The 101923-nt window shown below is 38.7% G+C and overlaps 2 protein-coding genes and 1 pseudogene across 3 annotated transcripts; 2 read left to right on the plus strand and 1 right to left on the minus strand.

Moving 5' to 3' along the window:
• Positions 1 to 8850: 8850 nt before the first annotated feature.
• DEPDC1B (DEP domain containing 1B) lies at positions 8851 to 89672 on the minus strand. Of its 2 annotated transcripts, XR_004317031.1 has the most exons (12): positions 89157 to 89672; positions 80440 to 80705; positions 51698 to 51833; positions 47633 to 47760; positions 46550 to 46680; positions 45663 to 45710; positions 41160 to 41300; positions 31549 to 31715; positions 29215 to 29391; positions 25090 to 25275; positions 20882 to 23835; positions 8851 to 9418 (listed from the first exon to the last, which is right to left on the minus strand). XR_004317031.1 is itself a non-coding variant. In XM_014562761.2 (11 exons), the coding sequence occupies exons 1-11, from the start codon at positions 89202 to 89204 to the stop codon at positions 23674 to 23676; spliced, it is 1590 nt and encodes a 529-aa protein (XP_014418247.2). In that variant the 5' UTR covers positions 89205 to 89672; the 3' UTR covers positions 20765 to 23673. The 2 variants fall into 2 exon arrangements, 1 of the variants encoding a protein (XP_014418247.2); XM_014562761.2 differs by lacking the exon at positions 8851 to 9418 and having other exon boundaries at positions 20765 to 23835.
• On the plus strand, positions 15171 to 16219 carry LOC102519965 (annotated as a pseudogene).
• Positions 89673 to 94047: 4375 nt separating the features above from the next.
• LOC102520702 (eukaryotic translation initiation factor 3 subunit M-like) lies at positions 94048 to 94688 on the plus strand. The gene has a single exon (XM_032468327.1). The coding sequence runs from the start codon at positions 94048 to 94050 to the stop codon at positions 94615 to 94617; it is 570 nt and encodes a 189-aa protein (XP_032324218.1). The 3' UTR covers positions 94618 to 94688.
• Positions 94689 to 101923: the final 7235 nt, after the last annotated feature.

Raw genomic sequence — 101923 nt, forward strand, 5'->3', positions numbered from 1 at the left:
TGTCAAATTCTAGTGAAGAACACAATTTTTCAGTCATACATGAACATACATATATTTATTGTCACTTTTTTTTTCACTGTGCGCTACCACAAGATCTTGTACACACTTCCCTGTGCTATACAGTGTAATCTTGTTTTTGTTTTTGTTTTCTTGGCAGTAAATGAGAGAGATTGCATTAGTGGTCAATGGCATCTCTATGCAGATTTTCCAGTACTATCTTGTTTATCTTGGTTTGTTTGCTTCATTCTTTTAAATTGAGATAAAATTCATTTAACCTAAAATTAACCATTTTAACATGTACAATTCAGTCCCCTTGAGTACATCTACAGTGTTACACAAACATCACCTCTATCTAGATCCAAAAACATTTTCATCACCCCAAAACAGAATTCTGTACTCTTTAAGAAGTCATTCACCATTTCCCCCTGGAAACCATTCATCTGTTTTCATCTCTATGGATTTATCTATTCTGGATATTTTACAAAATGGAATCATATGCTGTGTGACCTTTGGTGTTTGGCTTCTTTCACTTAGCATCATGTTTTCAGGGTTCATCCATGTTATAGCATGCATCACTCCATTCCTTTTTGTGGCTGAATCCTATTCCATTGTATGGCTATACTACATGTGTTTATCCGTTCATCAGACATTGGAATTGTTTCCACCTGTTGGCTACTGTGAGTAAAGCTGTTAGAACGTAAGGGTTCTGTACCCAATTCCGCTGTGTGTGTGTTTTTCCCCTATACCACCAAGCGATTCTCCACCAGTTGGTTGTCCTATAATTCAACCTCAATTCTGACACTACCTACCTGGAGATGTCATCAGATTCCACAGGTTAAGGGTTCAGTCCTACAAGATCACTCTCCACCACTTTAGATACCAACCTCAAGTCCAGGTTGTCACCTGTGCTTCTGACTACAGATGAACAGTTCCAATGACCCCCTCCTTGAGTTCAATTAATTTGCTAGAGTGGTTCACAGAACTCAAAGAGGCATTTTACTCACTAGATGATCTGCTTATTATATTAGAACATAACTCAGGAACAGCCAGATGGAAAAGACACGTAGGACAAGGGATGGGGGAGGGGCAGGAGCTCCCATGCCCTCTCCTAGCACACCGCTCTCCCCAAACCTCCGTGTGCTCACCAACCTGGAAGCTCTCCAAACCCTCCCATTGTGGGCTTTTATGGAGGCTCCATTATGCAGACATGATTGTGTAAATTACTGCCCACTGGCTACTGTTCCACCTCCAGCCCCACTCCTCAGCCTCCTCAGATGCTTTACGAAATTCACCGTAGTAACATAGCAAAAGCCACATTTACCTCGTTCATCATTTAAGAAATTTCAAAAGTTTTAGGAGCTCCTTGACACAAATGGGATGAAAACCAAATACATATTTCTTATAACAAATGACAACATCACATTGTGTACACGTTTTTGTTTGAACACTTTTCAGTTCGTTTGGTATATAACTAGGAGTAGAACTGCTTGTTCAATGGTAAGTTTACGTTTAACTTTTTGAGGACCTCTCAGGGGGTTGCAATTTAAACCTTGTCTCCAAGTGCAGAATAAGAAGCAATTTTTCTTCATTTGATCATACGGGGTAGAGTTATTTGAGGGAAGAGGCTGGCTAAGAAAGTCCTGGAAGGGAAAATGGAACTTCCCAGAGGCTTTCAAACCTGGCTGCACATTAGAATTACCTGGGTAAATTTTTTTCCAAGTGGCAATTAAACATTCTGGGAAAACTTGATTGAAAGTTTAAAAAAAAAAAAAACCCTTGAGAAACAGGTTACTCTACCAAATATCTCCACCAAAATGTTCAGGTGAAGTTGGACCAACCAGACTAAAGCCCTGGTAGTTGGTAGCACCCTACCCTGCATGGAATAGCTCCTCCAGCTTTGGGGAGATGGTACATGAGACAGTCCTGAAGAAAAGTATTTGAAACAACTCAGAACCATTTGAATTGCTCATCCCTGTGAGCATGCCATAAACCTCTGAATACTTCTAAGTATAAAAGAAGCTCGACAGACAAATTTCAGGCTCATGTGATCTAAGGAATATTCAATGTTGAATTGATATGTGATATTAAAGCTAGTTTAAGCTTGTTGGTATAATCAATACAGCCACGTCTTTTATTATACCTAGGTTTACTGAAGGTCAGTAAGTTCATATTGTTTCTGTTGCAGTTTGTCAGCAGAAAGAAAAAAATTAACTTGGTCTGATGAAATTATAAGCTAATTAAATGAAAATAAGCATTTCTTAAGCTTTTGGGTGAACCCTTTAGAAATAATTATGTTTTAGGACTTTCTACCTAAAAATGATCTCTCCAGGTATATGGTAACTTGAAATTTTAGAGTTGTGCTAAATTAAGTTAAAGGATGGAAATTTATTGAATAGTTAAACATGTAGGTTATTCCCTAACAAAATAAGATCCTAAAACATTCACTAGAGATTAAGGTTTTTAAGAGATGAGGATTCTAATTGGTATGTGTAATTAAAGCTACTAAAAATAATAAACAGCACACAATAGGAAAAAAAAGTAAATAATATAGGTAGGTTTTATAAGTAAAACTATAATTGCTGAATAACATCCATAATGGGGCTCTTATAAGAGCAGGGGGCATGAGATGGAAGAAGGTGGTAGGAGGGAGTAACCAAGAGAAAAGCAGAGAGAGGCCAAGGACAAGCCACCTTAAAGCACCAAGACTGGTCGTGGGGTATCACTGAATATATGCCTGATAACCATCCGTCCACATTCCTAGCTCAGGAACTCTATATAGCAATCTGCCAGTCCCAGGAAATGAATTATGACATATGTAAGTCAGCATTTTCCAAGATACGGATTATGACAAACTTAACGGTCACAAAATCAATTTGGCGGGTCAAAATCAACAAAACCAAAAAAAATTATATTTTCTTAATCACAAGACACCAACAAATGTTCAGTTACAACATTAATTTATCAAAGTTTTGTGAGTTAAAATAATATTACATTAAATATACCTAAGAACGTAGATGCATCTTACTTTTTAAACAGCAAAATTGTATATTTTAGACTCTAGGATATAAAGTCACATAAATAAAGACTAGAAATCAGACTTCCTCATGGCCTTTACTATACAATAAAATCAGCAGAAGAGTGAGCCCTGAAAAAGAATAGCTAAAAGCGTTCGTCAGAAAATTTCCATAGAGTGAATCTGTAAAATATAAATACTGTGGGTGTTTCATATATGCTGTGAATGGAAATTGGGTTTTTTCCCAGCTCAGACTATTTATAAGTAGGTAAGCTAAGTTTTCTACCTTGGATTCTTGGAGCATATAAGTGTGTGTGTGTGTGTGTGTGTGTGTGTGTGTGTGTGTGTGTGTGTGTGTGTGTGTGTGTGTGTGTAAGCATATTGGTTACTTTAGCTCTTTAGTCCTCCCCACAACTTGATTATATTTTAAAGATAAAGAACCTTAGGCTTAAAGACATTAAATAATCCCTCTATTTTTACAAATTTTAAAATACACTTCCATACCTCGTAGACACAAGAAACTACAAAAGAAATTAGAATACACTTTTAAATGCCTTATAATGAAAATAATACACATCAAAACTCATGTGGCACCACGTCTGCCCAGAAAGCTCAGAAGACCAAATGAACATTATTCCTAATATCTACCAACCCAGTCTTAATCAGTGGTGGAAGAACCGTCTCTGAACTGTTTGTCTTCATTGGCCATTTAAGTTTAACAGTAAAAGACTGGTTAATGATAACAATGCATCATAAAACCTTCAGCAGGAAAGGAAACTGTTTTGTGGACCATTTGTTTTGTGTGTGTGGCAGTTTTAAGTTATTAGTTTTTAAAGTCAGTACTTTTTAATGGAAACAACTTGACCAAAAATCTGCCACAGAATTTTGAGACCCATTGAAACAAAGTTTAATGATAACAATGTATCATAAAACCTTCGGAAGGAAAGGTGCCACTAAATTTGTGCTTAAAGGAAAATTTATAGCCTTTTATGTATACAGTAGAAAAGACAAAAATCTGCTAATGAATGATCTAAGCATTTATATCACAAAGTTAAAAGAACAGCAACTTCAAGTCCTAGAAACAGAGTAAAAGAAATAAAGACAGGAACATAAGGTAAAGAAACAGAAAACAAATACACAATAGTTTGGCAAAGCCTGCGATCGCCTCTTCACAGGGAGACATAACTTGCCTAAATAACAGAACCAGATTCCAGCCCTAAGCCAAGCTCTTAGGCTGTGGTCTAGAGAGCAACTCATAACCACCATCTGGTCCAGAGGTCTCTGAAGCACATAATCTTAAAAACAACTCTGATCATTTACTGAAGGTAGGACCAAAAATGTAAGTGAAGTCCGCTTTTACAAATGCATTCAACAATGAAACCATTCCTGTTGTTGCAACATGTTTGCAACATGATTTTGAAGTTCACATCTTTCCAATGTTTAAGTAATTGTCTCAAGTCATTATTATATAGGAAAAAACCCTAAACGAATTCAATTACTGCTTATGCAAAATATTATTTCATTTTATATTGAACAAGAAGCTATCAGATTACTATCTTATATTAAAAGGAGAAGACTTTCGTTAAATAACATTCTCTATGAGATTAATAACGTTACTTGGAAAACAAAAACACTTTTTTATAGTTACTGTTAAAATCCTAGGCAGCATGAATTGTATGCACATACCTGAAATGTTCCCCCAAACTCCTCACTTAATGCTCGGAACTCTGCAATGCTTAACAAACAGTAATTCAAAGATTCACTGCACTGGTTTCTCCATTTTACTTAGGGTGTTTACATAACCATTTGAGCCATAAATCTCCGCGGATCTCGGAATGTGGTCTCAGGACCAGCAGCGTAAGTATCACCTGGGAATTTGTTAGATATGCAAATTCTCAGGCTGCATCCCAGACCTACTGAATCAACCTCTCCAGGTGGAGCCCTGCACCCTGTTTGAACAAGCCCTCCAGGTGATTCTAATGCGTGCTGATGTTTGAACACCACTGTGCCAAGGTAAGTTGAGAAAGACTTCCAGAAGCATCTCAAAATGTCACCAGCAGCAGTAGCTACAGGAAGCTCACAGAGCTCTGCACATCCACAAGTGTTAGTAGCGTATACAGAGTTCTTCACGGCACTGACTAAAGCACAATACTAATTATCAACAGAGACAGGTTTTATACCACCAGAAGGGGCAGTAAACAGCACTTCCCAGCGTGCTGCAAGAAATTAATGAGCTTACAACACTTCGATATACTTGCCTGAACATTTGATCATTCACCAGAGTAGAGTTGCCCCGCCCCCCGAAAAGGACAATAACGGGAAAATAAAAGTAAAGAAGCAAGCCGGGAAAAAAAAACACTCCTTCAGGACAGCCAATTTAAAAATGACGCCATAGAATGAATATAAGTTGCACCAGCACTTTATCACCAATTATCCTAAGGAGACAGTGACTATATTTACTCAGCTATACTCTCCCCTGCCTTACTCCTGCCTCTATTCTGAGAATAAAATGAAGAAAAATGTTTCCTCTGAGTTTCCCTAAGCTCACACTTTTTCAACTAAAAAGAAAAAAAAAAAGGTCACAACAGCCAGGAGTCTCCTTGGGAGTTTAGGAACCTCAGACTCTAAACAGAGAACTGAACCCTTGCCTTTCCAGCTGTTTTCTTGTAATTTTTTTTTTTAACAGACTTCCTCCTTTCCAAATCAGACAAGAGATTAAACTGAAGTTCTGAGTGAAACGCCACTGATAACTGGAGCAGGGGCGATAAAGGAACGCATGCACGTTTTCCACTACACTCTCCTCTTTACCTGATTTCTCCCTGTGTCCAGGTTATTGCACCACTAAGTAGAACTTTTCTAAAGGTCAAGGCTCAGTCCTCGCTCCAGGGGAACGGAAGAGCAGTGAGCTGAGGGTGTCGCAGCCCTCTGTCGAGTCTCCCTCACAGCACAGGTGCTGACTCTGCCTGGAACTAGAAAAACATCTCTCTCTTTTTTGTTAATTATTTCATATTCTCCTTTTTAAATTACAAACATAATACATGCTCCTTTTAACTCATAAAAGAATCCAAAGATGCATCTGTAATATCAGTAATGTGTGATGTAAACAACTTTGCACTGAACATTTGTGGGGAAATCTTCCATTGTGTGAATTTAGGTGAGAACAGAGTCAAAGAGCAAGATAAAGGACTCATCCACCCCCACTCACTGGTATCTGGTGCAGGGCACATAAACACAGCTTGCACCAACACTCCTACCTGGGACTATTATACCTAAAAGAAGTGATACAAGACTCCACGGCCAGCTATACACCAGAAATTGACACAACATTGTAAACTGACTATACTTCAATAAATAAATACACACACACACACACACACACACACACACACACACACACACACAGAAAAAGACTCCATGGCCAATTGGCACCAGTGGAGGTAAAGTCTACCAGTGGACATGCGAGTAGGGACCTGCTAAACCACATAGCTTTGTGGTGTGACCTCCACTGTTCCTCCACTGCTAAGATCCCTGCCAAATTTCTGAGTGAAGTTCTTCAGTCTTAATCTCCCAGCCAGTCCTGTGAGCCCCATTCAGCCCATACTTTGGAATATTCTCAATAGCAGCAAATTTTTTTCCTTTAAGGGTAGATTTGAGTTTTAAAATAGCCAAAAGGCATTTGGAAACAAGTGATGATACTAATTCATACTATATATGGACACACTCACACACACACAATGAGGTATGATTCTAAAGCTTTGACATCTTCCTGCCTGAAAAAGACAAAGAAGATGGTGCCAAAAATGTTTTGAACAATGGAAACATTGTTAAAATGAATGCATTTTAACATTTCTTAATCTCATTCTTTAAAATGATAGAACTAATCTGAATGTTTATTCCTGTACTTATAAATTAAGACCAGTCTCATTACTGCCTACTTAGTGTGCAGCTTACAGGAGCCCAGGCGTAACAGGACCTCACGAAGACCCTAGAAATACTTCATAATTGATAGGGCAAAATCAGGCTCCCAGATCCATAATTTAATGACTTTAAACTCAGAAAATACAACTCTTTTCTGTTCTGCCTAGTATTACATTCTCTACACTATCATAATAACAAATTAGCCTTGTCCTGACAGTATACCTACATAAATAAAAACACTGTGTAGTATATTATGTTCAAAAGAAGCAAATGTTTGAGTTACCTTGCTTTAAGTTGCTGTGCACTTTAGATACTCTTATCTATCCATTTGAACGTTTCTAGCATGTAGTGGGAGGGGCTGAATATGTTTTTCTTTTTGTATCTATTCCATGAACTGCACACTAAGTTTTCTTATTTTCTCCTGTGAATTTTTTTTGGGGGGGGTACTGATTTTATTGAGATATGTTTCACATAGCATACAGTTCACCCACTTAAGGGTAAAATTCAATGGTTTTGGTACAGTCACATTTGTTCACCCATCACAGCTGAGATCTGTTTTAAGAGGCATCATTAGACAAAGGAAGAAGGGACAGAAGAGGAAGTCCTTCTTAAGTTATATACAAGTTCATTTTGTGGTTATTTTGCTTAATACATTGTATATAGCTTTAAGGTGGCAAATTCATCAACCCTACGTGGAGATGGCAGGACGTGGGAGGGAAGGGAAGGCAAAACAAAGTGATTTATTGATGGTAGTTGGTCCAATCTATTTCCTAACAAGGCTCTACCTGCTGGGCTCAGAAAGTCAGGATTTGCCAATTAACAAAATTTAAGTATATCAGATGCCTTCTTATCTGATGCAATCGAGAATGATGTTTGATCTAAAAGTCAAAGTGAGGAATCATAAAATACATAACAAATAAGGGGGGAGGGTATAGCTTGGTGGTAGAGTGCCTGCTTAGCAGCATGCACAAGGTCCTGGGTTCAATTCCTAGCATCCCCACTAAGAAATAAATAAATAAACCTAAGTACCACCCCCCCAAAAAAACCTCACAAAATTAAAAAAATATATATATATTAAAAAAAACAAATACCTACCACATTTTCATTTAAACCATATATACATACATTTAATAAAATGAATCCTTTTAACTGTCACAATGATATATGCTTTTTCACAATATAGCCCTTCCATTTTTTTCATTGCAATAATACTGATTCAGTCTGGAACTCAATAAATGATAAAATGTAGGGCTTTTCTGGTCACTGTTAGCTCTGGATTTGATTCTGTCTCTTTGCTTCTCCTCTTTTCCAAATTGAGATTAATCAGTTTAATTCAGAGTATATGTGATTTCTACATTATTCATGTTGCAGACTGAATTTTTGTGTCCCCCAACAAAATCCATATGTTGAAACCCTAATTCCAATGTGACTGTATTAGGAGGTAGGCCTCTGGAAGGTAAGTTAACTGGGGGAGGCTCCACCCTCGTGAATGCAATTAGTGCCCTTATAAGAAAAGGCCAGAGAGCGGGCTAACTTTCTTTTTCCCATGTGAGGATACGGGAAGTTGGCAGTCTGCAAGCCTGGAAGCTCTCACCAGACACCAGATCTGCCAGAACCTTGATCTTGTACCTTCCCAGCCTCCTGAACTATGAGAGATAAATTTTTTCTCTTTAAGTCACCTGACTCTATGGTAATTTGTTACAGCAGACAAAATAAGAATATTCAATTTTTTTTCTAATAAATCATCAAATTAAATGATGCATTCTTCTATGTCTTCCTATAAGTCATTAGTACCTTGAACTGTCTGAGATCAAGCACTAAAGCATATTTATGACTATAATTTTAAAATTCAGAATTTCCTACAGCAGGAATTGGAATTTTTCTGTGAAGGACCAGACTATTAATATTTTAGGTCTCGTAGGCCATTTGATTTTGTTTTTGTTTTTGTTTTGTTTTGTTTTGTTTTTGAGGTCATTTTGGAAAAAAAAATTATTGAAGTGTAATTGATTTACAATGTTTAGTTGCAGGTGTACAGCAAAGTGATTCAGTTATACATATACACACACATATGATCATTGTTGCAACTATTCAATTCTCTCTGTAAGCAGGTAGTTTCTATGCCAGAAACTGTAATCCTGGTCTCTGCTCTTAAAGGCTCCTCCCACTGTAGTCTCTTCACTTGGAGCAGACCTGTTCTGGTCCACTGGCCCCTACAGCATCTCTGAGGCTGGAAGGCTCCCAGCATGATCCCCTGCACACCAAGCACAGGCCCTGGAGCCAGGAGCACAGCCTCTCACCCCCAGCTTTCGCCGAGGTGACTCCCACACCGCACTGGTCATACCCAGAGTGACAGGCTTATGTTGACCGAGAACTAGAGTCCTTGGCCTCCTTCATGCTTTGACGGGAGCACAGCACTGGCTCAAATGTTCTCAGATTCCTCCATGCCTTTCCTGATGTTTCCATACGCTCTCCATTTGACTCACAGTCCTGAGAAGGGAGAAAGAAAGGACCTTAAGGAAAAAAACAGGAACAATTATCCCATGGGACCAAAAGGGGAAAGCCTCTACTTGCTTCTTTCTAGAGGAACCAAATCCTCTGGACTCTGAAAGAAGGTCTCTGACCTAGCCCTACCAAATCTGTCTTTTAGTATGTTTCAGGGCCTTAAAGAAATTCAAAAAATTCTTCTCTTAACAGTCAAGATTTTCACGCTGCCAGCACTACTTAAAAACATCCCATTGTAATTAAAAGCCAAATGCTGACCCTTTTCTTTGCATTCTTGTTATCAAAACCCTAATCCCACTCTTTGTGCTGTAATTTCTCATTTCCCCACACCCCACTACAAAAAGATGTCTCAACCTGACCAGGAATAAAGTCACATACATAGAAATTCAGGAGAGAGGAGTACATAGCATACTTCAAAATATTTTACCTTTTTAAATGCTTAACTTTCATTAACTGAAGAGAATGAATGAATAAATGAACAAGTTGGAAGATAAACTTGTATAAGAAAGATTGGAACAAAAAAGAAGCAATCTCTCAGAGAATACTGAGGAATGCTTACTCAATAAACAGACAAAGTCATTGAGACCATAAATATCTTTCCTTAGAAAATACAAATATATCCAAAGGAATTGAATTCAGGATCTCAAATAGATAGCTGCACTCCCTTGTTCACTGAAGCATTATTCACAATGGCCAAGATATGGGAACAATCTAAGTGTCCACTGATGGAAGAATGGATGAAGATGCAGTATAAACATACAATGGAATAGTGTTCAGCCTTAAAAGAAGGAAATCTTGCCATTTGTGACAACATGGATAAACCTGGAGGACATGGTGTGAGATAAGCCAGACACAGAAGGACAAATCCCATATGATACCACTCAGATGTGAAATCTACAAGTCAAACTCAGAAGAAGCAGGGAGTAGAATGGTGGTTATCAGGGGCTCAGGTCAGGGGAGGAGAAAATGGGGAGGCATTAGTCAAAGGGTACGAAGTTTCAGTTATGCAAGCTGAGTAAGTCTTAGCTACTGGACAGCACAGGGCCGATAGGTAATACTGTATTCTACACTTAAATACTTGCTAAGAGGGCAGAGCTGATGTTAAGTGTTCTTATCATACACACAGAACATTAAATAAAGAGGGCAGGAGGAAAGCTTCACAGGTGATGGATGTTTACGGCATAGATGTGGCGCTGGTTTCATGAATGTACCCTTATCTCCAAACCCATAAAATTATATGCATTAAAACTGTACAGCTTTTTATATGTCAATCATAACTCAACAAACCACTTAAAGGAGAAATAAAATGCCACGTTTTGTCGAGTGTAGGATACCATTAATTTTGTGCCACTAAAAATTTTTTAAATGCTACCAACTAAACTGTGACACATAATCATTTGCAAGATGTACCCTAGTTTCAGAGAAACTGAATCATGGAAATTCTATTGATACCAGAAGAGGTGGCTCAACAATCAAAACGTTTGGTAAAAGGAAGGCACAAGACTCTGTCTTACAGCAGAATGGCTGGTTCAGGGGGTTCTTAGGATGTTTTTTGAGAAAACTGCACAAGCTACAGAAAGTTTGATGATCTCTAGAACGCAGTTTGGTATTGCCTAAGGAACAGCAATGTAAGCTCTGCCAATTATAACCGTTCCTACCATCTGCAAACCCGTGACGTGCATAGTGATAGAAAAAAATTACCTTATATTAGAAGAATAGTGAGTTATAGAACTACATCATTCTAGACTCTGTCAAAATAAATTGAGCTATCAGAATGCCATAGCACCTAAGTATGACCATTGTAAGCTGCTTATAACTCACACCCCTATTTCTATCTACTAGTGGCTATAAAAGCTAATAAAATTGGGCTTTTATGTGTTTGTAGAGGAGGTACTGGGGAGTGAACCTTGTGCAAGCTAGGCATGTGCTCTACCACTTGAACTATACCCTCCCAAAATTGGGCTTTTGATTTTAAAAATATTCCACATTGGTAAAGGGAACATTGTGCATCTTTTGGTACACACAAGGCTATCAAGCCGAGAACATTTTAATGAAATGAGGAATAATTCAGAGATGCTTATTTAATACTCTCATTTTATACTGTCAATTAAGAAAAAAAAAACACATAACCTTGGTTTTGACTTAATGATAAAATTTGAAACCAGGCGTCATGAAATGAGTCACTTGATCTAACAAGACAACTTGAAGCTCTGTGCCAGCTTTAATATCCAGCTTCTCAAGCTACTGAAAATTACCGTGAACATTAATAATGATATAAAAAGGGAGTCTGGTTCATATAAATGCAAGTCAATACAAATAGGGAAAGGACCATTTATTGTGATGGATGTGTTCAATGAATGTAAAAAGCAAATTACTGAAGATAGAGTGAAAGGAAGAAATCTATAAATACTCAGGCTCCCTGCAGTAGTAGGGGATTAACCGCATGGAAATTAAACAAAAGCTAAAGGAAAACCCTGAGTTCACATGTGGAGAAAATATTAAAAGCATCTCACTGCAGGCAACAAGAATAAGGCAATGCATTTGCAGAGCCAGTTCTAACATTCATCAAATGTTATGAAATGGAACAGAATAGACCCAGAGGCATGGACTAACAGGCTGTTGATGGAAAAATAGAAATGGGCAAATAAAAAGGATCACCCTTTTAAATAAAGCACAAGGAAGGTTCATCAACACCAACGATTTTTTGCAGCCTTTGGATATGCATCGGTACAAACGAACACTGGCTTGCCCTGTGACATTGGGGAAAAAGACACCATCATGTAGCAGTAACTGAAAAAGGAGAAAAGTTGATTCCAAAGAGCACTGGAATCCGGACCCACAGGGCTAGAATAAGAAGAGGAGCTACCTTGGAGATGTTATTTGAGAGATGCCATAATACTCCTCACTTGAAATAATTTCCCTAGCCATCTGCACATTCATAAATCTCCTTATTATTCATTCCTTTAGATAAAGCCATTTAAGACTCTCTGTTCAAATATCAGTGCTATCTGGACAGTATGGAATTATTTATAGTTGCCACTACAGCCTAATTTCATGCTGCTCACTGAGGAAATGTCTTCTGCCCTGACTTCCTCGCTGGTGGACAGGTTCTTCAAGACTCAGCTTAAATATTAGCTGCCGAGGGACACTGTCCATATCCTTCCAAGTGCCCTGGAGAAATTGCCCTTTCTCTCCTCTGGGCCCCTTACATTCTGCCGGGCTCTGTGGTTCTGAGGTCATCATCGAGAGTTACATGTAGGCATCTTCCTCACTGGGCTAAGGTCTTTTCAGAGTTGAAGCCATCTTTCTTCCTCCATCATTGCTCAACCTAGGGCCTGCCATATTACTGCTCTAAAAGAAAAAAAAAATTAGTAAGTGAAAGAGCTCTAACTATTTGGGTGGCTACCCACTCTTCACGAAGAAATGTAGTGCAGAACCAGATAAGTTATGCTGAAGGCAAAAGTCACCGTCATAGTGGTGACCCCGACGTGAGGGGCAGTCCTACGCAAGCACTGAACTGTTTCACCAGCTCCTAAAAGGTGTCTCATACAAAACTGATGCTCAGTAAACACATATGCACAGCCCAGGAGGTGAGGGATGAAGAGAAAGGACCCCAATAAGAAAGAAGAGGCACAGATGAAGGATATGGGGAACCATATCTCTTTCACAGATTTGCTTGGACGAAGCCCACATACCTCACCTGACAGTGACAGGATTTAGTGTGGTGAAGTGGAATGGCACCAGATCATCAGAGAAAAGAACAGAGTTAAAGTTTTGCATTTGTAACTGGGTACCTCTCTGGACCTCAGCTTCCTCATCTCTGTCTGTCTGCCCACCGGGATTTGAAAGTCAGAGGATACAATGAAATCACTTTACAAAGTATTTTTGGAATGAAAAGTATTATTCGTTTTCGTCTAACCAACAGGAGGATGTAGGTAAAATGCTACCTGCTAGTGAAAATAAACTTACGTAAGGGGACTAAAAGTTGACTGCAGCAATTTAGGTGGCACAATGACTACCAAAAATTCTTGGGTATTTTATCAACTTTTGATGAAATGGGTACAGGCACATAGCATACAAATATTGACACTAATGAAGGAAAACTTCTATTAGCTATTGTGGATTAAACCAACTGATATAATAATCCAAACAGAGGCAAATGGCAGCTCAAGTTAAGTTAGGCACATTATGACAAGCTATTTCACGATGCATTAGCATTGACGTTACACCTACCCTGATCAGCTTTCTCCTATTTGATTCAGAACTGAGCTTGCAGATACTAGAAGCTATTCCACTCACAAAAAGAAGAGATGTCGATAGGAAATTAAGCACAAGGCAATAAGAGGAGAAGTGTGGGAAATGGTTTTAAAAAACCACAAAACACTAGAGCTGTAAGCTATCTTACAAATCACTTAATCCAGAGATGGGTGTCTCTACACGTAGTTTGACCAACATGGGGCATTGGACTTTTTTAGTTTTTGGTTACCCAATACTCTGTTATCGGACCTGCATACTCCACTGGCCTCTCCACTCACAGTAATTTTTATCCTCCCTGGAAGACGCCAGAGACTGTGACCACTGAAATGCAATCCCTTCCCTTTACTGAGGATCAAACCAAAGCTCAGAAAGGTTGTGATTTGCTCAGGGCCACCTGCCCAATTGTTTACTGGAAATGTTGCGGGAAAATGTGTTACATCTCAGTGTTATAGCTCAGTGTTACAACTCAGTTGTGACCGCAACCTGGATCCGGGCAAGAGACCAAGCAGCACTCAGAGAATTGAACTCAGGTTTATTACACCAGCAGTCCCAAAAGAGTTAACACTCTAAGCTCTGGACCCCGTCTGTAGCTTTACACCGGCTTTTATAAGCTGCCAGTTTACAATTTGCAACATCATATGCAAATGAGGTATAATGAAAGTTGACTAATTAGGAACAAGCTTTGTAGAAATGGACCAATCAGGAGGGAGAGAAATAACCAATCAGGAGTGAAGGAAATAACCAATCAGAAGTGAGCCCAGGGAACCAACAGGAATTTTAGGGGTAAGCAAGCCGGTTCAGAAACAAAAAGTGAGATAGAGCCTCTGGGCCAGGGAACCAGATAGTGCTGGCAGGAGAGTAGTGGCGCTGCCTGGGGGTCCTGCCTGTCTTTTTATGGGGCTTACCACCTCAGTAGTGCTAGAACTTAAAATGCAAATATTCTCATTTCTAACAAATACTGATGCTAGGAAGGACCCTCAGGTAATAATCTGGTTGGAAAGACGGGACTAAGTCTTGCCTTGAGGTTGTATTTGCATAGCAAACACAGTATTTGCTTAATCATGTTTGATGAAAGCCCCTCCAAGTGGTCGTGGCATCACTGCTGTTGCCAAGACACTGGTCATCTCAGTATCCTCAAAGATGTTTCTGGGTTGTGCTTGTTTGGCTGTGTATAGTATGCTGACATCAACAACCCCAAAGGCATTATTTGAAAACACATGTTTTATCCCAGACTTTCATCTCTGCATTTATTAGAAAGTGCTTGTCTAGAGATCAAAAGGTTAGCTTAGTCTGAGTAATAATAGTAAAATACGATTTATTTTAAGGAAAAGGGAATAAGCATAATTATCCCCACACTGCAGAAGGTAGCTAAGGCAAGTGGCCGACTTGCACAAAGTTATCCTACCTCTGTGGGGTTTTTGTCTCCTTGACCTCGATTTTGCAGGCAATTTTTTTCACTTTAAAGTCTAATAGCTTTCTCGACAAGATGGCCACACCGGCAGTACCGGCGAGCGCTCCTCCCGCCAGTCCAGCCCTAGCCCCCGCTGCGTCCCCAAGTCTGGTCCCGACTCCGGCCCAGGCCCCAGCCCCAGCCCCAGCCTCCATTCACGCTCCAGCGCCGGCTCCAGCCTTAGCCTCTGACCCCGCGGCAGCACCGTCTGGGACCGCGGCTCCGGGCTAGACCCCCGGCCTCAGTGCCAGCGCAGACCCCAGCACAGTCGCTGCCTAGTCCTGCTCTCCCAGGCCCCTTCCCCGGCGGCCGCGTGGTCCGAGTTATGGGGACCCTGCTGGGAACCGTCGACAAGCACTCAGTGGAAGTCACCAATTGCTTTTCAGTGCCGCACCATGAGTCAGAAGATGAGGTGGCTGTTGACATGAAATTTACTAAGAACTTGTATGAATTGCACAAGAAAGTCTCTCCAAATGAGCTCATCCTGGGCTGGTATGCCACAGGTCATGATATCACAGAGCACTCTGTGCTGATCCACGAGTACTACAGCCGGGAAGCCCCCAACCCCATCCACCTCACCGTGGACACGAGCCTCCAGAACGGCCGCATGAGCATCAAGGCCTACGTCAGCACTTTAATGGGTGTTCCTGGGAGGACCATGGGGGTGATGTTCACACCGCTGATAGTGAAATATGCGTATTATGACACTGAATGCATCGGAGTTGACCTGATCATTAAGACCTGCTTTAGCCCCAACCGGGTGATGGGCCTCTCCAGTGACTTGCAGCAGGTGGGTGGGGCGTCGGCCCGCATCCAGGACGCCCACAGCACGGTGCTGCAGTATGCAAGGACGTGCAGTCTGGAAAAGTGTCTGCTTACAATACCGTGGGCCGCTTCTTGATGAGTCTGGTTAACCAGGTCCCCAAAATAGCTCCCAAGGACTTTGAGACCATGCTCAATAGCAACATCAACGACTTGCTGATGGTGACCTACCTGGCCAATCTCACGCAGTCACAAATTGCCCTCAATGACAAACTTGTAAACCTGTGAATGGGCCCCAGGCAGCACTCCTGCCAGACTGGGCCACAGCCCACTCTGAATGGAGTGAAGGAGAAATGGTTTCTTTGTAGTTTGAGTCACACTGAGTCAGTCAACTGATTGTGACTCCAAATAAACATAACCTACCTTTTGTAAAAAATAAAATAAAGTCTAATAATCTGTCATTTATCCCTAAATATCTGCTGCTGCATTTAGATAACTGCTCATTTGTACCATTTATAGCCAATTTTTGGAGAGTACTTAGCAAGCAATAGAGCCTTCTGAAGCTTCTGGGGGAAAACATGGTAACAGAGGAGTCATAATATTACTCACAGTTACCTTTGTTGCAACAGAGATGATTGATTTTTTAAGTTTCTTCTTTCCACAGTTAATGGCTTACTTTATACAGAATATAGTTGACTTTTAAATAAAATTCTTAGTTTTTCCTTTTGGAACAATAATTACCAACACAAGACTGACCCCTACTGGGAACATCCATCCTTGTTAAACAGACCATGACTTGGGAAAAGCCAAATTGTTTAAACCAGACACCTCTTAGGGCCTTCACAAATCACTGAATTCCATTTTCTGTGAAAGAGTAAGAGAAGAGCTCTTCGAAATTAAAACTTCATCATCTTTAAGCAGTTATTGTGTCTAATTATACTTGTATTTTAATAAGTAGAAAGTTTTAAGAAATTTATAGATGATAATCAGTATATGTTTTAAATGTTAACTATTGCTTCAAATGAATATATGTATGTTTATGTATAACTGAAAAATTGTGCTCTACACTGGAATTTGACACAACATTGTAAAATGAGTATAACTCAATAAAAAAAAGTTTAAAAAAATGATAAGAGTTAGAACACTGAAGCAGTATTATCCAATCAGATTTGACCACTCTGTATTGTCTATTTTTAAGTTTTACATTTTTTTCTAAGTATCAGAAAGCTTTTAAAAGATTGGAGTCTTCTAAGCCAAAAGTACATATGGACAAAAACCCAGATTCAATAAATTATGCAGAATCAGTAAGCAAGAAGGCTGATTTTATTGTCATTTTCCTCTGTGCCTCCTATTATAGTCTGTTTTAAGGTCTCATGTGAAGTAGCTTTCAGTCACATGGTTCTAATCTTCAAAACAGCTCTCCCGTGGTTTGATTTTTTTTTTTTAATAACTAAGTCTAAAACATACCTGATTCTAAAACATAGCAACATAAATATAGATATCAGTAACTGGAGATAATCTGGGCTCTCAGAATGTCAGAGATTACACTTTATCCCGGCAAAGTATTTTTAGCAGTAAATTGTTCTCTAATCCTGGTAAGTTATCACTGAAATGTTTGTTGCCAATATCCTTCAAAAGGTCACAAGTTCTTAGTGGAAATAGTGAGCAAAAGGCCTCTTTATTCCCATGTTGGGTTAGCCTTACAACTGATCAAAATAAAAGTACTTCAATTTTTAAAAATCAATTACAGTTTAGTTTAGTTATTTCTTCTGAAAACAAAATAATCTTTAGTCCTCTGCTTTAAAAAAAAAAAAAGTCTCTGTTTTACTAGACTACTCAAGAAGACGACCAGGTCATTACTATCAGAGAGACGCTGGCAGCAGTATGTAAAATGTTGCGGGATGGCAGGGCTGGAGGAGGGGAGAGTAACTTGTGTTACATTCTCTAGAAAAGGCTCTGAGTACTATGAATCTTCTCGGTTTTGACAGACGAGCCCCAAGAGGTTTTATAAAGTGGGTAAACCTAGCCAAATACACATATTATTTTTTGTTCTGAAACAGGCACAGTTTATGAAAAACAAAATATATTCTAGATCCTCAAAGCAAACAATTCATTTAGCAAGCCTCCAAGATGGAATCCGCAAAAATTGTAAATAGATTTTTAACTAAATCTTAGATTCACTAGGAAATGATGAAATTTACATAGCAACATCTTGATCAGGAGCTGGGACTGTGCAGTCAGACAGAGCTGGTTGTGATGGCCACTATATGTTACTTACAAAATTGGAAGTTACCCAGTCTTACTGAGTCTCTGTTTCCTGAGCTGTAAAACGGATGAAAATTGCATAATAGTGGATATAGGCATTTAACAGGAGACTAGACATACCTAGAGGGAGAAGTGCTGAAATGAATGAAAGAATGAAGAAATTATCCAGAATGTATCACAGAAAGACAAAAATATGGAAGCTAGAAATTAAGAGACAGAGGATAGAAAAGATCTAAAATATGTTTAATTAGAGATTCAAAAGCAGAGTTGAACAGACAAAAAATCTTGAGGAAAAAAACCCCACAGAATGGGAGGAATCATGCTCCCTGACTTCAAACTATGCTACAAAGCCATAGTAATCAAAACAATGTGGTTACTGTCACAAAAACAGATACATAGATCAATGGAACAGAATGGAAAGCCAAGAAATAAACCCACACACTTATAATCAATTAATCTACAACAAAGGAGGCAAGAATATACAATGAAGAAAAGACAGTCTCTTCAATAAGCGGTGCTGGGAAAACTGGACAGCTACATATAAAAGAATGAAATTGGAACATTGTCTAATACCATAGATAAAAATAAACTCAAAATGAATTAAAGATCTAAATGTAAGACACAAGCCTATAAAACCCCAAGAGAAAAACATAGACAGAACACTCTTTGACATAAATCACAGCAATATTTTTTTGGACTTGTCTCCTAAAGCAAAGGAAATAAAAGCAAAAATAAACAAATGGGACCTAATTAAACTTAAAAGCTTTTGCACAGCAAAAGAAACCATTGGCAAAAAGGAAAAAACTGCTGAATGAGAGAAAATATTTGCAAATGATATGACTGATAAGGGATTAATATCCAACATATATAAACAGCTCATACAACTCAACATCAAAAAAGCAAACAATCCAATTTAAAACTGACTAGAGAAATGAATACACATTTTTCCAAAGAGGAAATGTAGATGTCCAATCGGCACCTGAAAAGACGCTCAACATTACTAATCACCAGGGAAATGCAAATCAAAACTCCAATGAGATATCACATCACCCCATCAGAATGGCTATCATCAAAAAGAACACAAATAACAAACGTCAGTGAGAATGTGGAGAAAAGGGAATCCTAGTACACCACTGGTGGGAATGTAAATTGGTGCAGCCACTGTGGAAAACATTATGGAGGTTTCTCAAAAAACTAAAAATAGAACTACCAAATGATCCAGCAACTCCACTCCTGAGTATGTGTCCAGAAAAATAATAATAAGAGTGCTAATTCAAAAAGATACATGCACCTCAATGTTCATAACCACATTGTTTATAATTGCCAAGATACAGAAGCAACCTAGTGTCCATCAATAGATGAATGGATAAAGAAGATGTGGTACATATATCATAGAGTACTACTCAGCCACAAAAAAAGAATGAAATTTTGCCATTTGCAGCAGCATGGGTGGAGCTGGAAGGCATGATGCTAAGCAAAGTAAGTCAGACAGAGAATGACAAATACTGTATATCACTTATGTATAGAATCTAAAAAATACAACAAACTAGTGAATATAACAAAAAAGCAGACTCACAGATACAGAGAACAAAGTAATGGTTACCAAATAGGAGAGGGAAGGGAGGAGGGGCAATATAGGGGGAGGGGGAGAAGAGGGTTATGGGATTATATGAAATCATGTCTGTGAAACTTTTTGAAAACTGTAAAGCACTATAGAATCTAAAGATCTTTCATTCAATAAAAATAAAAAATTAAATAAAAATTAAAGCCAAAAGTTTTTAAAATAAAAAGTAAAAAGTAAAATAAAGGATCTCTTGGTACAGATAAAGGAAGCATTAGGAAATGTCTAGAGTGGTAGTCCCCAAAATGGATGCATTCCCCCAGGGGGTGATGCGTGAGAAAACCTGAGAACGTGTATGTTTATCTTATTCTTTAAAAAATTTTTTTAGATTTTACTTATGTTTTAAAACACATGAAATATGCCATCCAGTGGAATATGTATATAATGTTTAAATAAACATCCCACATGTCAGTTTGGAGACCACTGCACACAAAGATCCACAATGGGGTGGCTTCCATGGCAACTCGGGATCTGGGGGGAATTCAGAGAAGCCAGAACAGATCAGGTGAAAACCCAGGCAGGAATGAGTCAAAACACTGATGTGCTGGTCACTTCCTTTCTAATGTTTCTTTTGTACCACATGTTCATCCTCCGTATGACATTTTGTTAAGGGCACACACTTTGCAACCAGACAGACCCTCTCTACTTTCTGTGTGAACTTGGGCAAGTTCCTCAACTGTTTACACTTAATTTTGTTTCTGTAAAATGAGATTTGTGATGCCGACATCATAAGGGTTATCATAAAGACTAAATGAGATCACATGTATAAAATGCTCAACATATTGCCTAATACGTAATGAGCTCTCAATGAGCAGAACTGCGTTTTTTCAAAAAAAATTCAAAATAAATAAATAATCCAACTATATGTTGTTTATAACGAACAAAACTAAAATATAAGAACACAGAAAGATTGGAAGCAAATGCATCAGTAGAGATAAACAGTGACATTTCACAATGGTTAAAAAAAGGGGGGGAAGGTGGGGAGGGAGGCAGGGAGGGAGAGAGGAAATGGGAAGAACAAAGTGTATTGAATCTATTGCTTTATAAAAAATTACCCCAGAATTATATGGCTTAAAACAACAAATATTATTACCTCATACTTTCCGTGAGTCCAGAATCCAGGCACAGCTTTAATGAGGTCTGGCAGGCTGCAGTCAAGGTGTCAGCTGAGGCTGCCTCAATCTCCAGGCTAGACTAAGGGAGAATCCGCTTGGAACATCCCTCACGTGGCTGTTGGCGTCAGAAGCTCCACTCCCGAGATCCCTCATGCAGCTGTTGGCAGACCTCACGGCCTCACTGGCTATTCGGCAGAGGTGTCAGTTCCTTGTCTGATGGGTCTCTCCATGGAGCAGTTCACAAGAGGGCAGCTGGCCTCCTTCAGAGCAAGCCAAGGAGAGAGGGAGAGAGAGAGAGGGCAAGCAAGATGGAAGCCGGAGTCTTTGGAATCTAACCTCAAAGGCGATAGCCCCTCCCGTCCCTTTTGCCATATTCTTTTTGTTAGAAGTGTGTCACGAGATCCAAGCCACACTCAAGGAGAGGAGATTACACAAGGCATAAATACCAAGAGGCAGGGATCACTGGGGACATTATAGATGCTGTCACCCCTAGAAATGAAAAACAAAAAGTGTCATCATTTTCTTATTACATGGTGAATGGAGAAAACCCAGAAGAATAACACAAGATTTTTAGAATGAATGGGAAAGTCTAGCAAGGTTGTCTAAAAATCAGTGCACAAAAAAACCAGCTTATACTATGGATAAGCAACAAATAGAAAATGGAAATTTAAAAATAACCCCATTTACAATAGGATCAAACATCAAGGTATTTATCAGTTGAATAACTATTGAACAGCAGTGGGTACTATTATCTTTACTTTTTCATGTATTTGAAATTTTTGATAGTAACATTTTTTTAAGTATCAAATACCTGGAAACAAACTTAAGATTTAATAAAGGATTTACAAAACTTTACAGAGAAATTTACATTTTTTCTCATTTTCTAAATAAATGGAAGCATAAACCATGTTCAAGGACTAGAAGACTTAATATTGTAAAAACAGCAATTCTCTCCAAATAGATTTATAGGTTCAATACAAGCAAAATAAAAATCTGAACTGTGTGTGTGCCTTGACAAGTGGGTATTAAGATTTGAACAAAAGTTAAAAAAAAAAAAGTGGGAAAAGTCTTCAGCCATATTAATAATGCACAGTAAAACCGTAATGAGATACATGCACCACACGGACAGTTCACACCCTGACAATAACGAGTTTCGGTGAAGGGTGCTAAACAAAAGGAACTCTTTACCCTGCTGGTGGGCTGTTAACTGGCACAACCACTTTGCAAAGTTGGTATTAACCACTCCTCAGCTTCACATGTAGGTGGTGGTTATGTTTTATATCTCCATAAATACGCTATACTTAAAAAAGGAAACTTAGAGGGAAAAAAATAAAGAAAAAAATTAACATCTATTTCCAAAAATAAGCAATAGAAAATGAGACTCTGGGAAGTAAATTCTACCTTGGGCAACAAACAGAGCAGAAAGCAGACTTATTCTTTGCTCTAAATAGAATTCCAAGGCTGAGAATAAGTCCTGAAATAAAAATCTCCAATTACTTTCTATTTTTGCAAGACAAGGTGGTACCCAAACCGATAGGAATACTTCATTTCATCTTTGAGGAAGCAAAAATCAGACTCAATTGCAGGAGGCATTCTGCTACAAAAGAGCAGGGGCAGATCTCAAGTGCAAGGAAAAATCAGTCCCAAGGGCAGAGCAAGCCAATGAGTGAGTGTTGCTCTTAGCTTTTTGGGTAATCACTCTCAGAAGCCTTCCAGCTGCTCCATAATTTAAGTGGACCATTATTTGCAAGAGGGCAAAGCAAAGCAAAAGACATGGGCAAAGTACCTCCTAAAGTCCAGTACAAAAACCCAAATCTCACTTCTTATTTTATCATAAAAATAAATGATTGATATGAGAACACTGGGAACACAGGCCAAGGCACTGATGTTTAGCACTTGAGGATGCTCTCTAAGTGACCTAAATAAATGTCAAAAAAGAAACACCATGTACAGTCTTAAAAAATGGTATTTATTTACATTCCATTTACTTTCAAAAGAGTGAGGAAGCTGGGGAAAATATATTTATAAAGGAAGCACTCTCCCTTAACCCATTTGTGTTTTTCATGAAACAACAAAAGATCTGACTTAGAATCACAGGGCTAAAGGTACCAAAAGAATTTATCTAGTTCAATTTTCCATCTTTAGCCAAGACTGAAATTATACCACAGGCAGGTGAAAATCAAGTTCACTTATAAGTAAGCACCAACTAACAACATATATGTCATAAAAGAACCAGCTTTAGTAAAATCGGTCACAGCATCCAACAAATCCACAATAAAAGAAATAGCCATGGTAATATATAACATTAAGAATCTGTGCAGTGATGAAAAGTGATTTACACAGGAGAAATCACAATGGGCTATTAAGCCAATAACATCACAATAACAGTACCTAGTGTCTTTCTTACTCAAGTATATACACTATTTTTAAGTCTCGGTAATTGCAAAGACATCAGTAACTAGAATGCACACACACAAATATTTTATAAACAGCATGAGAAACAACAAATAAAAAAATGGAAATACCCTTAAATTCTGTAATAATTATAAACATGTTAACATCACCACTGTATATCTGTCTCATTATTTTTAATTGATTTGCAAGTATTATGAAAATATTTATAATGGCTCGATATTTTTTGAAGTCAGGTAATCTCTGTAATTCGGTAGTCTGTATTTTATGCTCCACTTTCTTCCACAACCATAGTCCTCTCATCACTGTTTACTCACAACAACAGGAATGACCAAGGTCTCTAACAGCCACAGAAGTATTACATCCGGAAACTTCTAGTTCTTTGAAATGGCTGAAAGGGGTTTTTTAGTGCCCACATTAGCAGCTGTGGTTTCGGTTTAGGTTTTTCAGGAAACAGAAGCGCTTCACTCTCTGGTGTAGGAAATCGTTCTTGGTAGACTTCAGGATAGGATTTTTGAAACTAAAAAATAAAATTAAAAAATCCAAGAAGGGTCAAAAAAACAGATAAGAGCCAACAAAATTGGGCATTCTAATTTTCAAATAAGAGTTTCTGTTCCAGAGCTTTCCTATTTCTGTTTTGTTTTAATGTTTACTGCTTTCCATCAGAAAAGAGAATAAGAAGAAAACATCATAAATTCACTGCAACACGAATCCATTTCTTTTTCTTAAATCATTTGATTCCACTTTCTACAGCTCTAATTCAGCTTTAATTTGATCTAATCTTCAAATAAACCTCTCATTTGAGTCACATTGCTTAAAATTTCTCCCCTGCCAACTATAAATAGAACTCACTTCTTAAATATGCACAAGGGAGTCTGACTTATACTTTACACAGTTAAAGAAAATTTGGGCCTAACTGCATTTCTCCATCTCCCTGCTTCTCCAACTCAGCCCTACCTGCTTCTGTCCACGTGGAAGAGAAAACATTCTCACACGCACTACCTTATGCAAAGCTTACAAAGAAGCAGTATGTTTTTCCTGTGATCCTCACCACTGAACTTTTCTCCAGAATTACTCTGAGAAAAATATGATTGGGAGTCTAGACCTCTCGGGCTCCGTGTATAATCTTGCATATATGGAGGGATCACAAATCAAGGTAGGCAGGATTCAGTCTTTAAAAATAGAAACCATTCACTTGCTCTTGAATCAATACTTCAAAAATGGTCAAGATAAACAAACCTATTCTGAGTTGAAAACTATTATCTGAAATCCTAAGCCCAGTTGCCTAACAGGAACTAAAAACTTTTAGTGGTGCCTGAGGCAAGATACCAATTTGAAATTGGCTATCTAAATCCAAAGGCTTTTAAATTCTGCACATTTTACACTTGGATTCAGTCTGATTTGCCTTTCAAAAAAAAAAAATCAAAAGAAACTGTCCTCATTTGATAGCTTCTCTGAATTTAAAGTAATTGCTCCACTAACTCACATCATACCACTTGTCAAAACCAAGGACAAATATGAGAGAACAGCTCCACGAAGGAAGAGTTCAATAATGGTGAAAGATCCACCCTGGAGAATAAAGATCTCGAAAACCGACCACAACGGTCAGTTGTTAATGCACGAATTGAATAATGTACTTTCAAAACTGCTGTGTCTCAGATGAGTTTCGAATGAAATCTATTGAAATAGAGAGTAAAAAATAAAAAAATTAAAAAAAAAAGCAACGTAAGAACGGTAGGGAACAGAAATGACTTATAAAGAATATCCTTTTTACCTGCTTCAATTTTTTCTTCTTTTCTTTGCTGGAGAGTTTGGCATCTGTTACGACTTCCTCCAACAAGGCTGCTAGAGGTTCCTGAGAGCCGTAGGCTCTCTGGTATTCAAATTCCTCTGGGCTAATTTGACGGCAAAATGATGGAGCAGACGGAGTGATATCCATGTCAGCTCCCGGGTATTTTATCTGAGGCAAAGGGATTATTAGTGAAAGCGCATTTTCAAATAAATCCCTAAAATCAGTTCAGGTCAAGTAGAGCGTATCTCCTCGTAGGGATGCTATGACGTTCCTCAATTTGGGAAAAACTCTACATTGAAAAGTAAAAGTGCTTCAATAACTTCAGGTTAAAAAAAAATCACATAAAGCTGCAATTTTAAATATGAGTTTTTACCCTTTTAACCCAAGAGCCATTTCAATTAGCAAAAAACTTTGTACCCTCTTCTAATCAGAGCTAAAATTTACACATAAACTAAACATGTGGGCTAAAACAATTCAAAACACACAATATGAACTCTCTGGGTTCTTCTCACATCTGGAGGATCTGACCTTCCCTCCCTGGGGGATGGACCGAGGCACAAATTTAACTCATCTTGTTATGTGGAGAGAAGTACTTACTGAACCCATCTCTAAACTGGGTAATAATGTGAAACATGAGAAAACAAATGTGCAGATACTGCACAGGGCAAAAGGCAGACTGGAGAAATGGGAAGGAAAAAATACCGAGATCTGTAAATAAAAGCATCCATTAAAAATACTTAATTTCAGAGTCCAAGAGGTTCATCTTCTCAAAAACAGAGCACCTACTGTTCTTTTGCAGTGGATAAAATTCCTACTATTACATTCATGTCTTTGGTTTCAATGTTTTTTTTCCTGAATCCACAGTTAAAAATAAATATATTGCCAAGAAGGGTTATTAACATGAAGGAAATTCCATGCCTCAAGTTTACCAGATCAAGTAGAGACAACCTAAGAGAGACAGACCAGAACCATTAGGAAAAGGGGCATACACAGGACACTTCCTTTCTTATTTGAAGCAAGAAGTCTGAAAAAAGCAGAAAAGGGCCAGAATAAAGGGTGAGGCCCAGGTAAAATGTGACAGCTCGAAGCCTGGGACACAAGAAAAACACTAGATACCTATGATTAAAGGGCATAAGAGGAAGAGGGCTGCAGACAAGGTCAATAAAAGGTTGGTGTCGAAAACCAGGCTGACCTCACTGTTCATCTACGCCAGGGTCAGCCCTGAACCTGCCCCCAGACAATTCACTAGGACAGTCCAAGTAACACTTGGTTTTCAGAGAGGAGACACCCCAAATGTCATATACAGGAGGGAAGGGGTGCTGAGTGGCCTGTGTGACAGAATAGAGATCTAAAAGCTCTGAGCGCTAAAACAAAGAACTGTTTGGCAATTCTACCGAGTATGTACTTCTAAAAGAAAACGTAACCAGACAATGGGGTAGTTACTGATTTTACCAGGGCCCTTGCAGTTCCCCAGCACAGGATCAGTGACCCTGTAGTTGAATTAATCATCATCGCTCAGCCTTCTGCTCTTCAGCCGCCAGCGAAGGGCTCGTGGGGCTACGCTCCTGCTACATGCACACATAAACCCAGCAAGGATGTAGGGTGATGGAGTCATGGCCAGCACTTCCTTGCCAAGATTCAGTGAAGTATTTCTTTTCTTTTTTATGTTTTTATTTTTTAAGTTTGGCTTATAAAAATATCAGAGGAAGGTGGGAGAGTAAACCAAAACAGCAGTAAGATTATACTTCTCACTCATTAGTATGGCGAAGGTATGTATGTCAGTAGTAATACCAAAGGAGGCAAAAGTGTAAAGAAATGAACACTTTCTGATACGACTGATGGGAATGTAAATTAGGACAATCACTCTAAAGGGAAATCTGACAATATGCAATCAATGCTTGGCACACATTTGTGGTCTTTGATCATGCAATGCCACTCCTAAGAATTTATTCTTAGAAAATAATCACAGATCAACCAAAAAAAAACTGTAAAAAATATTTACTGTTATAATGCCTGCAAAATAATTTTAAAAAACAGATACAATCTAAACATCAACCAAAAAACCTATTTATATAAATTATGGTATATCCATATTATGAAATATTATGTTACCAATAATACTGATATTGTGGAATAATATAACAATGATGATGAGAATAACAACAGTGGCTACCAGATGAAGACTGACTACATGATAAACACTATTCTAAGCACTTAACATTCAATCCCCAAAATAGCCCTAGGAGGTAAGTATTAACTATTTTTAGCCCATTGTACAGATGAGAAAGGAAATGCTGGGGCAGGTGCTAAAGCAGAGAGACGTTACGTAACAGGCCAAGGTCACACAGCAATAAAGGGCATGTCAGAAATTCAAACACCATTTAGCTCCAGAATGCTCGTGGCCATTCTGTGTCAATCAAGAATATTTAATGATGTGGGAAAGTTTTCTTGTTGTGTTGTTAAGAAAAAGAAAGTTATAAAAGAGAAACAAAAGAAGAAGGGAAGGAAGGAAGGGAGGCAGGGAGGGAACGAGGGTGGGAGAGAGGAGGAGGCAGAGGGAAACAGAAAAACAGCTAAAAGACGATGACACCAACTGAACATTTGGTGTTACTCTGATATTTTCTGGTGTGTTATTTTCTATATTTTCCAAATTCCTTTAATGTATTAGGTTAATAATTATCAAAAATTAGGAAGAAAAAATTTATTTTCATTTGGAAATTGTACACTGAAAGCAGTTGTACAGTTATTTACTTTAATACTTTAGGAGGTAGTAGTTCATTGGTCCTTAATTGTGGAGCCTCAGAAAATGTGTGAGCCACTCAAAAAAAAAAAAAAAAGGGAAAAGAGGTCCAATCATTCAAAGGAGCCAAACAGAGCTTCTGCCTGCCTTTACCAAAAGTTTCTGCTCCCACTGCTCCCACTGCTCCCACAGGCTGACATACAAACACCACTTTGGGGCTCACATGATAGTAATGCATCACATTTCTTTTGCATCACTTTAATATAACAATAACAACAACATTCTAAGTGAAGTAAGCCAGAAAGAGAAAGAAAGTTACCATATGAGATCGCTCATATGTGAAATCTAAAAAAACAAACAAAGCATAAATAAAGAACAGAAATAGACTCATAGACACAGAATACAGACGTGTGGTTGCCAAGGGGGTGGGGGTGGGAAGAGATAGACTGGGATTTCAAAATTGTAGAATAGATAAAAAAGATTATACTGTATAGCACAGGGAAATATATACAAGATCTTATAGTAGCTCACAGAGAAAGGAATGTGACAATGAATATATATATGTTCATGTATAACTGAAAAATTGTGCTCTACACTGGAATTTGACACAACATTGTAAAATGATTATAAATCAATAAAAAAAAGTTAAGAAAAAACAATAACAACAACAATAAAAATAGCTACCTTTCAAAAAGCATCTGCCACATGCCAGATATTTATGCTAGCGGTTTTACAATGTAGTATTCTGCTCTTCACAACTCTTCACAGAATAGGTATGGCCCATTTTAACACTTAGAGAAACTAAAATCCAGAGGGGTTAAAGGACTTGCCCAGAGCCATACAACCAGGAAAGAGGGGAGCCAGGAGTTTGGCCCAGATCCTTACGGCTCTAAAGCCGTGCCCTACTACATCATGTTTTACAGTAATGCAGTCTGGCAAGGTAGTTAAGAGCACTAATTCTGGAGAATGACCACATCAGTCTGTATGCTGGCTCTGTGACCTTGACCAAATTACTCAAGTTCTCTGTGCCTCAGCCTTCTTACCCAAAAAATGTATCTAAGTCGCAGGGCTATTATGAATCAAAACATTACTGCATTTAAATCCTTTCCATCAGGAAGTATATGTAGATTCTGAACAATCAAAAGTCCGTAGTGTTAGCTGACACAACAAAACCTAGTGGCCATTCCATAAATTTTCAAAGATAATAATAAACTCATGTGGTTCTTACTATGTGCCAAGCCCTGTTGTAAGCACTTTGTACATATTAATTCACTTAATACTTGTAACAAAAAGTCCCAAGAAGGCTAGCAAACTGACAGGACTTTCTGCCAGCAATTGTATAGGACTGATAATATCTCTTCCTTTACCTGGACTCTTCGTAGATGGGCTACACGCTCCTCTATGGAGGTCTGCAAGGCCAAAGGGACTTTCAGAATCTCCTCGAAATTGTCCATCAGAAATGTCACCAGCCTAGCAGCTAATAAATCATCCAAGTCCACCTCACCCTTGGAACACAAGATGCAACGGGAAAATGTCTGAACCATCTTAAAAAAAAAAAAAAAAAAAAAGAGGGGGGGTGAATTTTTAAATAAACACACGTAAAGTTTTTTCCCTATTCTGAACTGACTGAAATCTAATTTGCAAAAAGCAAATGTGACTAGTCAGTGAGAAATGACCCACAGCACAGGGCGCACATCTTACCTGGCTCCTGACCACACCTGGTCATCTCAGATAGGCTGATTTTCTCATCAACCAGCATGAACAAAATGTGCGTGTCATCTCTCAGAGACTTAGCAGAGATGCTGTCTGAGAGGTTTTTAAAGGCACTCCCTGTTGTAGACGGTTTTAAATACATATTTAAACAAATTCTGAAAATTATTATCACCACCACAACTTCAATCATGCAGAACTTTTAAGTTCAAAGTACTTTATAGCCATTTAGTCTAACAATATCCTAAGTTCATTATTCTTTTTTTTTTGAAAAAAAAAAAATCTGCTAGTACAGTCTGCATGCTTCAACCATTATAGTTTTTCCTAGTTAACTACTGCTTTCTCTAGGATTTTTTATGTACATTTGACAATCATCTTTGAACCAAAAACCATGAGACACTACAAGAAGTGTACTAAGTGATGAAATATAAAAAATATTATAACAGTCGCCTCCATAGAGTTCATTTTAGCTACTCCATTCTTTTTTTTTCCACTCCATTCTTAATACTATCCTTTGAATGGACTTTTTTTTCCTTTTCCAATTGATTTTATTGATGATATCTTATTTCAAAACTTAAAAGCACTTAAATAAAATAAGTCAGGCAGAGAAAGACAAATACTATATGATATCACTTATATGTGGAATCTAAAAAATACAAGAAACTAGTGAATATAACAAAAAAGAAACAGTCTCACAAATATAGAGAACAAACTAGTAGCTATGAGCGGGGAAAGGAAAGGGGATGGGAAGTACCCCCATGATTAAGAGGTACAAACTATCACGTATCAAATAAGCTACAAGGATATATTGCACAGCACAGGGAATATAGCCCATGTTTATAGTAACTATAAATTAAGTATAACCTTTAAAAATTATGGATTACTATATTGTACACCTACAACTTACGTAGTATTGTATATCAACTATACTTCAATTTAAAAAAAAAACCCTGCAAGTATGATATCATGTAATTCTGTTTAATAAGACTTCATTTCATCAGCATACTGTAGATGATACTTTATCTTCACTCACATATACGTAGAGAGAAAGACACATAAACACATAAAGACTCTTTTCTGGAGACTTATGGATCCCAAGAGATCTGTGATTGCCTTGAAATTGTATGCACAACTTTATAAATGCATTCTTCTGGGGAACAGGTGCCAAGTTTTCTTCAGCTTTTCAAAAAGGTCCATTAGCCCCGCTACCTATCCACCCACCCAAAAAAAAGGTCAAGATCACTCTACCGGGCGCTGATTGGTCCTCTGATCTTACGCCACACCTCTAAAAGCGGCCAGTGGACTCTTAGGCATACACCGTGGTTCACCAGCATATGGAAAGGATGTACATCCCAATGAAATATCAGCTTTGCTCTAAGATTTTTTTTAGGAAAATTAAGAAATTTTGCAAGTAAGTAACATTAAACATAAACCCTATTTTAAAACACTTGCTGACATGACAAAGTAGAATTCAAAATCAGCCTAGATTTTTAAGCAAAATTGAGAATATATTCAGAAATATCCTCACTCATGGACCCTTAGATCGCACTCCGAGAAACAAAAGTTCTTTCTCTCCTTCCAAGTTGTCTGGTCCAACTCTATATTTCACTTTTTCCCTCTCTAATCCATGATATATACAGCATCTCTCCTACTGGTTATAGTCACCAAGTCTGGGCCATCCTTTTTGTCCTGGAGGAGAGAATGCTGTTTCTTGGGAGCCCAGTTTCCCTTTCTGCCCACACTTCCTTCTCTTTGCATGTACAGTGAGCAGGAAGCAGCAGATACCTCTACTCTCAGAGTCCACCCTGACTCACTCTTCACTTTTCACTATGTTCTTTAAGTCACTAAGTCCAAAAGCACAATACCAGTCTGGGTGGCTCTTTAAGTAAGCCTACCTTGTACCTTCCTCTGGTTGCCATGCTAGTAAACTTTACTCAAGTGAATTTTATCCCCAAAACTCAAGTCCTGTTAGGTGTTAGAAATCAACCTACCAGTGTTCGGGTGCCAACGCCATCACAGAGTGGTGGCATCTCCTTATTTAAGCAGATCCTTGCCATCATCCTCATCAACAGCTGTAACTTTCTCCTATTTTCAGGGGGCAGGAGGAGGCAGCAAATCTGAAATGCTTCAATGGCCATGTTCTCTTTCTGTAACAAACCTGATTTAGGAAAAAAAAAAAGGTTTTAATCTTTTAAAACCTATAGCCTACTTGACTGTATTATGTTCATATTTTTACAAAATATATACTTCTAAAATTATATAAAGCATGTTCATATGTTCAACCATACTGGGCCAACTGCTTATAGATCCACTGTCACTCACAAAGTGACAGGAAATACAAACCATCAACTAGGGATGGCAATTATATAAAAGAACTACAGCCATTTCCCCCTCCCTTACCCTTGACAGATATAAATAAATTTTCATAGCATTCTTTCCCAGTGAACCAAGAGCTGTCAGGTTAAGTCTAACTTAACCCTCAACACTCACAGTGTTAACAGGTCCAAGAGAGCAAGAGAACAAGAGCGTGAACACGAATGTGCCATCGCTGCCCTGAAGTCTCCCCTTTGTACTATTTCCTCAGGATGAGTAGGGGCACTGCCTTGCATGACCTCATAGTCACAACTCTCATGACTCTCTAAATAACAGGACTAATGCTCTGAAGAGTCATTTCACTTGCCAAATGGTGCTTCTTTCTAAATAACACCTGTCAAATAACTGTTCCTCTCACTTAAGCTATTTTTTTTTTTGGCTAAGTGTGCTGATTCAGTCATGTTACATGACCTGCCTCCCCACCCAGTATGACTTGGCTATTCTAATACTGTGCTCTCTTCGACTGTATTTGTCTCTGGGTACAACCATCTTCAAGCTTCCTAAATGGATGAAACTGCTTTCACCCATTTATTGGTCCATATCCAACCCTTTCAAGTTCCAACTAGTCTCTGACTTGGGGACAAAAATCATCTTTAACATTCAGTAAATATTTAGTGGCATGTATGATATGCCAGGAGCAATGCTAGATCTTGGAAATATAAAAATACATAATTCACACAGGAAGATTTTATATACTGCAAATCTTGATTTTGGCAAGCATATACTTTTTATTTCTTGCTCTGGTGCCTGGAACACTACAGACGCTAAATAAATGTCACGAGTGACTGAAAAGACTTAGATCCGTAATATCACTATTTTGTTTGCTTATGAATCAAATGAGATTTTGAAAATCCTGTCCCCCACCCCAACTTGGAAGTCTGAACAACATTACCAAGTGCCTTCTTGGCCCATTACTATATATTAAACAATTCTATCTGTTCACATTTAATCACTTTGACTATCCTATAGAGTAGGAAATACTGCTCCATTTTATAGACAAAGAAACCAAAGCCCAAAGTAGTTAAAAGACTTTGACTTTTCTTTTAGCTGAGATTCAAACCTATGAATCCATTACATACATAATTAACAACACATAATTAGCAATCCTCTCTCAATAAAACCTACTTGGTTTTAATTTGGTATTAAAAGTAAGTGGTCAGTAATTATTAATTATCAATTAAAAGATTACACTCTCTACTTAATACCATACTCTGTATACGTATTAACACTCATAGGCATACTTTTCTTGGCTACAATATGTGTTCTAGATGAAAACCATTTTAATTTTGGATTTTGTTTAGGAAGTTCATCCATCAGCCACCTATCATCATTGTATTATATCTTAAGTAACCCTTTGGCAAAATGTCCAGGAATCCAAAAAAACTCTTAAAAATCTAGTGACCATTAAATAAATATATATTTTTAAAGAGATTGAACGTAGGATATAAACTAATAGCATTTTTCAACTACATCAAGGCTGCAATTTGAAGTCATAAAACTATTAATTGGTAGAAAACTTAGAAAATTTGCAAGTGAATATAAATCATTCTGTTTTCATGTTTTTGAACGTTTAAAGAGGCAATAGTATAAAAAGTCACAATGCTAGAATTCCGTTGGTATTAGAACCACAGATGCTGCAGACAAGTGGGGAAATCAGGCCATAAGGATACTTAACTGTGCTCCAGCTTATCACATCATTAAACATCCCAAATAAAACTAGAAGAGATTGCAAGTAAAATAGAAGCTATGTTTGCAGGAAATAGAGATTTGCAGCACTTCCGTGCTATTAATCTTGATGGGAGCAGACTGATTTCTACCACTTGTAAAAGCACGTGGATTTCACAAAATATTTTAGAATCTGAGTAGAAGATCTTCCACTATAGCAGCAGAAGAGAATTTTAAGCTTGATAGTGGTTTTGGAGCTTATTTTTCCTTCTTTAGAATTTAAAACTAATAATAGCAGCTAACACTTATAACAATAAACCTAATGTATAATGATTATGAAAGTAGCTAACATTAGCGGGGAGGGTATAGCTCAGTGGTAGAATGCATGCTTAGCCTGCACGAGGCCCTGGGCTTAGCATACACAAGGTCCTGGGTTCAATCTCCAGTTCCTCCATGAAGGAAAGGTAGGAAGGAAGGAAGGAAGGAAGGAAGGAAGGAAGGAAGGAAGGAAGGAAGGAAGGAAGGAAGGAAGAAAAAGGTATTTTTATCTAAATAAATAAATAAACCTAATAATGCCCCCCCTAAAAAAGGGAAAAAACAGCTAACACTTATTAAGCATTTTGTTATGTATCTAATAGTGGGTTAAGCAGTAATGGTATCTCATTTAACCTTTACAAGAATCTCTACGAAATAGACAAAACTATCATTCCCATTTACAAATAAAGAAAAGTGAAGCTTAAAGAGATTGTATCCTTTGCCGAAATCACACAGCTAGTCAGTGGCAGAGTGGCATTTGAGCCCACCCAGTCTAGGGCGTGTACTCCCTAAATACCATGCTATATTATCAAGTGGACAATTATTTCCTAAGGATGAATTCATAGAAGTAGAAATGTTGGCTCCAAGAGTATGCCCAAACACTCAACAAGCAGACAGTCAAATAAAATATCATTCTGCATTCTTCAACTTGAGGCAAGGATTAGAGAGTAAAAAGAACAGAGAATTTCTCAATGTAGCTAAATTTGAAACTAGGTCTTTTACATCGACAAGGGCACACAAAACCATTTTTCTGAGAGTTCGAAATGAAAGCCAGGTTTCAAAATGAAAACTATTGCCAGTTTCCTTGTTATAAAAACAGAATAGATAAATAATATTATACTGTATAGCACAGGGAAATATATACAAGATCTTGTGGTAACTCACAGCGAAAAAAAAAGTGTGACAATGAATATATGTATGTTCATGTATAACTGAAAAATTGTGCTCTACACTGGAATTCGACACAACATTGTAAAATGACTATAACTCAATAAAAAAAAGTTAAAAAAAGAACAAAACAGAACATAGATTATCCCTGAAGAAACTCTCAAAACACTTTAAAATGCTAATTCCAAGACAATTAGGAATGAAAAACTAAATATAACTCTATAAAATATGAACCAAAGGTAAAAGGTATTTTTACCTAAATGCAAAGGACAAATCATGTGATTTTAAATTATATGTAAAGGATAAACCATGTGTAATATAAGCATCTTTCCCAATTACCTATTATCACTAGTAATATTTGAGCAATATTATACTTTCTGAGAAGACTTCACATTCATTAAATCCTCACAATCATCTCACTATGTAGGTAGGTAGAGATGAAATTTAGAGCAGGTTTTTTTTTTTAATTTTTACTACAACTAAAATTCAGAAATATATTTTTATCACAATAATACATATGAATTTACATAGGCATTGAAAACAAATAGTTCATAAAAATATCTACTGATTATTTATAATGCACTCTGATATTTTGTACAGTATTCTGTGGGTTTGTTTGTTTGTTTAACGCTGTTTAACTACACAGAATTCACATCCAACACATACTTTCTGAAACAATGGCTTGGGGACCAATAAATTGGAACCGAGGCTCTCATATATTGAACATCCAAGAATATACAGCCAGAAATCAGGCAGATGTGCTAGTCTTGAGTTTAGGAGACAGAGTTGAGGTGAAGATAAGAACTGAAAATCGTCAACAAGTGGGTGACCCATGGAATGGTATGGATGTGATCAAAGAGAAGATCTGCTACATCTATAACGCTAAGTCCTTGGCATCCAGTCCCAAGGATGTTATTTTTCAATCTGTTCAAATGTCATAGCAGGACTCATTTTTAGTTCTGCCTTTGAATCTTGAAGTGCTAATAGATAGCTTTCCTCAGTTCAAATACATGTAAGAATACTTGAACTTCTCAAAACAGTTTAATTTGAGCTGTTTCTATTTCCTAGCTTTTTCATTGCTGACCATTGCCTGATCTTTTTTCCCCCCTTTATTAAAAGCTTAGTGACAATAGCACACTACAGGATTCAGGAAAAAATGATTCCGAGAGAATTTAGCTTTCAAAGACACATGACAGTCTACAGTTGAACTCCAGAAACATCTTCAACAAGTACTTGTAGATTCTTCAAGACCAAAAAGTATTACTGATTTTAAAGAGCTTCTTGGTTATCTTTAAGATTCTATGTTAAGAACTTCTGAAGGACATCAGCAGCATTCTAGCCTTATTTTATAACCATAGAGATTCAATGTTTTAACTATTTTATATTTTGGATTCATTTCATTTTGCTAAACAAAAGCTAAAAGGGTAACTTTTTCATCTTTCATCATTTCTACAATCTCTACATCATAAAAGTACTGAATTGTCCTCATCTCGAGAAAATGACAAGGACCTTCTGTGGCTTCAGAGATAACCTGCTTCTTGCATTTCAGATAATATAATAGTGCTTATCCTAATTAGAGAGTATAAAGCTCTATCGCAAACAGTGTTACATAAAAAAACTTCCTACCATTTGAGAGAAAAACTGGCTAGATAGCAACAAATGACTATCCTATTTCAACTTACACACTGTTTCCATTTTTTGTACTTTTCAAAACAAAACAAAAAAGCTAGGAAAGAAGTGTTACCCATTGCTTTCAGTTTCATGTTTTCATATCCATAATTATGACAGGCTTTACTGCCATTTATCAATGAGAAAACAGGCCCAGAAGGGCAAAGCAATTTATCAGAGTGGGTACAACTAAGTCAACAAACCAAGTTACCTGAGCTTGGTGATGTTTCCATCGGTGAAATAATAAGATAATGAAAAGATAATAAACTATCTACCAAATTATTTAAGCAATTCATCTATGAGACTTTTTTTTTTTCACTCAGGGAAACATTTCGTCATTTAGCTGGATCAAGGAAGAATAAGTGAATAAATAACCTAATACTCAAACCCAACTGTTTCTTAAGAAAATAATAAATAAAATAAAAATCAATGGAAATGTGTAATGTTGTATACTTTAGACGTTAGGTGACACTATGGCCATAATGACCACAGGTTCTTCAGTGTTTTGTGTGACATCTACTTTTGTCACCCCCTTCCCATTCTCCAAAGGTGACATCAGATTTCTATTTTCAGATCGTTAGGAACACAAATATTCATTTCTGCGAAGTAGATCTGATCCTTCTACTAATGTATACAATGTGAACAATAAGCTGTTCCTTGTGGGAGCTTCAAAATGGAAGTGAAATATGAAGACATTTGAGAGGGCCTGGAGTTCCCAGAAAGGCCAATGGGACCATGTCTGTTCAATCAGAGAATAAGAGACTCAAGAAGGGTTCACTGTAGTTTTCAAACAACCAAGGAATAAAAAATATATATCACAGTTTCATTTTCACTGAGAAGAGGTATAAAAAGGAAAAGGTTTATACTAAGCCAAAAGAAATCAATTGGTAAGAACTCCTTGCCTAAAGAGAGACACCGTAAGTGGGACCACTTCTCCGGAGGCTTTTAAGGAAAGGTAAACAAGCTGCCTTTGTGAATCGCTTAAAGGCAGATATAGATTCACCCATGCACAAGAAGATGGCCTTTCCTACATGAAGAGTCCCAAACTGCTATAGCATTTTTATGAGTTCTTTTGCTTTTATGCTTAGAAAGTCCTTCAACCACCCTGACATCAGATAAATATCAACTATTTTTTATTTGCACTTTTTAAATGTAATTCTCTAATCCACCTGGAATTTATCCTGCTTAACAGTATGAGAAAGGGCTTACATTTTTTCCCAAGTTTTGTCAGTTATCCTAGTGATTACTAGCACACTTATAAATACCTTATGCATTTAGTTATAGCCGGGAATACCTAGACATTTCCCCAAGCTTCCATCTTTAAGAAGTATATAGCTCTACTTTATTCCAACAATTTTGACATGACAGTAGTCAGTACATTTAGAGGTGATTCCCTATCCTTACCTTGGCCCATCTGTATCTTTAAAAGCTCAGGCCATAAGCCCTGGGCCCTGAGAGCAGAGAGCACCACAAGCAAGAACTGTGGACTAATGGGGGCAAGAGCCCTCTGTCTGGTCAAGTGCACCAACTAGGCAGCCTCTGAAATAAAGAACTGTTTTCCCCCAAGAGCTGCCATGGGATAAAGGACCCTGAGAAAGCCTGCAGCACAGGAGGGCAGAGAGGTAACAAGGCAAAGATGCACACAGCCCCGGAGGATCTCTTCTCATTGTACAAAAGATCCCAAGAATGGAAAACCTAACCTTACGGATATTTCTAGGTTAAAAAACCCAGGAGGAGCTCTCAACCTATTGACTTAGATGATCCAGTGTATAACGAGTCTAGTGACTTGCAAGGGTGTTTTCTAAACATCTAGGAGAAAGGGAACAGCAAAGAGCAGCTGTGTCAGTCTCCCAGCCCATTAGCACATAAACCAGGAGCCGCAAGCCCACTTCCTATAGGAGCAGGTAAGTGGAGTAAGTGAGCAAAGGGGGCCGAGTGAAGCTGGCATCAGTGTCTGGGAACAACGGGGCGAACTGGAGACCAGGCAGCTTGGAGTTCACGTCCCTGAAGCACTGGCTCCTTCAAGTGGAGGCACTTATTACACAGCCACAGCACTGGAAACTCAAGCCCAGAACTGCCACATTTTCTAATTTTTAAAGAAGCCAAAACTATAAATTCTTATGTGAACTTCCTGCTTCTTAAAGTCTGACAATTAAATTTTCTTTTTAAAGCACACAAGTTAAACCAGGTGTATCTATGAGCCACATTTGGCCCACAGATCACCAGTCCAGGATCTCAGATTCCAACATTATAAATCAACACACAAGCCACCCAAATTTCCAGAACACTCTTCCCTGCTGCCACGCCCTTTTGTGCTTATCTGCCTCCTCGTTTCCTCACTATGCCCACCTACCACAAGCTACGCGGCTCAATGGATTCCAGGGTGCGTGTGTGAAGTGTGAGGAAGAGATGCTACACTATCTCCTTCTCTGCATTCCAGAATCAGCCAGACTCTGATCCAAACACAAGGAACTGCCGTTTTGGAAATAAAGATTCATTACTATGGGCAGTTACGCTGCTAGGTCAGACTGCTGAGCCGAAGTAAACCATTTCTTAAACTGTAAATAGAGAATACGTCTTAAACCTCCAAAAATGTCTTTCTTTCATTTTTTTTCTTCAAGAACTCTTTGATACCCTGTTTCCTGTATCAGTGACTAACTGCTCTCAGGGTCACAGCTTTGGCATCGAGCCAGCAATATTTCATGCTAGAAGCAAAGGAATAACCCTCAAAAGAAATTCATTAACTAAATTGAAAATCATTTCCATTCAAATTGTTACAGAGTTACCTTCCACACAAAGCAGACCGATGACCTTCTGTGAAGTGCTTTATCTAAGGTTATCCTATTCCAATCAAAGTTGTCAAAAGGTTTAAGGAATGAGTCAATCTCCTCCTGGGATTCAACCCACACATCTAGTTTCCACATACCTAGGTATGATACCCTTTCCCACAGATTCTAACAGGGCTTCAATATTAGATAATCTTTTTCATTCATATAAATAAATTATAGCCTTCCATAATCTAGAATAATTTCTTCTTTCTTCTTTCTTTACATAAAGATCTAAAAACTATGGTTTTTCCATACAGGGTGTGTCAAATACATTCACTTGAGAAGGACTGGATCAGGGAAGGTTAATATATGCCATCATCTACGCACATTTGTCTATTATTGCTGATACCTATGTGCAATAAATTCTCCATTCTATCCATCATTTTCCACCTTAAACCTTTTACAGATAATAATCTAGAGGGTGGCTGACTCTAACATCAACTTGGAAATAGCCAGCTTTAATTCCTAGCTGAGATCAAAATGAACAATTAGGCCAGAACAGACAAGTGACATTACAAATATAATTGATTCAAGTTGGAATTTGGATTTTGGGGTTTTTTTTTAAGTTCTAAGTTCTTTTGTTTCCAAATCAGATCATTTTACCATAAAACATGAAAATGAAAAATGAGAAGAATGTCTAAGAAATGGTTTTTAATTCTGTCTTTAGAATTCTTCTTTTACCAGTGGCATAATGGCATTAAGCAGCTATAATGAGAACCTACTCAACTAGTCCTCATGCACATTACACAACAGCAAGTCCTCATCATTAGGCAGGATGCTCCCAAGTACATAAGCCCCCAGTCCTCCCTGGCGGAAAACAAAATACCAAGCAGACCCAGTGGTCTCAAAACACAGTAACAGGCTTTCATCTGCTCCCGACACCGGTCTCTCTGAAAACAAACGCACTCTTATGCACAGGATTTATAATTGTTCTATTTTGCTTCTTATTATCAGAAACCCTATGAAATCTTAAAAACGTAAGGATGTGCTAAGAGAGCAGGTACCTTCCTCACATATTGCTGATACTTGATTTTGTTAGAAGAAAATAAGAAAGGAGATGGGGAAGAGGAGGGAAAGAAATGAAGAGATGGGAAGGCAAGGACTGCTGGACCCCACAATACTCAAAACCAAGAGTATACTAATTCCTAGAAACTTACATAACAGAGCCTGAAACCCACACAGTGATCTGGTCACTAAAGCAAACCTTTTGACAAGAAAACAATAACACTTAACGGATCAGTCACGACAGCAACAGTAGAATCTGATTTCCAGGAAGAAAGGGACAATATCAGAAAGACCTATAGCAATAATCTTGATTTTTTTTCCCCCTTTTTACCATGTTTCTTTGACAGTGTAAATTATGCAGTAGAAGTCTGTGAGAAACAGCAAAAAGTTTTAGACAACAATAGTTACAATATTTATTTTACATGTCACAAATAACAGACAGTCCTACAAAAACGTGTTCCTTTTATAAAAAGAAATTAGACTTCTAAATGAAAATACATCTCTCACACTTGACTCTTCATGAAGTCATAGCCACAGTAGTAGATTTACTCATAAACAGTAATTGTCAAATTTACATTCTTCTCTACCGATGAAGTTATACTTTTTGGAACAAAAATGACATAGAACATACTTCTTTCTTAAGAAATAAAAATTATTGGTCTGTATTGGAGTTTCATAACAGGAGTTTAGCCATTTTCTTTCCCTCCTTCACACACCAGGACTCCAACGAGGCAAGCAACCCATCAGTTTTTATTTCAAAAACACTATGGAAGTTAGGCTAATGGAAGTCTCAAGATGGTGAAAAATGAAAAGATTCAATATCAATACTGAAGGTACGCACTCGTTATATTCCAACCTACCTAATACACTGACAAAGGCATCGAAAAGGTGAAACGTAAGCAGAGGCTCTTTCAAGTGACCGTAGTAATCTGCTATTGTTTTAAAGACATCTTTTTCAAATCCTAAGTACATAGGCTGCCTCAAATCCGAACAATTAGGCCCTGTTAAAAAAGAGAGAGAAACATTAATAAGACAATTACCTCTAGGTATTAGTCTCTGTGCACATGTGTGGTATACACAGAGTCAAGATCAGAAAAGTTTTCATGGGGAAAATGGACATACATTTTGCTTACACAGATATGCTTTATGTCTAAACTGAAATCTATTACAAAACAATGAGGAAAATCACTGGCTTACTTCCATTTCCCTCTTTCTTTTATGTCCTTCTGAAAGGCATTATTATTAAGTGTAAACCATGATGATTTTCTTTAAAATACTCAGTATTTTCCTAGTCTTGACACAGTCAACCAATATAATTAAATTACATAAGTAATAGATAAGCTATAAAACAAATTTTAAAGATTGTCATTATTTCATCATTACTATATTATAAAATCCTAGAATCAGAGTTGAGCACAATAATCACCTTCGGCCTCTAAACTATTTCAGACTCATAAGAATGTATACTTTTTCCTAAAGATATTCTGAAAATTTTACATTGTTGTCTTATAATTCATTCTGTTTAAAAACTCTCCATTTGATCCCCAACCATCAAAAGATAGTTTATCTCCAAAAAAAAAGAAAAGAAAAAAGGGGGGAAAAAAGCTACTTAAACAGAGACTATGGGAAACTGGATAAGATGATCTCTAAGTTCCTATTCAATTCTTTGATCTATGATTCTAGGTTTCATTGAGTCAACAGTGCTTTTGAGTGAAGAGTGGCATTTAATAAATTTTTATTAAACAGAATGATAATCTAAAATAACACTAAAGCAAAAATAAACTGATGCTTCTGCTAAAAAAAAAAAAGTTAAAAAAAAAAAAAGGATAGTGTATCAAGCAGAGTTATATTGCAAAGTAACTCTAAGAAGCCTGGAAAAACCAAGGAACCAAAAAAGCCCAGAAAAAGTAAGGAAAAGGTCCATTTGTATCTGGGACCAAAGAGAAACAAGATACACTTAGCCCTCTGCAGAGCTGGCAGCCAACATCCCCAACAATCCAGACACAGACCACAGGATCCACAATACCAATGGGGAGACGACCTGGAGCTGCCAGTGCCAGAGGGAACTGGCGAGTGGCCCCCTGAGGAACTCAGAGCCAGCCCCGCCTCCTTCCATCACAGCATGGAAGGAAAACGGTACAACCATATTGGCCAGTTCTGGGCCCGCAGCGCACAGGACCAGCAACTGTACCCGAACAGATCTCCACCCTCGGGAGAGCAAATGAAGCAGGAGGGAAAACCTAAAGGAAATTTTCCCTGCATAATCACTGTAACTAAAGAGAAAGGATCCAACAAAGAACAGTTAAGCATTCTGGGCCTGCAAATTTCCAAGCCACTGGGATGCTGTGAAATGGCTTTTTGTTGATCTCCTTAAAAATTCTCTGACCTTTTAATGTTCTATATACTTCTTATAAAATAACTTAACTTGATTGACTAAAATAATGAAATTTATGAAACATCTTGTGTGGTACCTTGTTAACCTAACTGCAAACATTTTTACTCACTTCCTCCTCTGAAATACCCCAAACTTAGTCAGTGGAAATAATTAGTTTACTATGTCTCAGTAAGCAATACACATAGCCTTGGATTACTCCATCCAAGGATAAGTATGCAGTTCATTCTAAGCAGTCAGACCCCTTTGTGAACATTTCATCACTCTTCTTAAAAATATGCAAAAACAAAAAAAGGTTTCACTAAAAATGCCAGTGGATAGAGAGCCCTATGAGAGGAGGCCATATTTCTAAGATCTTTTGTTTCTCAATCATCTTGAATTTCAGGAATTTTTCTATTGAAATGTAGTTGATTTACAATGTTATTTTCAGGTGTACAGCAAAGTGATTCAGTTATACATATACATACACGTATTTTTGTCTTTTCAGATTCTTTTCCATTATATGTTATTATAAGAAATTGAATATAGCTCCCTGTGCTATACAGTAGATCCTTGTTTATCTATTTTATATGTAGTACTGTGTGTCTATTCATCCCAGCCCCTAATTTATCCCTCCCTGCCCTTTCACCTTTGGTAATCATAGTTTGTTCTCTATGTCTGTGAGTCTGGGGTTTGTAAACAGAATTCATATTTTTTATATTAGATTCCATATATAAGTGATATCATATGATATTTGTCTTTCTCTGTCTGACTTAGTTTTTTAATATGATAATCTCTAGGTCCATCCCAGAATATTTTTTAAATCTAGTTTTTATAAATGGTATTCCTGAAAAATTCTAGAAAAGAACTATTTGCATCCATTCTTTATTGGATTTTTTCACAAAGAAGAAAAAAACACCGGTTTGGTATTTATTTAGCATCAGTCCCTCATTCTGTGGCCAACTCTGAGGCTGGCCATCAATGAAAGTACCCAGGCCTGTGGTCTGCAATAAATGCAGATGGGCCCAAAGGAAAGAGACGAGCAGTAAACGAATACAAATAGCAGCAAGAGGCCTTCAAAATCTCATATAATCAGCCTATCCTTTCTGTTTCATACTGGACAACTGTAATGAAACCTAGACGCATTAAGGATAAGGAAGATAAGGAACAGGCCATGACTTTGACAGATCCAAAGTAAATCTGGGGGGTCCAATGACAATCTGGAAAAATTAATTTTATAAAACTATTCAAAAGGCTGACCTTGCCCTGTGGCCACCTTTTTTTCTTTGACATATAAACAAGCATCTCTGTGGGTGTGTCAATCATCTGGACAGCACTGCACTTGATACATGGGAGATGGGTACCTGTTCCCAAGGACTTTCACCTAACGTACACCACCTCATACATGGACAACATTACTAAGTCAGTCCTCACATCTTCCCTCTCTATTGCTTAGCAATTCCAGTTATTCTAACCTTTCTGCAGAAGTTTTGTGGCATTATGTATACATCTTGTGTGAGGGAAAATTATATTCTTCATTACATTTTGATCACCATTAAAATTCATCATCATAACCACACCTTAATATATATTTAACAACATATTATAGCCTAGATTTGTTATACTGGCTTCCTCCACTCATTCCCAGCTAATCAACTTCCAAATCCTTGGTTTTCCAAAAATTCATAACTGGGTCATTTATACTTTCTATTTTGTCATTGACAACTCTGGCCAAAGATATAATTTAAATTAATTTACTTCAAATGATTGATCAAGAATAAAAAGCACTCCCCTGACCTAAAACCATAGGACTCTACATCTCAGTGGTTCCAAAATATTAACCCAAAACCAATGAAAATCTTAATAATTAAACACAGAGAACTTTGGGCTTCACACATCCTAATACTGCTATTGTATTCAGGATGACAGTATGTAATCATTTTCTATATATTACCACTGAGACCACCCACAGTGAGCTGAACAGTTATTTTAGCTTCATTCTATAGTCAGACAAAACTATCAGTTAAATTAATAATTCATAGCCTACTAATTCAAGGGTTTATACACCTATATCTGCACATGCTAGTCTTACCCAAAAAGGAAGAAAGAAACTACCTCTCTGTGGTGACCTTTGAGATTCAAAAGACCCCACAGACCAAATATCACCATTATCAGAATAACTAGAATTCTTCTCCTTAAACCCACTTGTTTGGGTTAAGCCATTAACCATTAGAATCCCTTCTTTAGGTTAAACCTTCTGAAAACCTCAGAAAAATGGTAATGCTAATAAGGTACCATAATAACTCATTTTTTCACTGTGTCTATGATACCCAATGAAGTAGATTTCATCTGCCTGTGAAAGACCTCAGGGGGACCACCCTGGTCCAGGCCCCCTCATCTTACAGCCGAATTGCTGAAACAGCCTTTCTGGTTTCTCTGCACGCAGGCTCTCCTCCTTCCAAACCATACTGCAAACCAATTAGATTAGTCTTCTAAAAACATCTCTCTCCAACTTAAACTAATGTCCTATAAAAAGCCAGTAGGAGACAGGACCTGCTGAGTAAACGGATGATGTAAATATAAGGCATACTTAGGAATACATGTTTAGGAATAAAAATATACGTTTTAGGAATAAAAGCCTACAAACTGTTAACAAGCAGTTATCTATTACAACATTATGTCCAATATTACTAATTATTCTTTCCTATGATGAAGCAGTCAGAAGTAGTGTGGACTTTATCTGCAGTGTGATTACATCCACTAGAAAACAGAAGCACGAAATTTCTTTTAAAATGTTCTATAACTCAGCCTTTTCACTAAGTCAGTCAAATTTAAGTCAAATTTATCACTAAAGGCACAGCAGTCCCCAGACAATTAACTGCCAGTCTCACAGGGGTCAAATCAATGTTCAGGCCATTGAGCAAAAATATTTCATAATTCAGGGCACTGATTTCTGTTAATTTCATAAAACTGACCGATAATTAGTACTTACAATTTGCCAAACACTTCATAGCTGACAGTACCCAATGAGGAAGTTCTTCTGCAGAAAAAAAAGAGAAATAAAAAGATGTTTTACTCAACTGCATATAACTCAAGGCATTACAGACACAGTTGGTATCATAAGAATGATACTTGCCCAAGTAATAGGAAACATACCTGCTAATCACAAATCACCTACTTCTGTATCAGAACATTTAAAAGATGAAAATGTTTCCTTAGCAGTAATGTTACAACACGTGCTTATATAAATCATGCCTGTAAATTTCTCTAAAGACAGGATGCACTTTTTAAAGCTTTAGGGAAAAGAAGAATTTTGATCGCTGGTTCCAAAGAAAGAAACTAACAAGCCAATTATCCTAAGGATTATAGAAGGAAAAGAAAAAAATAGAAAAAGCAGAAATATGAGTCATCACATGCATCTGTGAAACAAGTTCACCAAATACCTTAAGGAAAAAAAAAAAGCTAAATTCTGTTACGTCTAATGTCTAATATAAGTAGTATTTTACACGTTTCAATTTTCAAAATGTTTTAAGGCAAGAAAGTTCTGCTGACATATTAATACAGGCCATTAGTATGAGGACAGCTATCTGTTAGGTATTAAGGGATTTTTCTGGTGATGATACAGAACCACCCAATGCCTGGTGTGGCTAACACTGAACCAGCCCCTGGATGCACCTTGCTGAGGCTTTCGCTCCTGGACATTCATCTTTCTATGGCATTTCCTGAATCCAAACAACTAGTTCAAAGGTCTGAGGAAGTGAGAGAAGGCTATATGTAATGAGGACTAAACTTATGTAGGGCTTGTCAAACAGAAGCTGGTGGACCTGTGCAGCCAATGCATTGGGTCAGCCGGGAGCCAAGTGGCTTTTATGCACTTACTTGACTTGTCATCAAGGATAACAACTCCCTGCTTGCTCACACTGTACACGTTATGGATGATGAACTTGGAGTTGACAAGTTTAACATCTAACACTTCTTCTAAGGAATCCAGGCCAAGAATTTTCTGTAAACTGAAAAGATAAATAATCATTAAACTGGTTACTTTTAAAAAAATTACTATGTTCATGTATAACTGAAAAATTGTGCTCTACACTGGAATTTGACACAACATTGTAAAATGACTATAACTCAACAAAAAAATGTTTAAAAAAAATTATCTGCCCAAGAACTGACACTGTAAAAGATCAATCTTTCTGTTTGTTTTTTAAATTGAGGTTTAGTCAGTTTACAATGTTGTGTCAATTTCTGGCATACAGCACAGTGTCATACATGGATATACATATATTCACTTTCATATTCTTTTCCACCATAAGCTACTAAAAGATATTGGGTATACTTCCCTGTGCTATACAGTATAAACCTGTTTATCTTAAAAGATCTGTCTTTAAAATGCACTGTTTTCGTGCATTTCACCCAATCTTCATGGGGTAAAAAAGCTAGAAATTGAGTTATATAAAACAAATTTAAAAGAGATCCTTTTGTCATTAATGTATTGCTTCACTAATTTAAAAACGTAACACCTTGAATGTAAAGAAAATGACTTTCTAAGTAAAATATTATAATAACAAGAACTAGTTATCCAACAGTGAGAAACTGACACTAGTACATCTTTGTGAGGGAAAAAAAACTTGCTCTAACACTGTTAACTTTAATTACCTATAGTAGTACATTAAATATCTAGGACACCAAATTTTCCATTATAAGTTTCATTAAGTTTAAGATTTCAGTGTAACCAAAAGTTTAAGAACTTTTAAAGCTCAATTCTTAACTGTTATATAGATGACAATAGAAAATTCCCAGAATTCAGTTTAATTATGTTTGCTAAGCAGCATAGCTCCAAGTAATGCAAAGCTGAGATTTTTATACATAATTTCAGGAAACTAAATATGTACAGAGTCGTGGAGAAGCAAAATAGAAACCAAAAAAATGCTAAAAGACCTCATTCATGTCAAATGCACATACTAGGATAAAGTCGCAGACTTCCATATCTCTTCCACGTTGGCCTCTGTCAGCTGCCTACGGTGGATAAGGCGGCAAGCCGGTACCTCTCCAATGGCAATACTGTGACGCTTGAACCACAACTCAGAATTCTAATGGGGAGGGCGGGGATGAGACAGAGAGAGAGAGAGATAGAGAGAGAGAGAGAGAGAATGAATATTTCAATAGTGGTATGATTTTATGACAAATTCCTTGATTTGGTTATTTTTAACTTGATTTAAAATAAGAATTTGAAATATAAACTAACTTTCTTTGCATAGACCACAGAGTAATAAAGCACGGCTCTTAAAAATCAAGTCATATCTTAAATGAAAATTCAAGAATTGCAAAAGAGCAAAGGCAATAAGCATGACATTAGTGGGAGTTCCACCTAATCAGCGAAGTAGCAGTGAAGTAAAATTTTATTAATTCAAAATTAACTTGAGGAATATCTATCCAAATTCACACACTGTCCAAATTAAGTAATCATTTAAAATAGCAATGAAGTCTATTATTTTCAAGAATTCTCTATTTTTCATGAGGAAAGATCAAGTAAGCACAATGTTAGATAGCAGCCCCCAGATCTTAGGCATCTGAAGAAGGCAGGGAAACAAGAGCTCCACAGACAGCTGGGGATGGCAGGAAGAAGAACTAAAGCCCAGAGTGGTTAAGTAATTTGCTCAGAGTCACAGAGCTTTACCAATTCGACATTCTTAGCGTCTCCCTTCTTTCTACACACAAGTCTTTAAACTTCCTTTTGGTTATCACAGAAAAGAACTTCGAACTTTTAAGGGCAAAACATATAAGAAGTCATCTATGAAGAGTTTCTATAATAGTTTTTTGCACAAGTGTGAATGCAGAAAAATAAATTTGGGGAAAAAATGAGCTGGAAAGTTGTTTTCTGATGTGGTTTTTGGCTTTGTTTTTTTGGAGACTTACTGAATTTCAAAAGAAATTTGAAGGCCACATGGCTCTGTGAATTTGTTTTAAGTATCTAAATTAGGTTTCCATTTTTGAAGGCAGGAATACCAGCTGTTGCATTTGCCAAACAAATTCACTTCTAAAAGTTATCTTAAAGAAATACTCATGAATATGTTCAACTATTTATCTGTAAAGATACTTCTTGCTATATTGTTTATACACAAACCAAAAAATTAGAAATCTGGTACATATCTAACAGTAAAGTACTAGATAAATAAAATGGATACTTTATAGACATGATGCAGATATTAAAAATGGTGTTGAATGTTTAATACCATGAAAAAATGGACACAGTAGTACAACATTCTAAGTGAAGAATTTAGGCTACATAACAGTTCAGCATGATCTCATTTTGGTGTTAAAAATATGCATGGGAAAAAGAAAACACAACAAAAATGTTAATATTAATTCTCTGTTGATGATCTTATGAGTAATTTTTCTCTTTTGTCTCTGACTGTAAACAATTATCTTAAATTCATTAATAACAGTAATAGTAGTTAACATTTACCGAAAATCCGTGTCAGACATCATTCCCAACACTTCACAGATATGAAGTCACTCGATTCTCACAACTACCTTACCCCAGCGGGGAGTTATCGTCCCACTTTCACCAAAAAGAAAACTGTGACACAAACACAGTGAATGAAACCGAGAAACAAGTTCGCCCGGTAGTAAAGGGAGGAGCCAAGATTCAGCAGTCAGTCTCCAGAGGCCATGCTGGGACTCCCCGTGTTACCCCACCCCTCAGCAAACGCAATACTTTTTTTTTTTTTTTTTTTTTTTTTTTTTTGCTGTACTTCATTTTACTTTATATAACGTCTAGGCAAGAGAGAAGATAGGACCAAACCAAAACAAAAACCCACAAGCCGAGTGGAGGCAGAGGTAGAAAGAGGGGAAGCAGGTGGAAGAAATAAAGATGCGCTCCAGTTCCCCAAGGAAGATGGACTGCTTGTCTAGTAACGTCTCCATCAATGCACATGCACACTCAGCCTCCTCAATCCAAAACCCGCATCAAGGTCCAGTGGGGCAAACAGGTCCTGCACCGTCGCTCTTCCTTGGGACAGTCCTCAAGAAGCAGCAGCCCAAGCTTTAGCGGAATTAGAACAAGTGAGGAGCTCAAATCTCCACCACTTAATTGAAGGGGAAGTACAAGCTAAGGTGAGAGCAATGTTACCAGAAATATGCACACAGACAGACGACCAGGGACGTGACAAGCTTTGGGGGAAATGGCTGATGAATCTGAGATGCTGGCATATCACTGCAGGGCTCCTGAAAAATCAGAGACTGAAAATGGAAGACAGAAGAGAGAAGACAGCGTCGTCTTCACTGGTGCGTGAAAGTGTGCCAACGAGCACCCGGTCTTCCCAGAGTGACACCGGGAATATTACAACTGCCCAGGGCCAAAGAGAACAGAAAAGGGAAGTGATTATACCAACGATGTATACACATTAGTTTAATATGGGACTTTATCTCTGTTGTATAAAAAACACTGGGTGACCTTATAATGAAAACATGTCTGTTGAATCACCACTCTCCTGATGGGGTCATATTAGGAGTTTAAACACAGATTTTCAAAAATATGAACCTGACCTCATGGAGCTTATATCTTAATTTTCTTGAACATGGGAACTATCAGCTAGACCTTAACTAAGTTCTCCTCATTTGTAATGAATTAAATGATCCTCCAATACTCTTTGTGCTCACTCTTTCAGGGTGGTTCCACTTTTGATTTCTAATAACCTCACTGTACAGACTTCACTAGACCATGAGCCCTTTTGGAGGAAAAACTGTACCACTTACAACTGCACCTGTAGCACCCAGCACGCTGCGTGGCACACGGCAGACACTCAGTAGACCTTTATCGAATGAACATGTTCATGCCATTTAAATGTGACCTCTCATCTAAGTTCCACATCTATTATCTCCATCCACTTGGTGGACACTTCCATTTAATACAATCTACCTTTATCATCAAACATGTTTAAAACTAAACTCATCATTGTCCCTCACAAATCTGTAAGTTCATATGAAATCCTCCATTTCTGTTACTGGCATCACTCTTTTTCTTCAATTATCTTTGATAAAACCTAAACTAGTTAATTACTCTCTCCAAACTGAGATACAATACAACCTCTTTTAAAAAAAAAAATTCAGGGGGAGGGATACATTAGGAGTTCGGGATTAACAGATAAACACTACTATATATAAAACAGATAAACAATAAGGCCCTACTGTATAGCACAGGGAACTATACTCAATACCTTATAATACACTATAATGGAAAAAAATTTGAAAAAGAATATATATAACTGAACCATTTTGCTGTAGGCCTGAAATTAACACAACATTGTAAATCAACTATACCTCAGTAAAAAAAAAAATTTTTTTCTTTCAATTACATTGCCTAAAAATGTTTACATCATATCTTTGCAAACATATGAACTGGATAGCTCACTCTATAAGAATAGATTAACTTAAAACACTGATGTTGGTACAATTCTTAAAAACTGCCATATAAAAGTTTTTGTCTGCATTTTATTTTTTTGCATTATCTCAATCTTGGTAGTCTTCTACCGGAGACATTTCAAGGAAAAAGTACACTCCAAAAAAGGCAGTTTATTCTACAATGAGCTTAGATTTCCCCAGATTAGCAGACTCTCCCTTTGTTCATATACTGTGCCAGGGCTCACTCCACAATACCCCGTGCCCCTAGTCTCCTTACTTTCAACTGGTAATAATTATAACAAAGTTCAGGAAGAGGAGACCAAGAGGGAGAAGAGCAAATTACAGAACAGAAAGGAAAAGGAAATTATAAGGGAGTTTTAACAGAAAACTGCTCAGTCTAAACATATGAAAACAGCTACCATATATTCAAAGTGTCAGTAGGCAAGTGCGAAGAAATGCAAAAGCCAGTCTTCCTTTGTTATTCTCAGCTACTGACACGTAAGATATTGTCTTCAGGCCACTGCTCGCAGGGGACCACAGAAAGAAGTGGACTAAGCCTGCTGGTTCACAGACTAATTCTTATCTCTCCTGCTGCCTGTCCTCCTCTCTTATAATGACACTTACCATCACAACCGGCCTCACCGGGATGTTCTCTTGTGAAGTGCCTGGTGGGGGGTCATTCCATTCTGGAAATTTAATAACCTCCTTTTGATATGGGGGCCTCTTTGGATATGGTTTCAGGGGTGAGGAAGGAGGAAATCTAAAAATCAAGAAGAAAATCTCTATTATTGCAGTCAGTGGGAGACACAGCTATTTTAACAACAGCCCCCACTTCTTGTATTCTTGAGAATTTATGTAATTCCAAACTTCAGATAATGAATTCATACTTAAATCATTACACACATCTAAATGGACCCAATAATATATGATTTTTTAAAACCTTCATTCATTATGCTCATCAAATAACATTTATGAAGAGAAACAGGAATCAAATATGTGACACATTTTTTAATAGATAAGTAAGCAAACCTTGTCCTATCATTCAATTTTCGTGATTAAAGATGTCCTTAATGGGATGCTAGGGGAAGCCACTTCTTCCACCCAGCTCAAATCCTCACTGCCTCATAACTCCAGCTGAAGTTTATAGATGCTAAGAATGCAAACAGAAATTACCGATAGAGAAATCTTCAGTAAAACTTGCTGAGGAAACAAACATTAGCACAAAAGCCATTTGGCCTAATGTTCATGTTCATAACTATTCCTCATAAAGATTAATCCTCCTTCCCTTGAACAGCCACACTGAGACTGAAGCTTCGGTGTAAAAATCCATCTTGGAGGAGACAGAATGCTTCCCAGTGTTCTTATTCTGCCTTCTGGTGCTTTCTTCTCTGATTTCATCTCCCCTTGGTATCAACATCATCCCTCCTTGGACAAACACATAGAAGCCAAAGCTACAATCTAACTCTCTTTGAACTGGTCTAGACCATACCTGATAAAGAACAACAGAGGTCACTAAATACATTTTCCTCAGAGGGTCTGTTTCTGTTCGCTTGCTGCAAAGGGATACATTGCACTGTGTTGGGAAAAAAAAACAAAAACAAAAAGATGCAAGAACTCTAGTTCTTAAAATTGACACGAAATTCAATAGATAGTGACTTTTTATTTTCACTTTTTATTTATTTAGGCCAAAATCAAGGCTTAAAATCTTGTCTGTGATACCCATAAGCTATAAGGACCTTATTCATAAGGCAATACGAGAAATAAAGAATCTTAAAATGTCTACAGTTTACAAGGAAAGTCTGTGTCAGGGTGAACCAGGAGAATGATAAACAATGAGAGTACTACGGAGAGACATTTTAAAAACAGGCACAATAGACTTGACAAGGATGACTAACAGAGAAAAGCTGAATTTCATTTTCTCTGACAAGAACATCCAATAACTGCATTTTATTGGAAAAGTCAGTTTTGAGTCAGTAAGAAAAAAATGCAGTCTAGAAATCATTAAATCAAATTAAAGATAAACTGATAGATTGCTTAAATTTTCAGTAATTAAGTTACCAAGGCAGGTATTTCCAGGTGATTCCAAAATATAAATTAAATGAATCTCTAAAGCCAGTGAAAATTATTCTACTTTGTAAGTAAAGGCTGGCTTACTGAAGTTCAATCTGATTTCTTAGAAGCCAATAGTCACAGCAAAAGTCCTATTTCCAGCCAGACTATAGCATATGTATGCAAACAGACACATACACACACACACACACACACACACACACACACACACGCACATTCACATAATATTGCATACAACTGCAGGGAATTCACAGACCACCTGCTTCTCAGTCCTTTAAAACTTAAACACAACCCTTGCCCCCACCCCGCCCTACTGCTTACTTCCCTTCCTGATCCCTCAACTATGGTGTGAAAAGTATGAACCTGAGTTCCATCCTTGGCTCACTCACAAATTGTCTGTATGTCCTCAGGAAAGTGAAAGTGTCTCAAAATCACAATTTATTCCCTTGTCAAATGAAGGAATTAAATTGGATGATCTATAAATTTCCTCCTAGGTTCAAAATATGTTTCTTGTAGTCCCACAACCAGAAACAAGCAATATCCCCCAGACCAAAGCAGAATTTCATATGCGGAGAACTGCGACTGAAGAGACACCAGGGAGCCCCTACTTCCCTGGGCCCCGAGAAGATAGGGTCTTTATTACATAGCACCGGCCGGGTCAGCAGCTGATGTGGTGTCTTCCCAGCAGACGGTAACCTGGCCCGAGATGAAAGGAAGAAGCACTCCCTCTAGTGGACCGCCTGTATGTTGTGCACTGAAAGTTTTCCATTTAATTCTAACATTTAATCATGTCACCTTGGCCCTGAAAGTCTGTTAGAGATAATCTAGTCCAAATGTCACATTTTTCGCTTAGGGGAATTAGGCCCCAAAGAGGGGCCTAATTTAATAAACACAGCTTATTAAAATTGTCATAGCTAACTGGCCAAGAGGGCAAATCTTGAACAAAAGATTTACAAGAAAATTATGGAGAAAATTATGAAATTTTATTAAAAGACATCAAAGAATTAAATTGATAGAGATATCATGTTAGTGAATAAGATGATTCAATATCATAAAATGTCAATTTTCCTCAGGAAGAGCTATAGTTACAATGAAATTCCAGTCAAAATACAAAGTTTTTCATGAAACATGATCAACTGATTCTAAAAGTTATGTGGAAATGCAAGTGATCTAACATAATCAGGACATTCTTGAAAGAAGATATGCTCTACCAGACATCAAGGCTAAGTAAGTTGGTAGGACAAGACTGACGGCATGGACCACAGCTTCTCAGCCTCAGCGTCGCTGACGCTCGGGCTGGATAATTTTCCCATGGAGGGCACTCATGCACAGCGTCAGAAGTTTAGGGCTGTCCCTGGCCTCTACCCACCAGATGCTCACAGCAGCCCCTCCCAAGCGTGACAACCAAAACCGTCTCCAGATATGTCTCCTGCAGAATGGCCCCCGGGTGAAAACCATCAGTGGAAACAGGCGATCTAAAACAAATACACACACGTTTAGAAACCTGATTTATGACAGAACAGACATTACAGATCAAGGATAGTGTACAGACTGTTTAATGAAGAGTTCTGGTCCAGTTGGTTACCCATTTGGGAAAAAATGCAATTGCATCCCTGTGGCCGCCTGCACTTCCAAAGATGTTTTGCAACGTTACCTCCCACCCACATGTACTCCTGCAACGTGATCTTGCCGCTACCCTAACAAGAGGGAGGGTGCACCTGAGCCAAAGTGAGCGCTCTCTGGCTGACATGGTGAACAGAAGACGGCAGGGGGGCAGTGTGGCAGTTCTGGGCACTAGCCTCGAGCTGGCCCGCAACTTCCTTCCCACCTCTTGGAACTCTGGCTCTCGTATCACTCATTCTTGCCAAGCTCCCTCTTGGAAACCAGCCATCATGTAAGTGTGACTGCCCTGAGCCCAGCATGCTGTGAGGCCCCTAAACGACAAAAAGAGGCCCCAGAAGATGAGACCCTGCGTGGAAAGAAATTGAGGTCAAGCTCCACCGACGTTCCAGACTTCTGGATGAAGAAGTCATGGCAGAGGCGGATCTCTGAGCCTCAGCAGCCCCAGCTAACGTCCAGCTGAGCCCTTCCAAATTCCCAACCCATAAAATTATGTAAGAACTACAACAATTGTTTTAAGGCACTACGTTTGGGCGTAGTTTTGTGATACAACAACAGGTAACCGGAAGGAAAACGTGTGGCATCAGGGCCCCGCAGTGTGTGCAGGCCCGACGGGCCTCAGGGAGACTTTGTAGTGGAGGCTGGAAGAACAGTGAGGAAGCTGTCACTGGAGGTTGGGGACAAGACGTATGGCACATAGTGGCATAAAGCTCGGTTACAACTGTCACCTGCACTAACAAGGAAAATACAAAAGGTGGATCTGGCTAAGGGGTTTTCCAGGGTGAATGCTGAAAGTGCCAACTCGTCTCTTTTAGTCTCAATAACAAGATATAGACAGAAGGAAATAACTAAAAAGGAACTTTTCAGTTTTTAAGCAGAATTTAGAAGAAATACAAAGGAGCCATGACCTGATAATTAAAAAACAAAACAATTTCTCATTGTTAATCTCTCCCAGCAAAGGGTTCTCAGAGTTAAAAAGGGCCTTATAACAAATACCAAATTCATGATGTTTCTAGTAAACTATTGTCTCGAGATTGTCACAAGTGTGTGGCTATAAAAGTTTTGCTATAACCTCATAAAGATTTAACAGAGTAACTTTCTTGAAGACAGTTCTTTAAGAATCTTAGGTGTGTTGCACCATAGCCGGCTTATAAGCAGCCCAAGGCAGAGGAGATCCTGTCTCAAAGAGATTTATGAGTGCGACTTCTGTCTGATGGATTGAAGCACAATAAGATTCACAGCCACAGCACTTTGAAGATAACAGTAATAACAGAATCACCATCCACTCCTACTAAAACACAATTTAAAATTAAAAGAACAGTCAAGAATCCCAGGCTTCTATAAGCAGGATGCGTCTGAAGAAGCTATGCCACTGCAATCATGGGCCAGAATGACTCCAAATACAGAGCCAGGAGTTCAGAGGTACAGCCAGGAACCACACAGAATCACTCCCAGGAAGCAGAATGTGCCCTAATCAGTGACAGACTTATGTTCAACTGCATTTTAGAAGTGCTATGTATGGGCAACGAATTGCTATATGCGATGCCATTGTGGGATGAGTTTTGGGAGTCTTGACAGAGGAGGTGAATGTAGTTTGCAAACAACTGCTGATGTAGTCAGACTGAATTTTCTAACGATGGCCACAGCAATATCTCCCACTCATTATGCTTCTTCCACAATGTGACTCTGACACTCCTCATCAACGGGAGGAGGTAATTTCTCCATTCCTTTGCATGTGCGTGAGCCCCAGCGATTGCTTTAACAAATAGAACACGGCAGAAGTGATACTTCAGCAATTCCAGGCAGAGGTCTACAGATCTTAGCCGCCTGGCTGTTTCCTCTTCTTGCCTACTGGAAATACTTTCCTTTTGGGATGCTCATTCTTGGGACATAGAAGCCAACAACCCATAACAGCAACTACCCTAAGACCATCGTGCTGCAAGAAGCACAACCCATGCGGACATGCCCTAGAGGGTAGAAGCTCATGTAGAGGAGAAAGGGGCCAAGGGGCACAAAGGCACCACGTCTGTGAGCAGAGAAAGAAGACATCTTGGAAGTGAATTTTCTAGCCTAAATAATGCCATGTGGGTAAGGGGCAAACTGCCAGCTAAGTTCTTTCTAAATGCTTAACACAGGAACCATAAGCTAGGTAAAATATGGTTGCTTCCAGCCACTAAAGCTAGGGGTAATTTGTTTTTCAGCAAGAAAAAAACAAAAAAAATCCCAAGTTCACACCATGAACAAGAATCATAGGCAAAACCATAAAACTAGGGTACAATATAAGAAAATATCTCTCTGACCTTGGAAAATAAAGGAATTCTTTTTAAGCAAGATATAAAAACCACACAGTATAGAGAAAATACCTGATACATTCACTGACATTACAATTAAAGTTTTTTCTGTTCATTAGGACACCATAAAGTGAAAGAAATAAGAGCTTTTATAAATCCATATAATTGACTAAGAATTAATATCCAGAATATACTTTCTAAAACGCCTAAGGATTTATTTTTTTAAAAAATCTTATAGAGAAAGGCCAAAGACATCCAGCTATGGAATCAGTAATAAAAGATACTTAATCTCATCAGTAATCAAGGAAATTCAAAATAACATTACAATGAGACAGCATTTCACACTTAACAGATTGTCAAAACTTTATGTCAGTTGGTACCAAATATTTTCTATCACTGAAAAATTAGCATATTCGCTATGGGAAACAGTTGGCATGTAAAGCTGAACATGTGCATATCAACATGCACGTATTCCGTAAACTAATTCCACTCCTTGGTAACTGGGTAACCTAAAGAAACAATACGTGCGCGAAGAAGACATGTCAATAAATGTTCTAGGCAGCACAGCTTATAGTAACTGGAGCAGAGCTCCCTCTAGTGGGCAACTTTGTCTTTGCTTTAAAATTACAAATGTAATCCTACCTAACACGATCGTGAATTCCAAAATTATAAAATCCGCTTAAAAATGACCTAGCACAAACTCTACACTTGCACAGTGAAAAATTTGAGGCCATAAAAGGAACTGGCCACAGCTAATCATCTGACAAAACCACCCAGGTCTCCTATTGCCACCTCTGCTGCCAAACACTGGTTGGAAAACTGCAATTAAAAAATAATCTATACCAGAACTACTATCCTTTAATGAATATACTTGATACAAACTAGAAATTATTACCTAATCAATCAATAAAAATATTCTAGGGTATCTAAACCCCAAGGAAAATACAGCTTATAAATCTTAATAAATTTGACTCAAATGACAGAGGACACGTGACTTAAAGTCCTTTCCACAATGTATGCTAGAAATTTTCCTTTAGCATCTGCAGAAACTGGCATCTACAGCTTTTACCAGCCTGCTTCTTTGCCTTAGTAGCCTAACGCCTTTAAATTAAAAAAAAAAAAAAAAAAACAGCCCAGTAATGATTACAGGAGCTGATCTCTCTGAGATGGCTATTTCTCAGAAACTCATGGGTCAGGCAAATTCACAGTATTTTGCTGGGCTTCACTATGCTCTGTAACATATGCCCATTCAACATACTTTTCAAGCCCAATAGTGGTATATAGTACTGTATCACTTAAATGCTGAAAAACTAATGATTACACCTCACAATACTGCTTAAAGGTGTATCAGGAACTTAAAGTATTTGAGGGAAGGAGAATGAGAGATGAGGTAGAAGCAGCTACCTGACAAACTAAGGAACTCTTTGAACTACAAGGTCAGAAATCATTCCATATTCTGTATCAAGAAAGATTCCATTATGAGTAAAGGATCAAATGAGTATTTTTAACTACGGGAGATGTATGATCTTACCTGAAAGACACTCCTACTTTAGATCAGCAATAAGTATTTAGAAAATAAATTCCATTTGCAATAGAATAAAATATATTAAATACACATAACAAAAAAAATAAAAAGAAACGCACAAGATCTAAGATCACGGAAAATTACCACTCTTTACAATAACTGCACGAAAAAAACATAAACTACATAGATCTAAATCTAAAAAAAAAAAAAACGAGCAGCGTACATATACTTAAAGCTACAAACATTTCTGAGAGATTAAAACCTTAAATAAACTGAGAGGTACACCGTGTTCATGATTTGGAAGACCCAGTTTCATTAATTTATCAAATCTCCCCAAACTGATCTATGGATCTCACACAATTTCCTTCAAAACCTCAAGAGAAATTTTTATAGAAATAAATAAGTAAGTTAATTAATTAATTAATTCTAAAATTTATATGAAAAAGCTAAAGAACTAGAATAGCCAAAACAATTTTGAAAAACAAGTTGGAAGACACAATACCTGGACATACAGGACAGTGGGATAGTATATGAATTAAGTCGGAGGGCTTTATACATTGCTGCGTCCACATGAACATGTGTCACATGAATTCACATGAATATGTGTCCCAGGAACCAAGGGGCAGAGGCAGGAATAGCCTTACTTAACCATCCTCCCCAATGACCCACAGCCCTGGGCTCTGCAGCTATAAGCCCCGTCCCCAAAAGAGAAGTGCTCTTGCCAGGGGACCGAGCGGGGCACTTTGGACTTCTGGCAAAAGTGGCAGGGAGCAGCAGGCAAGAAGAGGAACCCCTGCATGGCAGGGGTAACTGATCCAGACCAGGGACAGGGAGACAGGACACCCGTGCACCTCTTGTACTCCCTCGTCCCGCCGTAACTGAGTGGGCGTGCGCACAAGCATCACGCCTGGGGATGCATGGTTATTAAGGGTCCAGACTCTCAGAATGAACTTCTGGGGCAACGTCTAGGCCAGCAACTGAAAGCCTGCCAAGGTGACAGCTGAGGGTGGGGGAATCTACCCTGGAGAGCGGAGAAAGGAGAGAATCAGCACCAGGTGCAGCCATGAGGCCAGCTACAGAGGCAGAGGCTGTGTTCCTCCTAGTAATTTCCACCTCCTAGATTTGGCTTCAGGAAGGCCCATGAACACATGCGGAGAAGCAGATCTGTGCAGAGTAAGGAAGGGATCGTGCCGGCCAAGGAGGCGCACGGCTCACACCTCCCTGCAAAGCGGCAGCTTCCAGGACAGCCTCCGGCCTCTAGCTGCTGGCCTTTTCCCGCTTCCCTGGGGCTTCTTCAGCACACTGGTGAGCATGGTGGGCTTACCGGAGCAAGGCCAGTCCCACCAGAAGACATGGGACGCCTCCAGCAGGCAACCTTTGCCCAGGGACTCCCCATTGCATCAGCCTGGCCAAGACCTTCTCAGACCTGCACCCCGTGGTTTTCAGCCCTTCCTATCCAATTCCTCTTTCCGACTCTGCTTTCAAAGAGGTCAGACCTACATCACAGGCTGAAGGCTACCCCCAGCTCATGTTCCCTTCCCTTTATCCTTTCGGGATGCCCCCAACCCTGGCATCATAATGCGTGCACAGTCTAGTCCCATCCTGGCATCTTCTCTTCTCAGAGGATCCAAACAGAATCTTCTACTAATTTGCACTCTCTGTGACGACTTCAAATCAGTTCAAACAATTTAAGTGCCTGCTACACTTGAGTCACCACTAGGTAACAGAAGTAACTAGGTAACAGAGACATAAGAACTAGTAACAGTTCTTGCCCTCAAGAAACTTTGTCTAGTGCAAGAGTGAGCAACTGTGCCCTGAGGGCCACATCCTCACCACTTGCTCTAATAAATGAAGTTCTTCTGGAACACAGCCAGGCCATTCACTGATGGTCTATGCCTGCTTTTCCTCTCCAACAGCAGGCAGGCAGACATGACCAAGGTTGTCTGACCCACAAACACTGACCATCTGGCCGTGTACAGGACAAGTCTGCTGACATCAGTCCAGTGGGACCCAAGATATGAGAACATGTACCTGTCCGCTACGTAGGGTCCACCGGGGCGAGGAGCTTGTCTGTCGTGTTCCCACTGTCTCTCCCACAAGTGGCACATTCAGTTTTCATGCTAGAAGTTGCCGGAGACCTAGCAAACCTAAGATGTATACCTAAGTCCCATCTAGGTAACCAGTAGATCCTCAAGACAGGCATGTCAGCATCCATCCTTTGACGATGAGGATACAGAGGTTCAGCGCCTGTAAGCAATTTGCCTAAGATCACACGGGTAGTGGGAGAGCTGGGATTCGAGCCAGGCCTGCTCACTCCCAACCCTGTGTTGTTAGAGCCCGTGACCGAGCGTGCGGTACATGTCACCACAGCTCACTGGGTGGGAGAGGACTGAGCCACCTTCACCCAGGAGGAGAGGATTACTGCTTAACACCTTCCCGGCAGAAAGGGAACTCCCCAGTTACTAGCCTTTGAACTTGCTTCTCAATGAACACGAGGCCCTGGGCTGGGTGTGGGGTACACAGATAAAAGCAAATTCTTTCCCCGCCTTATGTTCCACCACTCCTTGGGTATGACACTCAACCTATTCTTACGTCCTCCCAGCTCACGTATGATGACTACTTTCGTAAGCAATTCCCTCCACTTTGATTGACCTCTCTCCCTTCCTTGCCTGGCAAACATCTGTTGATGCACCAAGACACAACTCAAATGTCACCTCTGATTGACTCAAGCAGAGGTGACTCCTTGGTCCTCCTAGAGCGCTGAGGTCACATCCTTATAATGGCATTTGTGACAATGAATTCTGATTTATCTGTCTTCCTAACTGAAATGTAACTCTTTGAAGACAGGGCCATTCATCCAAATATGCCAGGTACAGGTGTGGTAGGCACTTTGTGATGCTTGAGGAAGGAAAGGGAGGCGGGAAGGGAGGAGGACAGGGAAGAACAGCATGTGAGGACCTAATTAACACTGACCCCAAAACACACTGAACCGTGCTCAGAAGAGGCCAGAACCCAGGCATTTATCAAGCAAATGGGAAATGCCTACTAGATGCCAGTTGCATAAAAATGCTTAAGTGGATTATGCTGTCTGATACCCACATAAAACATTTGTCTGGAGAAAGAAAAATACCATATGATATCACTTACATGTGGAATTAAAAAAAAAAAGACAAATGAACTTATTTTCAAAACAGACTCACAGACAAAGAAAACAAATTTATGCTCCTGGGGTAAAGAGGATGGGAAGGGATAAATTGGGAGTTTGAGACTTGCAGATATTAACTACTATATATAAAATAAACAACAAGCTTATGCTGTACAGCACAGGAAACTACATTCATATCTTACAGTAACCTATAATGAAAAAGAATATGAAAACGAGTATATGTATGTACATGTATGACTGAAGCATTGTGCTGTACAGTAGAAACTGACACAACATTGTCAACTGACTACTTCAATAAATAAGCAAATAAATAAAGCCACAAAAATTGTTTTAATTAAAAAATAAAGCATTTGTCTGGCCTCTCCCTCTCCTTGTGTGCAAGCGTATCTGAGATCAGAGAGATGGTACACCCCGCTTTCAAAGACTTTTATAAATCTAGTCTTATAACATGTGTCTCAACTGGATAAAGAAGTGGTGGTATATTCATACAAAGTAATACTACTCAGCCATAAAAAAGAATAAAATAATGCCACTTGCAGCAACATGGGCGGCCCTGGAGACTTGTCATTCTAAGTGAAACAAGCCAGACAGAGAAAGAAAAATAACGTATGGTATCACTCATATGTGGAATCTAAAAAAAAGACAAATGAACTTATTTACAAAACAGAAACAGACTCACAGACATAGAAAACAAACTTATTAGGGGAGAAGTGGGCTAGGAAGGGATAAATTGGGAGTTTGAGATTTGCAGATATATTTCAATAAAAAATAACAACAATAACATGCATCTCAAGGCAAGTTCCCACTTTCCTCAGAAAGTTACAGTTTTAGGATTAACTGACAAGAACTGACTTGCCCCCACACGATCTTTATCACAGTTGATCCTTGCAAAACACAGGTTTGAACTGCAGTGCATCCACATATACGTGGATTTTTTTCAACAAATACATTGGAAACATTTTTTGGAGATTTGCAACAATTTGGAAAAAACTTGCAGATGAACCATGTAGCCTAGAAATATCAAAAAAATTTAAGAAAAAGTCAGGTGTATCTTGAATGCATAAAATATATGCAGAAAATAGTCTATTTTATCACTGACTACCATAAAATATACACAAATCTATTATAAAAAGTTAAAATTTATCCAAACTTACACACGCACTCTTATAGACTGTACATGATGTTGTTTGCAGTTGAGAGAAACATGAAGAAACAAAGATGCAGAATTAAACCAAAACTGCATAAAACTAACTCATACACACTGTCCTACTGTAATAATTTCATAGCTACTTCCTGTTGCTATAACAGTGAACTCAAGTGTTGCCAGTATCTGCTGAAAATGCCCCGTGATGCTAATCATCTCTGCACGAGCAGTTTGTCTCTTCAGTCAATTGTGTTTCAAAGTAAAAAGTGATCTCTCACAGTTCTCATGTATTTTTCATCGTTTTTAGTGCCGTAAACCTGGCATAACACCACAGGTCCCATACGAAGTACCACTAGTGATGCTGGACGTGATCCCAAGAAGCAGGGAAAAGTCATGACATGACAAGAAAAAGCCGAACTGCTTGATGTGTACCGTAGATTGGAGTCTGCAGCTATGGTTGCCCACCATTTCAGGATAAATGAACCCAGTGTAAGGACCAGGGTGAAAAGGGAAAGGAAATTCATGAAGCTGTTGCTGCAGCTATCTCGCAGGCACAAAAACCTTGCACGTTCTACAAAATACCTTTTATCTCATATTGACAATGTAGCTTTTATGTGGGTGCAGGATTGCTATAAGAAAGGCATACTTGCAGACCCTGATATGATTTGAGGAAAAGCAAAGCCATTTTATGACAACTCAAAGCAAAAGGAAAGTGAAGGATCTCAAGCTGGAGAATTTAATGCCAGCAAAGGGTGGTTTGATAATTTTAGAAAAAAGTTCGGTTTAAAAAATTCCAAGATAACAGGAGAAACAGCTTCTGCTGACCAAGAGGCACCAGACAACTTCCCCAACAGCATTAGGAAAATCGTTGAGGAGAAACTTAGATATCTGCCTGAGCAGGTTTTTTTGTTTGTTTGTTTGTTTGGGGGGTTTTTTGAGCAGGTTTTTAATGCAGACGAAAGTGCCCTATTCTGGATTTTAAAAATGCCACAGAGGACTTTTATTAAAAGGACTGTCAGTGCTCTGGAAGAGAACCCCGGTACAACATCATGAAAGTCTGGAAGGATTACGCCACTGAAGATGCCATCGTTGTCACAGAAAAGGCTGTGAGAGCCATCAAGCCCAAAACAATAAATTCCTGCTGGAGAAAACTGTGTCCAGATATTGTGCGTGACTTCAAATGATTTACAACAGAGCCAGCAAGGAAATCATGAAAGAGATTATGGATATGACCCCCTCCCCCCAAAAAAAGGTGGAGACTGAAGGGTTTCAAGATATGGCTCTTGGAGAAACCCAGACGCTAATATAGACACCACGCCAGAGATAACATAAGATTACTTGCTGGAGATGAGTCCTTCTGAACCAGTGCCAGACCACAAGGAAGAAGACACAGAAGCAGCAGTGCCAGGAAACAAACTGAAATCAGACAATCTGGCAGAAAAGTTCTGATTATTCAAAGACTGCTTTTTGACTTCTTTTATGACATGGGCCCTCCCATGATACAGGCACTAAAACTAAAGCAAATGGTGGAAGAAGGACTGGTATCACATAGAAACATTTTCAGAGAAATGGAAAAGCAAAAAAGTCAAACAGAAATTATGATGCATTTCTGTGAAGTTCACTGAGAGTGCCCGCCTCCCCTGCCAGCTCCCCCACCTCCCCCACCTCTGCCACCTGAGACAGCAGCACCCACTCCCTCCTCCTCTTCCTCTTCAGCCTATTCAGTGTGAAGACGATGAGGACAAAGACCTTCATAATCCTTTGCTTGCACTTGGTGAACAGTAGATAATCATCGTATGGTATAGTTAATCAACTTACCTAATGTATACGTGTGTGAGTGTCTCTTGTGAAAATCTAGTAACTGTACAGGAGGAACTGTAGGAGACACTCTCATGTCACCATCATCATCACCTAAGTCTTCATCATGTAGAACACTGTGTGCAAGACTTCCATAGAGTGGATACCCTATCCCCACTCAGGCGTAAGGTGAGGGATATTTAATCTCAAACTAATAATGTATTAGTTCTCTTACTGTTTTATAACTTTGCTTTCAAAGAGTTATATTACTGTACACAGTATGGGTCTCTCTCTCATCATTGGAGAAACTGCATATCAGCCTATCATCACAGGTAAGTGGTTTTTTAAAGAAACATTACAGTGTTTCCAATACTGTATTAAGACTATAGCTGTAATACTGTACGCCATAAAAATGTTGTCATATTTCATTCATTAGTGTATAGGCTAGGCCACAGTGAAGAAACAGTATCAACTGCACTAAGCTACGGTGAAGCAATCACGTTGCTGCTTCTCTATCATCAATGCGTGAATCGTTATACATGCAGATAAATGTGAATTTCTTTTTCACCTTACATTTTCATTTTTGATGTCTAGTGTTAGTGACGCATATAACATCTACAGTGGTTTGTATCATATAAGACAATATTGATGTAGGTACTGACAGTAACTCATCTACAGTTGATTCATCTTGCAAACAGATACCATAATTTATAGTATCAATAAATACATTTGTGTGTCTTCTTTGGAAAATGGCTATTCAGGTCTTCTGTCTATTTTTAAATCAGGTTTTCTTTTTTTGATATTGGGTTGTGTGAACTGTTTATATATTTTGTATATTAACACTTTATCATACATATCACTTGCAAATATTTTCTCCCATTCAATAGGATATCTTTTCATTTTAGTGGTTTCTTTTGCTGTGCAAAAGCTTAATTAGGTCCCATTTGTTTATTTCTTATTTTGTTTCCCTTGCCTGAGGAGACAGATCCAAAAAAATAATGCTAAAACTTGTGTCAAAGAGCGGACTACCTATGTTTTCTTCTAAGAGTTTTATGGCCAACAAGCACATGAAGAGATGCTCAACGTTGCTAATCATCAGGGAAATGGCAAATCAAAACCACAATGAGATATCATCTCACACCTATCAAAATGGCTATCGTCAAAAAGGCAACAAACAATAAATGCTGGTGAGGATGTGGAGAAAAAGGAACCCTAGCAAACTGTTGGTGGGAATGTAAAGTGGTGCAGCCACTATGGAAAACAGTATGGAGGGTCCTCAGAAAACTAAAAATGGAACTACCATATAACCCAGCAATTCTACTCCAGTGTATATATCCAAAAAAAAAAGAAAAAAGAAAGAAAAAGAAAAACACTAATTTGAAAAGACACATGCACCCAAATGTACATAGCAGCATTATTTACAATAGCCAAGATACGGAAGCAATCTAAGTGTCCATCAACAGATGAATGGATAAAGAAGACACAGTAGAAATATACAATGGAATATTACTCAGCCATAAAAAGAATGAAATTTTGCCATCTGCAGCAACATGCAGGGACCTGTAGGGTATTATGCTTAGTGAAATAAATAAGACAGAGAAAGGCAAATACTGTTTATTATCACTTACATGTGGAATCTTAAAAAAAAATGAATACAACAAATAAATAAATATAGTATAGTACTGTAAATGTACTTTCTTTTCCTTATGATTTTATTATTCTTCTTTTTCTAACTTACTTCATTGCAATATGAAGTATATACAGTATATGATACATATAACATACAAAATATGTTTTTAACTATTAATCATATGTGTTAATCGACTTTTTGATAAGGCTTCCAGTCAACAGTAGACTATCAGCACTTAAATTTGGGTGAGAGCCAAAAGCTATACTCAGATTTTTGACAATGCAGAGGGTTGGTGCTCCTATTCCCTGCGTTGCTCAGGGGTCAACTATATTTTGTTTCAAGGTCAACAGTATTTGAGAACTATTCCTGCTCAGTCCACCAGTCTCTGGCCAAAAGAGCTTTCTCTCCGTCTAAAATGGGAGCATTAAGCAAGTCGTGCTCCTTTGATTTTCCTGAATTCCACCATTCCATTCCCTACTGATGACATGCCATTCCCTATTAATAATAATAACCAGGCATCATGAATTCATAGGAAAGAAACCTTGGTAAGGATTAAGGGGAAAATGAATTCCAAGTGCAAGCTAGTGAAGACCAAGTGAATAAAACAAACAAATATAAAGAGAAGGGATAAAGGAACCTGACAGGGAACAAGAAACCCAGGAACTATGGCCACAAATGAAGGGCCAAGATAGAAAGGTAAGTCGTGGGTTTGAAATTTTCACGAGTTAACCACCAAAAAGCCTAAAAATGGATGTTAAAGAAGTTTATCAGTAATCAGGAACTGCCTTTTGTGAGTCAGGACAGTTTACTTAACAACTTTTGGTTAACACACCTACACCTAGTGGCATCTTTTACAGCCAAAGACAGCAGTAAGGCAGTGATAAGCAACCTCAATCAGACTTTCAGCCCCGGAGCCATGTGAGACCATTATTCTTAAGGACTCTGTTCCTGTGCCTCAGGGGTCCTGAGTTCAAATCCATCCCCATATCTCTGATTGCTCCGGGCCAGTCTGATCTGTCACCTACCTTTCTTGAAGTTCAAATATACAGAGAAATTGCAGCACTAGCTCCCAGGCCCCAAAAAGTTGCCTGAATTTTGCTCCCTCTACAGGCATTGCTGGTTATAGCAGTCTGAGTTCTTGGTTGCAATAACCAATTCTGGCTAATTTGACCAGAAAGGAATTTGAAGATATCCAAGTAGGTCACAAAATCAGTAGGAGAGAGCTGGAGAACCAGAATCAGAAAAGAAAGTTTAAAAAAAAAAAAAAAAAAAAAAGCTAGGACAAGGGAAAAAAGGAAGCCAGGGCAGCACCCACAGCAGGACCCACAAGCCGACTCCACGGCCTCCCAATGCCTCTGTCTTTGCGTCCTCGCCTCACTCCCGCAGGCTGCAGGCCCCACGGCTATCACAAGAAATTCTAAGCCATCCCTTCCTCTTTGCCTCCCTCACTTAAGATTCAAAATCCTAGGTAGGAACTTTCCAACCCAACAGCCAAAGGGTAGACCTCTGCCTGCACCCTAAGAGCTCAAATGGCTCCGGGCAGGAAGAGAGCAGCTCCCCTTATTAGGCTTCTGGGGGGCTTAGAGGAGGGGCGGCGCCTCCCACCAGGGCTCACTCAAACAAGGAACCGCACCAAGTAGAAACGTTTAGAATGCGTGGCAGCAGTCTATATACTCTTCCCGTCAGTACCCCACCACTACGACGCTGCAACCTGGACGCTCATTCTTGACCCTCGTGGGAGGTATTGGGGCAGACACCCTGTGACACTCTCCTACCTCGAAGGCTCTAAACTCCTTGAGACATTCAATAGGAACAAAGCCATTCCCAAGACAGACACCCATTAGACGCTACAGATGTTTTTGAAGAACAGCAAGGTCTTATGGATGGACAGTCGACTCAAAAAAGCCTTCAGTTACATTCCAGGCTTCAACAACAACAAAAATTCTAAACAGTAACAAAGATTCTAAATAGAAATAGTAATTGCAGATTAATGAATAATACATTTAAAAAATACCAGACTTCAGACAAACCTTGAGGCCTACAGAGCAGTTAGGGCCTAGCCTGGAATCTGGCTATACAGTGCAGGCCCTTCCCTCTGTTTCGACCTCCTGGCTGGCATTCGCTCCCAGGCAGCATCACCCCCGCCAGTATCACCCCCGCCAGTTACCTTAAATACCTCACCAGTTTCTCAGCCTTAAAATCTATTCTATGACTACTATTCAGTGAACACTACCCTAGAACACAGACTTCATTCCTACTCAAAACACGGACTTTGGTTGCCTTTTCCTTTCCCTATGACTTCCTGACCTAAAACTTCCTCTCCAGCCAGGTCAGTCTCCCCCTCTTCTCAGCAAAGCTGACTTCTGCATTTCTGACTGAGAGCCAGGGTCTTGCCATCCCGGTTACACAAAATGTCCTCTCCCTTCCCATCCCATCTTATCCAGATCCTACCCTATTCTCAGGACTCAGAGGGACGTCCTCTACCTCCTCCTCCAGGAGGTCTCACAGCACTCTAGTCCACACCAACTGGGTCACAAACAGTTTCTACACCTGCCAGACAGACAGCATACTGGTGACACAGTCTGGTAGAATGTAGGGAAGTGGTGGCAGGTGTGGCAACTGGAGGGATTTGTTCCATCAAAAGACTTTCAGGTTCCCAAATTTTTCAGACTCTGTGTTAGAGGCTCATAATATTAGGTGCCTGTGGGGAAGGGAACTGGGTAGAGAGTTTGCTTGTTTTTTCTATACTCTATCCAGTTCCACATTTACTTATTCTAGGTCTATTATCACACTGATCAAATTATAGCCCTACGGTCTTTTAGTTTCTGATAAAGCAAAAGAAATCGTTGTCCAAGATTTTTTGGCTACTTTTGTGCCTTCTCTCTTCTGGATGAATTTTTGGTACCCAGAAAGCGAGGGGGATAGTGGTATGGGATAGAGGTGCCGAAAAGGACTCATCCTGCCACTGTAAACCTTCAAACAATACACTTACCCTCTTTTTACTGAAATGATTTAAAAATCTGAAAATAAAAGCAATATATATTCAATGTGTAAAATTAACACGAGAGAAAATAATTTACACTGTTTTTAAACACTCTATCCACAAGTAATTACATTTCTTTTTTTTTTTTTTTCTGATTAAGGCTTTACATGGGAAAAAGTAAAAATACAGTATTTTCTATCCTGCTCCTCCCCCTGTAACTTCCCACTCTATTTTTATTGTGCATTTGGAAGTTATTTATCTTCTTCTCAGCCAGGACAAACTGGCATTTAAGGTATAAAAAAATTAACATAACCTTAGAATAAATGTAATTTTAAAAAAAAGATTCAATTCAAGGCCTGAACTCCACCAGGGCGGCAAGGTGGAAGGGAGATTCTTCACTATATATACTCTTTTGTACTTTGCGAATTTTGAACCACATGAATGTATTACCTTCAGAGAATACACAAAATTGAAAAATAAAAATGAAACAGAAAAAAAAAATTCAGTGACTAAAAACACTATGCCAGTCAAACAAAACAGCTGTATCAACCCAAGGGCTGCCAGTGTCACAGGTTCATTTAGGTTAATTAATTCAATGCTGCCTTGGTTCTGCTACTTATCTTTTTCATATAGATATACTCTAGCTCTCAAGAGAGACTGCAAAGTTAAAGAAGAAAAGAATCATGTTGTAGTTCTTTATCTCCTTCATTGCCTTGAACTTGGGAAACACTTTTGGTAAGTACTCAATATCTGGAATCATAAAAGCTAAGAATGAAAAAAAGACCTTAAAGATCTAGTCTATCCCTGTCATTTTATAGATGAAAAAACTGATGCATAGGAAGAGTAAGAAATGTATCCAACTATCACAGGACAAGAACTCAGGACCTGAGGAAACGTAAAAACAAAAGAAAAGCAAAATCACAATCACAATTCTGAGCTTTACTATAAAACAAAAGACATCCACTAGAGGGAGCCAATAGTCCATTAGCTTGAAGAAGTTCCTAAAAATCATCCCCTTCAAAAGACCTATAAGGTTACCACAAGATGTGATAGCTCACAGCGGGAAAAAAAATGTGACAATGAATATATGTATGCTCATGTATGACTGAAAAATTGTGTGCTACACTGGAAATTGACACAACATTGTATACTGACTATAACTCAATAAAATTAAAAAAAAAAAAAAAAGACCTATAGGGTAATAATGAAGAAATTCTTCCCAGGGTCACAGAAAATGACTCAAGGGCCATGTACCTCAAACAACATAAATTGGGGTTTCTTTCACTAGAGGTACCAACAGAGACTTTGCAAATCTCTGGCCTTAAAAAAATGTTATTAGCCTCTAGTAAAATTGATCTTTCTCTTTTTGTGTGTGTGTGTCAACTTTAACACACAGATACACTTGTATAGACACCATCACAATCAGGAAATAGAATAGTTCTGCTATTCAAAAAAAACCTCCCTGCTGCTCTGATTTTATAATCACACCTTCCCCTACACACAGAAGCATTCCATATAGATGTTCAGTGTTTATCCATTCCCTCAAAGAGAAACACTGAGTTGTTTTCAGCTACTGGCAATTATGAATAGAGCTGCTATAAATATTTATGTACAAGTTTTTGTGTGAACGTAAGTTTTCATTTCTCTGGGGTAAATTTCCAGGAACAGGAATACGGAGTCATAATGTAAGTACATGTTTAACTTTAAAAGAAACTGCCGAACTGTTTGCCAATGTGACTACCAATCTAGGCTTCCCACCATCAGTGGATGGGATTTTCAATTGCTCTGCATCCTTACTTGATTTTGGCATTACCAGTGTTCTTATTTTAGTCATTCTACCAGATACGTAGTGGTATCTCATCATGGTTTTAATTTGCATTTCTCTAGTCTTAATGATATTAAACATCTTTTCAAGTGCTTATTTGCTATCTGTAAGCCTCTGATTAAGTGCCTATTCAAATCAACCATTTTTTAATTGAGTTGTTTGTTTTCCTACAGTTGAGCTTTATGAGTTCTTTACATATTCTTGATGCCAGCCAGTACATTGTCACATATGTGGTTTACAAATATTTTCTCCCCACCTGCAGCTTGTCTTCTCATCCTCTTAATAGTGTCTTTCACACAGCCAAAGTTTTTAATTGTGATGAAGTCTAATTCATCATTTTTTTTTCTTTTATATCATGCTTTTGGTGTCGCATCTAAAAACTCTTTGCCTACCCGCAGCGAGTAAAGATTTCTCCCATTTTTCTAAAATTTGTATAGTTTTACATTTAAATCTATGATTCACTTTTAATTAACCTATTTTTGTATAAAGAATTAGGTTTAGGTTGAGGTTCATTTCTTTGCATGTAGATGAATGGATGCCCAATTGTTCTAACAATTGCCTCACCTTTTTCCTTTAAATTGCTTTTACATCTTTGTCAAAAATCAATTGGCCATACTTGTGTTTGTGGACTCTGTTCCGCTGCTCCGAGTATTCATCTTTCCCTTCACAAATACCACAGTCTACATTACTGCGGCTTTACACAGAAAGTCTTAAAATTGTGTAAGTAGCATGATTCCCGGTTTTTAAATTAAGAACTGTGAAAATAACATTCAATAAAGCTGACAAAATCTATATAACAAATTTTAGGCTCAAATTAAAATAAACATTTTGGAAATAAGTCAGAATAAAAAAAGCAAATATGCAGGAGAAGAGAGAAAGAAGAGAGAAATGAAGTAGAAGAAAAACAAAAAGGGAAGGAAGTGGGAACATGAGAGTGGTGCACACGAGAGGTAGAAAGACAGACAGAAAAAGAAGGAGAGAAAAAAGGAACAGGGAGAAGCAGAAGAACAGAAAGAAAATGGTTCCCTGCAATTAGATCTCAACCACTACCTCCGGGCCCGTGAACTCTTCTCTGTAAACCTTGCACGCCTTCCTGGTTACAACAACATACCAGAGCGGGCGTCAGTAATGAGAACAGGTCAAGGGCCAGGTCAATGGCCAGGTCAAGGCTCCAGACCCAGGGACCCATCTGCTAAAGATCTAAACTAGGCCAAACAATTTGCAGCAACATGGATGGACGTGGACATCGCTGTTCTAAGTGAAGTTAGCAGAAACAGAAAGAAAAATACCATATGATATCACTTGCATGTGGAATCTAAAAAAAGAACACAAATGAACTTATTTACAAAACAGAAACAGACTCACAGACATAGAAAATAAATGTATGGTTACCAGAGGGGAAATGGGGAGGGAAAGGATAAATTGGGAGTTTGAGATTTGCAGATATTAACTACTATACATAAGACAGATTTTTTTGAAAGTTTATATTGTATAGCACAAGGAATTCTATTCAAGATCTTATAGTAACCTATTATGACAAAGACTATGAAAAGGATTATATGTATGTAGATGTAAGATTGAAACATTATGCTGTACACCAGAAATTGACACAGCATTATAAACTGACTATACTGCAATTTAAAAAATAAAATTAAATAAATAAATAGGCCAAACACTTTCTTCAGTAAATAGTCCAAAATAAGCAGTGATCATAATCCATACTTCAATCTTTATATAACCCATGACATTAGGTTTAAACAATCCATCACAACTGTCTGTTCACATACATAAAAGGGCTGATTCTGTGGTCAGTACGGCACTTCTTTAGAGCATTCTTCGTGTTCTGTTGAGATGTTTCAGAGAGGTGTCTAGTTCTCTGAGGATGAACTACTCATCCTGTGAACCTCACAGGGTTGTCATGAAGATCAAATGAGATCGGCTGCCGCCACCAGGCTGCTCCAGGGCCAGCCACGCAGGCCCGAGGGCTGGAAAGTCCCTGCCCCACCCCCACCCCCACCCCCGCACCTGCCCGACGTTCCGGGCTCCTTCGCGACTCACCATACCGCCCTGCCTGGCTCCGCGCCTGGCCGACCTGCAGCGCCTGGCTGGCTCGCACTCCGCCTCCCCTGGCTCAGCCCCACTCCGCCTGTGGGACCAGAGCCCTGAGCCACTTGTAAGCGTCCAGCCGCCAGCGGAGAATGTCCCGTTCAGGGAGACCCAGGGCGCCAGCGCTCTCCCACCTCCCAGGCTCCAGCCAGCGAGTGGGCGGAGCTCTGGGGCAGAGTGACTGCTGGCATGACAGCTGGCAGAGATGACCCCGAGCCAGTGCTAAAGTAAACAAGCAGAAAGGAAGTTTGAAACTGTTTCGTCCCTTGTCACGCCCTCCATCATTCACAGCTATCAGAGTAAATACTCATCTAGCCTCAGTACAGTGTGTGAAAAATGTTATTTGATGAATTTCAGAAGCAGTTTAATGGATTAAGTTTTCCTGTTCTTCAACATCCAGAGCTGTGGGACGTCTTATTTATTCCTGCCATTGGACCTAGTTTTAAACCAGTTAGCTATGAGAACACTTTCCAGTGGACATCTCCTGCAGAAGTACACTCAGTGACTCTTCTTCCCAGTTGAAGCACTCCAACCCTGCCTACCACACACCACAGCTCAAAAACGGGTCTAGAAGCCTCTCTTCCAGCAACAAGGGAACAGACCTGGAACCTGTCAGGGCTGTGACAACCACAGAACAAAAAAGGAGGCCACGCTCAACAACAACAATCAGGGCATGCTCTGATCCCAACACCAGCCGCACCCCAATCAAAGGGATAACAGCCAACACACACGGAAGAAAGACGTGGCAACCATCCATACTAAGAAAAGGCCTTGCAACAAAACTATTAGACAAACAGTCTACACAGGAAGCTTCCCACTTTAAATAAAAACAAACAAAAAACAGCCTTTCAAGACCACAGTAGATAACTGATATTCCTAAATCATACAGCCAGAGAAATATAAGTAAAATGAAGATGCAGAGCAACCACTCCCAATTAAAGGAACAAGAGCAATCCCCTGGAAGAATGAACAATGAGATAGACCTCGACAATCTACTAGATCATGACTTCAAAAAAGAGGTAAAAAGACTACAGAAGAAAATAACTGAGGCTGTAAATAGCAGCAGAGAATACTTTAAAAAGGAAGTAGAAACTATAAAGAGGGCCAATTAAGAATGGAAAAGTCAATGGCTGAGACAATAGCCAAGCTAAGGGCAGTCAAAAAGAGACCAGATAATGCAGAAGAGCGAATACGTAACTTAGAAGACAGGATAAGAGAAGTCACCCAATCACAAAAGCAGACAGAAAAGCAAGTAAAAACCAATGAAAGCAACATGAGGGACCTATGGGATAATATAAAGCATGCCAACCTATGCATAATAGGGGTCCCAGAAGGAGAAGAGAAAAGGGAACTGAAAAGGTATTTGAAGAAATCATGACTGAAAACTTTCCAAACTTAAAGGAAATAGATATTCAAGTACAGAAAGCACAGAGGGTCCCAAACAAGAAGAACCCTAATAGACCTACACCAAGACATATTATAATTAAGATGGCCAAAGTTAAAGATAAAGAAATGATTCTAAAGGTAGCAAGAGAAAAACAAAGAGTTAGTTCCAGGCGAACACCCATAAGGCTTTCAGCTGATTTCTCTACACAAACACTGCAGGCCAGAAAGGATTGGCAAGATATATTCAAAGTCCTGAATGAGAAAAAGCTGCAACCTAGGATACTCTATCCGGCAAGGCTATCCTTTAGAGTAGAAAGAGAGATAAAGAATTTCACAGACAAGCAGAAACTAAGAGTTCAGCAATATTAAACCTATGCTAAAAGAAATGTTGGAAGGTCTATTCTAAATAGAAAAGAAGCAGGAAGACATAGAAATGAGAAAAACATAATTGGAAATGTAATAACTACAATGAGCTGCAAGAGAATAAACATAAAGATGTTTAGGAAAAAAAAAAGGACATCAAAATCCTAAAAGGTGGGAAAGGGGAGCGAGAAAATATAGATTTCTTTTCCTCTCACTTTTTTTTTGTTTTCTTTCTTCATTCTTTTTAGGATGTGTTTGAGCCTACATGACTACCAGTCTAAAGCAAACAGATATAGTAACGGATTAACATACTTGAAAAACAAGGTAACCACAAGTCAAAAGCATACAATACAGTCACAAAAACCAAAAAGATACCAAGCTAATACAAAAGAAAATTATCAAACCAGTAAAATACCATATGATATCACTGATATGTGGAATCTTGAGAAAAAAAAAAGACAAATGAACTTATTTACAAAACAGAAACAGACTCACAGACAGAAAACAAACTTATTGTTACTAGGGATGGGGAAGGGATAAATTGGGAGTTTGAGATTTGTAGATACAAATATATAAAATAGATAAACAACAAGTTCATACTGTATAGCACAGAGAACTATATTCATTATCTTGTAGCAACCTATGGTGAAAAAGAATATGAAAACAAATCTATGTAATTCATGTATGACTGAAGCATTGTGCTGTACACCAGAAATTGACACAACATTGTAAACGGACTATACTTCAATAAAAATGAAAAAAAAAAAGATCAAATGAGATCATAAAGGGAACATGCTTCATAAACCGAAATTTCTTACCAAAACACAAGGAAGTGCAACTGGTTCTCTTTATTAGAAGTCTAGGGCCAGGAAGCTTTGTTAGACACAGATGACAGCATCTGGCTGGGCTATGAGGACACTTTCAAAGTGAAATCTAAAACTGTCTTCACTACCAGCAAATCCAGAACTGTCTCTAGCCACTGGTGTTAGTAACAGGAAAGAAGTGATTCAGTAAATAGCTCTAGGCACTTATCTTCAACATCTCCTGTGATTGTTATGGACATTCAGATATTAGGATCTTGATTCCCTTTCTTACACACTAAAATTTACTATTTCCTCCTATTTTCTATGCTTAACTCCTGGATTATTGAAAAATAAAATCATAGTCAACAAATGTAAATGCAGTCACACAAATACGACATACAATTTTTTAAACTAGAAATAAGACTGGAATCAGAGAAATGCAAATCAAAACTACAATGAGGTATCACCTCACACCAGTCAGAATGGCCATCATTCAAAAGTCCACAAATGACAAATGCTGGAGAAGCTGTGGAGAAGAGGGAACCCTCCTACACTGCTGGTGGGAATGCAGTTTGGTGCAGCCACTGTGGAAAACAGTATGGAGATTCCTCAAAAGACTAGGAGTAGACTTACCATATGACCCAGGAATCCTGCTCCTGGGCATATATCCAGAAGGAACCCTACTTCAGGATGACACCTGCACCCCAATGTTCATAGCAGTACTATTTACAATAGCCAAGATATGGAGACAGCCTAAATGTCCATCAATGGATGACTGGATAAAGAAGATGTGGTATATTTATACAATGGAATACTACTCAGCCATAGAAACCAACAGCATAACACCATTTGCAGCAACATGGATGCTCCTGGAGAATGTCATTCTAAGTGAAGTAAGCCAGAAAGAGAAAGAAAAATACCATATGAGATCGCTCATATGTGGAATCTTAAATAAATACATACATACATACATACATACATACATACATACAAAAGAGAAACAGACTCATAGACATAGAATACAAATTTGTGGTTGCCAAGGGGGCAGGGGGTGGGAAGGGACAGACCGGGAGTTTAAAATGCAGAATAGATAAACAAGACTATACTGTATAGCATAGGGAAATATATACAAGATCTTATGGTAGCTCACAGTGAAAAAAAATGTGACAATGAATATATATATATGTTCATTTATAACTGAAAATTTGTGCTGTACACTGGAATTTAACACAACATTGTAAAATGACTATAACTCAATAAAAAAAATGTTAAAAAAAAAAAAAAAAGAAATAGGACTGACTTCTGTGGCTCATAAATGTTTTCTGAAGGTAATCCCAAAGAAAGACAAACATGTAAACAACGGCCACATCATTGACCTAAGAGCACAGCTCCCTAAGGAAACCATTTGGAAGGATAATAAAGACCCAGATGCAACTTCAAAAAAAAAAAAAAAAAAAAGACTAATACAGACATGCAAAGGAATACTAGGCAGCCAGTAAAAATTATGTTGTTGACTTTAAAAAAAAAAAGAAAAAGAAATAAGATTGGACACATTCCAAAATAAAAGCTTAACTCATCATTTCTGTTATAAAATTCTCCTGTGTGTGCATGTGTGTGTGTGTGCGTGAGTGTGTGTGTGCATGTGTGTTTGTATAATTCCTGTCGTTAAAAAATACTGAGTCTTTATATTTCATGTTGCTTTCTCTAACTATGCCTTTCTGTAACTCATAGTCCCAGAAAACCACCTAGCCCCTGCTATATTTATAAGTATTTAAGCTGATTATGTTTAACTTACCTCCTTTATTTGAGAAGACAGCTCATCACTTAATATGTACTAGATAATACTTAATACATTACAAGAATTCTGTGAATCTGACTACACCAAAAGTTTCTTATTATCGTATGTTTAATCATTCAGTCACTAATTTAATAAACTACATCAACCTCACGCTGTGGAAATGGAGGCATTCTGACATACCACAAGAACACAGGCTTCAGAGAGAGAGATCTCTGTTTGAATCCAGACCCTTTTACTACTAGCTGAGTGACTTCGGACAAGTCAGTAACTTTGGCCCCATCAATTTCCTAATCTTTAAGATTAGGATATTACCACCCACACCCACATCTGCAAGTGTTGAGTAAAGTGATGATTATGCAGTGTCAGGTGCATCACAGGTGCTAGAAAATTTTAGTTCCTCCTTTCCCAGCAAGAACTCTCAGCTGTCCATTCCAACCTCTTTGACACTACTTATAAAGGTTCCTCTTCCAGGAAGCTTGATATTTAGAAGCATTTCGGGAGTTTCTCCACCTTATTGACTCTCCATCTATTTTCAAAAGTAATCTGCCTCTAGCTCCTCATCTCCCTCATCTGCTTTCTTCATAATTTGGCAGTGGTACTACTCCAGTACGAAAAACAGGTGGATGTGGAGCAGGTAGGGCAACCTGCCCCCACACTTCCCCAAGGGCGCTGGCAGGGAACTGGCTGATCCCGAGCTGTACGCTCCATCCCCAAAGCTGCCCACATTGCGGCAGCGGCCTCCACACTCACTAGCTTACTCTCAGCTCAAGGCACACGCTCCCTGACAAACAACTCAGGTATCTAAACAGATTTCATCCCAGATTAAACTGAGGACATCAAACATCGGTTGTTTACTTACAGAACTTGCACTCAGGAAAATGAAAAGCTGTGAGTTTTCAGGTGGTAAAATAATCAAGGAAAATACAGCTCCCTTTCCGACTCACAAGTAAGAGATCTCTTTATAAGAGAAAATGGGGGTGAAAAAAAATTGTTATTTCATGGATGAATTTCATCTATCTGTGAACTTTATTTTTTTAAAGGGGGACGAGTGATGAACTCTTCATATTGAAGTGAAACAGGCTCTGACAGTCAGGCCTGGGTGGTTGGCTCCCGGAGCAGGCTGCTATTTCACTCTCCTGACAACTCCTAAAGCCTCGTAGGACTCAGTGGATGGTACCCAGTTTAAGGTCACAACAGAACAGATTGCAAGTTACTCATCCAGATAGTCTTTTAGAAGAGTACTAGCTAAACCTTGATGGGGTACAAGCAATTAGTTTCCCAGAAGAAATAATCACTTAAGAATCCCCAGTGAAAGAATATGAAAACAAATATATGTATCTATATGCATGTCTGGGACATTGTGCTGTACACCAGAAACTGACACATTGTAACTGACTACAATTCAATTAAAAAAAAACCAAGAATCTCCAATAATGTGTGGTGTGTGGAACCAGAGCTAGCATTTCCACTGCCTGATACTAACAAGCACTATGGTCTCAGAATAGACTAAAATCACCCAAGATCCTAATTTAAAGTTGGATCAGCAAGCCAGAAATAACTGCCAAAGGGAAAGACAATCTTACTATCTAGAAGATGGAGGCTGCTGATGAAATTCAGGAGGAAGTCAGATCCTAGACGTCCAGCCTCACCTGGTCTCAGCCTCGGTGCTGGTGACCCCCTCCCCGGGCTCTGCAACCATTCTTAGCAGCTAGTCCACAAAGGAACCAACACATTGGAATAGCTGGATCCAAACCAGTCAGGATAAGCCATACAGGAATTGGTGCTCCACAGATACTGTATAAATCTGCTGAAATCTTTTGGATGTGAATGTGTTATTTTAAGTGGCTTAAGTTAGGATTTTCTCAGACTTACTTGGGTGTTAAACCAAACCCAAATGTGTATTTTTTGTTACAGAGCTCTGCTTTATCATTTTGTAATAAAGTTTCAATATAGAAAAAGGCGGGGGGGGGGGTTCCTTCCACGAAGAAAGGAATGATTCAGGTAGGAAGCAGTCGGGTTTTCTCTGCTCAAGGCTAGGTATTCTCGCAGCCTCCAAATGCCCTCACAAAATAGGTGGTAAGAGCATTCCTTATTCTTCTGTTGGAGTGAAAGACAGCAAATATTAAGAGTGCATATATATGTGTTCATGACACTTTGGTAGGCCTCTTGGCAGATAACTCAGCAATTCTTTTCTGGACCTGTGTGATTTCATTCCTCTTTTGTCTCCTCCCATTCCCTGAACCTGAGGCAGGTCCCCTTCATCTCCAGCAATAAAACAGCCTAGACCCAGGGAGAAGGGCAGGGTCAGCAGAGAGACATCCTTGCCCTCAAATTATCTGGTAGTGAGTGATCAATCATAAAACAGCACAGAAACATGAGCAAAAACGTTTGCGGGAAAGCAGATGTGCATTGCAGGGTTGATCGGAGACATCAGCGAATTCTAGTACAATTCGTTACAGGCCCTGAGCTCTGCTTAAAGATGAGACGTCTCTGTCACTAACCCCCTGAGTACACATCTTCACATTGTTCAGAGAGCTGCAAGTCAGAGCTTCTCTTCTGTTTCACAGGTACAGAGCTATTACAGCCAAAGTAGTAGCAAAAGGCACAAAAAAGTTTCCTTACTGAAAAGTCACTGCAACAGGTGCCTACTAATGGGGTACTCTATGAAGCCAAGAAACACTGCAATCAGTTTTACTGTAACAACAGATTCAGTTCTCTCCCCACTCAACAACTCTCAAGTAGAAGCATCGCTCCAAGGGACAAGGTCAAGTCTTGCACAGGTGGAACCTCCAAAAGACTGAGCCAGCCCACGCATCCTCCCTATTCTCCTCCCCTTCAGGGCTGACTTGCTGCCATTACCGGTACAGGTGACGGTTGTCTTCAAAGTCTTCCTGGCCCCATTTTCCCTTGATGTCTTCGATAACGTGATTCTTCAGGAATTTTTTTAGCAGCTGGACTGTTTGTTTGCGGGTCACTTCGGGGCCAAAGTTTTGGCTGCACCTCAGCAGCTCGTGCAGCCAGTCCACAGCTTCGGCCGCTGTGAAGCAATGTTCGTAACTTTTGAAACGACAGCGATGTTTCCGTAATGGCATCCTAGTGCGAAAAAGCTCAACTGTTTCATTCCACTAGGGGAAAAAAAGAGACAAAGGCATTGAGTAATCAATGGAGATTTTTTTAAAGGTTATTACAACCCAAATATTGACGACGATGAATGCAATTTTTCCACTTAAAAGACGAAGGCTTGAATCTTTTTTTATTTACAAACTTTACACTCTGAAGTAACTTTTAAAAATGCATTTATTCATCCAGTAAATATTTACTGGAGATACTGCCATCAGGTTGTCCTATTATGGGAACTAAATGGAATTTTACATTAATGAGAAACACATGATCAAAAATAAAACTGAATAAAACTGAGCCCAATGTGCAAAATTCATTTCTTGGAGCCTTACATTTAATGTGACTTAACTTCATTCAGCAATGTTTTACTGTTTATTACATGAAAGGCACTGTATGGGGAGAGGAAATGAGCGAAGCATAAGATATAGTGCCTCATGTCAAAGCATGTTTAAAAATTCTACAGAATTTTTTCCTATTGAAGAAAACAAACAAACAAAACTAGACACCCACGTCATCATCAGCCATCCCTGCATGAAAGGAAAGGTTCACAGATGGTGTTCTTCCTACATAATTACCCAACCTCTTCTTAGGACCCTTGGCTTCCCGCCAGTCCTCCTAGAAGTCCTGAAAACTCAGACTCACTCTTATAACCTTTGTCTCTCTCACGCTTCTCTTTCAAGGGCATCACTTGACAGACTCTACATCTTTTATTTTTCACTTCCCTTCCTACTGCAATCAGCTCTTCAGATTTCACCTTTTTCTCTCCACGATAGTTCTGACCTCACCATTTTCTTTTTATTTTGCCCAGCACTAGTTCCTTGTTTTCTCCTCTGATCAGGCTTCTTCTTTCAGGTTTCTCTTCATACTCTCTACTGCCCGACCACCTCTGCAGTTCTCTCCTACTTTCGATGGCTAACTTTCTCAGCCACAGTGATCATCCCTGAGTATACAACACCAGGTGCTTCAAGGGCCCACGTAGGGTATGCACCCTGGATATGCGGCACCAGGCACAACACACAGGAGGTGCTCAATAAGCAAATGCTGACCTGGTCTTTCACTTTTCCTACTTTTCTTAACCACGTTCTCACTTCATGCAGTTTAACCCTGGTCTGACTCCCAATCATGTCTTCTTCCTGGACAAATTCAAATACCTTTTTGCCTTACGCATATAACCCCTTCTACTTCATTTGACACTGTAATAAGCCATGCTCCAAATTGAGCTGGTCTAGAATTAAAAGGTTTTTCTTTTTTAACTTCTTGAAACCACCTACAAAAACAAAAGAAACCATACAGTAGGATAACATATAAACAGAATTTCTAAAACAATACAAAAAATTCAAATCAAGAAACAAAGGACAGACATTCCAAAAGAAAAATGGAAAAAGACTTAAACAGGCACTTCACATAAATGGATCTCCAAATTTACCACAACATATGCAAAGATGTTCAATCTCATTAATTAGCAATGAAATGCAAAAGGAATCTACAGTGCACTACCACTCCATGTCTACAGAATGGCTAAAATGAAAAGATAGGCAACACTACGAGCTAGTGGGTATGCGGAGCAACTGGGAATCTCATACATTGCTGGAAAGGATATAAATCGGTACAACCACTTTGCAACACAGGTTAGCAGTACCTACAAAAGCTAACTATATGAGCACCATATAACCCAGCAATTCCATTCTTAGGTATATATCCAACAGAAAGATGTGCACCAAAAAACCACACTGTTCACAATAGCACTTCTTAACAGACAAAAACAACCCAAGTCAACCAACATGAAGACAGATAAACAAACTGTGATTTATTCATGCAATGGAATGCTGTGCAGAAATGAGAATGAATGAACTATTGCTACATGTAATAACACAGATGAACAACAAAGATAAAATGTAATATTGATATAAGAAGGCCAGATACAAAAAAAAAACACTATATGATTATATTTACATACAGGTTAAAAGCAGGCAAAACTAATCATGGCATTAGAAATCATAATAGTGGTTGATCTGTACGGAATTAGAGACCGGGAGGGGCGAGGAGGTACTTCTAGGGTGCAGTAATGGCATCTTTCTTGATCTGGGCTTTGTTACATGGGGTGGTCACACTGAAAACTCATTGAGTCATACACATAATTTGTGCACTTTTCTGTACATGTTATGCTGAATAAAGGGCTAAAACCAAAACACACAAACACATATACACCCATATGCTCATATATTGAAATCCTCCATGGGAGCAATCCACAATTCTAATTACCAACCTGAAAGTTGGGAAGTATGAACTAGCTGATGGTGCTGATAAATGTGGAAGAGAGTGGGGAGGGAAGCTGGAGAAGAAATCAGAAGAGTTGATGAAAGAGGGACTGAATGTAAACAGAAGAAAAGCAGGGCAAATGGGCTAGAATGAAATGATGAACAGTAGAAAGAGAGCCCATGAAGAGTCCATGAACGTTGATTTAACTTCACTCTCCACCCTTCTCCCTCACCAGGTTACGATGAAGTTTCACAAGACCATGAATACAAAAGCCCTTTGTAAAAGATAAAGCATTCCTCAAACATAAAGGATAATATATATAAAATTTCCAGCATAAGCTCTTAAAACAAATTATGGTTTCAGTCTATTCTGGAGCTGGAAGGAAGTGCGGGGTCAAAATCAAGATCCAAGGAGGACTCGCAAGTTCGCACAAGTCAGGTACTTAGTGTTAGAATAAGATCTGGAATCCTGTTCTAAGCTCTCCTTGTCAAATGGTCATTTCATTAGACCAAGAGCCTATGAACATTAACATGGATTTAAACAATTTCCACCTATTTTTAATCATTGGTTGTTTGGGCTTTTTAAAAATTCTCTGTTAACACTTAGCTTTCATTTCAGTCTTGACTACGTATGTTGAGAGGTGAAGAAGAAAAAAGAGGTAATAAAAAAAGATTTTTATTTATTTTATGTTGATTGGGTTATCATAATCATTATCCAGTAAACTTAATACATAGTACTTTATGCATTACTTTATAAAAGAATGAAGACATGGCTCTCTGGGGCTCAGTATTTCAAAATATAAGTAAATACGAGTATTACTTGACTCAGGCTGGTTAGCAGTTCCTCTATTTGTACCTTTAATTACAGAATAATGTACACTGTAACATATTAAATGCAAAAGTACATACAACAATCTGCCCTGTCTCTCTCCAATCTCACACAGCTGTCACTCATATACACACATACATAGAATTCTTTCCTTTGTATGTATGTGTCGTTTATTATTACTGTTGCTGCTTGCTTCCTTTTTTAAGAAATGAGATCAACCATATTATACACATTATCCTACAAGTTGCTTTTGCACTGAACATACCAGGATATCTGTGTCAATACCTGTCGACCTAGCCCATTCTATTTTTTTTTTTTTGATTGAAGTATAGTCAGTTTACAATGTGTTAATTATTGGTATATAGCATAATGACTGTGTTTATATATATATATAATACACACACACATATATATTCCTTTTCATATTCTTTTTCATTATACGCTATTAGAAGATATTGACTATAGTTCCCTGTGCTATACAGTAGGACATTGTTGTTTATCTATATAGTAGTTAGCCTCTGCAAATCCCGAATTCCCAATTTATCCCTTCACCTCCTACCCTTTTTTCCCTCTGGTAACTGTAAGTTTGTTTTCTATGTCTTGTGAGTCGGTTTCTGTTTTGTAAATAAGTTCATTTGTGTCTTTTTTTTAAGATTCCACATATGAGTGATATCATATGGTATTTTTCTTCCTCTTTCTGGCTTACTTCACTTAGACCAACGATCTCCAGGTTCATCCATGTTGCTGCAAATGGCATTAAATTATACTTTTTATGGCAGAGTAGTATTCTATTGTATATATATCACAACTTCTTTATCCAGTCATCTGTCAATGGACATTTAGATTGTTTCCATGTCTTGGCTATTGTAAAAAGTCCTGCTATGAACACTGGGGTGCATGTATCTTTTCAAACTAGAGTTTCCTCCAAATATATGCCCATTCGTATGAATGAATGAATTCCATGATTTATTCAAGGGGGAGGGTATAGCTCAAGTGGTAGAGGAGATGCCTAGCATGCAGGAGGCCCTGACTTCAGTCCAGGACCTCCTCTAAAAATAAACCTCATTATCTCCCCCCACAAAAAACAAATGAACATAATTTATCCAGCCATTTTCTAATTGATGGGCCTGCAGCTGTTTCCAGTTCGTTGTTTCACAAGCACATCCTTGTTTATATAACCTAACATACCAATGCTTTTATTTATTTATTTCCTAAGGTACCAATACTTTATTTATTTATTTTTGATAGAAGAGATTTCTAAAGAATATCAGTGTATTTAAACCAGTTGTAGCCATCCTACTCCCACCCTCGCTGTATGAGCCTACTGCCTTATCTTTGGCCATTCCTAGATATTATCGTTTTCCTTGTGCCTGTCAATCTATGTGTAAGAAATGATATCTCCATATTTTGTTTGCATTTTCCTGCTGTTATCTTTAGTCATTTTCGTTTCTTCATTTGAGACCCGCCATTTTTTTTCTGGGTTGTCTTTCTCTCTTTTTTTTTTAATCAATGTCAAGAACTGTTTAAATCTAGAATTTGAATCTTAGTGCATAGAAGTCAGAAAAGTTACTCTATTTTGCTTAGTTTAGTATCCCCACAACCAAGAACAGTGCCTGCCATACAGTCCATGTGTTTAATAAATAAGGATTGAATGAATAAATATGGAATATTAATCCTTTTTCAAATATATTAGAAATCTTTTCTCCTGATTTACCAATTTTTAGGTGGTCTCTAGCTATACAAAGTTTTGTTGTTGATTATGATATCGCTGTAAGGAAACAAATACATCTTTTTTTCTTTATAGCTCCCGTGTTTACTCCCTCAATTAAGAAAGTTTCCCCATCCTTAGGTATTAAAAATATTTATCATATTTTGCTTTTACTATTTTAGAGAAATTTAAAATTTGAATCTTCAACTGGAATTTTTATGATATGAGGGAGATCTCTAACTTCACTTTCTCCCAAATGGAAAGCCAATTATGCTATTTTACATATACCTTACATATTACCTTTCTTGATTCTGTTTCTAAACTCTTTTTTATCCACTAAGCTATCTGTTTATTCTTGTGCAATACTATACTGTTGTAATTAAGCAATTAATACTAAATTTAAATCTCTGGTATTTCAAGGTCATCTATGGTCATCTTTTTAAAAAACCTTTGAATTCCCTCACTTTTGCTCTTCTGTAAAAGCTTTCTACTCAATGTATCCCCACATAGAAGGGGGGAAAAAACCTATTAGGATTCTGATTGATTTTTTAGCTATTCTGTTGACATCTGGTTTTCATTTACGCTAGAAATTTTCTAAGAAGATATCCTTATCAGACTCATAGTCCTTTTCAAAAAATTTATAGAAAGAATTTTGAGTTTATTTATTTTGATTGGTAGTGGCATTTACCATTAGGATTATATTTACTCAATCCATGAGACATTTTAGATTTTCAAAACCTAGCAAGGATTACGGTCTCTGCTCCCAGGTATTTCCAAATATAATTCAGTGGCTATTGGATACTCTGCCAAGAAAGAAAAAGAGTTACCTTTAAAATATCCATCATTCTCAGTCACATTTGGGAAGAAAATATCCTATGTCAACAAAGAACAAGATAGAGCTTGAGAACGTGATTTTTTCCGTGTCATATTAAGGGACAATTTTAACAGCCAAGGGGACAGGAAAGATTTGCTTTGTGATTAAAACAACATTTTTTGTTTTATTTATTTCAGGCCCCTAGTTAAGGGATAAAGAATCAAACAACACAACTGCTTTTGCTTAACATCATGAGCCAAACTACAAAATACAACACTGAGTGTTGACATGTGCTTCCTGCTCTTTTGTCCTGAATATTTATTCCATTTCCTTACTTCTTAGTATTAAAAATATTATGATAGTGGTGCTATAATATAGCATGTGGCCAGGGAGTTCAGAGACAAACAAACGCGAGATCTAGATGTACTTGCCACATACTAGCAGTGTGAACTTGATAAAATGAGGGAACTGGACTAGATCATCTTTAGAGTCCATTCAAGCTCTCAGACACAAGAATGGCTATGTCTTCTAAAGTTTACCAGTTGTCTCAGATGATACCACTAACTCAGAATTAAGTCATAGAAAAGTTCAGCAGATTTAAGTAGTTTTCAGAAAAAGCCATTTTCTTTCTCATTATTTCTTTTTAAATAATGATCTATTTACATGTGGGTTACAAAAATGAAAGCTATTTCAGTGAAGATGACTAAGTTGCTAATTAGCTTCTATATTCAGAATGAATTGACTTACAGAGTCTGTAATTTGATTTTGGGTACAGAAATTTACCCAGTCCATAAAATGTTATTTTCAGATTAGACTTTGGTGCTTTAGTAAATGGAGCTCTTTGCATGCCAACAGATTTTTTCCCAAGCTCTTTCTGAAGATCAGGTTGAGGGTGATGTTAGGAGAAGAGGGAAAAGGTAAACTGGAAGGTAGGGGTTGGGGGACGAAACACAAGCTGGGACAGATAAGTAAAGAGAAAACTAATCACAAACTTCATGATTTACCTGATAAAAGCTTTAAAGCACAACTGAATTATGCTCGGGCAAACAGATTTCACAGTGGAGGAAAAGCACCTATACTGATGACTGAGATCACTGATAAATCAGGAAGTCTCACTTTAAAAACAAAAAACAAAAAAAACTAGCTATTGTTTTCTGTGTTGTCAAAGATCTTAGTTTAAGATCAAGGTTCTCAAACAGAATAAAGCTGAGAGATGAATTGACTACCTGGGAAATTCTGGTGAAACTGAGGTGTTTTCATTCATTATTCACATAATTTAACTTCCTGCTTAACTTGGCTAGTCTTGGCTAAATTTGACTTGAGTATCACTTCTTGGGGACTGAAGACTTCTGAAGAACAGAGTACTTTTCTTTGTAAATTCCTTCGATAATATTTTAATGTGACTCAGAATCAACAGTGTCTTTCACACAGGCACTCTGCATCTATGAAAAGTGGTACTTTATACAATTCTGTGACTATGAGATTAAAAAACATTTCCAACTATGATGTAATTGATTTTTTTTTTAGTCTAAAGCAGGAAGAATGAGAACTAGTTACCCCAAGATCCAGAGCCTCTCTCTGTTTCCCTTGCATAAGTGCTGTGAATAAATTGGGGGTAGGGGAGTGTTCTTTTCCCTGCACAAAGGAGAGTAAATTTTTTCAAAGTACCTGATAAAGCACAATCTGTATCTGATCCCTAAGGATGGACCTACCAGTAGCCTTGACCCCAGATGGTTTCAAATGGTTAGAGGCAACTGTGAAGTGGAAGCAGACTATTTTTAAAAACCCGATTTGTTCCCTGCCACCACCTTACCTTTTAGAGGCTAGCCCAAAGGAAAACCTAAATTTACATGTGCTGATTTTTTTTAAATGAATCAATCATTGTGGGTATCTGTAATAGATTGTTTCCAAAGATGCAATAACTCCTCCTATCCTGTTCTCATCTTTTCCTAGATATCCATTAGGGTGCACAGAACAATGAGACTAATTCCCAAGTTAGCTGTGACCAGAAGTGGTGACAGACCAAGGAAAGCGATCCCTTCCTCCCAAATCACCATTAGGCTTTCATAAAAAGTCGTTTAAAACTTGCCAAGGACATTACCAAATCATCACCACTAATTCCATTACGCTAATCCTTTGAAACAGAAATCACTGAAATCACTTGCTCCAGGTCACAAAGAAATCAAGTACGCCTCCGCACTCTGATCACCAAAGCTCTTCTCCCAGGAGAAAAGGCCGCACTCTGGACCATCAGGGTCTGCAAAGGCTCTTTCAAACCTTCCTTCCGGGCCTACCCTTCTCATCTAGGTCGGTGCTGGCAGAAACAGAAACGCCAGAAGGAGGAAACGTAGCCAGGGCCACCCACCTCTGCTCTGGGCACCGTTAGAAAGAACCTCAAGTGTCACCACAAGTGACACTCAGGACGAAGACACGCCCTGCCCGGACGGCGGCGAAGGGTGAGCGTTACAGGCGGTGTGCGGCCCTACAGTTAGGGACTGGGTCTTTCCTCTGCCAGCTGCTGGCGCTGGATTCCCGAGGGTAAGGAGGAGAGAGAGGCGGGTGTCACCCTGGTCTTCCCGGCGCTTTAAATCCGGAGGCGCAGTTGATTGGCGAGAACCCAGCAAACGTCTCAGGATTGAAGCTGCGCCCACCCCCGACGCTCTGGGCCCCCGGCCGCGTTGGCCTTTCTTTGAGCGTCGTCCACAATACGGCCACCGGAGCAGAAACACATCCGGCTTCCAGACCCGGCCTGCCCTGGAGAAGGAAGGACTGAGTAGATGCGGTCGGCGTTCAGACCCGGAATCGCGGAGCCGGTGACTTAGCGCGGACCCCCGCACGCACACTCACCAGCCTGGTGGCCCGGTATGGCCCGGGCCCCACGATGCGGTGCTCCATCGCCCGCACGCAGCGGCGGCTGCGGCCGCCCCAGAGCTGATCCCCGAGAGCTCGAGACGCCGCAGTTTGAATCCCGAGCCCGCGCGCTGCGGGCGCTGATTGGGTGGCGCGGAGGCACGTGACGGGAACTGAGGCCGGAGCCGCGCGCTCAGCGAGGAGAGGGCGGTGGGCGCCTCCTCCGAGGCCCCCCGCAGCCCAGGGAGCCCAGGCTCACAGTAGCCCGGCCTCGAGTGCATAGCCCACCCTCGCCCGCCCGCTCACACGCAATCTGTCTCTGCAGAAAGGTCGATGAACGTGTGTGATTCGGTGACGGAAGCACGTCTGGACTACATAGATAAATCCCTGTCCGCCCCTCCAAGTGCGCCGTGAGCCTGGCGGTGCGGCTAAGCTTGGGAGAAGTGGGTGGTGAAATGCAGCGAGTGGACAGCCTCTTCAAGTGGAGGGACGTTTAAAAACTAGATAAGAGCACTTGGTCACAGGGCGTGTCGTCAGCGTGTAAGAACAATAAAGAGCTGGAAAAGAGCCTGACTCAGCTTCCTATATTGTTCTTTTGGTAGTCTTTCCCTGGAATTTGAGTTTTGTTTTGAATAAGACTTAAATTTTCAGAGTTTTGCCACAGGGCTGTGTGTTCTTTTTTGCTGCTCAGAATTTCGCCCTAGGAATTGGTTGTCTGATTTGCAATTGTTCAAAGGGAGAAATGACGTCAGCACTCTATACCTATGACTCAAGTTCGAAGTTCAAATCTGGTCCCCTCAGTGAGTATTCAGGATGAGATATAATAAGAAAGAGATGAGCAAAGGATCAGACTTCCACCCTCCATTAACATCCTTCCTCTATTTGCTGCTTTAGGTCTGTATTTAGCTGCATTTTAGAAAGTCCAGAAAATTCCTGGGATGATACGTATGTATTGCTTTTGTAAACAGAAAAGAGCAATAAAGATAATTTTTACTTCCAATCCTTATGAGAACTTTTTTGGTGTTTTTGTTTTGTTTTGGTTTGTTTTGTTTTGTTTTGTTTGACAAACAAAACATTTTGGTATCTCCAAACTCCTTGGAAGATAGATTGCTTGTCCTTGGCAAGGGCCACCAATGGGGCACAAGAGACAGAAGGAGAAAAGGAATTAATTTCAGAGCATTGTCTATCTGAGAACTGCCATCGATGGTGGAACTGGGATCAGATACAAAACATCATGCCCTGCTTCCCGAGCATCTTCCCAAGAATCCATCATGAGTCATAGACAAGATAGTTCCTTTTCCTGGGTAGGTGTATCTCCCAATGATCTACATATCAGAGACAGTTTTTGTAAATTTAGTTTAAATTGGGCAGCTGATCATCTACCAGTCTTTCAGCATCACATAAAACAATTGAGAAGCTTCTCTCTCTCTGCCCTAAAATGCCAATGCTTTCTATCTTTCTGACTTATGCTCCAGCCATGATGGTCCTCTTTCTGTTCCTTCTTTCTGTTAACACCTCACAGTCTTTGCAACATTCTCCTACCAGAAATGTTCTTGCCCCAGCTCTTTGCAAGGCCATCTCCATCTCATCATTCAGATCTCAGTTCATATGCTGCCAACCTTAGAAAACCCTTCTTGCAGAGAAGCCTCACACACCTACCCCACTTTTGCACTGATTTATTTTCTTCTTAGCTTACCTGTATCTAGAATTTTTTTTATCTTCTACTTCTACAAAAATGATTATCAAATAAAGAGGTTCCACTTTCTGGGAGCATTTTGGGCATCTGTGAGGTTTTCAAAAAGATAGAAGGGCCACTACTGGTATTTTGTGGGCAGGGGAGCTAGATGTCCTGCAATACTTATGACAGGCCACACAACCAACATTCAGCCCATGTTCTGCATGACTTTTTAGTGTCCACTGGACTTTCAGGTAAATGAAAAACCTATTTGTAATTATTAGAGCCTAAAACCTAACTCTATTTTACATATAAAATAAATACTTTTGGCCAGTTTGAATACACACTGAAGTTTCCAGGAATATTATACTCTGTCTTGTTTGATACAGTACCAAAAGTTACTCACCATGTCAGAAAATCATCAATAATAGCTACACAGTTCGTGATGTTTGAAATACATATCTGTATCATTCTGTATCTTTGTTGAATTCATGGGAATTATACATAAAGATGCTATACACTTTAGTTCTTATTTCAAGATGTCCAATATAAAAGAAAAATTACAATACTCAGATGACTTTGTCTTTACCTCTCTTTAATCCAAACTAATTTTTGTAAGTAGATGCAAGTATTTACCTTTTTCATTATATCTTTCTGATGTAATCATGCTTAGGTATTTATTTAAATTTTAAAATGAATATTGCTTTAATATAAATTACTTCCTTTTATTTCATCTTTATACAAAAGAATATTATGTTCATTTTAATTATCTGTAGGTTGATTATCTGTGAATTTCATTTCAGCAGAGTAAAAAGAGTGTGTTGGCTCTGACCTAGTTGTGAACCACTGCTCTGGTCTAGAACATAAACTCCATGAGATCAAGGACCTCTTGTTTCCTGCTGTACCCCAGTTCCTAGAACAGTATCTGATACACAGTAAATCCTCAAAAAAAATTTTTTTAATATATGATATATCTTTGTTTTAATGTAAAAATGTTTTAACTTACTCATGTAAAATTGAAGCAGGAGAGAGATTCTAAAGTTTATCCTGTCTTTCCATGCCTGAGCATACCACAGTCTTTGCTCCAGATCTGTAGGTACGCCAGTTGAATAAGCACAAAAAATGCCAGTTTATTTTTTTTGTCCAATAGACTTATGACTATTGTAACTGAATAATTATCTCTGACTTATCAACTAGGAAAAGTTATCCAAATTTGTGGCTAATTCCTAACAACTATAAAGAATGTAACAGTGAGTTATTTTTCTACCTTTATTTTCTACTTATTCTATAATATTATATAAATATATCATAAGCTAGCTCAATTCCTTTTTGGAAAGAGTTACCCACTACTTATAAGAAATAAATTACAATCCTTATATTTGTAAAGCTGCTTTCAAGGCTTTGTCACACCATCTTGTTAGATCCTCAGAACTATTCAGATATGTAAATATGAATAATTCCACCTTACTGTTGAGAGAAATAAGCTTCAGAGAGGCTAAGTGATTTGCTTAAGCAAAGAGGTTAAGTGTTCCATAGCCAGTAATTGACAGAATTTGGATTTGAACCCAGACCTTCTGCTGTGGAGTTTGGTTTGCTTTGGTTTGGTTGCTTGGTTGGTTGGTTTTTACTTTTGGGAATCAAAAAGGATAATTTTCAAATATGAAGTAGAATTTCACATGCATATTTATGCAGACATATTTCGGAAGAGGGGAAAGGATAAAAACATTTCATAAGTTTATCCAAACAACCCTTCCTAGGAATGAGTTCCATAAATGTTAACACACTTGAGTTCTTTTCAACCCTCTGATTATGGCTTGGCTTGTTATTATGTTTGTATTAATTGGGATTGATTGCATATGAAATATATACTTAATCAGATTACTACCCCCTAAAAAAGCTGAACTCTCAATTATGCCTCCAAAAATTAAAATTCATGTCCATGTTCCACTTTTAATATATTGCTGTGCATACTCTTCTTGGCATATTTAAGTGTGAGGCCATCAAATCCTGTAGAAGCTTTGACTCACCCTCAGAACATCTTTATAAGGGGGCATTAGCACATTCAGAACGGGCAGTTTCACCATCACCACCTAACTTGTCACTCAGATCAGGGAATTACAAGCTGTGGAGTAAAAAGCAACATAGGCATCAAGTATGTTGTGGGGTTGGAAACTGTGCTTCTCAATCATGCTGAGTAGGGAGCGGTTGGGAGCCATGCCTTCAGTCCCTAGGGGATTCCTGACTGCTATATGCAGTCCTGATCCTGCCTGAGAGGTCTCCGAGCCGGTTGGATGGGTTATTTTGAAAGAACTGCTGAAAACCAAGTCTGCTGAAACCCAAGCCACTCAAAGCTTACATTCAACTACAGCCTTTCAGATTGTACTGCAGCTGCATTCAGTAGTGGTGTTTTTTGGCACCTAAGCCAACAAGACTGTCCATTTGCCAAGGTTCTTAAAAGTTGTAAAATCTGTGACTTTATTTCCGCTGCTATAAGTCTGCACTATCGCTTTCCTGTTAGTTATCCCCTGGAGCTGTGTTAGTACTGTTCACTAACAGGGGTATCATGTTCTTGGGGTATGGATAAAGAAGAAAGGCTAAAAATATAAAACCATACTGTTTCGTTGAAATTGTGGAATAATATTTGTATTTCAGTATTTAAAAAAAAATAAATGCCCCAAAGAAATAGAGGATTTACATTCATTCATTCGTTTATTCAACAAGCATGTATGAAGACCTACTATGTGCCAGGCACTGTGCCCATCACTGGAATACTGCAGTAGATTAAACAAAGTCCCCATCTCCAGAAGCTGACGTCCTCATGGGGGAGGGGATGGCAAGCCAACTATAATACATAAAATTAAGTAATATATTAGGTGGTAATTGAGTGCTGGCAAGAAAAGGAGGAAAAAGAGGGGAGGGTGGTGGAGGAGGTGAGTGCTATTATGGCTCAGGAGGTCAGGAAAGGACTCTCTGATAAAGTTACATTGGAGGAGACAATCTGAGTGGAACCAAGGTGTAACTGTCTAAAGGAAGACCTTCCAAGCCGATGGAGTACCGGCCCATGTGAAAGCCTGAGGTGGACATATACTTACCACATCCAGGGAAAATGGGAAGGGAGCCATAGTTGCTGGAGTGGAGTGAGTGAAAGGGAGAGTGGAGGAGATGGGGTTGGATACAGAGTGAAGAGGGGCTTTCTAGGCCACATTATGGGCCATGGGATATGGGTTTTATTCTGAATTAGTTGAAAATGTATTAGAAAGTTCTGAAAGTGTCAAGATCTTAAACAGATTTTTAAGCAATCCAAATGCATTTCTCTTTGACCATCTTCTTACTTTAAAACCAGTCAACTTTTTGGAAGGCGAGCTTATTCATGATCTTTTAACCATTTTCGTGAGTGCTAAATTGGCATCATATGTCAAGTTTTATCAGAATAATAAGGACTTCATTGATTCACTTGGTCTCCTACATGAACAGAATATGGCAAAAATGAGACTACTTACTTTTATGGGAATGGCAGTGGAAAACAAAGAAATTTCTTTTGACACAATGCAGCAGGAACTTCAGATCGGAGCTGATGATGTTGAGGCATTTGTTACTGATGCGGTAAGAACTAAAATGGTCTATTGCAAAATTGATCAGACCCAGAGAAAAGTAGTTGTCAGCCATAGCACACACCGGACATTTGGAAAACAACAGTGGCAACAGCTCTATGACACACTTAATGCCTGGAAGCAAAACTTGAACAAAGTGAAAAACAGCCTATTGAGTCTTTCTGATACCTGAATTTTTATGCTATATAATTTTGTCCTTTTTGGAAAAAAATCTAAATCATAGTAAAACATAGACTGAAATCTGAAAAAAAAAAAGGATAATGGACTGGGATGGGTGTAGGTGTGGAGTGGAAGCAGGAAAACCAGTTAGGGATACTGTTGCAATACTCTAGTAGGAAAAAATAAATACATTTCATTGGCATATAATGACATTCAACAAATATTTGTGGAGTGAATGAGCAAGTGAAACTAAGCTTCAAAAGTTATGCATCTCCTAAAATCAATTCAATTCATCTTCTCTAAATGTGTATTTCTTAAATGCATGTATTCTACAATATAATATCCAACTTTTATATTTTCAGGTTAACCTATAAAATTTGCTTCCGAACCTACTACTTATTGTTAAAAGATTATCTGTACTTGCTCCGCCCTTTTGAGTTTGGAAACATATAATCCACACCCCATGCCTTGTGTTATAATCGCTCACACACAAACACACACACACACTTCCTGCCACCTCACAATCACACTATTACAAGTTAGCATAAGAAAATCTTTACCAAGGGTCTCGCTGAATGAATTCTCATATTTGGGTATAAGTTCAGTTTCTGGCATATAATAGCCATGCCTCTGTGTTACTATATCTAAGTATAATTCTTTTTATCTAGGAAAGTGACCTGATGGGAAGAAAAAATTTTTAAATAACATTGGTCTGACCAAGGAACATAGGGTGGATTGGAGGAGGAAAATCCTGGAGATAGGAAAGCCATTCAGAAGGTAGTTGAATTAATACAGACATGGAATTCTAAGATCAATGAAGTGTTATGAAAATACCTGTGTAACCTTGGACAAGACCCTTAACTTCTCTTGTGTCTCAGTTTCCTAATCAATAAAATGGAAATAATGATGATATCCACTTCATAGGGTTACTGAAAAACTTAACTGAGGGAAATACATGCAAATTTCTTATAATTCTGCTTCTTTTATATGATAGGCGGTATTCTGAATTTGTCTGTAAGATTCCAGCCTGGCTGTACATACATTTTTCTCCACTTATTCAATCAAACACTAATTGAGTAAATCTACTAAAGGGATTTTGCACCTGTATTTAAGGACTCAAAACCAGTTGACCTTGGAATGGGGAGATTTTTCTGACTTAATCACATGAGCTTTTTAAGAGGAGAGTGTTTTCTCCAGCTGGCTGTAGATGTCAGAGATTCAAAGAGGAACTGAATTCTGCCACCCTGCATGAGCTTGGAAGCAGATTTTTCACCAGAGCCTCCACAGAGGAACACAGCCTGGCTGCTGCCTTGATTTCTGCCTCCTGACACCTGGTATACTGAGCCTGAGCACACAGCCACCCTGTGCCAGACTTCTGACCAGTGTGAGCTAATAAATGCATGCTGTTTTTAAACACTAAGTTTATAGTAACTTCTTATGTGACAATAGAAAACTGATACATCTTGCATATATAAGCCATCAATAAATTCTTATTTTTTTCCTGCTAGAGTATTGCAACAGTATCCCTCACAGGTTTTCCTGCTTCCACTTCACACCTACACCCATCCCAGTCCATTATCCACACAGTGACGAGAGTGATGCTTAAAAATCTGTTTAAGATCTAGCCACTACATGGCAGTAGAAGAGATAGAAGGAATATCAACATTTAGTGAATGGGTAACTGTAAAGGATGAGAGAGAAAAAATAGCCAAAGATGACTCCAAATGTGTCTGGAAGGCTGGCAGACAGCTTGCACCATAAGCCACAATGAAACAGGAACTGTCTGGGCAGGCAGGAAGGAGCACAGAGAACGGACTTTATTATACACAAGAACCACCAAGGTAGCTTGTCTAAAATTCAGTTTTGTGGATTCCACACAGAGGTGCCTAGGTTCCACTGGTGATTTATGGTTTTGACTCCTTACCAGCAACTCCAAAGATCCATGTACATATTTCTCAAATTTTGATGAGGCTGGTATGCAAGAGAAGTCATCCAGCTTGTACATGAGCCTGGCCAGCCCCTAGGATTTCCTGCTCAATATGGCTTTGATAGTCTCTACTCCTCATGTTTATGCATCTTATGGGGACAATATTATGCTATACTCATGTTTCAGAATTACCCAGGTCAGTGGAATTAGTCCTCATAAATGCCAAAAGACAAAAGAAGTTGGGATTTGGACATGCAGCATTTGATTCACAGTGAAACATCCAAATAGAGATGACCCATGGTTGAAAATATTAGATCATGAGGTCAGGGTGGATTTGGGGAAGTTGAAGTTGTACAGATAAATGAGGACTTTGAGGAAGGAGGAATATAGACAGACGAACAGAGGCCCTTACTGTCCCATTTCAGTGCTTTAGCTTATTACCCTGACTGACCTGTTTCTCTGGCCCTCAATCCTGTTGCTTCATACCTGAGTCTTGGCTTATCTGCCCTCTCCTGGCTCTCCACCTACTGCAATTCCTCAGCCTGTCCTGGGCTGGGGGTAGCTCAGTTAGGGGATTATCCCACTCTCTTGTTTCCTTTCCTGGAGGCTTAAACTCTGGGCATCCATTAAAGACTTTCTCTCCTATTTCACTATCAAGGGCTTAAGAGTCAAGTTTTCACCTCATCAGAATTACAGATCATTACATGGTACAGAACTCTCAGGTAGCAAATAGTCAGATGATAAGCTCCAGTATTAGTACACCAGCTGTCTGACCCATAGCCCCTAAGCTCAGTTTTAAGAAAAATCTAAAAGGTAGGATAAAATTATCTGCACTTTCAAAAGATTCATCACGAATGGTTCCTGAAATAGCAAATATACTTAATACAGCCCAAAGGAATTCAATTTACAAAAAAAAAAAAAAAAAGAAGAAGAAGAAGAAAGAAAGAAAAGAAAGAAAGAAAAAGAAATGGGGGAGAGGAGTAATGTGTAGAACTTTTAGAAAGCACTGCTGCCAGGTCTCACAGCCAGATACTGGTAGGTAGTAAGGTGCCCCGGGCTGGGGTTGCATCCTGAGAGGCAAGATATTTAACAGGCAATTTCTTACTCTTGGTCACAGCAGCAGAGGATCCTGGGAGTCAAGACCCATGGACCACAAACAAATACTGGATCCCAGAGAGTCAGAAGTGAGACAGTGGTGGGCAGCACCAAGCCAGAGCAGGATAAAAATGAGATTGTGAGGCGGAAGCAGTTGGGGAACAAGGAAGGTTTGTGCGCCGGGCTTGGGGCAGGGTGTCTGTACGTGTTGGGCTCTCTTGAAGGGCTAACAAAGGCAACAATGGTTATTGTGTTCGCTTACAACACGGCCACTCTTATTTTTCTTTCAGAGCCAAGTAGCTGAAACTGGCTTGGACATAAAAAACAAAGTTATTTTAAACATTTGTCCTGACTGCTGATTCCTTTACGTCTTGTATTTTCCTTTTGTTTATTTCTCACACAGATCTTTTTCCTTTCTTTTTCTTTTCTTTCAATTTTTTAGTGGATTATAATATATGGAGAAAAGCACACAGATTATCTCTATAGAGTTTGAGAATTTTCACTGACTGAACATATCCTTGTAACCGGCACGTAGATCAAGAAACAAAATATGACCAGCACCTGAGCAGACCTCCAGTCTCCACCCCCGCAAAGATGACTGGTGCAGATCTTCTACCATGTAAGATTAAAAAAGAAACAAGAAAGAGTTTACCCCAGACCAAGAGGGAACAAGAGCCGACTCACAAATTACTGGGAATTTAGTCCATCTACATTGTAACCCAAAAACCAACTGTAAAAAGTGGAGGGGAGGGGAAAAAAGGATTATATTTAGTGGACAAAACACATAAAGCATTCGGTTTCAAGCTTGATCAGATATACCATTGGTGGATTTTCCCCTTTCATTTAAAATTAGAGAGACTTTCTTGACATTCAAACCTGCTTGACTGCATTTTCTTATCCAGCTGTCTCTGAAAAGTCTCCGATTGGGTTGCTCCTGGAATTAATGACAGAGCAGTGCTTTGAGTTTGCTCCTGGAATTAATGACAGAGCAGTGCTTTGAGTCCAGCTCCAATAAGGGATTAGGAGGGAGAGTAGCTCCTCAGAGTTCTATTTGAAGTGAAGCCTGTTTACATACCAGGACCTCAGAGACGCTTATTTAAAAACAGATGCCAGACCTGACTCCAGGTCTCCTGAAAGTAGCTCCTTTGGAGTGTAGGGGCACAGAGGAGTGACCACGGAAATGCTAGTATTATCTGATCAGACAAGCTAAGGGCTAGAGGTGGGGTTCTGCAGGCCCTGCCAGGATGTGTCCTGAGGACCTGGGCAGCATCCTGGGAGAGAGCGCCTCTTACCTGTTCCTCTTGATGATGAAGTTACCAAAAATAGCATCTGAAGGAATGTTAATTAAAGGCCATGAGGAGAGTAAAGTCAGGTCTCCAAACTGGGCCAGGAAAAGTACAGAGCCCAAGAAGATGGGAACAGGGGAGGAACAATGAGACAGGAGGCTTGAGGCAGAACCTGGAGTAAGCAGAGAGCTGCAGCGCAAATAGCTAGAACCAATTTTAGCCAGGAGCTTTTAAAGAGGTAAAGACCTCAGCTCCATCTACTAAGGATTCTTGCCCCCAAATTGAAACTAAACTTGACCATACTTATTTTTATGATGCAACTACCAATGTACAAGAAATGCAGAGGATGGAAAAATACGGGTTTGCAACCAGCAACACCTGGAATGTGGGAGCATCTATAAATGACCAGGTATTTGCAATTACAAGGAAGGATGGTGATAGTGGAGGATGGAGAGAAAGAGATTTGAGAGACAAATCAACTAATCACAGCATGTAAACATTACCTGGATCACCATTCTGTAAAAATTATAAAATCTAAACATTTTAAAAAGCAATTGGGAGACAATTGGAAGTTGGAATACTGAACAGATATTTGAAGATAATCAAGAATTACAGCTTAAAAGTTGTATTCTAGTTATCTTTTAAAAGACTCAATCTTTGAGGGCAGGGGTTTTAGAAATTTAGCCTGCTTCAGAGTCATCTGGAGAACTTGTTAAAACACAGATTGCTATGCCTTACACTAAGAGTGTCTAATCTGTACAACTTTGTTGGAGATTGAAAATTTCCATTTCTAACAAGCTACATGATGGGTGCACGAGGGTTCTTTCTTACTATTCTCTTTTTTTGTTATGTTTGAAATTCCCACTTTTTAAAGTCTTTTTAGGATAAGGGAAAAGAAAAAATAGAAAAAGCATTTGTCATTATCCAATATCCATTCCTTATTACAAAAGAAAAAGTCTCTCAACAAACTAGAGAATGCAAGGTAGCTTCCTCACCCTAATAATAAGGATCTATGAAAATCCTCAGGTAACAGCATACTTAATGGTGCAAGCCTGAATGCTTTCTTCCTAAGATCAGCAACAAGACAAGGATATCTGCTCTCACCATTTCTATTTGACGTCGTACTGGAGGATCTAGCTAGCACAATGAGGCAAGAAAAAGAACCTAGGTTGGAAAGAATAAGTAAAACTGCCTTTATTTGCAGACAACATGATAGCCTATGTAAAAACTCCTATGAGGTCTACAAAATACCTAGAACTAATAAGAAAGTTCTGCAGTGCTGTGGGCAAGGCTAGACACTACAGCTGGGAAGGAGCTGGATGCTGTGTGGAAGGACTCTGTATCTTTATTCTGTAAAGCCTCTAGGAGCCTTTTTCACTTCTGGGTCTGCATCCTCTCACACCCTGGGGTCTTCCCTGGCTCATACTGGAAGTAAATACTGATACCTTGTTTAATCATATTTCTGCAAGGAGAGACTTCCTTAGAGTAGCGGTTCTCAAACTGCACATTGGAGCCACTTGAGGAGCTTCAAAAACTACTGATGCCTGGGTTCCACCTTCACAGATTGTGATTTAATTGCATTGGGGTATGGCCTGGGTATAGGATTTCCAATTCTAATGCACAACCTACTGTGAGAACCATTGCCCTATAGGAATATTTCTGGCCTGGTAACTTCTCTGAATAGTGAGTTTAGAAGGTAAAACTGGGCAAGCATGACTCAGGCTTTACTGGATTTTCTGTGGGATCTCCCTACCTCCAAAGTTTACCAATTCTGTTCTGCTACTCTGAGCCATAAATTTTGTGATAGCAGGCCCTGTGGCAAGGGGCAGAGGCAGCAGGAGGTGGGAGAAGCCTATGGTTTTCCAGGAGTGATTATAACAAGGTGAGTCTAGCTAATTTAGATACAGGGGAGTATCAGCAAGTGCACTTAGTCAACAGACTTAAAGCCACCTACTCTGAACTACCTACTTCCCCAACTTTTATTTGGAAAGAGTTCAAAGAATAGTGACACCTATATACTTGCCACATACATTCAATACATTCATCACTTGTTAGCATTGTACTTCGTTTGCCATCTTTCTCTTTTTTCTTTTCTTTTTTTTTTTTTTTTTTTTTTTTTGGCTGAACGTATATAGTTCAATAGGTATCTCAAGAACAAGGGCATTTTTCACTTAACCACAATATAATTTTTACCCTCAGGAAATTTAACATTGATACATTACTATCTAATATACAATCCATATTTAACTTTCTCCCATTTATCTCAAAATTTCTTTTGTATTGTCACCAAAAATATCAGCCTCTGTACCCCGAGAGCCAAATTGAGAATTACAGGTAGAGTTTTGGGAGGATATAAAAGAACACCTTTCTTGCTTTGCCTGGTAAAGGAAGTCACAGCAGGCTGATGCCTTAGAGATGGTGAGCCAGTCTTGGAGTTGGGGTCTTGAGGTTTTATAGAAAAACTGGATGGAACAGAAAAGGTGATAACAATCAGGGCATTTTACAGGGTGTTACATTCTCTACATCTTGATAAGAACTTGCTGTTGTTATGGAGGAATTGAGGGGGGTCTGCCTATTTTCTTGAGGTTCAGTCCATGACCTTCTTTCAAGACCTCTGGGGTAAAAGGATAAGTTATTCTAAGAAAACAGTACACAGGGAGGGGGGCCTGTTCATCATAAGATCAGTTTAGCTAGAAGTACAAGCCTGAACAACTCAAAGAGCAATTTTGTTAGTTTTCTTACTCTTTCAGCACCTGTTTTAGAACCATACACTGCGTTTAACTGTCTTGTCTCTTTACTCACCATAATCTAGAATAATCTCCCTCCTTTTAAGAAGACATGACAAGTTTGAAGAGGCCAGACCATCTGTATCATAGAATATGCCATAATGATGCTTCCTTATGATTAATTCATGTTGGATATTAAGCAAGAATACCATGTCCATGATGTTATGTGCTTCCAATTGCATCACATCAGGAAGAACATAATGTCAGCTTGTTCCATTATCTCTG

This window comes from Camelus ferus, chromosome 3 (assembly GCF_009834535.1).
Source record: "Camelus ferus isolate YT-003-E chromosome 3, BCGSAC_Cfer_1.0, whole genome shotgun sequence".
Taxonomy (NCBI): Eukaryota; Metazoa; Chordata; class Mammalia; order Artiodactyla; family Camelidae; genus Camelus; species Camelus ferus.

What these genes read in the sequence shown, in the direction of transcription:
- DEPDC1B (XM_014562761.2), bottom strand. Translation starts at nt 89,204, where the DNA reads ATGGAGCACCGCATCGTGGGGCCCGGGCCATACCGGGCCACCAGGCTG. An exon ending in GCGTTGGCACCCGAACACTG is followed by an intron (nt 29,392 to 31,548) that starts GTAGGTTGATTT and finishes TTTTTTTTTAAG; the next exon opens with ATGGTTCAGACATTTTCCCG. An exon ending in CCCATCTACGAAGAGTCCAG is followed by an intron (nt 25,276 to 29,214) that starts GTAAAGGAAGAG and finishes CCTTTGCCTCAG; the next exon opens with ATAAAATACCCGGGAGCTGA.
- LOC102520702 (XM_032468327.1), top strand. Translation starts at nt 94,048, where the DNA reads ATGGGATATGGGTTTTATTCTGAATTAGTTGAAAATGTATTAGAAAGT.